The sequence below is a fragment of the Lathamus discolor genome, chromosome 8 (genome assembly GCF_037157495.1).
Source record: "Lathamus discolor isolate bLatDis1 chromosome 8, bLatDis1.hap1, whole genome shotgun sequence".
NCBI lineage: Eukaryota > Metazoa > Chordata > Aves > Psittaciformes > Psittacidae > Lathamus > Lathamus discolor.
In genome coordinates this window covers 9,146,160-9,264,190 of record NC_088891.1, presented here as the reverse complement: position 1 = coordinate 9,264,190, position 118,031 = coordinate 9,146,160, and the positions used below count along the sequence as shown (strand labels likewise).

General features: G+C 42.4%; 3 protein-coding genes across 9 annotated transcripts; 1 reads left to right on the top strand and 2 right to left on the bottom strand.

Annotated features, from left to right (window-relative positions):
• Nucleotides 1-43,988: 43,988 nt before the first annotated feature.
• Nucleotides 43,989-49,368, top strand: CTXND1 (cortexin domain containing 1). 2 transcript variants are annotated; one of them, XM_065688627.1, is made up of 2 exons: nt 43,989-44,052; nt 48,767-49,368. In XM_065688627.1, the coding sequence occupies exon 2, from the start codon at nt 48,821-48,823 to the stop codon at nt 48,998-49,000; it is 180 nt and encodes a 59-aa protein (XP_065544699.1). In that variant the 5' UTR covers nt 43,989-44,052; nt 48,767-48,820; the 3' UTR covers nt 49,001-49,368. The 2 variants fall into 2 exon arrangements, with proteins under 2 accessions (XP_065544699.1, XP_065544698.1); XM_065688626.1 differs by lacking the exon at nt 43,989-44,052 and adding an exon at nt 48,203-48,268.
• Nucleotides 49,369-59,426: 10,058 nt separating this feature from the next.
• Nucleotides 59,427-76,390, bottom strand: FAH (fumarylacetoacetate hydrolase). 2 transcript variants are annotated; one of them, XM_065688692.1, is made up of 14 exons: nt 76,232-76,390; nt 73,828-73,938; nt 73,119-73,240; nt 72,056-72,105; nt 70,179-70,269; nt 69,545-69,642; nt 69,235-69,287; nt 67,585-67,684; nt 66,778-66,908; nt 65,960-66,035; nt 64,531-64,577; nt 63,624-63,725; nt 62,533-62,650; nt 59,427-59,642 (listed from the first exon to the last, which is right to left on the bottom strand). In XM_065688692.1, exons 1-14 carry the CDS (start codon nt 76,310-76,312, stop codon nt 59,563-59,565), a joined length of 1,260 nt encoding a protein of 419 aa, XP_065544764.1. In that variant the 5' UTR covers nt 76,313-76,390; the 3' UTR covers nt 59,427-59,562. The 2 variants fall into 2 exon arrangements, with proteins under 2 accessions (XP_065544764.1, XP_065544765.1); XM_065688693.1 differs by lacking the exon at nt 62,533-62,650.
• Nucleotides 76,391-79,404: 3,014 nt separating this feature from the next.
• ZFAND6 (zinc finger AN1-type containing 6) lies at nt 79,405-116,197 on the bottom strand. 5 transcript variants are annotated; one of them, XM_065688831.1, is made up of 7 exons: nt 116,126-116,197; nt 113,107-113,200; nt 90,830-90,999; nt 89,445-89,562; nt 87,245-87,345; nt 81,001-81,114; nt 79,405-80,432 (listed from the first exon to the last, which is right to left on the bottom strand). In XM_065688831.1, exons 3-7 carry the CDS (start codon nt 90,978-90,980, stop codon nt 80,284-80,286), a joined length of 633 nt encoding a protein of 210 aa, XP_065544903.1. In that variant the 5' UTR covers nt 90,981-90,999; nt 113,107-113,200; nt 116,126-116,197; the 3' UTR covers nt 79,405-80,283. The 5 variants fall into 5 exon arrangements, 4 of the variants coding, with proteins under 4 accessions (XP_065544903.1, XP_065544902.1, XP_065544904.1 ...); XM_065688830.1 differs by having other exon boundaries at nt 116,060-116,140; XM_065688832.1 differs by lacking the exon at nt 116,126-116,197 and adding an exon at nt 115,582-115,688.
• Nucleotides 116,198-118,031: the final 1,834 nt, after the last annotated feature.

Here is a 118,031-nt window from a genome sequence, read left to right as displayed (position 1 = left end):
CCAGAAATTCCTTTTAAAAATCCCCTAATAAGCTCAGTGGGTTATGAAGTAATGTTGGATAGCAAACACAGAACAGCAAGAGGTAATAATACATGGTTTTGGGTTTATTTACTTATGACACAAGATTACTTTGGAATATGTGCTGGAAGAAGAAAATGCATGGATAGATAGAGAGACACTGTGTTTCTATCCCATGGATCACAATAGAACAATTTGAGAAAGAAACAGGGATCCAGATTGTCAAAATTGTATAAGTGGATGAAAATAATTTCTTTCTGTGGAGTACCTTCTTTGAGAATGGAGTCAAAAGACAGAGCAAATACGTTTTTACCTTGATATTCAGTGAGTGTTATTAGTATTAGATAGCTGTGTAAAAAGATATTTCACAGTTTTACTGACGTTAGGGCAGACTTCTATCAGCAGTAAAATCAAAATGAAGAAATTTTTGCTTCCTATATATCAAGCTGCTATATTTAGTGAGGTACTGTCAATAAAACATAAATGTAGACCCTCCTGTTCCTACTCATGTACCGTCTCCTGGTAATAGATGATATATTGTTCCTGTTGTCAAACATAAAAAGAAATTCATAAGTGGAATGAGAGTCTTAAATACCTCCAACAAGCCATTACGAAGTTCTTGATCACTCATCCTATCTATTTAAACATATCACCATTAATTTATCTATTCAGGTAATTATTTAGTCCTTATCTCTGTCTCCCATTTTCTATATGACTTTTCAACAAGTCACAGATATAAAAAATATATGTATATTTAACTCCTATGCATGTCTTCCTGCCCTTAGTCCAGCTATAAATGAAATCAGTGTCTGTGGGAAGGCTCCAGATTACATCAGTCAGAGATGCTGAGTGCTTTTGATCATTAAAGCTGTTTCCTTATTTATTTTTAATCTTTTTTTTTTTTTCCCCAAGGAATAAGGCTTTGTTGTTGGCGAGTTTGAGCAATTCATTACATTCAAAAACCAAACACAATGCTTATTTCTGTTATGCTGAAGAAGAGTAGAAAAACGCAAGAGAATTCATGGGAAAGGGTCAAGAGCTGTAGATGAAGCCGAAGCAAAAATGCATCAGAAATCCTGAAAATCACTACTGATGGAACACAATGAATGTCCCTGAAAGCAGATGTGCTGCTGCCAGTTCCCACACTCCTGAGCTGACATCCACTGGTCCTGCAGAAGACATTGTTCCCATGGTTTTAGCCCCTACACAAACATCTCTGAATGCAGCGCATTTCTTCTTTTTTCCTAATTGCCAGGCCCAGAAGTCCTCATGGGGAAAGGTCATTGAGGGCTATGGCTGGTACAGGGCATTTGAGTATTAAAATACCATTCTCATCACTGACTCTCCAGTCCTACCCTCTCACTGAGCATACCTGGCAGGGTATCAGAGTAGGCTTCCTGACTACTGTGCAGAGCCAGGACCACTAGTGTCATCTTTTATTCTTTTCAATCACGCTCAAGACTCTCTTTTTCCAAGTCCACATCTTTCTTCCAGTGAGGATGCTGTTGAGTAACGAATCAGAGCTGTAAATCTGTGACAGTTGAAGACCTCGCCTTTCCATGGGTTTCACGAGGCTGTCAATGTCTCCCATGTGATGGCAGTTTCTTGGAAGCGGTCCTGAGCCTTTCTTTTACCCACCTTAGGCTGAGAACATGGTCAGCCCTTAGCCAAGATGCAGGGTTGCTTAGATGGACATTAGTTTTGAAGAGGAAGATGCACAAAGGTAACACATCACTTTGAAAACTCTGAGGTGCAGTATTTCTGATAGACTTTATAATCCTCTGCTGTATGAGCTAGCATAGTTTTATCTTCAATGGAAACTTGAAGCTAGTTCCTTACAGAGACGAAACAAAAATGAGCTGTTGCATCACTGAATACTCCATGCTGACATTAATCCATGGGTTGACCTGGACATCCAAGCCCACATTGACACAAACTGGGGCAGATGTGTGCCTGTAACATAACTGGCATACATTTGTGTTATTGAGGAGAGAGAGAATGGACTTAGCTACACCATAAGGGTCTGTCAGCAACTGCTCAGCAAGCCGAATTATTGTTAAGGTCCACAGGGAGAATTTTAAGCACTCATAAAAATGCAATATCTATTCCAATACCCACCAAATATTCTATCCAAAGTGGTGATCATTCACAACAGCTCGGAAGCTTATTTAGGGCTTTGTGTTCCAACTGCACGTACTCCAACATGAGAATCACAATCAAATGATCTCTGTTCTGCTGTGGGCTATGGTGTTTATACTGCTGAGAGCTTTCCTCTCAGAACACGTAGTATTTTCCTACTTTGAACAAGCAGGAAGATTTTGAAGATTTGAACAAGATATTCTGAATTCAAAAGCAATAATTCAGTACTTAAGTGAATGCCACTTGGATGAGCTGTTGTTATTATTTTGTAACAAATATTTTTGCAGCATGTAGCAGCCAACTCATTGAGACATGAAGATAATGACAATCCTTGCTCCGTGGAGCCTGCAGCTCAACTGCTGAGCCATAGCAGATGGACAGATCTATAGGACGGGGTGGGAGGCAGACATGATGGGATTCAAAAAAGATCCCAAACAAATCCCAGCCAGAGAATCAGCTTCCAAAATAGCTGTTAAGGTTTTCAAGGCTTCAAAGATGAAGGAGTCATTCCAAACATAAACTCTCATCCCACATAGACAATGCTTGTCCTTACATGCTGCTGTCTCAAGGAGCTTTTGTTTGCAGTAGAAAACCTTGAATATAATTGCTGGGAGTTGAATTAGCAGATGGGATGTTGAGAGTGCTGAATGTGGAAGATCACAATTAATTTACTGAAGGGCTGTGTATGGCTTGTCTTAGCCTGTATAGCTTAAGATCAGCATTAAAGGCAAAAGGGAAGAGAAAAGAGGGAAAAAGAGAAGGAAAAGAAAATATGTCTACAATCGTGTTCAAGCACAACATTTTGCCAGAGGAGTTCAACAGGAAGGGACTTACTTACTTTTGAGACAATTTCAATGCAATATATTTTTTTACTTAGAGTTTAAACGAACCTTTAAGACTTTTCTTCTTCCATCAGCCAATAATGGACAGAAACACCAGCAATTACTGAAGCTCAGCCAACATGGAGTAGCTTGATGAATATTACTTGATGAACAAAGGTATTGGATAGACAAGACAAATCTGTAGGATGGGGTGGAAGGCAGCCATGGTGGGATTCCAAAAAATACCAAACAAACTCCAGCCATGGAATCAGCTTCCAAAATAGTTATTATAGTATATTATACATACAGATCCTTGTGAGTAAAGCTGACGAGAAATTTCTCCACTGCGTAGAAAGAACAGTCTGGCTAATATAGGGAGATATTAGCACAAAAAGGGCTGAATTCCAAACTACAAGCAAATTTCAGCTCCAAAATCCAGTTTTAGAGTCTGCTCTAAGCAAAAAACAAACTCCATCAAAGGCCTGGATATCAGTGCAAATCCTCATGGTAATCAGATATTTCTAGTTACCGTATGCCCAGGTGCACAAGGATTTACTTCCACCTGCTGCTGAAATAAGAACTGTGCAGCATGAGTTTCAGCCCATGTTTTCACAGTCTGTTCAGTTATCTTCACCTTCGGGCTCAGCTGCGCTCCCTTTTATTTTTCAGGCTCTTCCTCTCATCCTCAGGCAGCTGCTCACAACCCACTTCTTCCTTTCTTGTTCCAACAAAGCCCTTTTAAGATTCATATTCTTTTTGATCTCTGGGCTCTCAGACTTGGCAGGCTAGCTGTGTAACTGCCTGAGGCCTGGAAAATGGCATTTTCCAAACTGATTATTGAGTTATTGTTATTTTGACTCCCTTGAAGTTGTTTACCCCAGGTATCATGTCTCGATCACTGTTTTGTTGCCCATTGGTTTCCATCTTCTCCCAGACAGAACAGTTTTCTTGGGCTTAACTCTATAAATAATCTTCACATGCACAGGCTGAAGTGTATAAGCTCTTCAAGAAAGCAGTATACTAAATTCCCCTGGTTCTCCAAACCACAGTTCTTAAGATCAGCTACCTAGAATGTTATACTAGCAATTCCCAGATTTGCAGGTTAGATCTTTGGTACAAAAAGGCTTCTGTGCTGCAGGGGCTCTGACTCTTGAATTTGCTTTCCTCTGTAGGTTTTCCTAGCTCTCTGCTATTCACATGAGTGGAGGGGAAAAGGGGTAGGCAAGTCATCACCCGAGGTATTGTATAAGTAGGTATGTTCCATCAAAAAATCCTAGCAACCAGAGCTTTTACACTTTGTAAATTCAATTGCTAACATTTTGCTTTGTTTAGCATTTTCTAGTTTTACAACACGTCTGTTTCCTTATCTTTTTTTTACCTCCCTCCAACTTACAGTATTTTCATAATGCTTCTTCTTATAAACCATTTTATACCAAGAGGTTTTTTCCAATATAACCTGAGATTTCTTACTTTTGAAGATTTCTTTTCAAAAGTGGGGGAAGTAGAATACAAGAGGATACTTCTAGCAGAAAATGTAAAATATTTTTCAAGACTTCTTAAAATAGACGATTTGGGAGTAGAGCAATGCACTGAAAACAGGAAACACTGCATCTTACTTCTTTGCCTAATTCCCTATTTATGCTACTTATAATTAAAATGAGATACACTTAAAATCTAAGGAGACAAGCATAAATACCCAGAAGAGAAAAAAAATAATTGCAAACCCTTTTCCAGTTTTCTGAGAAAACTTAGCTTATATCAGTAAGTATGTCAGATTTAGCAGGTGACATGTGCAAACAGCTTAATTATATGACGAACACCTCTGACATGGTGCTACAAAAAGTTGCATGGGAACAAAAGAGAAGATAAGGCTGCAACTACTGCTGTCATTAACTCTGCCCTGTTCAGGGCCATATAACACTCTTACAACCTTGAATATGCCTGTGTCGCCAGTCATAGCTAACAAGGTGACACACTGCAACAGATACAGTGAGAGAAAGCTTTCCTAAAGTAGCCTGGATCCATCCAGAGTTAACTTCTCCTACTAACACCCAGTGGTCTCCTCAAATGTAGGGCAGGGCTGAATTTCTCCTAATGCAACACTGAGGTGGAATTCCATGAGTTGGAATTTTGTGGCACTTCGTAAGAAGCTGCTGGAGCCACTGCAATATCCACGCAGACAAAACATCCAACCACTATATAAAATGGAGTATCTCATTGGAGAATTAGGAAATGTTCCTTTGCAATGCAGGAAAACTATTCAACATGCTGGTATTTATAAACAGCCACACATTGCAGTCATGAGCTTCTGAAGAGCGCATTCTTTCCAGGAAGAATGTCAGTGTTAATCCACTGAAGAGTGAGTGGGTGAGAGTGAGAGACGGTGTGAACGTGTGAGCACAGTGGTGTAGTGGGGCTGGCAGGAGCTGGGGTAGAAGCAATGAAGTGTGGCTCTCCACTCAGCCAGCTGCCAAAGCTTGCTCCCCTCCTGCCTCTGCTGAAGTCCAGCAGCTGAGCCCTCAAACCCCTGGCACTGGTGCAGTGGAAAGCCTTGTGCATTTGATGAAATGCAGCATTACAAGAGAGCTAGATGAGAACTGTAGCACAGAAGGAACAGCTTCAGGACCGTACTTGTGCACTGACACTACGGCAGGGAAACGTTCTTTACCAGCCTTTGAAGGCTTTCTGTTGAGCTCCTTTTGGGTATGATGTGGAAAAAGATTTTGGGATGCCCTGGGAAAGAAGTCAGTACTGTAACTTCAGATTCTCCTGGACAACAGGGCTCATTAGGAGGGATTCATTCTCTTTCTCTGGCATGTGATTTAAACAAACCTCCATCAACGTGGTGAGAGTAGCAGAAAGAAGAGAAGGATGTTGTTATTACAAATGTATAAGGTTTCTCAGAAAAGGTTAGAACAAGCTCTAATTTGCTTATTAGCTGAATAGCAATTGAGAAAGTCTGCAAAGGGATTCCCATGAAGGTTTCCATCGGTCACGTAGGGATGGTTACTCTGGTGCAAATAGGCTCACACGCAACTGAGCTAGGACTCAGATTTATTTCGTTTTCATTATAGTAGAATGTCTAGCAGCACTAAATAAATAACGAACCTCGCTTATATTTTCAAATGTGGAAAAAATTTGAGGTCACTAAAAGCTTAGAAGCTCAACCCCCTAAAAACCATTATAATAACAAGGCTGAGGTCTAGAGGGATGCTTTTTTTCTGGCCTTTCTATTTATGGCAGAGATTTAAAAACTATTTTAGTAACAGACAGATAATCCTAACATGAGCAAAAATTGAAAGGAATCAGTTCAGTGCTGGACCATTCACAAAGACTTGATCATAGAACAACAAACAACTCATCATTTTTATGTTTTTCTTCTCTGAAGAACTAAGCTTTTTGTTTGCTGTAATGAACTGTTATAACTGAGCTCAACTTTACTGCAGTAGAGCTCTTTTCTTAAACAGCTGAGAAACTGAGATTTATTTTAATCGAAAAAGATGCTTGCAGTGGAATAAATGCTCATGTGATGTAACCAGGTCCTTCTAGGTATGTAAAAAAAAAAAAAGAAAATATTCTGCTACTTCTATATTTTATTTTTCAAGGAAAGGCATTGATTTTTCGTTGCTAATATGTGCTCAAGATCAGATGGCAGATATTATAATGAAGTGTTCTTCATTTACAGGAAAAAATTGTGTTCATGATTTTTTAATACTGTTTGACAGCTTCATCATAAAGAAATGGAGGTCTCAACTGGAATTGTTGTTCGTCATACGCCTCAGGCCTGAGGTTGATTTATTTTGTCACCAAGCTGAGCTGATTGTATTGAAACTAGTAACTGAAGCTTTTCCTGCATGTTTTGCTATGAGAGTGCAATGAATGAAATCCTGACACACTGGCTATATGTTTCAGAAAAGTCATTACCTGAATGCAGGCTTTCCCTCCATTCCTAATTTTTAAGGCTGTAATGCTTTATAAGAAGAAAAAAATAGTAGGCAAATCAAGATATAAAGATATCCTTGCTATCCTGCATCTACAGCTCTGATTAGATCTGATCATTGATGCCAAATCAAGCACTGACTTACAGAACAGACTAACACATAATAGGTACAAAAGCCAAATAAAAAATCCTGTTCATGCAGCTTCATCTCAGGCCCTTACTGAGGTTTGTGTTGTGGCTAGATAACAAGCCCACAGATGCAATTTAAATACCATCTTTCCAAGCACATCAGCTAGAAAACCTCAGGGATAGTAGTTCTTGTCTAATTTTGGCTTGGCGTGCTGCTTTAGAGCACCCCTTGGAAATCATAGAGCATGAGCCTGGGAAATTATTCTGTCTAATGAAAAAAATTGGGAGCATGTAGGTGCTGCCGTTCATACGGCCGAGAAATGCTCATCAGAGGAAAAGGACTGTGACAGCAAAACAGAGAAGTCATACCCCAAGCCCATCTCCTATCAGCTCACTAAAGGCAGTTCTTAGCTTCTTGCGCTTCCAGGGGCACATAGGCTCCACTGGAGTGGACTGCAAAACAACCAGGGAGTCTGGGGTTTGTGATTTCTCCACTTGGATCCTACATATGCTTTTTACATCAAAAATGCTTTTTTTACAGCAAAAGGTATCTGTGGACTGGAGAGCTGGTTATCATTTACACAGTGGTTTGATTCTAAGCACAAATCAAAACCTCAGGGGGGAGCTGAGTGCAGGTGTGACTTTCTTCTCCCTTGTACTAAAGACCAGGTGTACAAAGCCATGACATTTTCCCACTGAACGCAATACTTTTTTGAAGCTAAGTTTGAAAGGAGACAGAAGAACATTTTCCCATAGACATCAGTTTATAGGACTAGCTTAATATTTTCACCACTGCTTAAGCAATAGAAGGCTGCCTTTGTGCAAAGGAGAATCATAACTTCTCAGACATTTCCAACCTTTTCTTAACTCATGTTTTTCTCCCTTGCTTCATGCTAAAGAGAGCAGCATCCTGACTCAGGGTTTTTTTGGAACTGTCTTTGGACCATTTTTCAACCTGATGTACCTATATATGTTCCCTTTGGCAATGGGGCATATTGAAAGGTTTATGTCCTTTTAAGATGTTTTTACTGCAGTTCTCTGAACCACAGCAAAATGCTTGCTTCTTGCACAGAAACCTCAAAGCATCCATGGCAGGAAGGCATGATTTGCTGTCTAGAAAAAAAACAACCTTCCATTTGGCATGATGAACCATTTTTTGTTCCAAGTCCATATTTTCATTTTGGTTCTCCCAGTCATAAATGTCTTGTGATACTGAGTAACAACAACATCATCTGAAAATTATGCACAGATGAATGAGATCGTTCATAGTTGTTATTCCTCATCTATCACTTACACATTCCACATATGATGCATTTTTTACCTGCATACTGTTCCAAGGGATACATGCCATGCATAGCGGTAAATATTTAAAGGAAGCTTGGTGTAATGTATGACCCTATTACCCACAGGTGTTCTGATCATCCTGTAATAACCTGGTTTTGGTTAGAGATTGCTTCCATCCCTTAAGAAGGTTTAGCTTAATATAATTATTTCTTGATTTAGTTTTGTTTCCTGGACATCTTAATTTACAAGTTTTTAGTTGTCACTTAATACAAAGCATGAAAAACAAATTCACACCCAACTATTAACAACTCAAATCATCCAGACATTAGCTAATAAGCTAAAATCCATGAGTTGAAACAAATTCTAATAGTCTAGATCTGCCCATCTGAAATGAGCAGAAGAATCTTTCCCAACACTGTTACTTCAAGGTCACCAACCTCCCAGAGTAGGAACCCCAGTCATTTGACTCAGTTCCTCAGTTCCCTTGTCTCACTGAGCATATCAGTTTCTGCAACACAACAAGATCCATCTGTTTTCATGAAGACTCGTTAGCTCCCTGATCAGTGCTCCCAGCCCATTCATACAAGAACTGTGAAGGCAGGAAGCAACCCAGTTTTCTTCTGTAGAAACACTGGGCTACGAAGATCACTTGTAGGTGTTATTGTTCAGCAATTGATAGTAGATTCTTTAAAGCATTGCTTGCACAAGACTCCCATTACCCATGTCAGACAGCCTCAGAGAGAATTATGGACCCTCAGAACTTAATTCGTCTCTCATCCCAGCTCCTCTAGATTAAGTCAGATGAGTATTAATGGGACAGCATGGGCACTGCACTTGCCTTTCTCTTTGTAGAAGCTGGCTGCATAAAAGATCCATTTTACTAAATCCTTCATTTGCAGCCAGATTGCTTTCTCTGCTATTGCACTTCTTTTGACCCAGCCTTTTGAATGTTTGACTTGAGCTCTGAAGAGAATAACAATAAAGATGCACAGATAATGAGCTCGTCAGATAATACATTTTCCCAAAGACATGGGAGAAAGAGAAGAAAATATTCCTCAGAGGAGCTCATTCAATTTTTGTTCTCTTTGAGGCTTTGGGGAGCTGTCTACATAAAAATAATTTGTTTTATTCCTCTGAATTCTCAATACCAAAAGAAGTTTCATAGGTGGAATTAACTCTGTTCAAATACAAGAGGAACTTCATTACCTCTTACTGTTGTGCAATAAATAACTACCACAGAACAGCAGTAACAGACCAGTCATTCACAGCTCTGATACATGCCATGACTTGTATCAGAGCTGTGAATTCCCAGCCTCTGTCCTTGCACAGTATAGAATAGCTGGAGCTGGAGCTTGTTCACAGCCTCCAGGTCTCACTTTTCCTCTTTTCTTCAGTGTACCCAAGAGGCAGGTAAACTGCTTTCTTCTGAAATGTCACAGCACTCTCCCCAGTTGCTGTTCAGGGCTCTCGGTAGCTCCTGTTTCTTGCCACAACCACGTCAAGTTCTCATCCTCATGGTAAAATCAAAACTGCACCACTGCAATTATCCTTCATCCTATGTTTATCTTGTCAAGTCAAAACCACCTCCAAAACGAACACGTAAGCCTTCAGAGCTTAATATCAGTCAGTTCCCTTCCCCAAAAAAATCCAGTGGCAAGATCCAAATGCAAAATGTGTTTGGAGAAAAGACATTCTCTGATCTCATGGACAATCAGGGCTGGCTGCATACTTTTCAGTTCACATCATCTCCTTTCCTCAGTAACACTCTGCTCTTCTTCCCCTCATGCTGAAATATAAAACCATAGCTTCCCACAGCTCCACAGCATATCCTCTCAGAGCACGTCTTTGCCAAACTGAAGGACTTCTAGGGCTGTGCCTGCCTTTTCATCACCTCGAAGGGCCTAGTGCAGTTTTGGGGCACAGGGACTACAAGTTTTGTAAGATAATCTTGAATATTCTATTAGACCCAGTTCAAGTTCCACGATTCCACTTTCATGTTTTACTGGGGACATACCTAGATTTCACTATGTGACATCCTTGACCTGAGAGAGAACAATCATGTAGGAAAGGTTACGAAAGTTGAAGTCATGGCTTTAACTGGAAAACATTAGAGATGAAAAGTTGTGGATTAAACAACTCATTTTTAGCAAGTCAGTCAGAATAACAGCACTGACAATATCAAAAGAAGAAAAGCTGAAACAGAGTACAGAAGAGTGTGCAACCTGCTAATTTAAGGGGAAAATATAAGGTAAGTAAGATATTGATCCCCACAGCTAATTGCCCCATGAAATTAGAAAACATGTCTCTAATTCAAATGAGATGATTTTCTGACTAAATACTCTGTTCCTTTTGCTTGTCATCCCCACAACCTGTAGTATCTCAAATGGAATAGGATTAAATCAGTTTAAAAAAGATTTGGGAATGTCCTCCCAGAGGGCACAGGCATGATTCTTGTGCATTCACTTTTACAGGGTCTGCCTGTGGAGGCATATTCAGGAAAAAACATCTGAAAACCGTAAAGATGTGTATTTAAAGCAGTTTTATGTGTGTGTTGAAAATTAAAGTGTTCATCATTCAATTCAGGTTAAATTATTCTGGAATAAGATTAAACGCAGTTTAACTGTGATAAGTTTCACTCAGCATGTACACAAATCTGATCTCACACATCAAAGTATTACTGTCCTAACCCTTAATGTACAAATATCTGGTTTCCATAATCACTTTCTTCTAGGACACAATATCAGTCAGATTTTCCACTAATTGTTACCATGAGATGATGTGTAGTGAGGAAGCCCTTTTTCCAGTGCTCAATTCCTGTGGGTTGCAATGAGCAGCTGACCACAAAGCCAGCTGAAAGATGATGAAGCAGGAGAGTATTTTAAATTTGCACTACATAATTTATTTAAATAACTAAGGAAAAATGATGCTTTTTTGACCAACTCTATGGAAGGAGGCACAGAAAGAACATCCCTAGCTTTTTGTAAGCTTAAACTGTACTCTCTGAATTCTCTGAAGGCTCCAAGTGACTTGGGCATTCCTTGCTCAATCTTTTCCTCCCAATTTTTCTATTCCTCACTTGAAATAGGAGCAGCAGGGTGATCTTCCACTTGTGCAAACACTGGCCTCCAGCTCAGCTGCCCCTTGGGCAGGCTATGCTCTTCGCCTTGCTGTACAAGTTATCCCAGGCTATTGCTGGGGCTCTTAAATGCAGCCAATAAACCTGTCCTTACTATAACACAAAGGAATTCAATAAAGGCATATCCAGGCTGCTCCCAAATTCTTTGAAGCTTATGGAGTCTGTTGACACAACTATATTGTTACTATATAAATCCGTATATATTTATGACAAACAAATGAGTTTATGATAAACAAATTCAGACATGAACTATTTTACTTTTTACACAAACACTCTGCACTATATGGCTGTCTTCAAAATTACACATCCAGAGTCGATTATGAGCCCTTTAATGTGTCCCTAGCAGGAAGGTTAAAATTCAGTTCTCTTTAATTGCAGTTTGCAAATATAACACACTTTCCAGCTGGCTTGGAAAAGCTCTTCAGTTAAATCATCTTGTACAACACTGCTGCTTAGTTGCTGGTACCTCCCTACACAACAACAAACGGACAACCCCACACTTCCAGGGTATTTATTGGTCTGTTCCTTAGATGTGGTAGTTATTTTACAATGTATTTATTTTCCATTGAAATGACTGCAGAGAGAGTTTGGGGTTCAACGCTTTTTTGAGTTGGGAGTGTGACTGTGCTTTTTAAATTTAGAATGCCTCCTGAAGGCTTGGAATCAATGCTGCCATCGTTTGTGTCTATCCCCAGTAAATCAGTTGCTTGGTTCTTTTTGTTTTCAGGGTTTAAAATACTGTTACTTGCAGAAAGTAAAGTGATGTGTTAGCATAGCAGAGCTTGCTGTGTTATTGAACTGAGGCAAGGAGCCCAGAAAACTAGAGGAAAATGATCCATTGAAATCTATAATTCTTCCCTCTGCCCTCACCACAGCTCCAGAACACAAGATTATTATGCTTGTTAGAATAACTACTTATCTACTCATAGCCAGGGCTGGGGTCTACTGGAATGTTAAAAAGGTCCACACCTAATTACTGTGCTGACTCAATTATTTTTGTCCAGCTCACACTTCAAAGAAATCCATTATAGCTTATCCCCCAACCAAGGAGAGTAAATGGACTTACTGGAGGATCAATATACTCCAAAAGGATGAGAGAGGAATAAAGAGGAGAACGTGAGTGCCTTTCTATAGGGTCCTATAAAAGTTGGGGTCCTTCAGCATGAGTTAATTGTTTCTGCCATCAGTGCTGCAGCTCCCAAATCCAGCCAGGTTTTCCTGCTTTCCTTCCAATAGGATTATCACATGGCAATCCTGCTTGTTACACATCTGCACCATTTTGTCTGATCTTCACTGGATACTCCTTGGGCCAGGGACTGTGTCTGCTCTGCATTTTGAAAGTTGACGCATGCCTCATACATAATTTCTATATACAACAAACTTAAAATTCAAGGCACCTTTGTTAGTTCTTACTTTCTATGACTCGACAAATTTGTTACCTTGAGGTGCTAAACACAGCTATGAGCAAAAGAGAGGAAAAAAAGGCCAGCTTTTCCCTTACAGGAGTGTTTTCTCATTTCATAGAAACCCCCTGACACTGACACCAATACATCATGAGCTGGTTTCCCCTCTCCTCTGAGACATATTTCTGTGCAAGTGCAATCCAGCACCCTTCCAGCAACATCTGTCAGCCAGTCTGAGTATCTTTGGCATTTTCACAGGCGAAAATCCCAGCACTGAAAACGATAGGTACAGTACCGCTGATGCTGAGGGGCATTGCAGAAAGCTGCATTGATATGGAAATTCCAGAAAAAGCCAAAGCCCAGCTAATAAAACATTTTCCAAAGGAAGAATGTGACAAGCTCTTTCTAGGTGCCTGTCCTTGACTGCCCTTTTTCTAAAGGATTCAATTAATATTCCTGCAATATTTATTAGGCACGCTCTTTCAGTGGCTGGGATTTCCCCGTGCTATCTGGAAGGATAATCAGCCTCTGGGAATTTCAAAGCCATTACTAAGAGGGTTAAAGCCTCCTCTTGCTGCTACCACTGTTTTCATGAGGTCTTAACACTCTCATCAGTAGCAGAGAAAATCTCCCCTCCCCGAGAGCTTTAAGGCGGATGAGTGAATCAACACCTTACGCAATGCCTAGTTTTAGGAAATCTGAATGATTGCTGTGCTATCTGTTTGGGGCACCTGTGTGGAAAAAGCATCACATTTTTACCTGCAGGACTGCAATGTATTGGTTTTCACAAATTTACGGCACACGGCTAGGCATTATTAGCACTGGCAGGTCTCGGGAGGCCTGGGTGATAGGTAAGCACAGAACCAGGATGGGTCTTTCTTCCTGGGAATCCCTTGAAGGGCAGGTCTGGCTTCACAAATCTGCTCACCTGTATGCCTCACTCAGGCTGGTTATAAGGAAAGCAAGTGAATTCCCCCACATCTTCCCAAAAGGACAGACAAAAATGTCACCACAGTCAAAAGATTAGGATCCCTAATGAGGAATTATTTACTGTGGCTCTTGCTCTTTCTTTATTACTAGTGCTTTGCTATTTCTAACCCTGTAAACATACTGTAGGACCAGACCCCGCACCGTACACTGACAGACACTCTACAGACAACAGAGAAGGGCAACAGTCCATCCTTCAGGACTAGAACAGTGCTTGGAGCATTTTAAATCTGGGATGTTAATCCATGAAGTTTTAGGCTGCTGCTTATTGACTGTACGCTTTGTGTAAGTGGGGCTGGTGCAGTGTGTTTTAGGGCTGGGAAACCCCTCCCCGTCATTTGCACTTGTGAAAATTAGAAGATTAAGTTCAATTGCAAGTGTTTGTTCCTCAACATTTAAAAATGCATTGGTTTGAATTTGTAAACTCAAGTTCTCCCTGAAACATAAAGAATAGGTTTTGGCTGCAAATTTGACTGCAAGTTACAGAACAACTTGCACCATGAAAAACTGTGAGGCAGGATAAAGGCATTGACTTTAAAATGCCATGGAAGCGCAGAGGCTTTCGGCAGAACACCTTATCTGCTCTCGAAAGCTGCGACTCTTCATCCTTTCATTATGAAGACCCAAGGGATTGCTTACTTAGCATACACCAGAGGCAATGGATAGGGTGAGCAGTCACTGCAGCCAGAAAACCTCAGTACAGAGCACAGGCAATTACCCTCCACATGCAGAGACTTTGGAGCTGAACTGTGCTGAACAGAGAACCCTCCAGCTGAGAGAGCCATGTGTGCCTGGGAAAAGCAGCCACTTTCACTCCGCTGAAAAGCAATGCAGTAAGTGACTTGGATATTGCAGCAGGCGCCGGCTCCCTGGGTTAATCAGGAGCTGAAGCCTTGCAGCTTTTGCTGGGAGAGACACAACCTCTAGTCTGGGAGGAGCATCCGAGCATGGGTTATTTCTGTTGTTGTTTCTAAATCAAGTGAAGGAATGGAGCTGATATGCAGTGCCACTAACTGTCTCGTTTTCCATCGTGTGGCTGTGTGTATTGCAGGGGAGTGCTTGCTGTACGGTCCTGTGCTGAACTAGTGCTGTTAGGTTTGTAGCTTTTTTCTATGGTCATATTTGACAGTGCTTAAACAGAGGTGGTGCTTAATAACTTAATGTCAGTGTTCATTTGTGCGCTTGTTCTTAATTATACAACATGCTTCCTATGCTTGGGTGCAAACTATTTTCTGTACTATTACTCTAATGCTGGATTTACAGGATCTGTGCCTTTGGATAGTGATAAACTGTACATTGCAACTATGTGAACGAGTGTCTTTATAATGAATAATACATTCATGTGACTCCAGCAGATATGGCTAATTTCTACTTTGAGGTGAATTCCTCCATGTGGTCTGAAATTGCAGATGCTTTTTTGTGGATAAATGTTTATAAGCTGTACTTTACCATAGCATAGCAGTGGTTTTCATCAGACTCAAATGCTCTCTTTCTGTACTCTGCAGTAGCAGCTTTCTATTTGTACTGGGCAGGAGAGGGGAAGCATGATTTAAAGTTTGGTTCATAAGAGGGATTTTTACATAGTCTGCAAGTGTTCGCAAAATTACAGCTTGCACAATAATTGCAGGCCTTTGGAAGAAACTGCACAGCATTTAAAGCAAATTTGACTGTGCAGTTTTTGCTTTGTTAATTTAGGGACTAATATTAAGCTGCATTTCTCTGGTTTCTTGATACAGCTTTCTCAGTGACTTATGAGGCTCTGGCTTTAAAAAACCACCCGTCTTGAGAATAACTGCCATTTTGGGCTTCAGGCATGTTTAACTCTGTGAGGCAATGCATGATAAATGTGTAAGAGAGCAGTGCATGCAAGTGACAAAAGTTAGGGATTCTTTTCTTGCTGTTCAGTCAAATGTCAATATTAAATAGCCATTGATCTCTTGTAAAGGAGCACTAATGGTAGCAGTCTTCAGTTTTCCAACTCAACGTTTTTTCGAAAGTTGGGGTTTATTTAGTTACTGTAAACTACTGGGAAACATACAGGAAGTCTTTACATAGTGAACAGAAGATTTACTCTTTGCTCTGTCTGTCATTTTAGTTCTGAGCAAAATTTGTGGTGTCACTTTATCAGGAGGGATAATTCTCAGAAATCAGACAAATGAAGTTTAGTTTCTGCTGAAAGAGTTTTTGCAGAGGTGCTACTAAAGATGCAATATGCTAAAGATGTAACGTTTAGTCCTAGCACAGCTAATGACACCGAGAAACACCCTGGAAATTATCGCTTTTCCACTCATGCGTAACATGGGTGTCTTAGAGACTTTTCTCCTTCAGGTTGGTAGGTGCTGATAAGAGCTATTTCCTCTCACACTGCAGTCAAGAGAATTTCCTCTTTTTTTGCCTTGTGACATATGGTGCTACTGAGTTGCAGTCATTAAGATAATGAGAAATTAATAAGTTATAATTATTCTTCATTAGCCCTACAACTTTGAAAATAGACAAATCTATGAGGAGCATGAATTGCGCCTGACTCAGATCTGCTCCCCTCTTTTCTTCTATCCCATTTTCTCACTTTCTGCTAATGAACACTTGGTAGGTGTTCTAGCTGCTCTCATTTAAGGACCTCAGCCTAAGATCAGTGCAATTTTTCCAGTAACAGGTCACAATCAGTGTGCATGTCATCTGTCCCATTAACTCCATCTAGACATCCAGCAAAGCCAATAATGAGTTTGAAATATAGGAGGATTTATTATAAGATATCTCCGAAAGAGCATTATAAACCTCGTATTGATTTATCTATCATGAGAAAATAGCAGGGGTTTCACACAATGTACTCAGAACATGCAGTTTTGATAACATTATCAACAGACTTTTTCAGGTAAAGTAATTGGTGTAATTTAACAAGCTACTGTTTAGAAATCATTTTCTCTGAGGAACAAAACAGTGGGAGGAAAAGAAGTGCAAATAAGAGCTGATATTGGAAAGATACTGCATTCATAACAAGAATCACAAGATGAAAAGAAAGATTAGAGCTGCATTTATGCCTTCTTGCAATTCCAAGTCTCTAATCAAAATGTGTTTCCTGAACTGGAGCCTTGGAATTATTTGCCATATATTATTGTTCATGTCAAGTTTAAAATTGAGAACATTAAGTATAAAATCCAATTTCTCAACAGTCTAAAATAAGCATATTTGTAAACAAATGTTTTCAATTCTTCATCCTGCCTTTTAAGTAATCCTGGCAGGAGCCTTGCATCATAAGTCAAGTTCATTTTATTGCACTGACATCTTAGATACGCCAAAAAGGAAGTTTACCAGTTTTATCCTACATCACCAGTAACGAGTTGCAAGTCAATTTAATTAATAGTAGTTGCTCAACATCGCTAAACTACTTTAATTCACATCATTACATCTCTACCACTTTTTCACTTGTGGAAGGACTGACATTTCCTTACAATGTGCAGTATGACTGCACCATCTTGTCATTTAAGTCCCAGAGACAAAACTTCCAGCACGAAACTGTATGAAAGAATATAAAGTGTGTGGATAAACATGGTCCATGGTTTCAAAGCACAGTGAAGATGTGTGTCATAGTTGCATCAAGAATCAGTAGTGCAGAAAATGTTGTGTTAAAAGATGCAGCATTCAACATGTTCTCAAAGAGATAAGCTTAGATGCATTCATATAAAAATATTTTTGTGTCATATTTTGTAAAGCTGTTGTGTTTATAAAGAAAAATACCTTACAGCCAGTGATGTCCAAAACATGCAACATACATAGCAAGTACTTCCTTTCTGAGTAGGAAACAAAGGTCATTTTCTTCCTTTCCTGTTATTCAAGGGTAGACTTTCTGATGTTGTCATCTACTTAAATATGCTGCATAATAATTATTGTATTCATATGTATGAAAGCAGGTCTCTTAGAATCTTCATTATGCTTATCTGCTGTGAGCATCAAGATTGAAATTAATTGGGATTTTCAGTTATATTAGACAATCAATTTTCAACAACAAAATGAATATGCTATTATTTGCTATTATCACTTCTTACCAAGGGCAATTGCTTAATACTCTGCAATAGCTACAGTTCAGTGTACACACTTTGTCACAATGACTCACTCCGCTTTCCACGCTAACAAAAGCCCCAGAACCTACTGTCTGTAGAGCAGCAGTGCAGTAGTATTCAAGGAGGATTAAAGGACTAAGATTGAGTACTTCAAGGAGGATTAAAGGACTATGACTGAGTACTACTGCCTCAGCTGTTGTTTTAAACAGAAGCAAAAATAATGCACTTGCCCTTTCCACATGCTGTCCAAAATGTAGAGCTGCACACCAAAAACCATCCAGAATCAGAAAGATCATGCTCTACATTTTGCAAAGCACCTTCAAAGTGCACCTGTAAGGCAGGCTGACCTTCAGAAGATGCAGAAGAACTGATGCATGATTCCTCCACCTTCTGTATCTGTTCCCTAAAGCTTTAGGCAAGAATTCTGGCGTCTGGGTTTTTGCAGATTAATTGAATACATTGAACTTAAAAACAAGGATGTGAAAGTATCTATCCTAATAAACTTGATGATCAGTGACAGACTGCAAATCAAATATCTGTTTTTCGCTGAAACATCTGGAGGAGACTCCAAATGCTATGTGCTCAGTTCTGAATCTTCATGAGTTAGTTCATGGAATCTTTAATGATCTTTTCATCTCTTTCAAACATAAATACAAAGGAAACAGCCTGTGAACATAACAAGAGTTTGCTTGAGCAGTGGCTGCAGAGACATGTCTTTTCTCAGCATCATTTTAGTATTTAAGTTTCAAATCTATTTCGTCTAGCCTTCGTGACACTAAGCCTCTGTGGGTCCTATCTACAGATACGCTGAATGCATAGCAGCCAGACAGAGAGATTCCTAGACAGGAAGAACATCACATCCCCAGTGTCAGTCAGTACTTTGTTCAGAGGGAAAGATGAGGAAACGAGACAGAAGGTTGCTGAAAACACAGATGCTCACATTTCTTCTACTAGAAATAAAAAAAAGGATTTATTTCTTTTTATCACAAATCACAGGTTTTCTCTTATGGCTTTGCTTATACTTTAAATCAGTGCTGCTGGCTGTAAAGAACCACATGCCTTAAGCAAACCTGTATTACCTGGTAGTAAGCTCCCCTTTCTCTCCGTGCCCCATCCAACTGATTTCATGATTATTCAAGAATTTGCTGCATTACACATCAAATTTGTTACAAATGGTTCCAAAGCATCTGATGTCACCCATCCAATTTTTGTTTCCATGTTCAGAGTCAAGCTCCCACTCACTCTGACAGCATCACCAATATATCTATAACTTCTTACCAAATAATACCAGATAAATATATCACACAATAAGTTATAGAATTGTTCTGGATTTTCAGTAGCTGAGTCTAAAATGCAGCCCTCAGTCTGAGCATAATTCAGCTATCATAATAGATAATTTTTTTCTACCTCACTTGGTGGCACTCTACTGTTGTCACAAGTCATTTTGGGATCCTCATGCATTTTTTAGGGGGGAAATCAGGGGAAAGAATACTTCATTATCAATACATCAGAGTGGCTGAGCAGCACTGCTTTCAGCAGTGATTTTCAAAAAGCCTGGTGGGAGCCATAAGCCTGAAGCTTCATCACAGACAATGAAAAGCAGTGGGACTGAAGAGGAAGTCTTAGCCTGCAAAACAGAAGGAGCCAATTTTTGTCAGCAAGACCTTGTCAGGAAAGCATCTCCCATTATTAGAGGTTCAAATAATGACAAGTCATAACTACTCAAAGTCATGGAACTTGGATAAACCAAAGCAAAAAGAACGAACTCCAAATATTGTATTCTTTTTCTCTTTCATTTTTGGGGATTCTTTAGGATTCATGCTTCAAGAATCTCATCTACAAGCATGTGACGGTATTTTATAAAAAGGAATTTGAAACCTTGCATGGTAATCTCACCAGAGTTTCAAAAGCCTCACTGCATATACTGCATATGCAAACTTAATAGCTAGATAACCTCTCTGTTTAAAAGCACAAGTTTACGAAACACTGCTTTTCTTTTTGTTACAATTTGCCATGCCCGGAGTTTTTCCTAGAGAGAGAAACAGAAGGATTTTCAACAGTCCGCATCAGCAAACCACCAGAAAACACTGTTTTCTGGATTGTATTCTCCTCCTGAGTTTACCAAATCATCACTGTGGTTTTGCAAGTTACAAAAGGCAGGCAGGAAAGAAATACTTGAGTAAAGCTGATCCAAACCTTGTTCAATTGCAAAAGTATTCAGACAGATCTCTTCTGTCTCTTTTCATGCACTGTACTTGGTCAGCACTCTGAGAATGTGTAGCATCGTCCTCTTTCCCACCATTACAGCATTTACAGTTCTCATCTTCTTGTTCAGTACAGATATTTTCTAGAAAGAAGCAGATTTTCCTGTGCAGAAAACACCTGCTGTCACTTCAGATAATTTTCCTTCTGCCAGATCTTGGTAATGAGTTCTTTTAAGAGTTGCCTGAAGAATGGGAACAGGTTGGTAACAGCAAGTAAAAAGAAAAAACTTAATCCGTAATTGCATCTGTAAAGGAGTTTTTCCCCAGCTGCCTTCTGCTTTGAGTCTTGCTCCCAAATCTGTGGAAGGCAATGAATAGACTCCCACTGACTTTGGATCAGAACCTAAAAGGCTTTTGTGAAAGGTATATTGAGAATATTTTTGGAATCTACAGTTACTTGCATTTGTGAAAGTTACTCTGTTGTGACCAAAATAAAGATGCACAAGAGATCCTGACCTTGCAAACAACTTTGTGAGCAGCCCTCTCCTGAGCAAATAGCCAGCCTTTCATCTGAGGCTTTATTTGCCTAAGTCCTTGCACATACATTAAAGATTTATAATGGGACTGTTATAGACAACAAAGTTATGTGCCATCCTGTTGTTTTCTAATAGTGGCTTGATTTAAACTATGTGTGGAACAGAGGAAATAATATTTTAAAAGAGGAATGAAAGCATAATGCAAGCAGAAATGAAATTTGGTTACAGATGGAATTTAAGTAGGTGGAATAAATTTTCTTATGGAGAAATATTGTGCCTAGGGAGTATGTTTTGTATAGCACTCCATAGCCTGGGATTTGATTTAAAGTGCCCTTTATATATCCTTAAATCTCCAAGTATCGCCCACTAGAGAAAAACAGCAAGGGGATGGGGTTTTGATTTTGTTTTGGGGTTCTCTTAAGCATTTACTTCATATAATCCTCACTGCACCAAGATTTAGGTAAGGAATAAAAAGTGCATACAAGCAAGGCAGTGTCTCTGAAAAAAACAAAACCGAACAATCCCAATAAAATCAATATTTGGGAAGGAAATTGAAGCAGCTTCTATTCCAAGGGAAAGTTTCCTTAAACAGTATTTAGTACTAAAGCATATATTGTCTCTAATGGAAGAGAAAAAGCAATGTGTCACCTGAATGGGTCCCAGCTGGGTACACCTGTTTCTCTTTATGAAAGCAGCTGAACATTTCAGCAAGCACCTAAGGGAAAGGGCATGTTTATACACCGCTTCATTTCAAGCTTACTGGACAAGATTCATACAGCAAGTAGTCACAGGAATAGCTGATATTAGTATTTGTTTCCAAAACCATCCTGTGATACCATGACAAAAGATACTCTTTAGCTGTTAGGAAGTGTGATCCATGCAGAATCCATTACTATTCATAAGAGCAATAGACTGAGTAACGGTAAAATACAAAGAGAGCGTTTTATATGTAGCTGTATACATGTACACACACAAAGGCAAACCTTAGAGTTCATCTTTGGAGTTTCCACCAGCTGTACTTTAAAAGGGCTGCTAAGAAGGACTTGAGAACCACCAGAGCCCACAGGCACCACTAAATTTTTGTAGCCTTTATCCACAGTATGAAATAAATACACTATATACTCAAAGCCTTTCTATTATTTTTTTGTAATACTCCTTTACAGATGTGCCATCTTCCTTCCTTAAGCTTGTAGGCCTGAAGAAATAGCACCTTATGAGTGATGCTCCCTGCCCCTGCCTATGGATGAGGGAAGCACAGATTAAATACAGCACAAATTGAGCTAAAACATGCAATCTAAGTCAGCAGAACAGCTTTCCTTTGGTTCCCTGCAGCTAGGATCTTGTTCTAAAAGTGATGTTTTCAGGTGGTATTTAGACAGTCACTTGTTCATAAGAAAACACCTGAACTGACTGCTAGGCTTCTTTTTCTTTTGGCTACTGCTAAAATATAAATGTACTGAGCACAGAACAAACTCTCCTCTATGGTGTTTCCCTAGGTTTCAAATGTCTGGACTTGCTGGATGTGTAGTACTTGAAACTTATCAGCCTACCCATCACTTCCACATATAATGAATCAGTCTCACCATTTATTTACAATAGAGATACCACTGCTATCATAGCAATCCAGTGCCATAGATTCAAAACTGAAGTGCGCATGTAACACACTGCTCTCAAAACCATTTACACATGCTCCAGTGACTTCGCTGGGCAGTTTGGTAACAGACCTCGTTGAATTCTTCCTAGTTAAAATTCACAGAAGTTACAGTTTAAATGCAAAAGACTGGCTCTATAAGGGAACCACAGGAGCAATCAACCTATGCTGAGCTTTTTTACGAAGTCTGTGATTTAGTCATTTATTCTTATTCGATTTTCCAAGGTAGACTGAGAGCTCATAGGCAGTCTATTACTCTGTCTCAGCTGATAAGAGGTAACTTCTAAAGATACATTGCCTCAGTTGTTTGCTGTCTGGAAAACCCTACCATATTGGAAGTAATATTCTAGTAAGGAGTTTTCTACCCTATCTGCAGTTATTGCCATGTTATGTGTTATGTGATGGTGATAACTGAAAACTGTCAACATGAACTTTGCGAGAAATAGCTCTAACACACTTTTGAAAGCCACAGTTTCAGGTGACTGAAGTGAAGAGAAACTTTTAATCTCCAGGAAACATGAGCCTTTCTATAGCACTTCAGAGCCTTGGCCAACTGGAAGCAAATGCTATAGGAAACTGCTGTAGAGTCCATTTGGAAGCTGACTCTAGCACAGGGGTTGAAAGAAATTAACTTGGCATCTAAGAGGAGGTTTTGTAGAGTCAACGCTTTCTAAGCAGAGGACAGAGAGATTTGGCAGGGTTGGTGCATACATTATTGACATTATGTCACAGAAGGGTAGTCCCAGATCTAACTCTGACCATGCTGAACTTGCAGCACTCTTGAAACCCACCCTTCTCAGGTGTATGACTTAAGTGATGCTATGTGGCTTAGACAACAGGCTCTGTGTGGGTAGGTGGGTGTTAGAGGGACAACAAACACACACATACAAAAAGCGCCCCACCATTTGTGCACTAACCTGTGATTTCTGCATTCCCTACTACCCGCACACCAAAGATAAAGCTTTTATGTGGATAGCTGTCAGAAAACCAGCATAGGAGTGTTGAGAAGGAAACAGCTATGCCTGCTTTAGGTTGTTCAAACTGAAACACTTCTTTAAAGGAATTATTTGAGATAGAAATCAATGACTGGTTGGCATCATACTCAGAACATTGCCTCGAAACACTGAAGTACGCAAATGCTTTGCTGATATTTTGCACACAGTGCATGAGAATTTTCCAGGTGATTTTCCATCTCACAGTAAAACCAATTTCATTTTCTTTCTTATATGCAGACATCTATTTGCGTCTTAAGCAAGTATCTGCAAAACAGTGATGTCTACAGCAGTTTTTAAAATTAAAAGCAGAGAAGGCAGTAACATTGGCACTTTTAGCAGAATTTCATCTGTTGAATTTGGTAAGAGTGGGATACTCTGTATAAACAAAGCCTTGTTTCCTTATTTGCGTACGGATCAGAACCGTTGTCTTTAGCTTTCTTTTCTCCTGACAATTTGTTCCTGTAATCTCCTTATACTCCTACATTAAAACCTTTGGATAAATTGAGAGCTGGCTTAACTGACAATTTAAGCTAGACATTAATAAACATAACAGGAGGCAATGGAGCAAGTCACCCCACAAAGAAATTAAAACAATCACCAATGGGAATCTGTACTACCTCACCTACTACCTTCTATTCCATTTTAAAAAGAAATGTCTTACGTTGCCTTCTATCTTCCTCTATTCACATCTGCTTATACTGAGTTTGTGATATGTAAAATAGCTTACACCATGGTTAGGTCTGTTCTAAGGAGATCTGTGATATTTAACAGTGGCAAGTATGTGAACTGCATGACTGGAGGACACAGAGTTAGTGCATATTGAGGGTAGTCAAATAGCAAGGCAGAGATCTGAGATAAGCCAAAAGACCTTGTTTTGAAACACATAGGATTCCTCAAAATGGCTCAGCTGAAAGCATCTTTTCAAGTGCGAGATGAATGGTATCGAAACACCTCATATGAAAATCCACACTACAGGTAATTCCAGGTAACTCCTCAGAAATGGGGAGACCATTGGCAACACTAGCGGATTGCTGGTTAGCGCTGGACAGAGATAAATGTGGGTAACAGCAGTGGCTGATTTGAAGCACTGACCAGGTTGTTCTGGGCACTCTCAGATGCTCAGGAAGGAGCAATTCCTGCCACAAGCTCACCTTTGGGCACAGGCAGGCAGACAGCTGGTAGAGAAAGGTGTAAGTACATTAAACCAGTTTCAGCTACAGTGAAAACAATGTCAGTCACTGATTTTTCATAACAACTGGGGTAATGCAGTCTGTAGAGTCCTGCGGACTGTATGGTTGGGGTATTTCCGTTCCAGGGAAGCCAACTATAGAATCATTTCCCAAAGACTAACAGGCAACATGAGTGCCTGATCATCTCAATGAAGTATTGCAGAATTGTTCTCTCTTTCTAATAAGTGATGTTCAGTAAAAATCATTCTCCTATTGCATTATCCACAATAGAACCTCAAGGAAATATTCACAACCCTGATTTGCTATCTCAGTCAGAGTTGTGATCCTGGAAAAAGAGAAGCCCTGGGAACCTCTCAAAGGACTTTGCTTCGCTGTTTCTCTAGGTAAAGATCATGGGCAATAATCAATACAGTCACTATGGCATTTCAGGTATGTTTTCCACAAGAACCAGGCTTTGCCTTTAAACAAATAATCTTTGGGGAAAAAAGTCTGTGTTTTTCAAAGAAAGGTTAAAGACATTTATTATTTTGCCTTTTTCTGTAAAAAAATTTCTTTTTTTGTAGCTGTCAATCACTAGAGGGGTTTGTGTGAGTCTCTCAGTGTAGGCCTTGCGTAAGCTGAAAAATGAGAATTTTTTCAATTGAAAGTTTCAGCACAGTTGAAAAATTTTTGTCCTATTGATAGAGTCTCATTACAGCACAGCAAAACCCTGGAGCTAAAGCAGTACCACCAAGGTGCCCTGTTCTTCAGAGAGGAAGGGGCTGTGTTGGAGGGGATTCTTCTAAAGCAGCAAACTAGAGCTGCATTTTCATTTCTACCTCATATTCCTCACTATCCTTCTCCCCTCTTCATTATAGAATCCAGCGAAGTGTCTCACTCATCAAATGTCTGGAAAATTCAATAAGTTTGACCAGAAAAAAAGAAAGCTTCTCCGTCAGCTCTATTAAATTCACTGGGCTCCCTGAGAGGATCTCGGCACAGCAGCAGGGGGTATGATTTCCACCAGGCACTAATTTTATTACACAACTGCCCAATAGCACTTTTCCAAAATATCTCAAAACTTTCAGATTTCAATAGAACTCTACTGCACAGAGGAAGTCAGCAATTTCTGGAGCAGTTTAAACCATAAGACAGAGTGGTAACCATGAGGGGAAAATAAGAATAGCTCTTCCTTCAACAATTTTTTGAGTGATTAGACTAATTTTCAACCTTTCATGCACATGATCTATTATTTAATCTCCCATCTCACTTCACAGCAGCACAATCTTTCCATTCTAAACTTTTGTTTTTCCTCCATTATTGATGCGTTTCTCTCTAAAATAATAGATTTTGCAAAATGCTTCTATAATAGAGAAAGCAGGAGCAGCTGCAAACAAGGCTTCAGATGACTGTGCCAGTTCTCCCACATGCAGTGCCATATCGCTGCTGTTAGTAAGCGCATTCCTCACCTTGAAAGCTAAATCAAAGAGAATTTTAAAACAAGGAATAAAATTAGAAGACCAAACATGTAGGGGAGCGAGGAAAGCTAGATCTAATGCAGTACTTACTAGGATAAGTAAAATCAGAATTAGGCTTTCTAAATCATGATCTTGATGTTCTTTCCCATACTTGTATTTTAATGAAGTAATAATCAGTAAATACTCTGACCACAACCTTATGTCAGAGGGAAAAAGAGAGGGGGACAGCCAAGTTTCTACAATTTGGGGGCTTTTCCATATAGCATGTGGGCTAGCTGTTGCTTCTTTTTTCCATTTGATCTCTTTGTAAGATTATCTTAAGGAGCTTCCTCCCTCCGTGATCTGAAGAACTGAGTACAAAGAACAAATTCTATTTATAAACAGATTTTCTGGGCATTAAAAAAACCCAACAACCAAAACCAGATCTATTCTTAGTTTCTTCCTGCTTTATTAGCACTTTCTGTTTCGTTTCCCCACACGGCTCTGGCTAATATAAACTTGTATTTGATTACCATGTCATTCAATGAGCCCATAAATAAATTAGCATGCATGATACTAAATAAGTTGTAAAGTTCTTGCAAAAACATGTTTAGCAAGTGAGAATATGTTTGAACGAATAATAGCCACATCTTTAAAATAGCAGAGATTATTCTTCAGATCTCTTTTTTAGATTTTCAGATCTCTAACTTTCTGAGAAGCTACTGTTCAAAAAATCTGGGGTCATTTACTTTCAATCCTTGGCAAAAAAAATGCTGCATTTGGAACTACAGGGACTCTGAAAGAGTGATGCAAAAACCACTGCTCCGTAAAGTCCTTGCGGGTTACTGTTTGGAAAGGAATGTGTGAAGGAATAAAAGTACTTTTTCACTAGATTATAAAAAAAGGAGGAGGAAGGAAACAATTCCCAGTTGCTGGAACTAAAGAAGGGGAGTTATTACAAGTTCATGTAGTGGGAAAAATAACCCAAAATTCTCTGCAAAGAGAAAGGGAAGATGAGCAGAAGGTATTCGATAAAATAGTGCTACCCCAGCCGCAGGAAAGATTTGTATGTAATCAACTTCTGTTTGTTGAATAACAGTTGCCAATGTACTTCCATCCAAGTTGATGTGGTTTTCCCTGCTTGAGTGGCATGGCAATAATAAATACATTTATTATTCATTAAATGACATCAAAACAGTTCAATATGCGTCAGCATTTCCTAACAGAGTTCGAATCACAGCAATACAACACCCTTCTCATCACATTTGCCATATCAACAGCTAAATACTGTAGTTTGCAGCTTGAACTTCCTGCATGTTGGAAGCAGGCGGTAATTTTCTTCATTCTGTGTTATAGAGAAGTTATGATGGGAGAAGTGGCATTGGTAGGGTGATGGGAGCTCATCTTGCTAGGGACCAAGCATCAAAATACCCATGTTGTAACACTGAACACTGACCTTGTGAGCGTAACGCAAAGAATTTAGGCCACTGCTTAAAATTTTAGCCGATGGATTTATATACAGAGCTTGAGCCCGCTTAAACCCCTGTTTTCCAGATGATTCTCCAGCTAGTCACCTACATTTGTGCAAAGTAACCACGAATCCTTGCAAGGCCATAGAATGTCAGAATACTACCTTTTTTAATTTTAGACACTTTATCTACCAGTGAACATTTCCAGACAAAATGGAGCTTCACTGAGGTATCCAGAGCCAAAATCTTCAACAGATATTCTCTTAATAAATAAATAAATAAAACCTTATATACACCTCAGTTCTCCTGTATCTGAAAGTAGGATTCATAAAACTCACCAAGCTTAGAGGGCATGAAATGAGGAGAAGGATGTTTCTAAGGTAAAGGCAGATCCATAGACAGATGCTCTAGTATGTGCATGCACTGTTTTGTGTGGTTTGTTGGTTTTGGAATTTCTTTTGTTGGAGGTTTTGTGGGGGTTTTTGCCTTTTATCAATATACACAGGGAAAAAAAATTAAGAAAGGAAGGATCAAGAAGATTTACTTGTGGTTTGCTTGCTGTTTGGAAGCAAGTCTTCACATTGCTGACTGGACACCAGGTCCCAGCCTACGTTTGCATGATGGGGAACCCTGCATAACATTTTTCTGCATGCCAAAGTAGATGCAAGATGATTTATGGACTTCACTGGTTATGCAGATAAGTGATGACAGACTTATGTCTAGTTCACCATGCCCTAATAATTCCTGGTCGTTATAAAGTTTGCACAGCACTGTCTTACCATAGGTTCATGCCAGCATGAAATCATTATAACAGGAAGTGAACTACTGAGGTAGAATGCATAGGGAGTGGACTAAAGCACAAAGCGCTATGGGGGATGACTTTAATCTACAACTGAACTGTGTCAGCCATCAAGAAGAACCAAGTTTTATTCCCAGTTAATGCTCAGTGCTTCCAGTGAAAGACTCAGTGATTAAATTATTGTCACCAAGTGCAGCATTTGGCAAATCATATCTACAGAGACCTGCAAAGCTTAAGGTATAAGCAAGTCAATCTGAAAGTTGAATAGTTTTTTAAAAGATTAGCACTTTGAAACATCTAACAGCAGTTACCAATGTTGTGTCCTGTTAAATAGAAAGAGAGAAATCATTAATTGATCTGAAAGCAGGCTCTGATACAACAAAAGTGGGATATTCTATCTAAGGGCTTATTGCAAGGATTTCTCTTTTTGGTACATTAAGTCTTGTTTTCATTTCAAGAAGGGCAGGCATTGAAAAACTAGCTGTTGTTTGAGGCAAATGCTGCTGAAGTAGTTATATAAGGCTGTTGTTTCAGTAAGCTTAGGATCGGATTTACTATTTAGTTATAAAATGGAAAAAGTCCAGTATTTGTAAATTAAATGGTCTTGAAAAGGTCCTGTGTTAGAAATCTGTTTTGGAAAGCTTTTCTTCCTATCTACTTGGTCCAAGTCCACAGTTCTTCAATGTTTCTGTAAGCAGTAATGTTTTTGTCCTGCAAGAAAAATACCCATTGATTTGAGTTTGTAATGACTGCTGGCTCAGGCTGGCTATATATTCGCTTAATTAATTTCTCTGACCTTCCTTTCATTTAATAGTCTGGATAACAATGTCCCATTTTACCAGCTGTGTGGATGGTAGTCTGAAGCAGTTATGATGTCCAAGGCTTTGATTTTTACTAAACAAGTAATGTACTGAGCAAGTTATTTTAAGCCTTTTTTTTTTTTTTCTTTTTTGAAATATGTCTGGTCAGCACAAATATATGATTTGTTTTTTCAGCTCAGTCTGATAACGTCTGTCACCTGGATTTCAATTACCGCATACATATTGACCTACACGAAGGAGATGGTCTCTGTTTCTTGAGATATGAGGAAATAATCTGAATGCCAGGGAGGATTTCAGATAAATCAATTAATTTTTAAAGTTGGGGAGTTTCTTCTTACTTCTAATCAGCAGCACTTCAATTTTCTGCCTTAACATGCAGTAGTAGAGGTGGAGATTAGAAAACAAAGTACCACATCCAGTACAAAGACTGCAGTGTACAGGGTACTCCAGGTACCATCCAGCAAACAAAGCAAATACTTAAAGCATGCATTCAAGTCTGACAGTATTAGTTGGACTTAAGTTAAAAGTCAAAAGCATAGGAAGATATTGGCTCTTAAAGCCTGCCTAGGAATCCCATATAAAAGCTATGAGATTTAGGATCCTGAACGCGATTAGGTATCTTGCCCTTACTGCTTTACTTCTCAGGGCTGCCTTAAGTACACATTTAAAATTAGGCATTTGCTTAAACCCTCATGTCAAAATTACATTCAGATAAGTGATCTAAAATGAAAATATCAGCCTGACTCTTGTATCCTTGCAAATCAAATTTGTTTTGACAACACATTAACATAACACACAGCTGAGACAGGGAGCCTAGAGCTAGATGGATCTTGTGATTTAATGCTCAGTAATTAAAAGACAAAGCCCAAAGATGCTGCCTCTCAAATGTGTGTGTTAAAGTTCTGCCAGGATTCTGTTGCCTGCATGCATGCCAGTAAACTGGAGCAGTTGCCATGTTAGTTCACGGAAAATGATTTATTAAGTCAATGATTTATTTAGTCTGTTTAAAGAAGGTGGGATAAAACACTGGGCTGGTATTGCCATCATGATTATGCTGTAATTATTTTCTTTTTTAATTAATATTGAGGAACCTGTACTGCAGCCAACTTAAAGACACTTCAGAAGTGCACTTCTCATTCGCTGGCTGGAGAACAAAACCTTTCCTTCTACACAAGAGTAGGATAAATGACATTTTCATTCTAGGACCCTACAGAAAACTACTTTTCCTAGGACTTTCCACACTCAGGTACAGAGGAAAGACTCTTGGTTTTACTGTCTCATCTTACAGGGGAGATACTAACTTCTGTTTTCTTTATTTCCTAAGAATTTAAATATGAGAGTAGAAGAGATGGAGTCCCAGGTCTGAAGGTTCCACAGGGTAGACACTCAATTCCTCCCTCCATGCTTCTATAAATCAGTGCTCTATTTACCAGGATAGAGCCAGATCTGGCCACCCTCACCCTACTGACCTGTTATAAAAGATTTTTCACCCCTCCACACAACGCTATCCATCATTCTCCCCTTCCTGGCAGACCCCCTGTATTTTGCCAGCAGCAGAACTGCCCCTGTGGTCACTACAGACCTGCTCTGGGTTATTAAATAGAAAGCTTCTTAACACTTTTGACAGAGGTGAAACAACACAGATTTTTATACCAGAGATTTGGCACTGGGGTAGAGGGAAAGAAAGAACGCAGCTGGGCACTATACCCTCCACTCAGCATGTCTGACCATTAATCTCTACCTCTTTTTAGCACCTGAACTTTATATAATCACTGGAAAAGACTCCTTCAGCCCACATGGGAGATACGGCAGAGGTTTTGGAGCTAAAGCCCCTGGGTATATTGCTATTGCCTCGCTATCGAGGTCAGTGGGACAGAGGAAGGTGATTGCCAGTACCAAGTGTCTGAATTGTGGAAAACCACATTAATTTAAAGCTGACCTAGAGAAGAGAGACATAAGTTAACGGCAAACCCATCCTGGTGCAATGGTATAACACTATGTTGTGTTAAATTCTTAACAGAAACAGTCTTCAGAAGCTATTTTAATCAATTAAGAACAGTTGGACCCTTGAGCACATGATTACCATCGTCTACTTATTATGTGCTTAAACAGCAATTATGGACAGGAAAATAATGTCCGTTTTCTATTGACCTCTGTACTCCAGTGAATTAAGTCTACTTCTCATCTGCATTCAAAGTCTCAGCTGCTTCCTGACTGAAACAGATCCTGTAGGCTTTTTTTATCCAGTAGCAATGCAGCAATGCCATATGTAAGGCCAGGTTCTGTGAGGAGCTGGGGTGTCTCCTGGCTCCTGAATTATCAGGCTGTTCCAAGTTCCAATGCAGAATCATTTCCAGGATGGTGATTCATGAGGTAGCAAACAACCTAGATCCAGTTCTGAGGCTGTTTCAGGGTTAGAAAAGCAATATTGCCTCTTAAGGGAAAGGTGTGTTTTTAGAGCTACTTTCTGTAACAGTAGAAGGGGGCCTATAGGGAAGCTGGGGAGGGCCTCTTCGTCAGGGACTGTAGTGACAGGACAAGGGGTAATGGGTTCAAACTTAAACAGGGGAAGTTTAGATTGGATATAAGGAGGAAATTCTTTCCTGTTAGGGTGGTGAGGCACTGGAATGGGTTGTCCAGGGAGGTTGTGAGTGCTCCATCCCTGGCAGTGCTCAAGGCCAGGTTGGATGAAGCCTTGGGTGGGATGGTTTAGTGTGAGGTATCCCTGTCCATGGCAGGGGGGTTGGAACTAGATGATCTTGAGGTCCTTTCCAACCCTAACTATTCTATGATTCTATGATTCTATCTCTGAGACTACTGGTTATCCAACAAACTGGGGAGTAGAGTAAAAAGGGTGGATGCATAGGGAAGAATTTTTCCTAAACATCTATAAATAGCAAACCATCACACTTTCACTGGAAGAAGCAAAATATGCAGGAAGAACGAGTTACTACTGAAATGTATCTGACTTCAGTGACAGAAATGTCTTCATATACACTGTCAACAGCCAACAAACTGCATCCAGTGGCAATGCATGAGAATTCCCAAAATCACAAATGCTCATATTCCCTAAACCACAAATGCTCATATTCCCTAAACAACATTGATGCAAGTTGCTTGCTACCATAATTAGCTTTGTCAGAAGACCTTAAATAGAAAGGAGTAGAGGGGAGTCCCTGCAGCATAAACCAGATACATGTACCAGAGTGGTATGGAGTAAGGATGTCCCCAAATTCTTAAAAGCAGATCTGCATTCTTTCCTAGCCACTGTACTTACGTTGTCATTTGACGGACAGATATGCATAGGCTAGCTACTTTTCACCTTTACACTGCTAATACAGTTTCAAGGTTATGAATATAAGAAACCTAGCAAATGTTTTAATTGGCATCCAATGCAGCAGGTCACCAAGAAAAAAAGAACAGACCCCAGTGTGGCATTCAGGAAAGTACATCATAAGCTTAGAGAAGTTTTAAGCTGGGACAAAACAGCCTATCAGGACTTACGACTTCCATGAAAACTTCTTAATTTAAACTGTACCTTCAGTAGATGCCAAAGGAATAATTTGAACACCATTCTTGATGCTCAAGCTTAGGTTTTTATGCTGCAACTATTACATGTAAGCACTTCCTACTAAAACTGCAAATCAATAGGACTGGCCATATCAAGTATCAGATAATTGCTGGCACTTATTTTTCAAAGTCAAAACTCTGCTTGGACTTCCCTTTGAGAAAATGAAAGGTTTATTAGTTGGCAGAGAAGGGGAGGTGATACAAAAGGGAATTTGGCTTGGGAATGCAGTGTTCCAGCTACAGCATCCTTTCTGGCAGAAAGGCTTTCCTCACAAAGTTCAGCTGAGTTTCCTGAGACTGCTTAGCTCTCCGACCTGGTTTTATGGAGGCCTCAGAAGATGTCAAGATGGTGCCTTCAGATATATGGACCCACACAACACTGAACAAAATGCACTGTCACCCTCATTACATAGTCAGGGGTGAGTCAGTGTGTGGCACTTGCAAATAAAACCCAAAAAGTTGAGGGGGAGGAGGGCTAAAGCTTGTGCTCATCTTATCACTGCATAATATGGGAAATGTTAAGTGTAGGCTGTCAGCCTCTATGGCCCGCTGATTCCACAGAGGTGTCTCAGAAGCACAAACTTTACTCAGTCTGAATATCGCATTGGGTCTCCCTCTCCTCAAACCAACCAGATGTCCATATGAATAACATTGCCTTTTATTTCCCTGCTCATGGGGAACATTTGCCAGGAAGACAATGACATTTGTCAGGCGTTTGTATTTCGGTTAGCCTCAAGATACTGGGTTAAAGTAAAGCAATCAGAAGGTTCTAGCTGCCTGCAGTCTGCCTAGCTGAAGTCAATGCAGTTTTATGAGGCATTTTATTATTAAAAGAATTTCTCTGGAAATCAACCCACTACCAGTCCATTGTTTACAAAACTAATTTAGTTCAAGGGTGCTTGCAGTCAGGTAAATGCAAGCCAAACATTATTCTCTGCTATGGAAAAGTCAAATAAAGGTACCTGGCAATGTGCAGACTGTATTTTAACGCGCACATAAAGTGCTGTTTTCTACCTCGGTGCTGGATACCTCTCTGCCTTTGAATGGTTTGCAGTTGCAGTGTTCATCCAACCCAGGAAAGATGCTCTAGGCACCTCTACCGTATGAGCCCCGTTATTTACTCAAGATATCTCTCCAGGTTTGTTGACCTTGGTAACTTCACATGCATCAAGCTGTTTGTGAGCAGGCTCTCCAGCTTCCTTCTTGCACTTTGTATTCTCTAGTAACCAGCCAATACATGGCTTTCCTTCTTTGAGGCTTGGTGCATTTATAAGAACTAAATTTTGCACCAATCTGAGACTACTTTCTTCCACTGCCCTCCAGAAAACCTGTAGGTTCATCTGGGGTAGTCATATAAATGGGTAGAGATGCTTGATCAAATCTCAGTTTGCAAAGTTTAATTTCAAAACCAGGCTTAAACAGAAAGCACAGCACTGTCAGGCACTGACCCAACTCACAGACTGTGGGGCAGCATTTGAGGTTTCTGTTATTAAAGGAGCTTCCTCATAGCTTTGCTTAATATATTACTCTTAGTTAACAATGAAGAGTTAACTAAAAAACTTTAAGTTATTCAGAAGTATGGGAGAGGTCATATGATTTCCCTTCCTTTAGAAGTGTTAACCCAGATTTGCTAAAATTGAGATCTGTGCTTCCCCATTACAAGTACTCAAACAATTCTGCTCTAATTGGCCAGCTTCAGGCAAAACAAGGCTCCTTGCCTTGTCCTTCCTTAGAGAATCCCTATGGCCAGTGTTAGCTGCCACCACACCAAACCTGAGCATCTCTCACACTTTTGCATCCCAGGCTGTACACACACAGAGGTCTCATTTTCATGTCAACACAGAACAAAAAAACCCTCAAAAGAAATAACGGGGTATTTTTTTGTAGTGAAGAGGAACCCAACCACAGCAACCAGATAATTCTTTGCGTTAACCTCCAATGACAGGGGAGATGAACAAGGGCTTTGTTATTTCTGTGAATCAGCTAACAGAAACTGTCAGAAACACTGCAGAACTGACAAAATCCAGTTGCCCTTGTTCACCTTCTAAGAGAAGACCTATGCTGAACCACAGTGGAGCCTATCAAAGCTCTTTGTGCCACTTCACTCTTCCCCTCCTCAATCAAAACCCTGCTTTAAGAGACCTGGCTGTTGCTGGCACAGAAGTGATAGCTTCTGGATGCAGCACTGTTGGAGTAGCACAGGGCACAGCAGCAGCTGAGCAACAGAAAAGCAAGCACTGTTTTTGAGCTGAATGTCCTGACCTTCCAGATGCTCCCAGGCTCAGATGTAGCGCATTGAACCTATGGGAGATCTGGAGTCATTCCTTACCATAGCACACAGCACTAGGACATCTAGAAGACCCTGCAGGGAAAACAATCCAAGGGGAAGGAAAGAACACTTAGTGCAAAAAACACCACAAACAACAAAGCAGTTTTAGATCTGCATTTGCACATATATAAAAATTCACCTCAGGAAAGTTTAGTTCTGTAATGAGGTATGACTGCAGTCCAGTTAGTTTCTAACCTAACATAAATCTTCATACAGAAGTACACCCCACAATGAAGGAAAAATTAGTTAATCCTAATGGCATCATCATACCTTCCTCCCTGCACAGCTTTAAAGATCATTGCCTGTATGCTCTTGTATTGAGTTATGTATCTGGAGAGATGCTGCTCAAAGGCAATTCTATCTTTTCCAGGACATGAGGATTTGGGGCTGTAATTTCTATCTGTTAGATCTATGCTTGTCTCTGGCCCAAAGTCAAGTGTTCTGCAAGAAAACCAACCTCCCCTGCCTGCATTTGCAATTAATTAAACCTCCAAGAGCACAGACATAAAACAAACCTCTGACAGTAAACAAATACCAGGCAGGGGGCAGGCAGAGACCCACTGGGACACATCTCACCTTAGTATTCATAGGGCTGAGCTGTTCAAGCTTAGTTTCCTTTCAAGCATGAAATGCTTTTGAGTAATCTCATTATTGTACTGAATTTGTAAATACAAAGAGACAGAGTTAAACTAGAAGCAAAGATCAGTGCCTGGGTTGAAAAATGTTAGAGTTATATTATTTACAGATACAAAGAGAGATTGAAGCTGGAATTAGACCAGACCTTTAATGTTTTCTGATTTTTAATGGGGAGTTTCTAGGAGTCAGCCTGAAAGCATTAGCAGTCAAAGAAATAGGGCCAAAAGAAAGCAGATGCTTGGTCAGACCAGTGGTCTATCCAGCTCAGTGCTCTGTCTCTGGTACTGTCAAGATGAGATGCTTGTTAGGGTTATTGTGTAAGCCTGGAGACATTTTCCAGGCCATCCTCAACATCCACAACTATTGTGTTAGGGAAGTTATAGGGAAGACCTCTGCTTAGTGCTTTCAGTGAATTTATACAGACCTGCTGTCCAGAACTCATCCCACCCCTTTGGAGCCTGCTTGTCAGTGCCTCCAGTCTCTTGAGGCAGCAAGTTTCAGAAAGTCCTTACCTGCTGAATGAATTACTTTTATCTGTTTCAAGCTGACTTCCTACCAGTTCCATTGAAAGCCCCCAAGTTTCCCTATTTTGAAAATTGGTGAATTTTTTAATTATGAGGAAAGCATTTTCCCACCCACCTGATCTGTGATTCTGTATAGCTCAAACGCACTCTTTCTCAGTGTTGTGGTTTAAACAAAGTCAGCCATAAATCACACAGTCGCTCTCTCACTCCCCCCCTTCTTGCCCTCCCCCTACACCCAGAGGGACGGAGAGGAGAATCGAAAAGAATGCAACTCCCATGGGTTGAGATAAGAATGGTTTAGTAACTAAGGTATAACACAGATCACTACCACTACCGCCAATAATAATACTGATAAAGGAAATAACAAGGGAAGAGAATACAACACCAGCCAACCGATAACTTGCCCCCCCCCCACCTGACCGAGCACCGACAAATACCTAGTCCAATCCTGCCGTGCCCTAGCCCTTCCAGGTAACTCTCCGTTACATCCTGGGCATGATGTGCTGTGCTATGGAATACCTCTTTGGCTAGTTTGGGTCAGGTGTCCTGTCTCTGCTTCCTCCCGGCTTTCCCTCCTCTCTGGCAGAGAATGAGGCCAGAGCATGAGGCCCAGAAAGTCCTTGGTCAGACTGAAATATTTGTGTTATCAGCTCTGTTCCCAGGCCAAAAATCAAAACACAGCGCTGCACCAGCTACTGAGAAGGAGAAAAACGACTGCTACTGCTGAACCCAGGACACCCAGCCACCCTTTTCCCAAACTGAAGAGTCCCACCTTCTTCAGACACTTATAAAGCAACGAATCATCCCTTTTATCATCTTAGTTGTTCTGAAGACAGCTCCCTAATGGAAGTTACCTACCCTCAGTGCATTGACCTGCTTTCAAAATACAGTGAACCGAGTCCACCAGAAACCAAAATAATAAAGCTGACTTGAAGGGGAAAACCAGCATTTAGGCTCGGGACAGTCAAGCATATTCAGAAGTTAGTGAGATCCCTGCAAGGGGAGAAAAGACCTTCCAAACTGCTGAGTCAGTTCAGGCAAGCCCTCGTCACTCCCTGTACATTAGATTCACTTACAAAAGTTCCCTGTGGCTAATGGCGCATTAATAAGGTATTGGCTGCATAGGACTGTTGGATGCTGTGCCAGAAACAGTCTTTTATAAATTGAACATGTACAAAGGTTCTGGCAGTCTGATTCCCAATGACCCACTGACAAGCTGCTGATCTAGCTGAAGATGTTGAGATGGAATGTAATTGCACACAATCTTTTTAATCAAGGACTACATTTCCAATAATCTGCTGCAGCGACAGAGAAAACAGCATCAGGCTGTAATACATGGCTGGAATCAAAGCTCCTTTCAGTACAGCCTTAATTAAAGACTGGCTCTGACTACGAGTTTTATAGAATAGTCGATGAGCTTTCCAGCTGAGGAAAGGACCTTTCTTGATACGATGAAATGGCTGCACGTGTACTTGGAGCGCGATTGGGAAAAAACAATGTAGAAACACAGGTAGAGCTCAGGACATAGGCTGTACTTGGTAACACCAGCAGTACACACTGGGATAAGAGGGAAAGAGGAAACGAAAAAGCATTAATCACTCCCTAAATCCCACTCATAAACAAGGCTATGGCCAAAGCCATCACTATCATAGATCAGAGCTCCCTCCGGGATGCTGCATTATAGCCCAGTTCGCAGCAGTTCTCCAGGGCTTGGGTGCTTAAGGACTGCAGACTTGGAGGTGACCCAGCGAGTATGCCACAGAAATGGGAATGACAACCACAGTGAGAGTCATTGGGTGGCTTTTCACCACTTAGTCTGCCGTGTCAGGCTGTGCTGGTGGTGGCTATATCAGTATTCTGCCCACCTCATGCCACCAAAACCCATTCAGAAAGTGGTCCATGGCTTTACCATCCTGAGAGAAAATTTTTGACTGCTCTTTGTCTTTGATTAAACATAGCTGTATTTTACACCCATACTACTGGCACTTCTCTGCAACTAAAATATACTCAAAGTTTACAAGTTTATTTTGTCATCCCTCTATATAATCGCATTATAGGCTAATGACCGGTCACAAAGGTCAAGCAAGTTTAGCAGTATTTGCATTGGCTGCTCTTTGCCAACCAGCCTCAATGCCAAAAAATAGTCTTGGACACATTTGATTTACTAGTACAGATACAGCGTACATGCCTGTGAAGGGCAAGAGACAGAGACCATGAACAGCTGGGACTCAGGATCCTGATCTTCGCTCTTCTGAGCAATAGGCCATTTATCCTTTCACCCAACCTTGCTTAGTGACATAGAGAATTTGGAGGCTGCTATATTTGTTACCTACCTGCAGAGCTGGAGACTAGAGCTCAATTATCCTTAAATTCTTATCAGGATCCTTCACTCCTGCCAGTGCTGTCATGGAAATGTAATGCATGTCCTGCCTCAAGGTTTTGGTTCATTTGTAATAAAAATCATCTGGCCTCTCTCTGAAGGATAACACAATCCATCCCCATTGGGAGACAGTTGGAAATATAGTTTAACTGGATGCCAACTGGATCCTCATCAGAAAGAGGCTTTTGTGCAGAATTCATGTGCAGAGCTGTTCAGAAAGGGGGGGGGGTTGGAAATGGGAAGATTTTCTGTGGTGTTGAATTGTTTGGCTGGTTGCACAGATTCCAGATGGTGCTCCAGGCACTCAGCGTCTCTGAAAACGGGCCAGTTTTCATTCTCCCAGTTCTTATAGTAGCAAGAGAAAAACTGTGCTCTTGAGAAAACAGGGGAAAACTAGTAATGATATTTCTATTTCTCCTGTTGGCGAATTACAATCAAAATTAGCTAACATGCTGCAACATCTCTGCCTTTCCAGCTGGAGAGACTGAGCAGCAGTGAGCTACTTCGGATGTCTCACGTAACACAAAGCACTGCTCCCTGAAACAACCCTAACCCAAGCTCACCTGGGATCACCTGGAGCCCCTAACTTTTCATTTCAGATCTTCTATTAATTTTTCCCTCCAATTTTTCATACCAGTGAACAGGGAAAAATCTGTTTAAGTTGGGTTGGTTTTGCCAGTGTTTTCTAAGGGTCTTTCATCCTTACCCAAAAACACTTCTGGGCTTTGAGGCTGCTCCTTCTGCAGATCCATTTTTGCCCAGTGACCTGGCAATGGATACTGAACAGTATATAACAGTACATAGCAACATGTCCTGCTTTGCAGTCAAATCCATATTCCCACACAGTAACATCTCTACATCCCATGGCTTATTCATTCAGTCATCACACCTCTGATTAGGTCACCACAAAGAAACAGAGAAGTAGCACAGTACATGCATGAGCACATTACATGCATGAGCACAAGCTACAAGTTTCCTTCCTCACGGTCTGCATAGACTAAAGCAGTTCTGAAAAAGAACAGGCACGAGCAGTACCTTTGATGGGAGCCCTACATAAAACTTGTGTTGCTTTGTTTTGAACCGAAACACACTCTGGACTTCGGACTTTATTTTTGCTAACATTTATTTGATCAAATCCTTTTCCCCACTAAGTTCTGAAGTGTCCATGGAAAGCCTGTATTTAAAAAGCTTATGAATTAGTTATCAGTATGGATTGGTGAGTACTTGCATACACAGCACCTGCATCTTTCACTATAGCAAAGCTACCTATAACCTTTTTTGATTCTTTATGCTGCTTTGTCTTAGAATTATGAAATTAATACTTTCTTGACTAGGATTTTCCTTCAATAGTGAAAATCTAACTTTTCATTTTAAATAAGCTGTTCAGAAATGAAGCAAGGCTGTGTGATTTCTTCATGCCAACGTTTGTGGTGTGGCTGGTGTAACCCAGCTACTTTGGTAAGCACTCATCCACAATACTTTTCCCCAAATATCAAAATATTGATACAGCTTCAATCTGATGCAGGCAAGTGTAGTTTTTCTAGATGGAAAGGCAAAAGATGTATCTCTGAGAAGTATCCTGCAAGTTAGAGAACACTGGACACCACCACTACCAAGCAGATATTGTAAAAGTAGATATGTAAAAAGGAGCTACTGTTCTACCTCAAAGTGCGCCCTATGTTTCTGTGAAAAACACCACCACCAAAAAGTTAACATCTTCAGAGCAGAAGTGGAAAAAACAAGTATGTTTTTGAGTTTTCCTCCCTGTCAGCTTTGCTGCAGTGAAAAACTTTTACATAGCTTGGCTTATAGTTCTCCTGGCTAAAAGCCACAGCTTAATTTATAAAATAACCGACAGGACCACCAGGCATCTTTGTCTCCTTCCATAGGATTTAAACAGCAGAGAGTTTAAACAGCAAATACTCCATTAGAATGAGTTCATATCATATCTATTCAGTCCTTACAAGCCTTGATTTAAAAGCCAAATCCATTTGTTTCTCTAAAACTCCTTTATGTTGCCTCTCACTATGATGAAACACACTGCAGCATTAGCACTGAGTGATAAGAAAAGCAGTTTCAGACCCCTTATCAAAATACTTATTGGATGAAGGGTGTTCCTGCTGAAGACAGAGGTTCCTTTTCAAGCCCATCTAACTTTACGTATCGTAGGTGTTGCTTTGCATTTCCCTTCTATAAATCACCTATAAAGAATTTAAATACCTGATGAATCAATGTTTCCAACAGGCCAGCAGATGGAAGCTGGGTACCACACGTGTTGGGTGGATTGACCCATGTTATGAAGTCACTGCAGCTCTCACACCCACAGCAGAAATACAAATAAGGATCCAACAACACATCCCTGCAGCCTGCACGGGAGACATGGATCTCCTTTTCCCAGACTGAGCTGGGCTGTTGGCTCACACATTGATCAGGGCCAGGCCAGCTGAGAACAGTACTAGGGAGATGCAGCAAGAAAAACGTGAACATGTGTCTGAAGGAGCACTGGCTGTCCTTTCTTTTGCTCCCCTCTAGGCTGTAAAGCAGTTGATACAAAGATAACATTCCAGCCTCAGTCTGGGCTTAACTGTCCTTGTTTAGCTGGTATATGTTGCTAGTATAAGTCATAGAAACATAGAATGGTTTGGGTTGAAAAGGACCTCTAAGATCATTAAGTTCCAACCACTTGCCATAGGCAGGGATGCCTTACAGTAGACCCTGTCACCCAAGGCTCTGTCCAGCCTGGCCTTGAACACTGCGAGGGATGGAGCATTTACCACTTCCTTGGGCAACGCATTCCAGTGCCTCACCACCCTCACATAAGGGGAGAACTTCCTTATAGTTAACCTGAACTTCCCCTGTTTAATTCCTAGCACTTTTCACCCTTGTGCCCAGTAGTCAGCAGCTCATGATGCCCATCACTGATTTACGCCACTTTTTTACAACTGAACTATCATTTCTAGTCTCTGATAAAGGGTCCTAGATGTTCTTAGGCTCCCATTTCAGCAATGTTTGATCCAGGATTATCCACACAATTTAAACTTTGGGAGACTGAAGTGTTTTTCAGAACAGAACAGTCCATCAGTTTGCTCAACAGCTCTAAAACAGTGACTTGCACAGCCATGTAGTTTTTAATCTTTTGTTAACAAGTAATACCACACGCTCCTCAAATGACCGAGAAGTAGTTATTTGATTTAGGACTCTCTCAAATTATAAGCAGCCCACAGTTAATTTAAACAGTGTATGTTGCATCTTTTCCTCAATGAAGATTAATGTTACTCTAGCCACGGGGCTATGTAAGAAGGAAATATTTGTGCAACAGCAATTCTTAACACTTTCCCCAGATTGATTTATGAGCTTGTTTTCAACTTTCTGGGCACCCATAAATGATGTCTTTAGACTTCTGAGGGAATACTGACATCCAGTAATTTATGACTGGATAAAAGCAAGTGTGTTGAGGGAAGATTATTTGTCTCTTGACCCTAACTGAGTGGGCAAGATTGAATAAATGAGTTTGCGGAAACAAAGCTCAGCTTAAAGATTTGAAGTCAATACAGAAAACAAAATAAAACCCCACAAAACAACAACAAAACCCCCCATACAACCAAACAAATAAAATCCCAAAAGCCGCAAAATCAAAATCCTCCTCCTCCCCTCAAAACCCAAGACAAAACCAAAAAGCCAGACAGCAGGTAAAGCAATAAAGATTAAATGTGCCTGTGTGCTCCAGGCCCATAGGAGAAATCATGCCCATAGGAAGCTGGAGCTACTGAAATAAAGTATTGATTTTCTGCTGAAAGAACTGTAAGTATAAAAGGACAATTAATTTTTAAATGAAGGTAACGGTCATATTATTGCTCTCTGGATATAGAAAGAAGCTCATCTGTCTATATCTATCTGCAACATTTGACTCTGTGTTCAGAGGCAGTGAAATTTTAATCAAAACTAGATGGTTAAGAACATTAGAGTATGATAAGGTGTCCTCTTTTATAGATTTGAACTTCAAAGTGAAGGTGAGTACATTTGACACACACAGCACATACCTGAAGCAGCACTTCACATTCCTTCTCTGTCATTGACCTCTACTCCCTTGCCTGAGCAACACCATGTCCTGCTGGGATTTGGGGTCATTTTTGGCTTGTTCTTCTCTCCAGCCTTCACACCCTACATCTTCAAACTCCTTTCATACCAGCATCAGAGAGCAACCAGTTCTTCAGGCATCCTGAAAGCAACTAGGCAGTTTCTTACCATCCCACAGCATGAATTACTACAGGCTCCTCTCCTCTGGCTTTGATAAATGTCTTTTCCCAGTGCCTGTCACTTGGTCAGCACCCAAATCCCCTTCAAAGATGGGAAAGGAGTCCTGCAGAGGCCGTCTACAAAGTAAACCTCACTGTCCTGCTGGTAACTCAAGGTGCTGGGTGCCTGGCATTGGGTCCCCAGACATTACCTCCCTCACCATGTGCTCTCCAGGCCAGATACTCTCTTGTCTTCACACTTAGACTGTAAGTTAAGTTCCCTAGAACAGTTGTGGTCATTTTGGTCTATTGCTCATAAAGACCTCAGCATGGTGGATATGGTCCATGGCAATGTCCTAATGACTGTATAGCAGTGCATAAAAGGAAGGTTCTGAGCAACTGTTCTGTGAATTGATGAGTGGTGCTGCTCAGCAGGAGTTCTGGACTCTGGGCCACAAGAAATTTGAGTGTTAACAAAAGCAAGTGGGGAAATGGGTTTGTCATCCAGCAAGTTTTAAGAGTTTTCCTGGTTGAGATTGTTTTGTGTGCATGTAAAAAAGAATCTTAAATCAGACCGAAAATATCCAAATAATTAAATGTTTAATAATTAAATGTTAAGGGTGGTGAGGCACTGGAATGGTTTGTCCAAGGAAGTTGTGAATGCTCCATCCCTGGCAGTGTTTAAGGCCAGGTTGGACAGAGCCTTGGGTGGCATGGTTTAGTGTGAGGTGTCCCTGCCCATGGCAGGGGGGTTGGAACTGGATGATCTTAAGGTCCTTTCCAACCCTACCTATTCTATGCTTCTATGTTTCTAAGTTCCAGTATATCAGTTCAGATCAATAGCTTTCAATTCTGGCCACTTTCCTCTGACAGGTTAAAAAAATCCAAAAGGTAACTACTTATGCAGACTCCTAAGCAGTATCAATTCAGACCTGGTTGCTACTTCACTATAAATTAAAAATGGGGGGTTTGCTTGTTTAAGAAGAAATAAAGGTATGATAGCTTTGGCCTCAAGCATCACTCATTGTATCATAAATGTTCTTGTGGGTAATGTCTGACAAATCCATCTTGTGTATGACTGCATCCGATTGCCTCAGGCTGCCACTGGAGCAATTCCAACTGCTTAATGAATCCGTAACGCCCACATCCTGCATGATGAGCAATTGTGACTTTTCTGTTTCCAGAACACACCGGTGAGGAGAACTGCTTCCAGGTCTGGGTGGACGTGAACCTGAGTGGAGCCTGGACGCCGTTAAAGCCACACTAACTAACCAAACTTCTAAATTATGACTACAGTAAGGATTTTAACTCCACAATGCTGCTATGCTGGGATGTGACAGGCTTCCTACCCAGGTCTGGAAGGTAGGGATCTGCTTGCATATATGAAATCTCATAGTTTCCCTTCCCTCCCTCCCTGCATATATGTCATTTGGGAAAAGCAGTATGGAAGAAAATGCTTTGAAATATGTCCTATGGGTTGGGATGAGTGGAAACATAACTAACCAGCATAGAAACTGGTATGGTTTAGACCAGCTCTCTGCAATATATGTGGTACATTATTACCTTATATTTAAAGTGACAGTGCCAAGATTGCCAGGTCTGGAAATAAACCCCATGTCTTTTACAGTATTTTGAATAGGTAAGAATGATTGCAAAATACAGCTACACCAATGAGCACAAACGTTACACAGAGTCTGTGACAGAGCTGGTATACTAAAGAGGATGCCAACATCTCTCTGTCTGCTTGTGCACATAGGGTCACAAAAAAAAGAAAATATATCCTCTCTTCTTTGGCAATCCCTCATGAAAAGAGGTCTGGGAAACATGAAACAAAACAGCAGAGCTAAGACCAAATGCTCAGGAGAGATTATTCATTGAGGTACCAGAGTTCCTTATCCCAAGGCCATTGTCCCCGACTGTTCTTGCACATGACTGCCAGGCTGCAGGGTTTCCTGACTGCTAGAATGACCAGAGAAGAACAAGTCAGGAGGACCAGGGCATCAGAACTAGGTGATGCTGACCCCCCTGAAGAGATACAGCTGCTGCCTGATCCTGACCCTCTGTGATCCACAAAGGAGCAAGGGCGCAGAGTCACTTTTGGTACTGAATTACACTGCCTACCATTAGCCAGCACAGCTTCATCCCTTGGATGGTGAGTGTGCCTGCAGCACCCATCTGTTGTCACAGGAGTTAAAGGGGGAGAGACTGTATTGAAACACCCAGGATTTACAGATTTACTCAGGACCGCTAAACTCACTAATAGTTTGAACCAGGGATTACCCTTCTGCATCTGTTGGCCTTGTTTAAACCACATTATGTTTTCAACAAATCTGAAGAAATTGAAAGAAAAATGCAATTATACAGTTTGGTAGTGGCAAGCTGGGGGAAAAAAAAAAGTAATTTTCTGCAATTCAGCTATTCAGAGAAAAGTTGATCATTCAAGTGTGAAACTTCATAATTGTTCCTGCTAACCTTTTTCCCCCCTATGTACATATGCTGTCAACATCAGCTGTGCTAGTAAATAAGAGCAAAGCATCCAGCCAACCAGTCTGTAGCCAGGGTGAGAGTTATTTGCAATAGCACTGATGGATTTCACAGGCTAGACTATTATCTGCAAATCCATTCTGCTAACGTACACAGCACATCCCCCCAGTGGCTTAGACAGATGATAGGATGTGCAGGCAGAGCCTCCTCCAGTACAGACCAACTCTGCTTCAACCTGTAAGACACTTGGACACCCCGTTTCAAGCCTGACTGTACCACTGGGCACCAAGAAAGTGAAACGGGAGGTTGAGACTGGCCAAGGAAATGGCAAATAAACAGAGCAAGATATCCAGCTGTTACAGAGATGGAAGACCACAAGTACCCTATAGACGGTGGGGAGCAGCATGTAGCTGCTCTACTCTCCCTCACTCACATATGGGGGCACATCATTGCCATGTAGAAGCCCCAGCTGTCTGTGCTGGGAGACGTAAGACATATTGGATATTCACATGGGAACAAGCTTGTTTCCTTCCCTATGCACTGGGGTATCTGCAGGCAGATCCCTATCTGCAGTGGTGCTAATGGGTTTTTAGGAAATAATACTCAAACAGCATGTTCACGATAAAACCAGAGAGCTAGGCTTTCTCAAGAGGAACCAGTCCTGGTGAATACATGCAAATAACTCCTTTCGCATTTGGGGACCACCTCTTGCTGTTCCCCAGATGCCTGATCTAGAACAGTGGTGCATTCCAGCAATAACTAATTTGGAGACAACTGCCTCAGACACAACCCCATTCCAACACCTAGAGCTGTTCAGTGCCAGTAACTGTCTATACACTGCCAAGCCCAATGAAACTGGATAACTGCAGTAACTAACTGTGCAGAACACCACCAAATGCATTCCGACACCTAATCCACCGTGCTGCCCAGGTGAGCACGAGCATTATGTTGGTGCGGCTCTGACAAGCTGGACCTAAAGAGGAGGTTTCCCCTCTGACAGTGCTGGTGCACAAACAGATTCAAATGAGCAGTCAAGCCATGAGCAAGGAGAGAATATGGAAAGCCAGACCCAAGTGACAGGTTCTCTATCAATAATGACTTAATGCAGAATAGCAGGCAGCATAGAAATGTTAGAGTTTACTGGGAGAGTAGGAAAAGGGAAGATGTGATTTGTACCACCTCATACATGCAGCTTTTTGGAAAAACTTATTTATATTCCCACTGAAAGTGCTAACTTTTTAGTAAAACAGATCAACTTAAACATGAAATCATTAGATTCAAGCTGTGACTGCAATTTCCTGTGCAAGCTACAGCTCAGATGACAAGCTTTCGCTCTGCTCTTTGGGTAAAGCTTTCTGCCTGGCATATCCTTGCCATAACATGCTTTCTTCTTCCTGTAGGAGAGGGGGCTGCATGACACCTCGGGTGTTTTACAGGAAACATCCTGGGGGCAGAGGCAAACAGAAGGATGCGGCACTTGAACCACAGCTCCTGTGAGATTGTGATGACATTTAGAAGAGAAATATCTCCAAGGGATGGATCTTTACTTGAAACCTCTGAGCAATTTCTCAGCAAATGATTCATGTTCTACAGGGAAGAACCTTGGATTGAAAATGCAAGTTTTCATCAAAAAGCAGTGCTGGTAGAAATTACCAGGGGGTTCTGATATTCTTCAGGAGGTAGTTTAATGTGAAATAAGAAGGTACAACAGGCAGAACATCAGGGGGAAAAAAATCAGATCCACCCTCATTGGACCTTCGCAAGAGTTACTTCAGGAAGGACTGGGCTGCAGTAGGAGTTCAATAACTTTTTTCCCTTTGCTCCACAAAAAGAAAAAGCATCCACACTTAATACTCAGCCTTGCTGGCAGCCCTGACTTCAGTCTTCAAATTAGAAACTGTAAGATCTGTTGGCTGGTGAAATAGAGTAGTAATAATGTCTTCTGGAGATAACAGACCTCTGATCAGGTCTGGTGAGCACTACAAGCATTACGCCTCACTGATTTCTATAGAAGCCCATGCTTGCTGGTCCAGCCTATGGATGTGACTGGTAAACACATGCAATGTCTGCTTGGGTTTATTCGCTTTGTGTCACCAGCTTCTCTTGCATCTCCCCGCTGCAGGACCGGCTGTCACGGTAATCTCTGTCCTTCCAGGGAATTAAAAAACCTGCCGTCCTTGTGCTTAAAATAGACCCAAACCCAGCTGATTTGATACCTGCCCTGCAGCATCTAGGAGGTACTGAGATTGGAGAACAACCTGGAAAACAGTAAATTATGAGACAGAGGGGGAATTGTGAGCTTTGAAAAATACAATTGACAGGGCACAAGAGTTCAGGAGTCACTGGGATACCCACTCACAGCTGGCACAGCACGATGCTGCGAGAGCATGATGATCCAGCTAGATGTGAACCACTACTGCAATAGTCCTGCCAGCAGCATCAGCTCACTGGAAATGTAACAAAGAAAACTTGGCTGTCTAGATAAAACCAGTACCTGGGATTTCGTCGCTGCATTAATGGAGTTACAGACATCAACTGGACCATTTGACACCCAAGTTTCACCCAGTTCTCCCTATGGTTCAATATTTTTTCTTTCCCATCTCTCTTCTCCAAATGAAGGAGGGATCAGTCCTGACATTGATTAGTGCGTTTGATGTAACATTCTTGTTGTTTGTTTTAAAGAGGCATTCCATATCCCTGCTCTTTTACAGTAACAACCCTCAACACTTGCTCCTCCCACCTTGACCAAAGGTGGATGTCAGGAAAAGTTTCTCCCATCCTTGCGCAGTGACACAATTCCATGAGTCAGGTTAGTTCTGCTCCTTCAACGTCATCATACAAAGCAGTTTGTGTTAGCAGCTAATGAACTTGCCAGAGGCAAACTTGTAAGAGGCAGAAGGGAGTCAATCTCTGCTGGAGCCATTTTGGTTACGGATTCAGATAATGAGGTCAGAAGAGACCTTCAGCTATGCAGACATCTGCATCAAATAAGATAATCCTTGTACTAATCACATAATCACCTGTATCTCAATGGCTGTTAATACATACACTTAAAGATACTGCTCCTAAAAACATTCTATTGCCAGAAGAACCTGTGAGTACCAAAGATTAAATGTTATGGAAAATAAGTTTGCATAATTTTCACTTTGCTTTGTGCCAGTGAGAGACGGGGAATGTTTGGACAGAGAGGAAAATTGGGATAGAAACAGTCTGCTCTGCCATTTGTCTGCTCTTTCACACTAGAAAATAATTTTATGATTAGGAAATGCTGAGACAAGAAGAGCATCTATACCTCTTTCAAGAGATGATATTTCAAGTGGATAGTGTTCATTCACCGCTCTTTCTCTTTTCTTTGTTAACATCTCTTTTTATTGTCTAATATTTTAGCAAGTAGCATTCACAGGCTAAATTAAAGTGGAGATGAGATTTCTCCTATTCACAGCTCTCAGTTTCCTGAGCCAGGACATTTCCGGCACATCTATTTCCCTGCAAGGATAGATCACACAGATTTTCTGTTTCTAGTTCTACCCCCAAGTTTCCCCATATTCAGGAGCAGCCATCACTTCTGTCTGACACTGTGTTTGTTTTGCAGGTGGTCGATGATGTTAGGAGTAAATATAAACCCAGATGAAGAGTGGCATAAGAAATGGATGGACCAACCCCAGAGCCTGTGTATGTTGATGTGGACAAGGGACTGACATTGGCATGTTTCGTCTTCCTCTGCCTCTTCTTGATTGTGATGATTATTCGCTGTGCAAAAGTCATCATGGACCCTTACAGTGCCATCCCTACATCTACATGGGAGGAGCAGCATCTAGATGACTGAAAGGACTTCACTACACAGAGCCATGAAATGCTGCAGTCCAGGAGGCCTTTTCCCACTGGGAAGGCTAACACACAAACAGCCGTTTTCAGATATGCAAGGCAACAGCAATATCTCTAAGAGCACATAATGTAAATGATTCTTGCTCAACAGATCAGGATATCAGCAAGCCATTCTGGCAGCACAGTTTAATACTATGCAGTAATCCTCATTTTACTGAAAACAGTTATCATTGTAACTCAAGTAGCACAAGACTCTTCAGACTTTTCCTAATACATCTCTTAGTCTAGCACAGTTTGTCCTACTCTCAGTATCCCCCACAAATCCAGGATAACCATCAGAATTTGGAAAAGCAACAAGAACATTGTGTCTTCCCTGGAAATAGATTGCTTCAAGAATCTTCCTCAATCATTATATTTGTGTTTTGAAAAAGGTCCAGATTTTATAATTTTGTACCCCAGAGCATCACTAAGTTAGAAGTACTAAAGCATGTCTGGTTAAGGAGGGTTATACAGGCAGATTTATTCTCAATTCACTTGGTTCTGCACATACACTCCTTACCCCACTGCTGAGTTATTTCCAGTGATCAGGATATAGAAGCACTTGGACTACAGATCCCAAGGGGGTCATGGTCTACTGCTGTCCCTGTAGCATCACCTCACTCTCCTACTCATGCAAAAACTAAGCATATCATCTGCCATGGGTCCATGGTGATCTGACACCCAGATGTGTCAGATCACTTACTATGAGCTTGGTAGCCACCAGAAGTCCATGGAGTAGAGCTTGGACAGTGCTGGTTTCAACTATACAGAAATTGCTATGATTTTCAAAGAGAGATTCCACATACAACTCCATCCATCTTTTGTTTGAGGTGCACTTCAGTGGATGAGACACGAATAGAAAGACAAAGACAATAAGCTAAGGGACATTGCTCCTAGCTTTGTCACTCAGACTCCTCAGCATAACAGTTATAGTAATATACAATAATATACATTCTACCTCGGAGAAATTCAGCACCTTCAAAAGAAGAATTTTCCCACAAACATGTAAGGTGAATAGCTGTACATTTCCTCCTCTGTATTCATTAAGACATCCATTATGCAAGAAGGCATAAGTGAGCATGAGAGCTTTGGAAAATTAGTATCTACCTTATAAAGAGTGCTAATTGAGGAATTCTCGTGTCCTCTATTCCCTAAATTCTAAGGTTTGCACACAGCTGCCTTTATCAGTGTCTACACGTTTGGCTTACAGTATTGTAAAGAGTTGCTGAAGCAATACAGAGTAGGTACTGCAACCACAACAGCATCATGAGCAGACAAGACTTGAAAGCACAAATCTGCAAGAAGGGCATTTCACTGTTTCTCCTCGTCCTTACCATCCTACTTGACCTCTAGGTTCTTGCCATAAGACAACGCACAGTGGATGAGAAAGGTGGAAAAAAACAGGTTGTGGCAAGGAATCAGGATGTAGACTTCATAGGTTTCTATTCTCAGCTCTGACATGTTTCTTTGACAATTATGAAAGTCACTTCTTCATGTATCTCAGTCTACTGATGGGCAAAATGGGTACAACAATACTAGCTTGTCTCACCTTGTTTTGTCTGTCTCATGATGCCAGAAAGCACTTGGAGATCCTTAGGTAGGTATTGATTTACAACTCCTCCTGGTGAAACTAATGGGGAAGTTCTGATTTTTGTATACAGCAAGGGAAATTCACCCCGAGGAGAGGACCTGTCCACGCCTCCATTTACTCTCTCATTAAGATCGCAGTATTTGAGTCAAGCTACACAGCAGCTGATTTAGTTACCTATTCCACTGATTTCAGAGGACAGTCTTGATTTAAGGTGCTCAGCACTGTGATTACAGAGATTCCAAAATAACAGGCTATAAGGCATGTGAAGGTTTTTGTATGGATCCTTTGCACTGCACAATTTCTGCTAATCTCTGTTGTAGGAGATCCCATTCAGGAGGCAGGAGCTTTGATCCTGGCTTTAATCCTGCTACTCTCTAGCAAGAGACCTCTACCGCCTCCATTACCCACTGCAGATTGCTCAACAGGCAGTTAGTGTCTGCTAGCCAGTTAATCACCAGTAACTGAAGATTTTTTCAGGCATCAATGTTAATGTTCACCATACTTTGAGCAAACACATTGGTCTCTCTTAGTCATGAGTGTGTCTATCTGTACTGTAGGAATGGATGCCCTAGCTTAGAGAAGACTGCTTCTGTTCCCTGGGCTAAAGTTTAGAACCCAGTTGCTGTCATTAAGCCTTGTATCCCACCAGGGTACTGTGGGGCTACTTACAGAATAAACAAAACAAATGTATTTCCAGGCTAGAGACACTTTCAGTTTGCAGGTCATCTGGCCGCATTCACAGCCTATGCAGAACAAGAACAGAGCTTGTTATCACACCTCCCAAAGGCTGTCCTCCACCCAGTGCTTATCTGCATGCAGAACTCCTTGGCTTTGTCTGACACCACTGATAAGCCCCTGTTCAGCCAAGGACTTACACACGTGCTTAAGTTTAAGGCCCTGAGCAGGCTGCCTAACTACCCAGGAGCCAGGGTCAATCACATGCAGTGCCCTTGGCAGGGCAGGGGCAGCAATGCACAGTCCTTGTGGAGCAAAGCCTGTGTGAGAACAAAGGGTTACAGATGCTGGAGAAGCAAATTAACAGGCTTGCCACTTCCTTATTCTCTGCCCAGCCGTACAAACCGTTTTATGGATTCTCCTGAAAATCCTAACTGGAAGACCCCTATGGGTAACTGTCTTCTAATCAAAAGGCACTTGTCTTTCTGGCACAGCCCATGAAGTCCACCCTTCTGTGGACAAAAAAGTCTTCATAAACATCTACTGATTCATGTCCAGTCTTTTCACATGAGTGTGTAAATATCAATGCAATTGTTTTTATACAGGTAATGTAAATGCATTCTAATATCTGCCTTCCTCCAAGGGTTACAATCACACAACCTCACCACTCTTCAGCCAAAAGCAATACCAATCATCATGCTGAAAGCAGAAATTCTCCTTGAGTTTGGAGCTAAGACTTGCCCACCTGAGGTGCATCATAGCAGCTCCCACCTGATGCCAACCCCACAAGCCCATCCAGCAAAGCTGCACCCACAGCCAGTGGAAGGACTGTTTTAGCAGGGGCTGCATCACCAGGCTTGGTAGTAATTTCAGCTGCATGCAACAAGTGCCTCTGCTAGTTTTGGTTCTTTTTTAATCATTGCCATACTACCAGCAATTGCACTCAGAGGAAATAATTCAAACTTGTTGCAAATGTATTTATCTAAGACAATAAACAGCTTTGAATGGAAAACCATCTTCTTGTTTCTGTCGTAAAATACACCCACACCACAACAATATGATTTTCAATGAAGATATTCAATGAAGATATACATTACTGACAGCCTTCCTTGGAGGGTGAGAGCAGAGAACTGCTCCCTGCGTAGCAACACCACCACAGGCTGTCAGGAGCTCAGAACAGAGCTCCAGGTACATCAGCCCCTCCGCAGTGGCTATTTAAGGCTACTCCCTTGGTCAGGAAGAGCACTGAGCTGAGGTTCAGTTCAGTGGGGAACTGTAGCATGCTGTGTTTCAGCAATTCATTATCAGTAACAAATTGCATACCAAAAGAAACAGGGCCACTGAGACTGAAATCCCTCCTGCTAGCAACTGAAAATGAAGATCGTGGAGCATCTGTGGGGTCCCTTTGTAGAAGCCACAGAATATGGGATATGCTGAGTAAAAAGCACCCAGGGTATTCCTCCTCTTGAAAAAGATGAAGAGATAAATAGCTAATTCTTTCATCTTGTAAAAGGACTCTGTTGCCTGAAAACTGGGGGCTTCATATATATCTGCTTGTCTGTGCAGCGAACCCTCTGGCAGAAGGACCTTTGTGCCTGAAACCCAGTTTGCCACAAAGACAAAACCCCACTGATAAACTGTTAACTCTGTCCTAGTCAGAAGCAGAGGCTGGATTCCTTATGCTGTTTTCAGAGCAGCTGTCATGGCTAATGTAAGAGCACAGCTGAACTGAAGCCAGCAGTGGCTGAATTTGGGCAGACACCCTGGAGAACTGCAAACAGAAAGGTTACTTCTGAAAGAGACAGGGACTGATGCTACCGAGAGAACCACACAAGTGATGCTGCTGCACCCTGTGCTGTCCAAAGGTGCGTCCAGCTTGCTGGGTCATTACAAGTCCCAGTGCGTAACTGCAAATCACATTACTAGAGCTCAGAAGTAGAGTCAACACAGGACTGGATGAGGAAAATGCTGTTCTCAGACTCCAGCAGTTTCCACGTAGGAAGGCACACACAGGGAGGGTGGTGAGGACAGCAGACCTCAGATATCTAACTGATTCACTTTAGAAGCCAGTGCTTCAGGAAACTGAGTGACTGTATGAGAAATGAAGGCAGGAAATTACAAGACAGACCCAATTTAAACTTTTATAGAGCAAGACCGATGCTAATCCCCTGTGCTACCTAAAGCTTGCATGCAGTCCCCTCCTAACAGTGATAACAAAGCCTACAGAGCCTTGAGCTTCTCCACTCAAAGAGACCCAAGGACAGCAGCTACACCATGACCTGCATGTGGACTGTACACTACTGCTGAGGCAAGGAGTCATCCCAAAGGAGCAGCCATCCCTGTAGTTTTACATCTCTGAGGTCAACACGTCAATGCATGGAGTGACACCCATGCACCAGCTCCCCTGCTTTCCACCCAACCCAGCTCAGTGCTGGCCCATGGCAGTGCTGTGTCTGCACCAGCCGTCATCAGCACAGCAACACCATTGCAATGGCTTCAGCTGAGCAGCCATGGTGTGATAAACCTGCTAAATGCAGGATGGGAAATACAAATTCATCGTCTCCCCTTTCTTACCCTCTGTCTCTGACCTTGTCAGCCCATATCTGCCAGGCTTCAAACCACTCCTCTTAGCTGTCTTATGTCTCAGGTGATTTGAATTAAACCAAGGATATTAAAATCCCCAACTTTAACCATGTCTTAATACTGCAATGGGAGTTCTTGATTTCAGTCAAGAATTTTGCATTTGCACTTTCTTATTTTTGTAAAATATTTGTTTTCATTAAAAATGATTGATACCCTTTGGCTACCACCCCTTCCTGCAGACCAGGAGGAAAACACTGCTCACGCATACATTTCTAAAGCAATGCAGTCTTAGGTTTCTGGTTGCATTTATTCTCAGGGTTCAATTCAATCCACAGCGGGGTTAGGAAATGTTGAATGGTACACTCCTTAGTTACAGAGCTCCATGTTTCGTACTGGGACTTGTCCAGGCAGGTCCCAGAGGGGAAATCAGAAGTCAGTCAAAAATGTTCTAAGATTGCATGAAGTGTCCTGAAGCCATAAGGAAAGTGAAGTTTTGAGAAACACTTTATATTTAAGACTAATTGGATTTCTCAAAAAGCAGATGTATTGCCTCTGCAGAACAAATGGAGTGCCTAATAGGAGCAAGCGGGCAGTGAAGCTGGGCACCCCACTGGCCCCAGAAGCACCCCTAGAACAGGGTCCTGGGACACAGCAGCCACAAGGCACCCACTGTTCTGCAAGGCAGTGGATCTGCTTCCAATGGCCCTGAAACACATCTGCCCTGGATCCAGCACACAGCAAGGAGGGAGACAAGGAACCTTCCCTGTGCCTGCAGCTCCCAAGCGGTCACTTAATATTCACTGACAAAGGTGTGGATCCTACAAGCTGACCCAAAGGGTACTTGGATGTTACCAGGGACTCCTTTCCTACAGCATTGCCCTGATGCATTAACTGTGTCTACTCCCGGCTCTGGAAAAGCTGCCAATTAGATAACATGGAGCAAATAGAGTAAAAAAAATTAGGAAGCAGAGGTCTGTGATTTAAAATTTCATGGAAAACCAAACACACATGCAACAGAGAAAGCATCGAGGTGAAGATGTGCTTGGGAATGAGGGGCTGTATGGGAAGCAGGTCTGTATGGGGCAGCATGGTGTCAGTACCTCAGCACGTCCCTCACATACTTGCAAAGCCTTCAATCAATTTTAAAATACCTAAAATGGTCTCTTTTCTCACTAAAGAAGCAACCCTGTGGGCATCCTGAACAGAACCAGCAATCAAGCCTGAAGGACGGCCTCCTGCCTTACTGCTTAAAGGCAAAACCAATGTGAATATCCCGTAAGAGCTCTGTCCCTCTTAAAGTCACTATCTCAACCCCCAATAACTACTGGAAGAGCATTTTACTTTGAGTTATTACTGCCTGGTTAATGAAGGAATTATGAATATTGCTGACCCAAATGTTTTCATCAAAACTGATGCTTTTTCCTTGATACTGCATCCTTTTTCTAATTAGAATCTCTACAGAAAACTATTTCTGGTGAGGAATACCAGCATTTCAGACAGAAAATCCATTGTTTCCTTTAAACTCTGAAATGTGTTTTAGGGTGTTTTTTCCATTTTTTCTTTTTTGGTCTTTTTTTCCATTCCATTCTTTTGACACTTAATTATACACTATTACAAATTATACCCAGCTTTTTCATTACACACCAACCAGATAATGCTTCGATCTAGAAGAAAACACATCTCAAACAGTACCAGAGGCTGCCCTTAGTTTTCTTACCAGCAAAATAACAAAACCAGATGAAGCATCAGGCAGCATGATCCAGTGCATCTGCAGCCGCCCTGTGACAAGGCAGTACAACACAGGAGCACCTCCTCCATCCCTCCCAGACCTTGCATCCAGTGTTACTCACAGACAGGATCGCTGCACTCCAACACAGGTCACTGCTGACTTCTGTTGAGCATGAAACAAGAAGGGTTCTCCAGGCAAGCACAAGAGCTGTGGTTTCCATCTTGATGCACATTTACAATTCCCCTGGGCAGGAAAGCAGGATCTTTCCCCACCCAATGTTTCATGATTGTGAATGAGGCCTCCCAGGGAGCTGACACAGCAGAAAGGTGTTATTTTTCCTGCAGGCAGGAAGAATTCCAAGGAGGAATTTCTTCTCCTACACCCATGTCACAAGCCCAGGTGTAGAGGAAAAGGAACTCCAGGTTTGATTTTACTATTTTCTTTCTCATTTCTGCTGGAAGCCAGGCTATGAGCAAACTGAGGAAAACAGATCTAAATCAAATTGAACTTAATAACCTCTAGAAGCAGAGAGGGCCATGCTCAAATTCTAACTGCAGCAAAAGCTTTTGGAAGCAGAGGGGCATCTCTTGCAGAGAGGGCCAACCCAACTGAAATGACACTTCACAAGTAAACTTCCCTAAACACCAGCTCTACATGCAGAGCTGAGAGACCCCAAACTGCAGCACCCTCCTGACCCAAGAGCCTCACTTTTACATCCCTATTCAGCTCTACCCTTCCCCTGTAGACACCTTCCCCAAAACCAGTAGAGAGAGCTCCATAACCTTCAACTCAAAGGCCAAAGGTGCAAAGTGGAGGCAGCTGCCCCAGATGGGGTGGAATGAGCAGGAGGGGCCTAGAGCACCTGAGTGCTTCCCCGGTCCTGTGCTGGAAGCTGCAGTGCTGCTCACCCTAGGCAAGAGCAATGCTATTTGAAGGGCAGCGCTGCACGTTGCAGCATAGATAGAGCCTTCGTGTGCTCCTTGACACAGGGATAAGAATTAGTAGTGCTGGTGGCTCCAGCCTTGCTGTGTTGGGCAAGGGCAGCCTAGCTATGAGCTCTTCTCCCCATTGCCCACATGAAGCCTACAACCTTCTTCTGGGGGTGAAAAGAAAGTGGCCTTGGGCATAAAAAAAAAAACATTTATCTCTTTTTTTAGCATCTCCTGACTTTTTGGCCCTCATCCATGCAGCAGATGCCTCTGAGCTCTGTCCTGAACAAGGTTTTGGCCTTTCTCCAGCTCACCTCAGAAACCTGCTCTCAGGGATGTATCTGAGCTCCTTTCCAGAAAACCTCCACCTTCTGGGAACCCGAGACTTCTCCAGATGTTCCCAGGCTAAAGGAGCTCAGCTCTGCCACCTCACCCCCTCCCACCATCCCCATCATGGTACCAGGATGCTTGGCCATGCACTGGGGGTTGTGGTCCCAGAACAAGAAGCGTGGCCACCACAGATGCAGAGCCACCCTCCTCCCTCAGGGCTGAGGCTGCTCTGGGTTAGGAGCCAGCCTGAGGGTATTTGTGTCTGGGTGCCCCCATCCTGCCAGGTTTGGTTTGCAGCAGGGCTCAGCACCACTGACCTTCCTGCCTGTCTGAGCAAGGAGCCTGATTTCTTCTTGTTGGCAGCAATACAGCATCAGTTGGCTCTTTGGGAGAGGAACTCATTGCCTGTGTACAGGACTCACCTTTACCTTGCACAAAGCTAGGGAAGAGCCCTATGGATTTAACAGTTTCTGTAAGTATTCCTACACCCAGAAAGCACTGACACCGCAGTCCTTCCTGGCTGCAAAATATCTTGCATCAAGGTCAAAACCCAGGACTAATGACACCCTGCTCTGACACCAGCCCCTGGCTCTCTATGGGTGCACCCTCCTCCTCAGACACTGCATTTCCAACACATCAGATACAGCGAGGTGCAACATGGATGGTGCTTCTGCAAAGAAATTTCTCTACTGCATAAATGCTTTCTGCATCCTCCTGCTGCTGCCAGCAGTAAAGCCAGGCTCTGCTCAGAGCAACCGCGTGAGTTATTTCTAAATCCGAGAGGGAAGTTATCAACCTGTGGTCATCCTTTGAGATAAAAGATAGCACAAAGCATCCTATAAATTGACAGCAGAGTCAGAGTACATTAAGTAAATATCTGCCTATTTGCTCAGCTCCAAGTTTCCACAAGAGCCTGAAGGGGAAATAGCTTTTCCTTGATAAACAACCATGAGCCCCTCTTTTCCTGGCCAGGTCATCTCTCCTGGTGATAGTGGAACATCTTCGCTTTAAAATTTAAATTGATTTAGGGCTGATCCTCCAAGTATCATTCTTTAAAGGGACTATTGTTATTGCGCACTGGAAGAGAGCCCGTTTCAGCAAACATGCCCCATTAGCAGTGATTTATCTGCACTGCCACATTTTTCCATTAATCTTCATTTCAAATTCATTTTTTCTCCTGCACGGCCAAGAAGTTCACATTCCCGACTGCCACCAGGTGCTCCCCAGGATTACATCAAACACCCCCACGGCCCACAGCAGCAAAACTACCCGGCAAACCTTGGGAAGAGCAATAGGAAAGCAGCAGCTGCGCTCATACCGTTGTCGCTGCACGAAGCCGGCAGCCTCATCAGGCTCTTCACTTTGAGGACCAAGCAAATATTTAACAAGTTCCCCTTGCACTGTACCAGAGTTCATTATCCAGTCTCCTGAGCTCCTCCAGTCAGTAATATCCTCTAATTGATGTGATTTGGCACTTGGCCATAGTCAAATTGATTTGTAGACCAGCGGGAGGTGGCAGATGCCCTTTACACTTGAGAAAAGTGGCATGTGGCTTTGTTTACCACCTGCTGCAAGGGGATGCCACTGCAAGAGGTGCCTTTTAGGAGTGCAGGAAGCAGGTCTGCCTCCTTGGTGTCCTCTGACCACAGCCACTGTTAGGTGACAAGTTGTGACTGCTTGGGTATCACTCCAGCCATGAGGTTCACCCTCCCTCCTTGATCCCAGGGAAGCTGGTGCACAGGGTGAGAGAAATGGGGAATTCCCTTCTCCTAAAACTAGGGTTTTAGAGGTATCTCCATGGGGTATCTCCATGCCCTCCTCCGGGGGTGTGCTCCAACACAGGCTCCCCTCTCAGAGCTGGCATTGATCTTGGTTCTGGGGTACGGGGAGTTGTCTCTGCTTGAGTAAGGGCAGGAGGAGTAAGGACAACCCGCCTGCTCCCAGAGCAAGGGGAGGCTGCAGCCTGCTGGGGTTTGGTTCCAGGAACCGATCAGTGCTGCAGTGCAAGGGCTGAACTCCAAAGCCTGTGTAGGTTTTCTTTCCAAGATGCAGGAGTTTAGTGCTGAGCCTTCTTGGTCATCGTTAGTCGTTCGTAGGTGGGTTGCTTGGGTTTTTGGTACCATACAATTTCTGCTTTCACTGTTTTCAAAGGCTGTTGGTTTGTCCACTACTTTTTTGTTTTGCTTTCATGCTTTCAGTTACATTATCATGTGTGCAAATTGCTTTGTTACAAATTAATGTAGGGCATAGTCACGTTACTCTCTTTTACTCAAGATGCTCTATAATTTTTTAGCATTCGTATGCAACTTGGCTTCAAGATTTTACCTCCAGCATATTAATACTGCAACAAAAGGAAGTCAGCATGCAATCCCAGCTGTTATCATCAACCCAGTACTCTGAATATTTAAGTTTACTTGAAAGCCTCCTTTTACAATTACACAAAAAAACATTAATATAGTAGAAGAATTAAGAATCTCACTTTTCAATCATTTTATTCCAACGATTTAAAGCTACCATTGAAATCCTTTTCTTATCACACCAGAGAACCACATTTATCTTAAGGTATTTATTGATAATTGAAAAGAACAAGATTCTAATCACTTGTATAAAAATAATAAATCTGAATAAAGCTTCATGACTGTTTGAGGGAAAGATCCTCCTCCTCAGATGTCACATTACTCCAGTCATCAGGGATCTGACAGGGCTGGAAGGATTTTTCCCGAGCACTGGCCAAATCCCACACGGAAGCCATTGCCCTGGCAGTAACCTAGGGCCAGAAAACAACAGACAGCTTGTTCTGTAAGGAGAGTAGGATTCTACCAGGAATAAAAGTGAATAAAGGCATAGAGAGACCAAAACCAAGTGGAAACATTTCAGAAATGCAATGAGGGGTAAAAATAAGAGTTCAGGTAGCCCAGGAATATATAAAAAAGGGAAAAGAAGCACAAAACGTAAAACATGGCAACAGTGAGTTCAGTGAATTGATCAAAGAGCAAACAAGACGTGCAACATTCCTGTTTTCAAACCTAACTTGCAGCATCATCAATCTAACTGGCAAGCTGATTCGCTGCCTGGCCCAGCCTTGCAATTAATCAAGTAAATCTGGATTCTCTTTCTGCAGCATTAGGACTGCTCCTGGGAGATCAAGATGCTTATGGCCAGAAAGATGATCATTAAACCCCCGCAAAGAGCAGGACCTGCCCTTACAGAGCCTGTTTCGCTTGCTAAAAGCAAGTAGTTTAGTTCCATGAGAAACTCAGCATCTGTCTCAAAATATTCAGTTATCCTCTATTACATAAAGAGGCGCTGAAGATCTGCTGACTGCTGCTGAACTTACCAGACTGTGACAACATCTCTAACTACAGGATGATTCAATCTCTCCCTACTCCTGCATGATGGGAAGGATGACATTTGGATGGAGATGCTGCAGTGCCTCTTGTTGCCATGGGCCAGTCGAGCTGCCCCAGAAACAGCATCCACTAGAAAAGCCGCAGGTGAAGGAGAGGAGGGGACAAAACCAGGGGCTTCTGGCCCATCGAGGAAGACTATTCTGGGAAGAAACAGCTGAGGAGATCTCCTGTAGCTCTCCACCAGAGTATCAGATCAGAGGAAGGACACAAGTGGAATATCCTGCATTTTAAAGACTGATTTTCACAGTTAAGAGATGGACTTTACTGAAATAATGGAATACATCATCATCCCTGTATGTGATAAAAAACAGCTGCCTTTGAGAAGCTAAGAGGGAGCTGAACAGAACAGACCTTAACTCCAATTCCCACCCTTAGCATGGATCAGTGGAAACCTCCTCCAAGGAAGAGGAGGGTGGGTGGCTCAGGCCACAGAGCAGCCAAAGTTATTGCAGCGTGAGGACAGACTCTGCCAGCACTAACCAACCACGCAGCTCTCACAGCCAGGCTGAAATGAAGTGTTTCCAAGGACAGCAGTGTCTCTAAGTGCTTGAGCAACAGCCCACAGACACCGCCTCAGTATCTGCTGGGTAATCCCCATTTGTAAGCAATACTGGAGCAAGACACTTGCTTTAAGGCTCAGCTCAATTTCCATTTGTTTCATTAGGCTTCATTGCCAGCTTTCCTTTGAGCGTCAGCTTTCCTTTGAGTGCCAGCTTATTATTTCAGCCCAGTTTAGTTATCCTTGCTGTCAACTACGATTTAGAGCAGTACCAAGGAGCAGCACATTTAACAAAGCAAGCTCTGTGCTGCCAGCACAGCAGAGTGCCAAGACGCTACAGGGAGATGTCTGCAGCTGGCTGCAGCAGATCATCAGCAACCTATCCCTCCCAGTGCTTCCTTCTGAGATTCACTTCTTGGGAAAAATACATTTCTCTCATTTTATGTGTTAGGGCTCTGAAATAGCTCCCACAAGGCGAACAAGAACACAAAGTTGAAATAGGAGACTAGAAATTTTGGGTTGGGCATTTGGCACGAGATAATCGTGCTGCCTCGGGAGGGGATGCAATAGCCCTGGCCCTGCCTCAAGGGTGCTTTAAGACTCCAGACCTGCCATACATCACTGAATAGGAGCAGATCCCAAACTGTCTCATCAGATAGCCACAGCAGCACCTGGCTCTTGTGAATCGCCCGATGCCCTGGTCACTACAACCATAAACTGCTGCTAGTGTAAAATAGCACAGCAAACTGATGAACATGAAATTGTCCCACTGGGGCAATGGTGCCTTCATCCATGTTAACGCCACCACCATCAAGCTATCTTTAAAGATTAAAGACATTCCGGATTTATAGTATTTATTTAAGTAGCATAGCTTGTTCTGGACACAAAGAACAACATGGGTCATGGTCTAGTCCCATTTGGTGCTGAGCTGGCCACCTTGTGCAAGCAGCTCCCAAACTGCTAGGTGCTCATTGCCAATAAAGATGTCAGCATGTACCTCCAAAGGAACAATCATAATACCTAACTGTACGCTAATCTGGGGCTCCTGGTGTAGTTACTGGAGAGAGATCTGTAGCTCTGGAGGGCATGTGGCACTCTGAGTTGCTGTAGGAGTGTCTCTGCACTGAACGTAAGCAAGCTCTCCATACGAGCCTATGGAGAGCAGTATCAGGTGCCTACTTGTTGCAGCACGAGTAGTTACTCGGTAGGTAGGGAGACTAAAGGATGTTAGAGGTGTAGGGGACTCCTCAGTTTCATCCTCTACAGCATTCTCCAGCACATCTCGACCTCCAGTTGCCTCAGCCTCTTCCTCTGTAAAACTGGCAGCACCATGGCAGAAACATGATTTTCAAAGCTATCGCATAGGCTGCCAGACATGTTCCACATGCAAACTTGGACTGTAATAGCAACAGCACATCAACTACTTCTAGTCCCAGGATATTCTTGCCCATAATGGCAAATGTACCTCCATCATCCCATAGCACTCACACACAGGCATAGCAAGATCCTTACGTACTTAGCAAAGCAAATAATCTAGTTCAGACAGCATTTATAGCAGGGCAATTGCTATCCACCTGATTTTGTCTCCTGACAGGTTGTTCCTGACAGGAATGGAGTTAGAAACAACTGTGCTTGTGTGGCAGGTATGTACAGAATAGCCCATCTCCCCATGAGGCGCTTACCCTACCGGCATTAATCTATGGGAACGTGTCCTTGGTGCAGTGTGAGAGCAGCTGTTCAGCCATTACCTGTCAGAACGATTTCATCTCCGTCCTGCAGGAATTTACGAGACTGCCCGCTGCCAAGAGGGATTTCTTTTGTTCCATTCCAGGACAGCTCCAGCATGGAGCCAAAGCTCTCTGGCTCCTGGAGCAAGAGTTCAGAAACAAACAAACAACTTTTTAGTGCCTGTCCTGCTGCTAAGCTACTTGCTGCTGGAAGGAGACACACATTAGCGCTACAGACCAGAGTTTTGCTGTTGGTTTAATTCATGGATACGTAGGCTTGTTTTCCTGCTTTTGCATTTTAATTGCTTGCTCGCTATAAGCTGCCATGCTTACAGCTGTGTGTTTAACATAGTGCTAAACCCTGTAGAAGTAGTTTGGGTCTGCTGCAGAAACAAATGGAAACAAAATGAGGGCTCTTCTACAAATCCAGTGCTTTTATGTAGTCACGTTTTGGATTTTTAATTACATTTGTTCTTCAGAAGAGCAAAGCTGGTGAGTGTTTGCAAGTCTTTAATGTCAAGCTGTATTGTCAATAGTTTAATTGTAAATAAAGTCAATTGTAATGTCAATAGTTTAAAGGAAGCAACGAGCACTTCAGAAATGCTCAAAATGGAAGTGCAGGTATCCCAGCTTAGAAACAACTTACCTGAGGGTGTCTTTCAGACAGCACAAGCCGGATTTATAGTTGATGTTTCAGAAAATGCAAGTTACCCACATTCTGCAACAACTGTCCCCATGGCAGTTCAAGGGAAATTACAGCTAGTGAAGTTACGTCTAGAGAAACTAGGAGTTACACCCATGCACCTTTTGCCTTCTTAGAAATCAAAAAGCTGCATTTCACAGAGTGCAAATGGGCCATGTGGATGCTTGTGCACAGATATCAATTTGCATCTGCAGTAAAACAGTTCCAAGAGGAAGGAGTGCAGGAAAGGTTAAACCCCAAAAACAACGAGAGACCCACCACTTTTCAGTGCGATTTTGGGGCTGCTCAAGCAGCAGCCTGGGAAAGAACTGCACAGATTTTCATCAAACAGGACTCGGACCCAAACCCCACTCAGTCTGTTTTGTGCTGCTGACCAGTTCGCAGTGACTGTCAGTGTTTAAACACTCACGGGTCCACTGATTGTGCCAGAGGCCAGAAGATCTCCAGGTCTGAGGTTGCACCCACTGATTGAATGATGAACCAGCTGCTGCTTCATAGTCCAGTACATGTGCTGGAGGAAGGAGGAAGAGGAGGCTGAACAGGGAAGGACAAACCTCTCTGCCATGGCAATAGGCTGTGCAGAACACACTGCATTCTCAGGGTGATGCTGGTAAGACTGTCCCTACAGAAGAGTTCTCTTATTTAATCAGGAACTCTCAGTAGTTACTGTACCTTGGCTGATTGCTTTCTAAATGATGAACAGGAGCTGCTATGTGCATACAAACCACATATTTTAACATGCAATTTGTCCCTTGAAAATTCTTTTCTTTCAATTGGATGTCATGTCTCCTCTCTCCTTCCTCTTTAAGGCCAGCACTACTGACCCAGGATCCATTATTAAACCCAGTATTGTAATGGCTGTATAGAAACATCTCCTTATTACCGATTTGCTGACTACTGATTTACTGATTAAGGTAATTGCTATGCAAAGAACCAAATGTGAATATAAAATTGACTGAGAAATCCTGCACATGGTACATATACCTCCTGGCTTCAATCAGACTGTAAAGGCAGAGCCCCCACATTCCCTTTGCCTACCAGTCCTTCAGTTTCAGCTCTCCCTGCTATATTAGCGTGCAATTTGGGACACTCTGAGCACCATAAAACAAGCAGCAGAAAGAGCTGCCCACTCAGGTGTTTCCATCTCAGCAGGGGTGAACTATCGCCACCCTCAACTCTTTTGCCTCCATCCCCTGTGCACACATGCACCAGGTGTGATCTTCAGCTAATGCGAAAATCAGTGTCGGAAATTGCCTAAGGCTGGAGCTGACGGCATCAGCAAGATTTCAAGCAAATAAAAGATGATGGAGTCTTACCTTGAAATTGGATCTGCATATAGTAGCTGGCATGCTCATTCCTTCTGCTGCAGAAAATACAAAATAAGGAACAGAGAAGCAATTTGTTTGTGTTGGGTGAACAATGTTGGAGTCGTCATTTTACAGATGGATGGAGACTTCTTTTATGATTGTGACCCCTAGCAAGAAACAAACAATGACATTTTCTGTTGATAGGAAGGCTAGCATTTCATAGAAAACAAATGTGCAGATGGTACTGGGGTAGCACCACGCTGCCCATTTCCTCCTCTGCTCTACCACAGGAGTAATACCTGGACCCACTGGTCAGCAGGGCCATGAGCTGAGTAAACCTTATGAAGTTCAACCATGCCAAATGCAAGGTCCTACACCTGGGTCGGAGCAATCCCAGGCACAGCTACAGGTTGGGCAGAGAACAGATTCAGAGCAGCCCTGTGGAGAAGGACTTGGGGGTGCTGGTCGATGAGAAAATGAACATGAGCCGGCTGCAGTGTGCGCTCACAGCCCAGAAAGCCAACCGTATCCTGGGCTGCATCAAAAGGAGCATGACCAGCAGGGCGAAGGAGGTGATCCTGCCCCTCTACTCTGCTCTTGTGAGACCTCACCTGGAGCATTGTGTGCAGTTCAGGTGTCCTCAACATAAAAAGGACATGGAACTGCTGGAACAAGTCCAGAGGAGGGTCACGAGGATGATCAGGGGACTGGAGCACCTCCCGTATGAAGACAGGCTGAGGAAGTTGGGGCTGTTCAGCCTGGAGAAGAGAAGGCTGCGGGGAGACCTCATAGCAGCCTTCCAGTGTCTGAAGGGGGCCTATAGGGATGCTGGGGAGGGACTCTTCCTCAGGGACTGTAGTGACAGGACAAGGGGTAACGGGTTCAAACTTAAACAGGGGAAGTTTAGATTGGATGTAAGGAGGAAATTCTTTCCTGTGAGGGTGGTGAGGCACTGGAATGGGTTGCCCAGGGAGGTTGTGAGTGCTCCATCCCTGGCAGTGTTCAAGGCCAGGCTGGACAAAGCCTTGGGTGGCATGGTTTAGTGTGAGGTGTCCCTGCCCATGGCGGGGGGGTTGGAACTGGATGATCTTAAGGTCCTTTCCAACCCTAACTATTCTATGATTCTATGAAACACCTGAACCCCACACACCTCTGCTCTTCCCATGCCCTGCTTACCCCTGCCCATGCAGGCAAAGCCCACAGGGACACTCCTCATCATGAGCTGATCACCTGGGGTGCATTCTATGATTCCCTTCTCAGCACATTGCTGCATGGCCAATAGGGAAGAGAGCTTTGCCTCTTTCTCTGACAGAGGCTATCTGGGCATAGATGGAAGCAGAACACTACAGAGCCAAGAGCAAATTGTCTGAAATATGTGGTGGTTCAGCAACCCTTAAATGGCAATTTCACCTTCATAACCCACTTGGCATTGCCGTACCTTTAATAGCAACAAAGAGCTTGATGTCGAAAGTGTAGGGTTCTTTATCCTGAAGGTAGGGCAGTGGCTTGGGATCCTAAAAGCAAATAAAAAAGCATCACAGTCTAAGCAAACAGAAAGGAAAAATTCCATAAGTCATCCCAATGACTTTTTGTTTAACCAAACTGTGCTGCACACCCCATTTACTTCACCATTGTTACTGCTCAGATCATTGGTTTCATGCACACACTTTTAAAGACCTTTCTGAACAGATAGATGCTATTGAATCCAATTCCTTTTTCTGAACTTTGGCTCCAAAAGCCTTCTCCATCACTATGGCGTGGATGCTAATCCAAAACAAACACAGTGCTAACACACCTTTGCTCTGTGCCTGCACAGAGAAGATAGTGAGCTCTCTGCAAGACTTCATTATCCTTTTCAATCTTAACTAAACATCTACATAATGCAGACATCTGGAAATCCTTGAACAAAGTGTTTTGGCTTGAGTCCACTCTCTCCACTGCTCGCTGGATGCTGAAGTGCTACCGAATGCTAACAAGAAGCTCTCAGATCAGTTTATTTTCAGGTGTTTTAAAGGAGATGAGCAGGATGACAGCTCAGGGCACCCTGTGCCAGCACCAGTGGCATCAATGAGCATTTGAACTGAAGGGCTCAGCATGCCCTTTGTATGTCTGGAAGCAGGGTCACACTTGTAAACTCTACGAAGAAAGTGCTTGGCATTGATACAGCTCAGTGATTTCTCTTGATGGGACCTCTCAGTTGCGCAGAGATTTTTCTAGCACTGTTTTTCCTTTATTTCAGTCCTTTATTTTGCTAACCTGGACAGGGTTTGGCAACACGAATGGCATGAGAGCTTCCATGGTAACAACCCAAGGGGAGATGGTGGTGCCAAAGTTCTTGCCCAGGAATGGACCCAGAGGAACATATTCCCATTTCTGGATGTCACGAGCTGGGAAGAGAAAGTTCAAAGCAATGCTGCTAAATATATCCTAGGAGTTACACAGAAATCACCACCTCTGAAAAAGTAACATGGATCGCAAATGTTATCACCACCCTTTTCTAGCCATTGAGCCCAAATCCTGGTTTGTATCCACCTGTTTCAGACCCTCAAAACTATTTTCGTAGACCAACTAGATTAGCAATAATTAAAATGAGTCGGGCCATCCCCATATAATCAGCATTTTCATCCCCAGTTAGTTAATGCTTTTACACCCAGCTAATGGCCCGTGCCTGTCATAGGGCCAATTTCAACTAGTTAAATCTATGCAGAGACCAAGGGATTTGCAATTGCCAAATCCTTTTCCTACTCCTGACACTGGAATCAATCTTCTGTTGGAATCACCATGCTTAGGGCTGATCCATCCCTGCTCAGAAGAAACTAGACTGGTGTTAGCTCCTTCATAAGTAAATAAATCTTCATTAGGCAGCATTTTCTAGTTCTACTGATTGATCAAAGATGGATTGAGACAGAGCTTGAGACAGCATTTCATGTTCATCCCTTTCAGCTGCACCCAGTGTTTCCAATGATCACTATCCTACTGCTAAAATACATCATTCGTCCCTATCTAAGTTTTCCCGTGATGCTGTAACCCCCTCTCCAGGCAGACTCCCGCAGCACTGTTTACCGCTCCAGTCATTCATAAGGACCATCCCAAAGATGTGCTCTTGGGCTCTGCTGATCGGAATCGGTTCCCCAAACTTGTTTCCAGGACCTACGAAGAACGCCTGAAATTAAAAAGCAAAATACCTGTTACGGAAGGTTTTGAAGCTCAAACTCTTTACTGCACAGAGGGTTACAGGCACAAGCAACAGAAGCAAGACAGGTAAAGGCATCGTTTACCATACACCATTAGTTGTGACAGCCCCATCCCTGGCAGTGTTCAAGGCCAGGCTGAACGGGGCTTGGAGCAGCCTGGTCTACTGGAAGGTGTCCCCGTCCATGGCAGGGGGTTGGAACTGGATGAGCTTTGAGGTCCCTTCCAACCCAAACCATTCTATGACTCTATGAAAACTCTTTTTCTTCCCCTCCATGCAGCTGGCAGGCTTGAAAAGCGCAAGAGCACTGCGCTGCTAAGGGATAGTCCTTATACAAGGTCACAACATTGTCAAAACGCAGGAGCAAAAATGGTCCCTCCTAATTACAATCCGGATGCAGAACAGGTTTGCCCACTGAAATTACTCCGTTTGCTGCAGACATTGAACAGAAAAGACTAAAGTCATCTGCGAGCATGCTGAATGTGCTGCGGCTTGTCATAACAGTGGGGAAGAGGAGGCAGGTAGAGAAATGCACCCACTGAGTACAACAGGTCATGAACTCGCTGTCTGTACTTGCTCCCTTAGAAAAGGTACAGCCTGAGCATGTGGCAGAGAATTCTGCAGGGAATCTCAGTTGTCTCTTTCTGCCAACAATATGGAAGCTTTTGATTCCAAAAATTCCATCAATCTAAATCACCTCTCACAGCAGCCAGTGGTAAAACTCAAGCTGCAAAGCAGAGGTATGGAAGCGTCTCATGTACCCCACTTGATGGGACTGTCTCCCCGTCTATAGCATTGATCTGCAAAGCATACAGCATTACAGACTTTCACTTCATTTTTAGTATTATTTCCCTTAATATTAGACTTCTTCCCTTTTTTTGTTAAGGGAGACATGAGGAATAAATCCTATGAAAATTATATAAATCATATAAATCACAACGAACAATCCTATAAAACTCCTTCTGGACCACACTAAGCCACAAGAAGACACACCTTCCAAGGATGTTTTGTTACAACACAGGCTTCATCTTTCTAAGCAGATGGCTGAGGAATTTGAATCACACTCCCAAGAACTCTCAGCTTCTTCTGCTCTGGACTCAAGGCGCAGACAGCCTGCATTCCCAAACCCCCAGAGTCCATTCAAAGATCCTGGCTTCAGTGTCAAGGTAGCAGATAACCATGTAACAGGCTGTGGTGTCTGATAAAAAGAATTACTCCTGCGTGCTTCCAGACTGCTGCAATAGTGCCCAGATTTGCCCAGAGAAGCCATTTCCAGCCCAAAAGCAGTGTTAGCCAACCACTCAGTGAGCTAATGCACCCTCCAACTCATCAGAAGGGAAAGTTTCCCCCTTAGAAATCTTTTATTACTTGCTGCACAGGATGCTCAAAGGGAAACACAGGAAAGGACCTTATGCAACATCAGTTTTAGAAGAAACTAAACTTTCCTTTTCTTCCCTGTTTCTACCTTAATGTTTTTCAATGCTACAGAAAACCAGAGGTATGGAAATAGGCCGTCTTACCATTTCTAACTCGATATCCAGACGCTTACACGCACCAAACACTGGAGGTTTATCTGTGGGTAGGAGAAAAAGTGCTTTAAGACAGGGAGGTAGGTAAGGAAGTAAAAGTATCAGCCAGAAGAAACAGAGCAGCTGGTGCTGCCTGGTGTGCAATGACAAGATGGACTTAACTCAGGGCTCTCACTTGCCCTGACCCCAGGATGGGCTTTACAAGGCACCCCAGGCCCTTCCTCTCCACCACTCTGTGATGTGGAAGAAAAACAAAAGATAAAATAATAATAAGCCCATTAAGAGCCTCTCATGGACTCACCATTGTCAGGTCTCATTTGCCCCACAGGTCTCCGGATGGGCGTTCCAGATACCACAACAGATGATGCCCGGCCGTGATAACCAACAGGTAAGTGCAGCCTTGTGAAAGAGCATCACAGAACATAGGTCAGCTGCGTAACCACTGCCACCACCAGCAGCAATTTGGGGTGGAAGCACCATCAGGGTGCAAGGAGAGAGCTCTGCACAGATGGGCACAGACATTTGCACCTTACTTGCTCTGATATAAAGACGCGAGAGAACTATAATCCAAAGCCATGTAGCAGTCTTAATGCCCTTCTGTGTCACTGCTCCACTTAATTCCTTGGAGCTTAAACCCAGCTTTCTTGTCACTCAGTAAAACCAATTTCTTAGGTAAATCTGCCTTTGAACCAGAGAGCTGCATTGTAATTGGTGTGGCTGCTGCAACGAAATGCAGTGCAGACTCAGCTAAGCCTGGGGAAATGTGGTTTTCAGGACTAGTATCAAACTCTGGGCAGCACAGATTCTCATCTGCTATGAACCGACACCAGCATTTTGAAAGACTGAAAGACTACTCAGATCTTTGAAAAATCCTATGTATGTACAGAGAAGCATGCAAAATAATACTGCACTAGGGGAAAACTTGAAGGACCCACCAGTTAGGCATTAAAGCGTTCTCCTTCCCCCTGAACATGATTCCAACGTTTGTGGCATGTTGGCGTGAAGAATAGAAGTCAGTGTAATCTCCTGCATGAAAAGAAACCCATAAAATAGGGATCAATGGAAGGAAAGACCGTCACTTGATGGGGCTAAAGCACATTGCACACTGCTGGCAACGAGAGGAGAAAAGGAGAGAGCGAGAGCACAAGGCGTGGAGCAATATTTAATATTACTAGCAGAGGGATGTAATGAATAGCATAAAGGAGGCCATTAACAGTTCACCTAGGGATTCTGAACACAAAGCTGGCCTTCTTGTTGACGTTTACAGCAGAGACAAGGGGGGAAAGCGCAAGGGCATCAGGCACCAGCCCCTTTCCAGAGGGGACCGGTCCCAGTGCTCTCTGCCAGCGGTACCCGGAGGGAACCGGCTCGTTCTCAGGACATCTGCTGCCCTCTGCCGCCATCCCAGCAAACAGCGTCCCTCCGCAGCCCAACGGGATACAGCGGCTTTAGGGAAAACTCCTCTTGGGAGGGGGCATTTACTCGACGTTAGGCTGTTCTGCAAGATTATTGAGTTTTCCTGCAGCCCCTGCAGAGGCTGCAGCCAGTGCCTGCAGGACAAGCATGGATCACGCACAGCACAGAGCTGAATGTAAATGTAGTGGAAATCTAAATCACAGAATGGTTTGGGTTGGAAAGGACCTTAGAGCTCATTCAGTTCCAACCCCCTCCCAGGGGCAGGGACACCTTCCAGTAGACCAGGTTGCTCCAAGCCCAGTCCAACCTGGCCTTGAACACTGCCAGGGATGGGGCAGCCACGGCTTCTCTGGGCACCCTGTACCAGTGTCTCACCACCCTCATAGTACAGAGCTTCTTCCTACTACCTCATCTCAGTCTCCCCTCTGTTGGTTTAAAGCCATTCCCCCTTGTCTTGTCACTACATGCCCTTATAAAAAGTCCCTCCCCAGATTTCTCATAGGCCCCTTTAGGTATTGGAAGGCTGCTATAAATAACTTGTGGCTGCATGACCCAGTCAATGCCATGCTGCCGGAGCAGAGCTCTCATTCACAGTGCTCATGAGTGCAAGAAGCCAGCCATGTTTTGACAAGATATATTCGACCTGGAACCGTTTTGGGAAGGCATCATGTCTATGGAAACCCATCACAGTTCCTTTGGGCCTGGGTGAACTTTGTCCCAGAGCAGAGCTGCGCTCCAGAAAGCCCAGTGGGAACAGAACTGGGCTGGGAAATGGGCGAGTTCACATCCCTGCTCCTGCGAAGGTCACAGCCCTCGAGTGATTTTGATCAAGTTGGTTTGGGTCCAAACATAAACTTCTGTTAAAAACAGGGAAATGTTTATGTAGCTGTATGGATACACTAACTCCACAGGAGCCTGGGCGCATGGGAATGGAGGTATGACATGAGATGCAGAGTAATAGTCTGGGAGTGGAGGCTCATGTTTGTCTATGAGGCGATGCCAGAGCCTTGCAAAGCTTTGGAAATCTGCATTATTTTCTGATGGCAAATGGGGAAAATATTGGAAACTGAACAAGTGTTCCCTCCCTCGCCCTTGTCACAGAGACCTTTGGTGATGCCGCTCTGATGACAAGAGTTATGGAGCACCAGGCAACTCTGATTTAGTGAGAACTGCATCCAAGAACTTCCTGGTTGCTATTGAGTTTCCCCAGGCTTTTATTCTTCTGCCACAGACAGCACCTACCTTTCATTACACACAATAATATACTTCTGGCTCCTGCAAAGCCCATTCTGTGTCACAGCAATGATGTGTCTGTCTGAGCAAACTGGAAATAAAGCAGCTTCTCTAGGTGGGAGCAAAGGGCAGCACCGAGCGGCCCTGAGCTGCAGAGACTCACCGATGTGGGCTGGCAGATGCATCGTCGCAGAAGCTTGAGGTACAAATGCTCTGAAATGGAAAGCAATGATTTCAGCTCTCAGAAAACCTGCAGCTCTCACCCGTAAGAGGTTTATGAGTGTGTAAGAGGCTGCTCTTTCTCCTCGCTCTTTCCTTAATTGAGTTTGCAAAGTCTTGCAGCAAAAAAGAACCTGCAGAAAAGCTGCTGTTACTGGGATGGTTGTGACCCAAGGAGCATCCATCAGGGTACAAATGGGGAGTGGGGCATGCCTGGGGCAATCTGGCTGGCATCCCAGGGGGTGCAGGGACACACACAGTGCACACAGCTGAGCAGGTCACTGCGGCATGGAAAGGATGACTTTATGGGACATGGCTCTCAGGTGCCTGATTCAAACTGCTGGGTCTGCTCAGGGAAGATCCCTGCATCAAGCAGAGGATTTACCCCTCTCCTGCATGAATGCCCACATCACCCCAGCAAGATAGGGAGGACCCACTCCTGCTCGCTGCTAGGCGAGTGCTTGCAGCGCTCAGAGCATCACTCCAGAAGAACAACGTGTGTGATCAATGGACACACACGTTTCCTATCAGCACAGCACAGAGCAGAGCACAGCCCTCCTCTCCCACTCCTGCACCAGCGCACTGCCCCTCATCTGAAGCTGATTTGTGACAACGGATTTGGTTTTAGCCAAGTCAGGCGGTTTCTGAGGCGCAACTGGGGTGTCTCCCCATGCCAGCTGATGCTCCGGGCAGGTCAGTGCTGCAGAAGGTGGGAGAGGCAGAAAGGAGACCCTTTGCAGCTATGTCTTCCTCGAAGGCCGTGGTGGAAGGGATGTGGTCAGGGAGCCAGCCTGTCTCCACCCATGCCAGGGTGACCCCCGGATCTGTGGGCACTTGAAGCATTAATCACAGATGTAATTGCAAAGGGGAAGCCCTCAGTGTGCTCGGACCTCAGTTAATCCCCATGTAGGCGGCAGGTGTTGGTGCCTTGGATCACCACATGCTCTGGGCGATGCAGGGCAGAGCTGACAGGTCTCCGTGCCCCGCAGGACCCTCCGCTCCCTCACCTCCTCCGCAGCTCCGCGTTGTCCCTCAGGACCGGCTCTCCGGCCGACAGCAGCCTCTGGAGGAAAGCCCTGGCCTCCGTCCACGCCGCACAGCCAAGCCCCATGAAGGCGTTCAGGGTCGGCTGACAGGCAAGAGAGGTGGTGCGTAAATGACCACATTCTGCTTAACCTTGGCATGCACAGATGATGTCCAGGGGTTGGATGCCTGTGGGCTGGGTTATGTGGTGGTGGCTGCCCAGATTGCCCGTCCTCCCTGTTCATAACCGCCTGCGCTGCCCTCCTCCCACCACCAGTCCCCTGAAGCAGGATCTGCTGCATGTCTGCATCCTAACCCTCCTGACACTGCATCAGACCTCAGCAGCTTTGCTACCTCACCTGGCTGCAACCAGAGGTCATCTGTATTTAATTTTACCCTTAACCAACCTCCCTGTAATTAAAATCCCATCTGACACCTTGCCACCAAAGGTTGAAGGCACAAGCAGGACTGAAGTGATGGCTTTGTGTCAGACCCCTGCACTGCCAAAGACTGATGAGACTTTCAGAAGAAACATTCTTCGGACCCCCAATGCCTCTGTTGTCCTCACTTATCACAGTGTGATGAGTTCCCTGCAGCAGTGCCCTGATGACACAATTCCAGTTCGTGTTGGTCATCTCACCACAAGTTGCTAACGCCACAAGTTGGAAATTAGAACAACAGACTGATAAATACCTGGTCAAAGACATGCTGGTGTTTGGCAAGAGCTGGTCCATTGAACAGATGTTTAATGACGCTGAGATCCAGAATCTGGTCTCCAATCGCTACCCCGAGCCTGCGCCTAGGCTGAAAATGAGTGAGAGGAGCGGGGGAAAAGAAGAAGAGTTCGTGCATGTACCCATAAAACCTCCAAAGAGGGCATGGGGGAAGACAGTGACCACAGGCAGTTTAATCCATCAGGGACAAGGGTCTGATATCACAGCAATTGACCATTAAAAGCTAGCTGATGAGACTGGCTGCTGAAAAGCATTAAGACTTGGAAGCAGAGCATCACTGCAGACTCCCTGCAAATGGGTGGGAAAAAGCTCTCTCCTTATCCCCACTTATTTGGGGGAAGGCCAGGCCAACCCGCAGAGGTTTCTCTCCCTGCTCCCTTTCCCCCAGAAGTATTTGCCCACCCCTCATTAATGAGCAGCATTAATAATAATCCCATACACCTGAAACACCCTGTGAAGTAGGAAAATCCTATTCCTCCTGTAGACAGGACAGGAAGTGAAGCACAGACACACTGTGGGCAGAACTGATCTCATCCCTATAACCAGGTAATTAGAGAAGGAGGCACTTCCGCACTGCAGTTCCTCCCCAAAAGATGAAGAGTGACCCAGACCCCACTGCAATACAAGGAACGCAGCACATCTTGCTCAACCATACTACTTCTGTACGACACCAAATGATGCTGCCCTGCAGAACCCATCCCATGCCATGTGAGGAGCCCATGACTCGCATGCAGACCTAGTCTAGATCTCACTGCAGGAACATGCACGTTGCATTCACCACAGATGCAATGTAAGACACAAAGACCCCCTTCATCCACTGCAGCTCTGGCAGGGCTGGTGCCAAGCGCATGTGGAGCCAGTGGTGACAGCGCGGGAGCAGCACGGATGGTCCCATTGCAGCTCTGCCCCAGCTGTACGTGGTTATAAAAATGCCACTGCATTCAGAGACCAGTTGCAATTATTTGTGGCTTTAGGCAAATAAAGGGAATAACCATCTATGAAAATCCATGCTATTAAACCCATTTTTTCAACCTTTCATTTCAAAGCAAGATGCCAAATGTGATAGTATTTATTCAGCAAACATTCCTGCAGAAAAACTTAGAGGTCATGTCAGGTTAATTTGTAACTGGGATAGTCAAGAATGACATGAACTTTGGCTTGAAATCATTAAGATACTGGGCTACTTTTAGAACACTATTTTCCCAAATCATTTCCATAAGTCCTTGCCTGCCTTTGCATGAAGTTTGAGTGAAGATGCTTGCTTCAGAGGACAGTTACTGCAGAAGGCAGAATAATAATCCAAACTCACTAGATAACAACACATACCCCCCTAGGAGGAGATTAAAAGAACCATCTCGGGCTTATCTTTGGAAAATGCCACATCAAAAACCACAATCTTCCGGTTTAAATTCTTGTTTTTAAACCTGCACGGATAAGCCGAGACAGCAGAAACCAGGAGATAATCACGAAGTTTCCTTGAGCAATAATAAATAAATCCTCCACTTTTTCCTTCTGATACATGGCTCTGGGCTCTCCTTCTCCAGCACACATTGCCAGGGCTCCATCCCAGTGGGCACTCAGAGGTGTGAGGTTCAGCTGGGCTCAGTTCGCATGAAAATGGGAATTGAAAGAAAGGTTGAATGGTGTTTTCTTACGTGATCATAAAATACAAAGCCTGAAGCTGGCTCAATCCATAGCCTTTGGGCACAGCTTTCAACACAACACACTTTTACATGTTTACTGCATCATTGCATAAACGTCTGCCAATAAAATACAATGGGTCAGTGGCAAAGACAGAATTGAAACACTGATTTTGTTCCTTGGATTAATGCTTTTGCAGGCACCAAACTCACCCAGAGCTGGTGACCAGACCAGAAGACATTCACTTGCAAATATGGTGTTTTCAATTCAGACTCACATCACTCCATGTTGTGTAAGAGGGACTGGGCGCTACAGAACTAACAGTAAATTAAGCACTTAATGTGTGTTTTTTAGGGTGATGGTGTGATTACACTCAGTCACGAAGAAAATGAGGGGCTCAGTTACAAAAAAGTCCATGCAAACTGTGCTGCACATCTAAAGTGAATGGCTCCAGCAGAAATTTAAAGGTTTAACAAGCTGAAACCACCCAGACCTACTGTGCATACTAGTCAAAATGTTCCTCCTAAGTATTAACACCTTCTTTTATGCAATGTCAAAGATGCTTGAACAAAACAGCCACACTAAAACAATAGTTTTTCTGTCAAGTAAGGAAGCCCATGAAAGCATCTCAGGCTGGGAAGCTTTTCTTCCTCATTGTTCCGAGGCTGTGACTAGGAGCAACCAATCACAACACCCCAAGGACAAAGTCTGCTGCTACTTACCTGCTCCTTGGTGGAGAAAACGCCGTAAGGGAGATTTTGGAGAGGAAAATCTGAGTCCTTGTCTACCTGGATGAAAGACATGCTGACCACCGAGCGGCCGCCGACCACAGAGGAGAGCCCTACCTCACGCTTTCCTAGGAGGAAGATCCTCTCCAGATGTTGCAACATGAAGCACCAAACCCCACCCTCCATCCTCAGCCCCAAACCAATCCCTGATCTGCCTCCATCACACCCCTCTGCCTGCTCCCTCTGGCAGTAGTTAATCAGTGCCAGAGGCTTTCCTGAGTCAACAGCCATTAACTGCCCCCAGCAAGGTAGAGCCCAGGGCAGAAACAGCCTCTTTCTCCTTGAGAAACCCACACACGGAGCTGAGTCCTTTTACCAGGTACATCACCACGGACAGCTCTAAAGCCACAGGTATCTCTACTCATTCACCCTCTAAGTGGTTGCTAACACGCTGGAACAATGGTGATTTTACCCACGTGGAGCAGCTCTTCCACCAGGAGCTCGGCAACCCTTGGGAAGTTGCACAACTTGCACCTGAAACTGCATTTTAGGTGCTTTTTAGTTTTGTAATACTGCACCCAAGTCCTTCATTTGCTCCAGGTAGCTCCAAACCTCGCATATCCACAAAACACCAAAGAGGCTGGTCTGCTCCCAGCCCTGGCTTTCTCCCAGCTGCAGGGTAAAATTCACCCATATTCAGGAAAAACAGAAGCCAGTGAGAGGGTATATCTTTGAAATTAGAACTAAATACTGAAAACCATCCATTTTCAATAAAAATAGTTAGATGCCTGTGACTGCCAAGCCAAAGAACTGGTTTCCTGCTCAACTTCTTTTGGCAGAGAAGACTCTGTTAGAAGAAATGTTAAAGACTTGTTAGAAGAAATGCAGCAAGCTGTACAGGCAAATACTCAGTGTAAGATGACACAACAGCATCAATGACAGCCCATCTGTGACAGCTCTTCACTTGTGGAGACACAAGCTCATGCGGTGCTGTTTGAAAGAGGGTCATATGTAAAAAACCACAATGCCTTGCACAAACTTCTGTACCTACAGTACAACTCCATTCCACTGCCTGTTGGAAGTCTTTTTAACAGAGTGAAGATGTGTTTATTCCAAAAACAAAACAAAACCATCTTGAAAGCATGTTTCAGATGCACAGTGTGCATCTCAAGAAGACAGATTTCGTCAAGTGCTTTGTAGTGCTGTAAACGTGCTGGTATTAATTAAAATAGTCATCTGCTAGCTTCAGGCTGATGACACAAAATACAAAGCTTCACTAGTTACCTAGGCTGAGCAGCAGATCAACCACCACGATAACCCAGACCCAATGCCAAAGCAAATAGAGGTGACACGCAATTCTTAAGTCAGGGAAAGGTGCATTTCCCCTTCTAAATGCAAGCTTCTATATGAAGGCCACATACCCTTTCAATATTCTGAACTCAGAAATATGCACAAGCCAGGCCAAAGGAGGTTTATCAAATTGCTTTGAGAGTGACAGGTCTGGAAGGGGAATTGCCCGATGATGATCTGTCTCACTGTTGGTACTGCAAAGGCAGTGCAAGGCAAGTTCTCTTAGCTGTGTGCAGTTATGCTTCCTACTATATAATCAAGGCCCAGAAAGTTATTGCTTCACAAGGTGGAGTATCTGAATTCCAAAGGCAGTGCTGTTCTTGTCCTTTTTCTTCTTTCAATCCCTCAGATACCAAGAAAATACAAACATGATGATGGGTTTCCACCCACTGTAAAATCTACAGTGCCTCCTCTCTGCTTGGCCCAGAAGTACCACTGTCAGCTGAAAGGCAGACTGGAGGGTAGGGCCTGTAGGGGAGAGAAAAGAACACTCAGGAAAAAAAAAGAGACCAGAGATAGGGAAGAGGAAGGAGACAGACTGAGGTGTAAAGAAGAGGGAAGTAGCAGCGAAGAAGGAAGTGAACCAAGAAATACCCATGAAAGACAATGCTGCTGCTCATCCATGCTCTGCACTGTGTTAAGAGGAAGTTCAGCAAATGCCGCGACCCATGAGCAGACCATTACAGAAACTTGATGGAAAGAGTTACTTATTCCCTCCTTTACTATAAACCCCATGTGCTTCATCATTTGTGATTAAGCCAGTTTTGCAAGCACAAGATACTTTATTACTGGGTCTTGCAGATTACTTTCTATAGCTGGCTAATAGAGAAAGCTCCTTCTGCTGCAGTGTGCTTATATGCTAAATGTGGTGCTTTATCTACTAATTGCCAGCCATAGCTTTTAAAAAGCATTCAGAATTTTAAAGGATGGAGCCAGCTTTGATTAAAAATTAAATGTTTTAAATAAAGCCATGCAATCTCATTTATTTCACAAACGCTTTAAAGCGGCAGCAAGTCACCAAGTGAAATTCCAACTGCAGATCAGTACCATCTGGAGAGGTATTAGGTCTACTTTAGTGTACCATTATGTGTGGTGATAAGCAGCACTGGTTGGCACTATAAAACCACTCAACCTTTGAGTTACACAGATGACCAGGGTGCTGAAGGGTTGAGGCACAGACTCATCTGACCAAACAGGCAGTCAGGAAGGAAGAAACCTACTGAGTACACCTTAACAGGAGGGCAGAAGAACAATTCCTCCTACCCCCAAACGGGGATCACTTTGAAGCCTATAGATCCACCAAGAAGCAAGCAGAGGGCAGTTGTGGCAGTATCAAAGCATTTAAGTCGATGGATTGCAAACCTCAAAAGTAGGGACATCTCATGGTACAAACCATTCTCAGAGAACCATTCTCTCACCTAACTTGAAGATTTGTGCAGCACTGTCTAACAGCGGATAACAAACCCCACAGCTGTATTTCCCAGAACCAGAATCATGTGCACAGATTTAAAAGCCCAGTCAGAGGCCACACCTGTTTTACCTGTAGATCTGCCCCCAATTTAAGTACACTGTCACAAATGACCCCTTCACCTGCACATGAGTGACACAATGCATAGAGAACACCCTGGGCAGAGTATCAATGCACAAGGTAGAAAGCTCCTGGAAACTGTGGTCTCTCTGATATGTTATAGGCAAAAAAAGTAATTAGAAGTTAGCTGGCATTGGATATACATTGTCTCTGTGAATAAATATGCTAAGTAAAGGAACCACCAACGGAAGGTCCCCACGAAAATAAAGCAAGAGACATCCAGGCTACATACACCAGTGACAGCCACGAGGGCTCCAATTTTCTTAAATTTTATTTAATCAAAGTTAAGACGTGGATAAACATAAATACAGCACAGGTACTTCAGATCATTCTTCATATTTGTGTACAGACATACTGATGGATGTAATCCCAATGAAACCTGCAGTCGGTGAAGTGCATACAGCCTTCCCCTCCCACACACACACGAACAAAACCCAATTTAAAAAAACAAAAAAAACCCAAAAAAATAAAAACAAAAGAAAACAAAAGAAAAACCAACCCCCCACACACAATCTCAGCACACACTCTCATTACAAATGATTCATACATAAATAGGTAGAGGGTGCAAACAAGCTAATATGCGAACATGTATAACCTCTCGTTAATGGGGGAAAAAAAAAAAACAGAAGCAGCCATAATGATTAAAATACATTCAGTTACTGATAACTAGTTGTGCCATACAAGGCACTATCAAAAAAAGGAAATTGTGCTGCAGAGAAAAGCTATATACAACAAGAAAATAAACTGCAAAGTTAACGCATGCATGTTTTACCCTGGAAAAGCACAGCCCTCCAAATGTTCTCTCTGTGGTTGTTATAAAAGCCCTCTGCACTCAACTAAAATTAAAATGATCTTAAAGGATAATATTTGTAAAGTTTACTTAAGTCTTCAGCCACAGAAAACTGCAATGAAAATAAATGTTCAGAGTCATTTTCAAAACAGGAAGAAAAAAACAAACCCAAAAAATCTATTCATCTGATGACATGCATGATTAAAAGGTCTAGGCAAGATACACTGCTCTACGTTCCTGATGACTAAGGAAAAAAGCTCAAGTCAATTTAATCTGCAGATGGTCAGAGGATTTTTGTATTCCAGCACAAGCAGCAGTTCAGATCTTCTGAATCTTTTCCCCAACAACTACAGGATTCTCTTTTCTGATCTTCTCAGCAGCATCGGCTTTGTAATTGTAAGAGCAACTGTGTACGTCTGAATAACGGTGCATACCACAGTAAACGTTCCCACACCGACACTCGAACCCTGTGGACAGAAACATTAGCTTAGACATTTCAACATTCTTAATTATACCAGTTTGTTTTAAATCCCAAATGTGTTCACTCACTAGCAATAAATCTCAGTCACCAGTGTCAATCAGCCAAAGAGCCTCTGCTGCAGAAAGCATAAGAGTCACAAATAATATATTTTGAAGAGATCACAGTAAGATTTTATTTGCCCATTCCTTCCTATCACATGACACTAGCATAAAACATTCCTAGAGACCTCCTGCTTGCTTTCTTTATGAACCTTCACCCCACAGAATTCAAGTTTTCTTAAGCCCTTTCACTGAACCACTGCAAAGCTGGTTAGTGGATGGCAGCAAGCTATCATCCAATTCCTCATTGGAATTATGAACTTCACCTTCAAGACAGAAGTTGCAAAACAAAATCATACATGACTAAATCTAGTAAAAGCCAGCTGAGAGCACCTTTGGCCAAGTTTTATTTCAAATCAACATCAAGACAACCATGCCCCATTTACCCTTCAGGAAAACCTTTCAAAGGTCCAAAGCCTGAATGAGTGTAAGAAGAGTAGAATTCATAATTCTTACCAGTGAGCCCAACCTTCTTCCTGCACATGAAGCAACGATTCTTTTTCTGTTTTGGTTTGTCAAGTGACTTGTCTTGTTCTTCAGGTGTAGGCTCTGCGTTCCCTGACACTGAAGCTAACATTAAACAAAAGTCAGTGAGAACAACGGAAAAAAAAAAAATGGCTGTCTCTCCCCTTCCTCTGTTTAAATTGCAGGATAACCTAAAGCCCCTCTTATAAGTTTAGGTTCTGGGGTGAACCATTTTGCTGCAGCTTCCATGTCTTAAGTGTAATGGAATCTCAGCACAGGTACATGAACTCCCTCCTTCAACACCTTCAATAAAATATAAGGAAAGAATTCATAAAATGCTCTAAGTTCACAATACAAAAATACCATAATGAAACAGAATAATAAAGAATCAGGTTTAAGATTAAGACTCAAGTGCTGTTAGATTTGGGAAGAGAATCCAACTCCCAAGTGTTTCCCTACCAATGCTACTAGTCCAGTTCCTTAAATCTGCTTGTAAGCAGCACTGTATTTATTAGGACCAGTTGAGTAAAACACTCTGTTTCAAATACTGAATCAACACTATTTTTGCTGGAGGCTGCACTCCTGAGGCCCACACAAAATGCAGGGTTTCAGAACAATCTCTGCCACTCTGTCACTGCTGTTCTTGCACACTTGGAAAAAGCCTACAGAGGGGCTACTCACACTGCCTGGGAAAAGGTATCCTCAGCTCAAGATAAACTTATAGGGAGGAAGCACTATCCTGAAACCCAGAAGGAAGCAGGTAGGAACCTTTTTTAAAGACACTTTGGCTAAAGATGGCTTTTAACCTACTTTAATATTCACTCACATCTGAAGGAGACAGGTTATAGGCTGTGTGGGAGAATATAAACAAGTCACAGTAGTATTTGCATGACCCAGGTATAAATAGAAGTTGGCTAGTTTTCCTCAAGTATTTGCACATTCCTTACATTGCAAAACAGAAATAGAAACCAAAAAACTCAACTTCATTTCAGGAAGGGCAAAGAGCCAGTCTCTGCCTACCAATCATTGCTAGATCATAGCAGGATCAGTCTCCAGCAAGTAAGGGACACAGAAGCCAGGAATATTTGCAGCAAAGAGTCAAAGAATGAAAGCAAGCTCCAGCTAGGAAGAGCATCAATGGAAGCTGAGCTAGAACCAATACTGTAAAGGAGGAAATACAACAAGCCCAGACATTTGTCAGGGAAAAGGCTACAGGCATCTCTGTGCAGCTGAACTTTTGTTAGGCAGAAAACTGTCAGATGCAGGTCTGTGCTAGTTCTACACCAGTTGACTGCTATTCTGCATGACAATTCTGCTGGGGTATCTTTTTTCCTGTGCTGCTGCTCTGAGGATTTTGTTTTTTAAGAGAAAAGGGCACTTTCCATTTTTGCAATGTAAAAAAAGAAAAAAAAAACCCAAAACATTGTAGTCTGTACCCAGCAACATCAAGAGGTAGCAAAATACCTGACCACCGGCAAAGACTTCACTGGACTGGACAGTTTATGCCAAGGGTTAATCTAGCAAAGACTGTTATACGCGGTTCATTAAATCCTCTTAAAAAATAAAACCACCCATCTGCATTACAAGCAGTGCTTTACTACATCCTGAAATTTATGAGAATTGATAGTTTGCAAGAAAAAAAAAAGTTCGTGGCTTCAAATGGTTGTTAAAGGGCACATTTCTGAGTGGACAGATAACATTCAAGGTCTGCAAAGCAAGACTCGAAACCAGTAAAGACTAAAAGATGCGAGATACGTATCAGAAGTAGTAAGATTCACTCAAATGAACCCTTGTAGTGTTATATATGGAACAGACATTGCAGTGTTCATTAATTCATTAAGAAAGCTTCATGCCATAAATTTAGCAGTTAACATTGTCAAGTTTGCATTTCCTGTTGTAGCAAAATCCAGTTACCTCAGTGTACGTTTTACTAAAAGCCTCTGTAACTAGCCCAATTTAGGAAAAATTGGCACCCTTCCCTGCATAACAAGGCTTTAATACATACACACTTACACTTCTTTTGCGCATATGGCTCTCACATTAAAAAGTGTTTAGAAGTATTTAAGAGCTGCTGCTCACTGTAGAACTGAGTGCAGAGATTCTTCTATTGCTGCCACGAGTCACTTTGGATCTTACAGTAATCATAAATTTTAGATCTCAATTTGGTTTTGCATAGGAGATTTTGAATCAAAATCCTCTATGATAAAATCATTAAGTATCCCACCACTAAGGCATCTTTAAATGATGGACCAGTGTTCAGTGCTACAGCTGTGATGAATGCAATAGGAAAAAAAAGCCAGGTAAAATGCAGTACCACCCAGTTTGGATCTTGCAGGAAACATGTTGCAGCCACTCCCAGCTGCTGTACTTTCCCTGGATTCCAGGATACTGCTGCCTGCTTTGCTTGAACTGATTCCCTCCCTTCCCCAGCCCCAGCTCTGCCTTCAGCTGTAGAACAGAAGCACTGGCAGCACCAGTACAAGCTGCCAACTAACCAAAAAGGAATAAAGCATGACACATTCTTCTGGAGCTGACAAGTCAGGCTGGCCACTAGAAGCTCCACTGCTTTACAGACTATGGTCTTAGCTGATCAGAACAAGCAGAGCCTGGACTTCCTCCTAAAGGCAAAAGCTTTTGCTACTGCTTTGCTTATGCCAACCCTACTTGAACTTCAGTATACTCTGGCCATGAAAACAGCGGCCACAAGACAAAGCACACTCCAGTCCTTGCATCCCTCCAGGCATTTGCTGCAAGACTCCTCTCTCCCTGTTCTAGATGTTTTACATTTGTCACTCCTGCATTACTAGGCAGAGCTTCCCAAATAAAAATGTTATTCATTTGCACAGGAAGAGAATGAACAGCTACATTCACCTCTTAAGTGAATCTGACCAGACCTATGAAGAATAATACCCACTCATTAAAAAGAATGAAATGTGATGTTAAAGTTAAGATCGTCACTACTTTCTAACATTACCTCAGCTTAGTGTTAAAATTCAGCCTAAAATACAGTGTCCCAGTGTTGGGAAGAGACAAAATAAGAGCACACCTACCTACAGCATCTAGTTTTAAATCTGTTTCATTAATGTTTCCCTCTCTCCCTGAAGCATTCACCTACTAAATCAGGATAGCCTAGATTATTTTCTGTTTCTGTCATAATCATACTCTACCTCCAAGCCCCTCATACTATCACAAAAATGTGGAGTATCCATCAGTTCCTGTCTCCTAGGCTAGCCTTGGTTAAGATCACTGAAGTTGATGTCCTTAGTTCAACAGCACCCATCTTAGGTCCAGGTTAGCTCCACAAAATTCTGTAGCAATTTATTTGTTTTAATATGAAGGTTTTTTTAAGCTTAGTCAGCAATGACTGAATTGTTTTACCTCACTAAAAACCCAGATGAGCACAGAAACAGATAACTTTGTTCACAGCAGCCATGTACCTTCTAGCTAGTTATTCAAATCTTAGTTGGTATTTTGATTTTTCAAACTAGTAAGCATACCATATTACAAGACTGACTGCATTTTGCAATGCTCATATATTGACCTCTCTGATTCTCAAGGAGTTAAAAAAAAAAAAAGAAATAAAGCAGCTGATTTGGCTCCCAGAAGCATTCAAAAGTGCCAAGTACCCACCTACTAATACAATTTATACTTTTAACCCTAAATTCCTTATTTGTAAGAGCTCCATAAAGTATGTGATGGACTGTTCCTGCCTTCCATAGCCAAGTCTCATGTACCTTTTTTAAACATCCCTGAAATAAAGCATGCATCCCAACCTGGATGGTTTTAAACCCATTAATGCTAGAGAAGTGAAGAGCCCCTCTTCTCCTGCTTGCAGGCCCTGCTAATCTCCTGGCTAACAAATAAGGAAACCTGCCTGGCTAATCCTAAAATGGCCCTGAAGTTAAGTAAAAGGTACAACAGCCCATGAGGCAATGTAAAAATGAGTTGGAGAGATGATCAGAATAGAAGAAAACTGAATTCTGAATGATGCGGGGTGGGAAAAAAGCTGCAAAATTGTGACAACAATTCAGTGAAATCCACTTAGCATCCATCATAAGCAGCTTTCCTTTCCAAACTTACACTTTCAAAGCAGAACACTGATTTTCAGTTAAGGAATAGCACAGAAGCAATACTTCAGGAAACAACGCTGACCCTGCCACAGTGAGTTATAAATAGGGATTGTAATTTAGAACTGCAATTACATGGTGGTGGTGTTCTTAGTTTAGAAATCACTATGGTACAAAGAAAATGACACAGCTGAGTAGTCTAAACACCTGATATAGATTGAGCCTTGAAATACATACTGTAAAATGTGAATACGCCCCTGAAATCAAAGCTTTGAGTTCAGAAAACCATCTTTTCTTCTTACAAGGAGAATTAGTTTCAGAGGTGAGAATTAGAAGGAACACAGATTTATGCAAATGGATAAAAGACACTCCACAGAAAACCTGCTGGGAAAAGTCTTTTCATAGGCCCAAACCACCTCAAAGCATCAAAATATGATTTTAAAATAAAGCACTCCCCCCACCTCCCAGTGCAAAGAAAGTAGATCTTGCAAGCCTAGAGTTTCAACTTTCAGCTAAGCCAAGATACATATGCAAACAGACTAACTCAGGCACTGGAGGGAAGACTAGGAATCATGAGACTAACAAAGACAGGGTAGTAGGAAGATCATCTTACACAAGCTGCCTTTATGTTCTCCAATATATACCCATCCATACCAATGTAAACCTACAGTGCAATAATCACATGCCGGACTGAGGTGTCCTACTTCCCAGAGGTTCTCAGGAAGAGATGTGCCTGCATGGGAGCAGGGCTGCTGCATAAGGCATCCAGCACATCCCAGCTTCCCTCTACTGCAGAACAAGGACGACAGTACAGCCTTATCTGAATTACTCAGAAGTGTATCAACTGATAATCTAGCTTGCAAACCTACCTCTGCTGTGCTAATCTATAGAGCTTCACAAGCATAAGCATTTCCAGCACTTGCTATTCTCTTAAGCTGGGCAAGGCCAGACATCACCGACTGATATTAAGAGCATGTCCTACATGCACTGTCAAAACTGAGGCAACAAGAGCTTTCAGCTTCAGAAAGAAAACTTGACGGTATGAGAATTTACAGCTGGAATATACCTTTTAAGAGTAAACATCTTTCAGTAATTGACATCTCAAAGGCTAGTACAAAATGGCAGTAGCATTAAAGCATTTTCTCCCAGTTTTAAAGCTGTTGTTTGTATGACAGAGGTGGCCTTATTCAGCACAACAGCTGAATAACTACTCTTCCGTTCCACCTAGAAGAAAGGTTAGCTCAGGTTTAGAAAGGTATCCAAAAACCAAACTTTGATACCAGAGGTACAATAAAAGAATGTATATTTAGCATCTTTAAAGTGAAATTATATGTTTTATCTGTGGAAAACCTAAACTCCTATGTTTAGACTAGACTACAGAAACATAACTCTACCCACTAAAGCCTTAGCTGTGTCAGCAGAAGTAAAGGCAGACTACTTGCTGACTTGCTTTTAAATATCTTTTATAATGTCTGTGGATTTCAAGTCTAAACATTTTTGCCTTTTCTTAAGAAACACTTTTTAAAACTTGCATTTTAAGCTCTGCAAGCCTCCACATAAAAAGAAAAAAAAAGAGGGTGGGGGGGAAACAACAGTGTACCAGCAATAAGGATGTTAGGCCAATATAGTTAAAATCACCCACTCAGCCATTTTCCTTCACACAGTTTATGGTTTGGTTATTTCCTAAACTGAATGTCAGTATGTCAAATTATTACCCCACTACAGTTCATAGGTGAAAGGTTCTTCTACAGGTATTTCATACATGTACAAGATACTAACACGGTTCTTATAACAGCAATGTCCTAACACCCTGTATCACAAATAAGGGTTATAAACTTGTGATATTTGCTGCATATGACTAGTCTGAGAAGATACTCAAAACCCTACTTACATGTAATAGCTGTGGCATAAAAAGACAGAACATTAGACTGATTTATGGTGTGCATTTCTAGCCCCAATCAACACACTTCTGGAAGATAATGAAATCACCAGTTAAACATAGAAGTTTCCAGTTTAAGACATGCCTTCTAAGGTTTATCCTTACTTGCCTTCTGATTTCACAGAATATTTGGGTTTGAGACGAAGCTCTCTCTTGAACAGAGATATTAGAATAGTCAGACTTTAAAAACATCATTCATCCATTCTGTCTCTGAAAACTAGGCACTAACCTTGCAAATCTTCTGTCTCAGGTACTGTTTTGTCCGCAGCTGTACTATCTGGTTGGGATGATGCTACAGATTCTGTTAAGAGTGACTGACTTGACACAGGGCTGGAGGGTAAAAGAAAAAAAAAGTCACGATTTTTGAGGTACACCAGGTATTCCAGAAAGAAACGCATTACAGGGTCTTTCTTAATGAAAGCATGCCAAAGCTTTTCATGCTGAAGTTGCTTCTGTCACCGTTTAAAAATGCCACAGCGTCCAAGAGTACTGGAGAACCTGAACTGATGAAAAAGTTTAATGTTTTGTGTTAATATTGAATGCAATAAACCAGTTCAACTATAAAAAGGGAAAAAATATTTTGGGGTAGTCTGAAGCATACACAGAACAACAATGCAACATTCAGTATGCAAGGATTTTTATAACATAAGTCAGCAAGATAATTGTAGAGGAGCTACTTTTAGTGTTCTAGCGATATGAACAAGAAAATTGCAGCATGCCAATGTTTCCAGTAATAAAGGATCTGCAGCTGTACACAGAACTCCTTAGGTTTTCACAATTTAAAGTGGTGCTGGCCAAACTTCCCAACCCTGTCAGCTATACTGCTAAAAATCACAGCATGGCTGGAGACTCACAGATGAATACCTCAGATGGTTCTGGGGGAGAGGTTCAGTATTAGCAATCACTCACAGGCCAACTCTTCACAAAGCACCTCTACTATGGAAGAAGAGAAAACTGAAGTCCCAAGCAAGAGGTAGCACTACCCCATTTACCCGATCTGTCTCTCCCTTTCCACTTGAGATTCACTCCAAATCCAAGAAATTGGAGTATCCAGCAGCCCATGAATCAAAGCCCTACCAGTAATCCACGACACAATCAAGGCAGTAGAGTTGAAATACTAATTGCCAAGAACTGCATGTGGATCTTGAACTGCAAGTCTGGTCACCTACAAAAAGGCATTGTCAATTTACTAGATATTTTCTCAGCATATCATAACTGAGGTATTACCAGAGACTGAAGCTGAATCCCTGCTTTTATGTTGAAAAACAGAAGTGAAACTCGCACTTCAAAAGAATCAGTGCAAGAGCAACCATCCACTCATTTCTCCTGTAACTAGTAATCAAGCCAGTGATCAAAGAGATAATTTTTTCACTTTCATGCTCTTAAAGATTGTGTGAGAAGAACCCAAGGCACTGTAAATGGTTCACTCTGTGCATCAAGCTGCATCATTTTGTTTTGTTTTTTTGCACATACCAGAGGAGTTGTATCAGGGCAAGATATCTATTTTCTACCCCAGTCAGAAATCCCAGAATGGCAAGACCAAAAATAGCATCAAGCATGGCACCTAGCTCTCAGTTCATATGCAGGATCCAAGCATGAGATAACACCTCCTATAAAAAGCTAAGGAGCAGAAAACAGTCTGAAAAGAATTGGCCAGCGATTACTGATGAAGTCACCCTCAGCCCGTGCTTTACTACATTGTGATTTCTAAAGGAAAGTTAGAATGAGTATTACTGCAAGTTAGTGTGCTATAGGATGGAAGCTAACATTTTCCACCCAATTTCCAAAACTGAAATGCAGCCACTAAATATAAACAAATATTTAGCTTTTACAAGTGAAAAGCACTTAGTAAGTCTGAGTGATTTACAAGAGGACGTTATGTCTCCTTGAATAATCCAGTAGGAAATTGCTTGTTTAATCAGAAATCAATTCCATTGCACAACTTATAGTAAGATTCAGATATCTCTTTTACCTTTTTTAGTACACTCCACTTTTTGCAAAGCAACTAGTTTAGCATGTTGTATATCGTACATTTATTTATGAGAGCTCTGGAAAACAGCTTTCTGCCATTTTACAAAATCCTCACATTTCTAGGATGGAAAGAGCTCTCCTTTGGTAAAGGTACAGCCAACTGCATGTTGTGGAGTCAAAAGACCAGCCAGACAAGCCTCTGTAAAACAGCACGAAGCTGGAATGGCTCCTATTTGAGGCTAAACTCTGAAGATGAATTTGCATTTGAATGTAGCAAGATGTAGCTAACAGATCAGCTACTATTTACTGTGAGATCCCACACTTTAAAGTTAGCAGTTAAATCTTTGACATTTTCCTACTCCAAGTCCTAGTATTTAATTATGCAGTATCAGTACACTTCATTTAATCACCCCAATACAGATATTTACTTCAAAGCCCAGAAGAGAGAAACAGCTTACCTTGGCTGCATGGATGTCGATGGAGTCGATGTAGGTTCTAAAGTTGACTGAGTTTCCTGGGTGCTGCCTTCTGTGCACTGAACTGGTAGGGACTCAGTTATACTACTGACAGAGGGTGCTGGAAGGAAGACACTAATGTAAATGTGTTACACTACTTCCTGGGATTACAGAAGTTATACTACACAATTATTCTTTGACCCCCATGATACCAAAGTAATTATGTTTGACTGTATTTGATCATGTTCAAGCCCTATGTCCCCAGAAGTTACACAATTTTAAAGGTGGAGCTTTCAAATAGTTACTATTTTGTGGTAATCAAAGCATCAAGCAACAGCTTTCTCAGCATGAACAGTAGTATTCTGACATAAGCTTGGGTTCTGGCTGGAAAACCAAGATGGATCTGTGAGAAACAATAGTGTAGCACCCTAATGGCAACTTAGAATCCATTCTGAAGTTGTAGAACCTAGATCCCCAGATTTCAATGGAAGCTATTGCAACAAATGCTCCATCCCTGGCAGTGTTCAAGGCCAGGTTGGACAGAGCCTTGGGCAACACGGTTTAGCACAAGGCATCCCTGCCCATGGCATGGGGTTGGAACTTGATGATGCTAAAGTCCTTTCCAACCAAAACCATTCCATGATTCTAAGATATTCCAAGTGCACCCTGAGACTCCTTGCTGTCAGTATGCAGTCAAGCCAGAATAGACATTTTAGCAGCTCCAGTGAAGCACTCCCTAACCCTCTTACCCCCAGAAGAGCATCAAGTTGAAAACATTGGAGTGAACAGAGCAGAGAAAGGTTTCCTCTTTGAGGACACTACCATTAAAGGGGGAAGAACCCCCTAGCTTTTTCCACTGAACGAATGTAGGAAGACAGTACTTATTTCAATGGGAAATCTGCTTTGTAGGAAAGACCTCAAGTACATGGAACACTGGGCAAAAAGGAACAAAAAGGATCTCTCCCTTAAGTTAAGGGCAACTATTCTTAAAAAGCATCTACAGGTTAATCCTCCAGCAGACTGCAGGAATTAAATACCTGTATTTTAAATACTTTTCACAAACATTCCCCAAGCTAAATGTTATCTCCGCTGTCAGTAATTTCAGGAGAAATATGTTGGTATAGTAATTTTTACTGCATTTTTGTATCTTCAAATTGCTAATGCCTTCGGTATTAATCTGAGTATTTCCAAGAGTCTACTTCTGAGCAGGTTAATCACAGCACAATTATATCATGAGCACTTCAACCAAGCTCATTCCATAATGTTAGAATAAAATTGTTTGCGCTAATGCTCCTATATTTTTAGTATTTGGACATGATCAGGAAGCAAGTTGCCATCTACTGTGTCATTTGGAGTTCTTCAAACAGCTGTATGTTAGCATTACTTACCAGGAGGGCTAATTCTACCATTACTGTTCTGCCTTTGAAGGTGTTCTTTGTAGCACACTGAACACATGCCATTTGTACGAGGATTCCCATAAAATCCGCAACCAGTGGAACAAAGCATAGGCACTTGGCTACGGTTAGTTTCTTGAGCCATTTTCCCTTCTTCTACAAACCTGAAATTGAAATATACAACCCAGTATTTAGCAACCTGAGAAATCCCTTCTTTTACAGTTGACATTTGAATATGCAGAGTTTCCTGTAGTTCAGCAAAAAGATTATCTATAAAAGAAGCATTGTGGATAACTCAGTGCCTTTTCCTAATAAAAAATAAATAAATCTACAAGGTCTGCTCAATAATAGACACAGCCATATATATGATTTACATGAACCATACATACAGACCCTTCCAGACCCACCATTTTGAGGTCAACATAGAGCTTGCAAAGAAAAGTAATTTTGAGAAGTAATAATGGAAATAGTATTGCTTTCAGCAGTAAGTTAAGGGAAGGTAGGGGGGTGGGACCCTTGTGCCAAACCCTTCTTGAACCACAAACACCTGATACTGTGAATGAGTACTGTAGAATGAAAAGACAAGCATGGTACCACATGCTTACTGCGTAATAGTTATTATTAACAATAGTCACATGAATTCACAAGTTACTGTTTAGTCACCACATCATTAGTGAAGAACAACAACTAACCACAAAACCTGAATTATGATTTTTCACGTAAAAAAATACATCACCTTTTCAGTCAAAAATACTACACTATGCACATGTACCAGTTTTGTGTGAAAATAATAGATAAATATCAAGGCAACTCCTAACATCCTTAGATTTAGTTTTCTTTGTAAAAGATCTCTAAACCTTAGTACATGAAAATGACAAAAAATGGCCATATGCAACACTATTCTAAGCCTCCAACTGTTTTCAAATGGTCTCACCTGTACACAAGTTATTGACATGTCACTCAGTGAGATAAAAATTACTTTTCCATTATTTACCCCCTCAATCTTGCCCTTTTTTTGTATCAGTTTTAAAAGTAAAAAACAAACAAAAAACCCCCAACCCATCTCATTAAGAAACCCAAGTTTCTCAAGGTATCAATTCTTTCAGTCAAGACCAACTTAGGCCTACCATTTTACACTTCCTGATTAAAAGTTAGGCTGAAGCATGGATTATTTTAGTTCTTGCCAGTCAAACCAAAGATAAACAATATTATAAAAACAAGAATAATAAATAATAAATCTTTCAAGTAACATCATATAAAGAAAATTAAAAAACAAAGCCAGAGATGAAGGCGTTTCAAGATGTTTGAATAATTCACCAGCTACGAAGTTACAGAACTAAACTACAGTAAGTACACCAGAGTAAAAAGATTTCCTTTTACATAAGATGTTTTTGAAGCCAAATACAAACAAGTTTCCCATTATTTTGGTTTTGTACAAATATCCTTCTCTCTTCTCACACCCACATGCATTGCATTTTGTTTTTATTTCCCCAAAGTATATGAAATTGATACCTCAAAAGCAAACCCCTGGGTTGCAAAGCTAACAACAGAAATGACAGTCAAGTCCTCTATTCACAGCAATAAGGTACTCTCAGGATGAAAAAGCATTCAAGATACAAGGAAGATGTACAGGCAGGAAGACAAAATAAAAATCCCTGATAGTATCTCATTCAGCTTCAACCTGCAATTAAGCTTATTTCAGCTGTTTGACTGCAGTCCCCCATCCCAATATAGAAGCATTTGCTTTCCACATACAAAGCCCCCATTGACCTCAAACGACAGCTAAATTTGATTTTGCTGAAGTACTGTACTTGTAGCTGAAAGAGCACTTTCATTCCTGTCTTTCTCCAGACAGCCCTTTAGAATTCAACTGCAAGTAACGCAAGTGGGAATTCAATTCTTATGCTGGGCCCAACATTCAGCAGGAGAAGATTCAGGAGAGTGTAAATTAACATGAGTTTTCTATGCTTTGGTAACTCAAACAACCCATTTAAAGATTAAACCTTATACAAGTCTCTCTTGGCACAGAAATGTTTAAAATTGAAAGACTAATTTGAAAACATTGGACAGAACATTTCATAAGGGCTAACAGATTCAGTGGCACAATACAAGTATTAACCCTTTTAATTTCAAGCAGCAGCACAATAAAAGAGCCTTACCACACAAATTTTCAAAATTAAAACCTGATGGCCTTTCTCATCAATAGTTAGCTTCAAGTAGCACAGGAACTCAGTAACAGCACCAGTTACTGCTAATTTTGTTACTCCCTGACACAACCATTGCTGAAGGACCAGGTGCTAATGCAATCACAGCATAACAATGTCTAACATGGATGTAAAAAAAAAAAGTCTGCTCTGATTCAATAAACAAATTGTGAAAGGTGTACAAAGATGCCCAGAAGAAAAACAAGAAAAGCTGGACCGAGTTCCAGCTAAGCCAGTTCCAGAGTTCATTAACCAGTGGATCCTGCCACCAGCCAAAGCACAAGCCACTGGCATGAGGCTCCAGAATACTTAAATCTCCAAGGGGAAGTGCCAGGGATTCTTCTGAAGAGTTTTAATAAAAGCCACAGGAAGCGGAAGATCCTTCATTGGTTGCTAATATTTGGAGAATAAAATGGACAAGAGATAGGATCAAACTGATGCAATGTTATGAAGTCAAATGAGAAATAATTTGAACACAAACACAACAGTGTGCTGCACTCAGAAGAGGGCAATCACAGTCCCCCACACCAGCTCCAGGGTAATCTGTACCTCTACCCACCCAACCAGTCCCCTGAGCCACCAAAAAACCCCACTAGGAAGAAAAGGGCCATCACCACCACAGAAAGTTTTCCAACAGTTCACTGAGCTCAGTCAGTTCACACACAAAAAAGCAAAAAAGGAAAGAAAACAGCATAATACACAGGGGGAAAACTGTGGAACTGATGCAAGGGATGACAGATGACACATGACAGAGGGGAGGGACAACACACATTTTGGCAGCTGCTGAGATAGTTGAACTGATCTATTTGAACCCTAAAACCACAGAATGCCAAACCAGTATATGCAGCTTTTGCTCCCCAGCTTCTGACTCTGTCTCCCATGCTGCTCCCTTCCTCTCACTACTCACATGCACCAAAATGAATTAAGGAAGTGATCAAACTTGGAAAACCAACCACTCCATCTTCTGCCACTTAGTTTTAACACAGACTGCTTTCCGAGCTTGTGTTTGTGACACGTGCTGTATGGGCATGAGAAAAGGTCTAGCCGAAGACACGTGTGGAACCACTTGTTTCAGCAGCAGAGCAGGCTTAAAGCATTAGCCTAGCTTAAAACAGGCATTGAAAATGTTAAGGGAGGAGATCCAAGTGCCCGCGGTTCCTGCCACTGCACTTCAGACATGCCTCGCCTGTACAGATCCATGCTGCACGTGGGCAAGGGCCAAGATGACACAGCACTACGCCTCAGGGACTTTCCTTCCTCACTGCTCAGGCAGGACCCAAACAGCTACAAGCAGAGCAGCCTGACTCTGTCCCTATCTCAGCAAACATGTACAGCAAGAGGTCACTGAACAGATGTTCTGGGGGGAGGGAAGACCTCCCCTCACCCCAGTTCTTGGCACAGATTCAGATGATTTTTGTTTTAAAACTGTCCATAATTCCTCACACAGGAAGATCTTTAATATTGCAGAGCCAAACCATCACATAAGCCAGTAATGGTGGGCTGTCACTGAAATTGCAGCCTTAGCAGCACTGTGAGTGAGCCTGCTCCCACAGCCCCATCCCCTGCTGCACACCCCCGCCCTTGAGTCGGATCAGTTCATCCATCTGACAGAAAAAAATTGGAGTATTTATTCTGGTGGACTGGAGAGCTTGCTGAGCTGACAGAGATCAACCCTAGACAACCGACATACAGCGCAAAAGGAAGCGACAAGGCTAAAGATAGGACAACCCTTTACAGGGGCAGCTAGCCCTTGCTGAGCATCAATGTAAAATATATCCCAAGCGCATACACCACCTGTAGTTTCAAAACTGGTCTCCTAGCTTGGCTGCAGTACAAAACTTAAAGCAGCTTCACAGCTGAAGTGACAGCAACATCCTGGAATCATCATGGCCATGTGTATCACAAGGTATCACAAGATAAACCTGGAGCTTGTAAATACTGCAAGTACCCCTGGGCTCTGCCCACTCCCCTGAAGCTGTGTATGCACAGCATTCATAGGGTCACCGTGAACACAGAATTGATTCATCTTCAAAAAAAAAAAATATACAGCCCAACTCTTAACAATATTTTAAGCATATTTCCTGTTTTGCTTTACAGTAGTCATATAACCAGTTGTACAAGCACTAATAGGTAGGAAGCAAACCAGAGGGAGTACAAAAGCCTTAAACAACACAAACCCAAAACATTCACTTTGTTGAAGGTAACTCCATGAAGAGACTTTTTGTATTAGCTAAAAATTGCTAAGCTTACACCAAAACTACCTCTGAAATTTTCTTCTCAAACCCATTTATTGCCACTAGAAGCACAGCAGCCTGCAGAGCTGTGTACTAAGTCCTTTTTTCCTACAAATTTGGCGCTTCAAGTGTACCCATTCCTCTTACTCGTGTCATACCAACAACTTCATGCATCTAAAAGGCCTGCTTACTGCTGCTGCTACAGGTCCTACCATTCCCCACTCACCAGTGTACATTCTCAGGGTAAATTATTCTCTGTATCAAGCAAAACTCACAATCAACCACATAAAAGACATCCCCAATTATAAAGTGTATAGAGCTGAAGCTGTAGAAACACTAAAGCAGTCCAAATCTTTTGGACATCAGGTTCTGTAGGGAGAGACACATCTCTCTCCAATACTTTGCAGAGCAAGTAACAAAATATTAGTGTACATCCCTTCCCCATAAAGCAGGCACCACAATACTAGTCTTTTTTCCACCTTCTTCTTTTCCTATTAACTAAAATGTTTTTATGCTACTAGTTTCAAATCACTGATACTCTAGCTTCATAGCCTTCAAATGTTAATCAGTAAGATCAGAGCACAGTATTTAGCAGGATTAAACATGAGGGTTTGGAATAATCTCTTTCCCTTCCCCCTTGCCTCAACCAGAAAATAAGAACTGCATAGAAACCAGCCTTCTCCTCATCTTCCTCAAAGATCTCCCAAATTCCCATTGGCCTCATACTTTAGGTTGTGGTAGAGAAAGCAAGCAGATCCTCATATCCGCTACCTCAGCTCAAGTACAGTCCTGTGTTCTGCAAACACTCCTAAAATCCATGACTGTTATGGGAAGGATCCCTCCCAGCTGCTAACACTGAAGCAGAAGAGACCACCCAAACAGCATTCTCCTTCAGCACTGAAACTGAACCATACTGATGCCAGCTTGGAAAATGCTTCTGGAAGAGAAAGCAGAGCATTTAGCATAAGCTGCTCTCTTCACTAAGATCAACGCACTGACAGATTTCAGCTGACACTCACCTTGAAGGATGAATCGAATTTTAACAAGTGATTAAAATATTCCCACCTCTATCACAATCACCTTTATAATGAAGCAGCTCAGCATAATAAGAAGCACCAGTACTAATGGTCATTTTCTTTGTGCTAACAAAGCAAGGAAGAAGCTGCAAAAGTTGTAATGTGTGCTATTTAAATATATAAAGTTTTATCCCAAGGACATATAATAGCAAGAGATGAAGTTGTGCAGATAAAAATACATTTCATTTTAGAGCATGCACTGGTACAGATATCCAATACCACCTGTATCACCAGATGAAAAGGCATGTTGGTACAAAAAACAGTAAATAGGAAATACATTCCTCTACAGGCTTATCAAAACAAAGGCAAATAAAGGCCAAGGCACAGAGTCCTGCTGAATCTTGCTGAAGTTACCAAAGCACTGGCTGTGTTTGAGGACGCGGCTTTGCGGCAGATTTTGCAGATATGCAGCTCCTCAGGTGTCCCGCTTCCAGAAGGACACTACTCAGGGTATAAAACACTGGACTCACAGAATGACCCTGTTTTCTTTTTACTCTGTTCCTCTCTCCCAAAAGGCCCCAATTTGCATTCACTGAGCAGTCATTTGTAGCTGCTTTAAAGCATTAGCATGTCCCAGGAACTTGCTATGGAGCCAAGAAGAACTGGCAGATTTGAATAGGGGCCTCAGTCATTACAGTTCAGGCCAGCTTGCTCGTTGCAGTCAGACATGTCATTTCATCTGCAGCTCACCCTGGCTAAAACACTCCAGCTGGTTCAGATTTGCCAGCGTAGCTACATGTGTGGTTACACTGACCCAGTTTCATCAGAATGCTTTGAGTTAAAAAAAGTGAATATGGTTAAGGACCAACTATGCAATCAGATCTGTAAGGGCAGTGACCTCTTTGTTCCTGCAGCAGAACACGCAGCTGCTACATTTTTCAAAACACAGGAGTTATCCAACTTCCTCAGCACTAAGAGAACCCCTGCATTTTAAAGCTTCCAATTCATTCCAGTAGGCCTCGAGTTTTCTTCCGGCTTACGACTAAACACAGTTTTAAGTTGCAATTTTAATTACTAAGGTAGAATTTATATAATGACATAATATCAAACCCAAAATATTCACACCAGTGACCAAAGACTTACATAAGATGTTTTCTCAATTCACTTAAGTCATTCAATATCTACTTATGTTCCAGTCTATTCCTGTTGGGCAGCTTTTTATTTTTGTTTCATGCGTGGACTTATTTTAGGCTTCAATCAAGCACTTACATTAGACACTCCCAGCAGAAACTTTACAGAAAGATGGAAAGAGTTACGGAAGCTTTTTCTTCATTTCTAAGTAGTCTGCAAATTTAAACCCTTCAGTACATGAAATTAATATAACTAAAATTTGGACCCTCAAGAAAGGTACATTCTCTGTACAGTGTAAATCCCCGATTTAAGATGGCAGAAAGACTGAAAGAATCACACCGGTGGAAAAGAGCCACACATGTGAGAGGAAGTGCAATCTCAGAAGTGGCAGACGGACAGAAAAGAGTTTAGGCCTTATGAAGGAACATTAGCAACTTTCGTAACTAATTTGAGCCAGAGTATCATACTACCAACGTTACATCATTACACAACCCAGGAACACTTGGTACAGACAAAGCCCCTAGTGTTAACGCATGTATATTGCCAACTACAGCTGTCTGCTCTTGTGCTCAAGGTCACATGAGGAACAAGAGAACGTTTCAATACAACCTCTTTAGTCTTACTAGGCAAGACCAAAGACACAGATACCGTACTGGTATCAAGGAGATCACTGATAACAAGGATTCAGCTTTCTATGCTTGTCTGCATACACTATTAATAGATGTGACTTTGTAATTACTACTTGTGGCCATGCTCAGCCTTTGCAAAGTACAGATTACTAGAACCAAAGATCAAGTGCTGTAAAACAGGGTACCTCAGAAACTCTCATTCACCTCATGTAAACACATTACATTACTTGCAGTGACCACTTTAAAGTGTACAAACAAAACCCGACAGTATAAGCAAATTTCTTATTTCCAAACTTTATAGTGTAGTCACCATACCAAATAAGGGGGCAATTCCATGAAGTTTACTGAAGTTTAACCCTAAAAAAAACCCTAATGATGCAACAGGTATATTTTATTGACTAGTAGGAGGAATCACATTTTGTTTACATGGGATTTCAAAGAGGCAGAGTAGAGACAAACAGCTTTGTCTAAGTGTTGGAATTACTGAAAGCTGCCACACAGAGCTACTGGCTTTTCACTACATGATGGTGTGGTTTCTGCAGAAATACCCACTACTTCATGCTGGAGCACATGGTAACTGCCGCAGCACCCAAAAGAGTAAATGCAGACTCTGTATACAGCCTTCAAGAATTTTCCTATTTTTAATGTTGGAGGATTAACACTGAGCCTAAAGCAGCAAAATACAACTCAAGATGCCAAGGACTATCACTGTTAGTACATTTAAGCACGTATGTTTGAACTTCTTCATTGTTCGAGACCAACTGCAGCACCACTACAATTCAGCCCTTTCATATGCCAGTACCCAAACTTTGTGGTATTCAAAGAAACATTTTTTCCTCTTAAACTTAATAGCCTCTTTATTTACTTCTTATTCCCCAGCAGCACAACACATGTGCAGGCAACCCCAGTTAATCCAAGAAACTCTAGTGCAGAGAAGTACAGAGATGCTTTCACAAAGAGCACCACTCACATGTTCTAAGTTTGTCTCTTCAGTGATGACTATCAGAAAATCTAAGCTGACAAAACTGCCTTTTTGGAGAGGTCAACTGAATGCAAGTGAACAAAAACCAAAACCAAACTCGCATCACAAAAGTCACTTCTTGGTTCAAGTGAAAAAGCAGCAAAGAAGCCTTGGAGGTAGACACGCTTGTTTACAGCAAGACACAACACGGTCCTTCAATAAGGGTAACTAGGTAAACAGTAAAAGCACCGAGAGTGAAACTGCAACTATAGTTGTTCTGTATGAAGAAAATTTTAGTGAATTACAGACCACAAAAAGTGAACTTGACAAAAGAACATGTCATGTTTTGGGAAGCTGTTTTTTTACTGGTATCCAAAATGGTCATGGTGAGAAAAGTTTAAGCAGCATATCCAAGGAATGCAGAGAGGACACTGGCCAGCTGCCTCACTGGTCATGCTGTCCTACCCAAAGCACTGTATGTCCATAAACAAGCTAGAGGAGAGACCAAAGTGTTTTTCTCCCAAAATACAAAGCTGCACTTACTCAGTTTAGTGCACCCAGATCACCCTAGATTTAAAGCTAGAGACGGACAGGCTCAGCAGGTCTGTTTTTGGAAGATGGCTGTCTCTGTGATGAAGCTGCCACAGAAACTTTACATGAAGTTACACTTGCGATGGAACATGCAACTACTACTAAAAGCATACTTTTAGGTAGCACTTGCTCTGGCGCCTCTGCTCAAGAGGAATAAAGACTCAGGAGACAGACCCATTACAATAATCAAGCTATCTCAGTACTAGTTTGTCAGCAGCCTGCTACATCAACTCACACAAACCAGTCTCCATCACATACAGCTGGACCGCTGTCATGCTGCACTAGTTGCAGATACTGCTCAAGAAGCCCTTTCCTCTCTAGAGTTTGCACTATCTTTTCCCTGTACTTTGGCATTAAGGTGCCTAAGCCAAAGACTACAGGAACCATCAATTTGCTCTCCAGATTTCTACACAGCCCTATAAATTTAGAGCTTACTTGAAATCTGTCAGATTACAGAAATGCCTTCTTTTAAAATGCTCTATAAAAGATAAGAAAGCTCCTCTAGAACAGACAAGACAAAGCTACATTCCACTTTCTTTAGCATCACATATTAAAGTCGGACATTGCAGAAATCAGAGGCTGAGTAAAATTAGAATCAGGAGATTCTAAAATCCTCTATATTCCCTTAAAATACCAGACCAAAGTTTACGGGATGCAGAAGGGCAAATCCACAGATTACCTCTGATGCTGTGTTTTAAAACAGGTTTGGCTTTACAAACTGGTAAAAAGTAACCTGTAAGAAGGATTCAAACACAAGACTACCCATATAATTACTGAAAGAATAGGCATAGATTCAGTAATCACTTCTTTTGAGCATCAGTGAATAAGTAATCTTCCCTCAATACAGCATAAGTTTCACTTATTTTAAGCATATCAAATTCAGAAGCAATAAAATCCGCTTTAATACAAGTCCCCAAAATAGACAGTTTCTTGTTAACAAAACACCTGTTGCTGAGAACTGACAGTAAGTACAAGACACATTATAATTTGTTTTTATAAACAGCACTATGTAGAATTTTAATTAGCTTATAATCCTACAGCTCTACATGGGCCTAATGCTAAGGGAGGTTCTACTTTAATATCAGGGTTCCTGGCTGTTAATAAATAAGGTGATCATCATCATCATTTCTGGCTGGGGCATCTTGAATTCAACTTAACTTCCAAGAACATTGTGATTATCATGCATGATGTGTTGCTCTATTTAGAATTATGCACTATGCCTAATTTAAGTGTTCAAAATTATACAATACCCATACTGTGGTTTGATGGAGAACTCAACCTAAAGCTAAAGCCTGACCAAACAAAGAGTGTATTTAAGGACAAGTTTTCAGCTGAAGAGGTATAAGTATGAAGTTCCCTGTGGTGAAGCTGCATTCCTCATCTTTTGCAATGCATTTAAATTTAGTCAAGGGACTCAAAGGTGCTACTTTGCTTTAACCCTAATGCTATTCTAGGGTTTTTCATTGTTGGGTTGGTTGGGCTTTTTTTCCTTAATTATTATTTCAGTCACTGGGGAAGCCAGGTTACATGATGCCAAACAATTTACTGGATGTCTAAATACTAAAACCTATGACACTGCACAGAGCATACGAAAGTATTATGCAGTTGATCAGCAACCACCATGCTGGGCAACTGGTATTTACCCATCACTTTAATATACTGTCAAGTCTCACTAAAGATATGAGTATACCAACTGGTCACACTATGAAGTTTTGCATCTTTGTTTCCTCTCAGCTGTCACATTACACTGCCCAAAACAATGCAATGTGTAAATGTGCAAGTGCAACCAATACAAATGCATCCAATATGCATTTATATGCAACTTATGCAATGATTCCATGATACAGGCAACTCACAGTTTTAGATACTTCTGCCACAGTGCTGCTGGGCCAGAACTCATCTACCTTGAAGGCTTCATTCTTCAAAAGCTTGGACTGGTTCTTGTATTTGGTTTATGGTGCAGCTCTACAGCTCTGCTGCAGGAGGAATGTGAAACTACTCAGGTAGTGTCAGAACTGAGCTCTAAGGCTCATATCACCAAGAGGTCAGAGTGAAAATTAAGAGTTGACTTGTACAGCATTAACTGGCCAAGACGGTGTCTGATTAATATATAAGGGGCTAAGGAACAATCAAATTTACACTGTGAGACACTCTTCTTTCTGGTTTCCTAAACTATACCACTTGCTCAGATGGAGAGGTCATTACACTGATGGAAGGAAAAGCTTAAAAACTATTGGAAGAACTTGATTAAGGGCAACTGGCAGTGGGGGAAAAAAAATGCCATCATAGAACAGAATTTTTTTTATCCTTCTTTCCCAAGCCCATACAGAACAGACTGCGTGTATTTCAATTTCTCAACTGACAAGACAGAGCTGACAGCTTTTGAGTAAGAGCCTGCATTGCAAACACTGTGCTTTAATCACCAGAGCATCCCTTTTACCTACTAATACTCCAGGTACAATTCTGCAAACTGTTTTTCTGACAATCAGGTTTACTATTCATTCTGTTTTCAGACAAGTTTCAGCTATGTGAGCATGCATTTCTAGTAGAACATCTCCCCCACTTACTGTCCAGAACACTTAAATCAGCAAGTTAAGAGCACAATAGCCTAAAAATAGCATGGCTGGATGCCACCATCTCCCCATTTATTACAATTGTACCTTTGTACAGAGTTTTCTACAATTCTACATAGAAAAATATAGCCATAAATGTCTTTAAGGCAGGGACTTGTGTCTAAAAAGGCCAAGCTGTTAAGTAGTCGCATGGGACTTCCCCCTTGTTCCTCAAGCCACATAAACAGAAATTTGCATTTTTAGAAGCCTTTTGAATAATAACTCTTTAAGTAGATCTGACTTCTCTTTTTATCCTCTTGCCATAGTGACTGTATTCTGCCTGAGAACAGATTGACACATGACAGAGTAACAGCACTTTCTAGATAAAGGAAAATTCATGATATAAAAGGAAAAGTAGACGAACACAGAAAATTCAAGCCAGATCTCTCTTCAATTATTGTGCTTGGCATATAAAAGCCTGTATAGAATGGATGAAGAGGGAACACAACCTGCTCATAAGATACTGCACCTCACCTGTCAGCAAGGTGTGGCTTTCTATCACAATGCTCATTCCACTCACACTGGCCAACAGGACTTCTACCAGGAAACAACAGAAAAAGAGCACAATATATTCCCTTTTATTACTGAATAAGGTCAGAAACAAGGGGGAGATCTGCAAGACCAGTGCCCTTCAGCTTGACCTAAAGATGCATTCACAGGCATCTAGCTGCTGCACTATAGTAGGTTAATTCCACACGTACCATGTCCTTGGTATGGCTTGAAAAACAAAAGCCCAATGCCTTAACACTATCTCACAGATATCTCTCCTGTCTCATACTCTTTTTGTTAGGACAAAAAGCTTCACACTACTGTTGAACAGTATCTGTATCCCCTATGCTAAAAATCACTAATTTTAATGCATAACCTCTCCCATTTTAAACAACTAACTCAATGCTGCTTAAGCAAACCCAGCAACACTACAACATGTATTTTACTCTGTATATGCCACCCTGCTTAAGTTCACCAGAAAAAGCTATCAGGACATACAAAGACGAGTCAATAAATTCTTCATGTCAGGCCTAGACAGTCTGAGAAATTCAGGTGTCAAGAGCTGCAGCAAGGACAGAGGTACTCCTCAGAACAGACAGGTATTTCAAGCATTCCGACTGTGCAGTGGGGGATAAAAGGAGGATAAGTGGATAGCAACTAATCAGGATTTATTTATATAAAGAATGACTAGGTATAAACTTAAGACCACAGATCAGTCACATGATGACTTTGCAGAATAACAAACTAGTTCTTGCAATAAAAGAGACCATAGGTAACAGTCAAAAGCTTCATAGACATCAAAAGAAAAAGCAAATGCAAGAAGACAATACAATCAGTTAAGTGACCAGAGTGCAAATTCAAATTTTTTTGTTGTTTTTAACAACAGATGTTTTAAAGCCAGAGAATTACTTCACTGCTACACTTAAGAATTTCAAGTCTCACTCAAAACATTAAGTCCAGTATGACTAGATTTATTTAGGAAGAAAAATACCCCTCATACATGGCTGCCAGGCCAGTCCACAGCAAATCAAACACTCCTTGATCTCAGCACTAGTCTCAGCCCTGCACAGTTTGTCACACTCTGCTGACAATTTGTTATGCAAGTAATAATACACCTACCTTGACCTGTTGTTACTAATGCTGCCTTCCTCCTCCCCCAGGATACTTTAAACAAACCCCATGAAAATACACTTGATATTCAAAACAACCCTATGGAGCAATTCTATAGTCTCATCCCTAAAAAATGTTCCCAGTAAGTCCTTCCATATTGCCACTTTTTTTTTCTTTAGTAAATTAGTAATTTTGATATCAGTAAACACTAAAATAATTACTTTTCACCAGAACAACAGGATTTGTTTGATAACTAATTCTAATTAATACCTACAAAACCACTTCATTCAAGGACTACACACCAACATCCACTAGTGCATCATATTCGCATACCACCTGGATAGCACAATCCCAACACAAGTCTGGTGAAGTTCACTTGGAAAATATTCCTGTAACAGCAACAAAAGCTACCTCAAGCTTCTTACCCAATTCTGAAGGAACTAGGCAGGAAGAACCGTCTCCAAAAGCTTCAGTTTAACACTCAAATACAGCCACTTCTTTTGCCCCTACCTTGATAATGGTGCAGATTCCAATACAAGGTCATTCTGCTGGCACAGAAAACATTCCGCTTTGTGGTAACATAACACTGCATTAAGGCCTTGATTCTAGATATGGTTTTTACAAAAAACATGTTAAATTCATTCAGGGGATAACAGAGAAACAATTTAAACCTCCTCAGCACTCTCCTATCTCTCCTGTTACCCCATCCTCAAAACAGCACTATCAACAACTCTTTAAATGTTTTCTTTTAAAATCTAACTCAAAGACAGCCTTTTGTATATAAAAAGGCATGAATATGTCCAAATTACGTACTGAAATCCTATATTTTTGCCTGCAGAATCAGTAGGTCTCTCTTGCCTCTTATCTGCAAATACAATTCAAAACTTCAAGTGGAACATGTCTGCATTCCCCATGCAATATCCTTCTTTCATCAGACCAATTATATTCAGTGGTGCACACACACAAACCGCCTGCCTTGCTCAAGTTAATGGTGAAATCTTCAGTCCTTGTTTTAAAACAGCACATCCAATGCAAAATGTTTAAACAAGCTGAAAGCACTTCACTTCTATCCTCAAAAATACTGCTATTAAGCTCCCCCTCCAATGTTTGTATTTGTTTTCCTAATCCTTCACATAGCTAAAAATGCATTAGCATCATGAACCACAAGACACACCAGTGTAGTGTTGTCTTAAACCCTGGGCTAGTTACACTGCTCAGGTGGTAGCCAGGACCTGCCAAGTCAGCCACACTGTTTATAGTTTAGTTCTCCAGATACAGCATTATTATATTTCAGACTGACAAATACCATATCCTGAAGGTTAGAGTCCTGTGATATAAATACACCCTGACAGGGCAGAATGGCTGATCAGGGGTGGTCTTTAGCATGGAGACAGTTCTGGCTTCTGCAAGATTACATTATAGGAAGAGCTGCGAGTTTAGTAAAGCTAATGCTTAAAAAGGAGCTTTTTTTAGGCAAATAAGCACTCGTTTTTTGAGTATTTCCTAAGTAATACTCAGAAGATTGAGTTGATATAAATGGAGCAGAAGATGGATTAAGTCAGGATTTAATTCAGTTTGTCTTAATGCATGACTTAATAGCCAAAAAAGTTATTTTCAAATGAAAAACTCAGTTTCTGTCAACAACTGGAGAATGAGCAAGAAAACACAACTTGATTAAGAATATTTTTGCACTGTAGAAGCTTTGTTTTTGCTAATCTATTTAGCTCAAAAGGCCTATAAACACAGTTGGAAGAAAGGATCTGTTAAAAATACATCACCCCACCCCTTCAATTAAGGGCTGAGAAGCTTATGACACATGTGAGACATCTACCAAGAACAGGGAAGGAAGACTTAATGTTCCTGATATTTCTAAAGGTAAAAAAAAAAAATAATAATTAAAAAACAAGCAGGTTTAAAAAATCCCAAGTGTTTCATGCCTCTGTTAAAGGGATTTTAAAGCAAGTAGAGATCCAAGCTATTTTTATTCCTTTGTAGGTCATGTGTAATTAACTGCTTATTTTCACAAAACCTTATTACAGTGTAAACATCACTGGCCAAATCATCTGCCCCACCCAGGCTGCGCTTCACACCACAGGAGGCCAACTATCTCTGCAAGGAGCCCTTGTATCTTCAGGAGAGGGCCATCCCTGCAGTACCAACCTTCCCTGCAACAAGCTGTCATGATCAGCAGCTCCTGAGCTCACTCCTTCACTACAGCTTTCCTAGAAACTGCAAGCAAAGTACTTAATGGGCCTAACCCCACATCTACAACTATGGGCAGATGTCCCTTTTTGGATATAGCTGAAACTCTCCAAGATGACATTACTCCTCTCCCCCACTCCCTTCTGCCTTGGGCACACAGCAATTAGCAGAAATGATCACTAAACCACTTGGGGAATAGGGGGAGGAAGAGAGGAAGAAAAGAGCCAGTTGGGTTGGCTAGAGCCACTAATTAAAATTATTTAAGCCAGCCTATTGGCTTTGCCTCCAGTGCTCACACGACCCACTCTGCAGGAAGAGTGGCAGGAGGCCCCCTGTGTGTAGCAGAGGGCTCTCAGGCAAGCAGGGAGCTGCAGCCTATGTCACAGCTCACAGGATGGATGCCTGCCCTCCCTAAGGCTCCAGGCACGTTTCACAGAGATCATTCCATGGGAGAGGCATGCAGCCTTCTCCAAGTAGTATTAAACAGTACCAAAGCACAGGGTTACGAACACAGCACATGGTGCACCACCCCACGTCATGACTCTAGAAAGTGCCACCAACAGTCAGTGGATCACAGATTCCTATTGCCTCAAACTAGGGAGATCAAATTTGTTTCTGCATTTTGCACATAGGTTTACAACGCCTTCTAAGAGTCTCGTATTCACAGAGATGTATATTCTATCCTGGCACAAAAAGCAGACACATAAATCCCACAGCACACAACATATTCACAGTGTTTAAGATCTGCAGATGGAGCATGTGCAGGAGAAGGTTTTATGAACAAGAAGTGCTGGAACAACCAATCGTCATGCGGGGACAACACAGGTCCTGCCAGCGACAGCTCTGAATGCAGGCAAGAAACATTTGCTATAGCCTGAATACAGAAGTTGTACAGCTGTGCCAGCAAAGTGGTGTGTTTATCCTTTAGGGCAGATTTGCTTTCTACAAACAGCCTGCATTAGAATTGTATACATGTGCTGAGAGAGTTGAACATCACACTTCTGTGTTGAATAAATCAAGAAAATTGGTCCCAGATAATATATCTTTCCTAACCAAGTTGGGGGGCGGAGGGGACCCAAGAAGAATGGCTGCTCAATCATCAAGCAATATGAACCAAGTTGCCTCATGTATTCAGTTGTTTTCCTGTTCCAAGCAGCTTTTGGCTAAATGTAGTATTTAATAGCACACAAATACTGAAATTTGCTTCCTTTTGTTTAAGTTAGTCTAATACACATGTTCATAATATGCTTACAGAAATTACAGCTAACTATATTATTCTTCTTGTCTTCACCTCAGACATCTGCCCATGCCACTAAGTCGAGGCCTAGCAGCACTTGCAAGTTAAGAAATTAATCAAAATTCAGGGATTTAAATACTTACATACCCCAGTCTTAAATATCTCCCCTGATACACAAGATTTGGACTACCTCTCAGCTAAAATACTATATCCAGTCACTGCTCATTCTGAAGTAGTATTTCTGGGGTTTAAAGACAATCTAGAACATTAAAAAATGCTATAAACAGATAAAGCCAGCAAGAGTGAATTAGTAATTCAGACCTATAAGCTGCTGAAGCTTGGCAAAATGCCAGCATGACAAGACACTGACATACAGAAAAGTAATCCATACCCAGCCTGTTGGGAGAAAGCAAAATGGCTCAATGTGAAACAGAAAGAAGTATACAATAATAATCACACTTGTTTACATCCAGTGGAGGTCTAAGCAATTGCTCTCCACTGTCATTTGGAAGATTGTTCCTAAGTTTTCACATCCATTCTTCTATCCTCTTGAAAAATGATAGAAAACCCATCGAACTCCTCAGACTCAACAAGTATCAGGCCAGTGAGTATTTCTTTCCAATTCCCAGGAGCAGATGTATATAGACACAAGTGTTTTCTATGAAAAACAAAGTCTGTATGGAAGAAAATACATTTCCCATTCTGAAAGCACTGTTCTGTACATGGCCTCATCCAACATACTTGTCAAAGATACAGAAAGGATGCAATTAAAAGAAAGTCTCCATTCTCATTAAATCCCCCTGCTTCCTGACTCGCCACTTCCTGCTCTCCTCCCTCTCACTCTATCCCATGCCACCCGTGGCAAATCGTACTTTTCCTGTTCCTGGAGACCCTTCAGATGCAGAAAGGGTCCCTAAAAAATATATATATATATAATTTACAATAAACTTGGTACAGAAACTGAAAATAAATTTTCCCTCAAAGAAAACACCTGCTAGCAACGGGCAATACAGGATTCAAAAGAGATTGACCAATTCCAAAGGAAAATAATCTCCTCCCCCTCTTTTTTTCCCTTGCTGGAAGGGCTGTAGCTGCAACACAGAGCAGTAACTCTTAATTCTCCTGTCTGTAGTTGTAATCAGGGCTCTGAGAGACCCAGATACTCTATAAAACTGATTAAAAAGAGAAAAAACGCAGTGTTCTACATAGTTTTTACAGATCTTTGTTCTAAATGCTAAAGACCTGCGAGGCATTCATCTCATCAAGAGCAAGCATACAGACAACAGCACAGCCGTCCTCAATGATACAACAAAAGACAATTTTAGACAAATGACTTGGAGCAAATGCTATCACTGAATAATCCCGTGGCAGCTGTCATCGTTAGTTAGCCGGAATCTCATCAGAATCAGAGAAGTTAGAGTTAAAACCGAGCTCTCTTCCTGTAACATTGTGTAACTCCACACCAGCAGCATTATCCTCCCTATTTTAGAATTGACATTTATCCATAAGACAAGCTGGAAGGACTCGATCCTTCCACGCGTAAACAGCGGGTGCAAGCCAACAGATGAGAAAACTCGGTCAAGTTTGAACCTCTCAACACCTTATTTCCTGTCTAAAGAGCCCTTTTGTTCTGCTTCCCTGCATAAATGTTAATATCCTGCCATCATTAGAAAGCGAAACAATGGAGAAAAAGCCCCACACACATGAACTTCGCTGCCCCGGAGGGCGAAATAACACCACACGACACGATTAGAACCGGAAAATTCCTACCCACGAAATCGCCTCAATTTGCTGTTTGCTTCACCCCAGATTAACTTCACTTGGAGCTGCACTTCGGCGCAACCTAGCCTGGACGCTCAGCCCCGCCTCCCCCGCCACGATTGGTCGAGGAGAGAAAGCCCCGCCCCACCAGCCATGCTCCGCTCCACGATTGGCGGAGCGGCGTATCCATTATTTAAAGAACTTTTCCTTGCTAGCAGGTTAGGCTGGGCGGGTTAGAACACCCTGGGCGAGCGGGTTCTTAAAGGGACAGGACCCCGCTCCGGGCTGTGACAAACTACAACCTCTGGCGACGCGTCGCCCCGAGCCAGCTCCGGAGAGTGCCCCTGCGAGCGGCAGCACCGGTCCCTGCGGGCACCCACCCCTACCCTGCACGCTGATCTCAGGCCGGATGGGTTGGGGTGAGGAGAGCAGGCGAGCGAAGTGGAAATGCTTCACCCCCTGCAGTTACACAACTGCGGCTTACTCTACTTACGAGGTAAATTAGACGTGGGGTTTGAGCCCATCCACTCTTAGAGAGTGACTGGAGTTACCCCGCGAAGCCGGGCACACTACATCAATTAGTAACCCTGGCTAAAAATACGTGGGGATGCCCGTTCCCAAGGCTTGTTTCAATTGAAAGCGTGAGTCAGCACAAGAGGAGCTCCGCAGGAAGCGACCGTCTCCATCTCACAAGGTACCATAGCTCTGCCAGAAACTTTTTGTGCTTATTCAAGCTTCACTCGACTTAACACATTTGCAAGACCCTGTTCAGATTCTCACAATCCAGAGCGTTTCTCACAGCATAACTTCCTCCCAGCACTACACAAAAACCTGTTGTTTAGGTGAAAAATCTTTTTTTCCAATAACAAACACTGATGTAGTTCTCCACCCATCTATCAAGTGAAAAGTCTGGAACATGCAGGAAGAGTAAAACCAAAACAACGCTTAATAAATATTTCACAGGTGCAGATGTGACACCTTGTCCCATTCCAAACAAGCACACTGGGGAAGAGGCAAAACACCGCCAGTGTTCCCCCTGCACCCACCGCAAGTATCATAATGGTTACACACCACTTACCTGCACAGCAAGGCTGCCTTGTATAAAGCACTGTCGCATGTTTAAAAGAATTAAAGATATAAATCTAGGGGAAGATGCAGCACTCAGTGTAAGCATACTTGGGTTCAGTTTGTACTGTGCAGGGGCAGAAGGGGTAAACTCCTCTTAGTTCTTCCCACTTTCCTCTTCCAGTGCTGGAGCAGCCTGCCTTCCCTTACTTCACCTTCTGCCTGTACCACAAAATGAGTATCTGTTGTAACTTTCCTATTCCTGACTGATCAAGCCCAAGACATTTTAGCAAATCTGCTTTACTGCAAATACCACCCAGCACCAGGGAAAATATTTACAGCAAAGTACTCCCCTGAGCTGTGATGCATGCACCAACAGAGCATAAAACACACCTTCTGGAAGGACATTTAATTCTTCTAAAACAGTCAAAAAGCACATGTAGTGCTACCTTCTATTTTAGAGCAATCTATCACACCACAAATCCAAATAGGACTGAAAAGCAGCAGCTCATGCAGTTTTAAGTTACTAAGTAGTAAACACTACACAAATGGAGTTATCAAAATTTGCATAACTTCCCGTACAGAACCTAAAATACAACCTGAGAGAAACAGACCTTAAAACCTTTACACCTGAATTCAGTGCCCTGCATGAGTCAGTAGACTAGAAGTTAACCGGGTCCCCTGAGGATAACTCTGAGGTCATATTTACATGACACGTTTTTTGACCAAACATCATCTGAGCAATCAAACCCAAGAAAACAGTTCATGCAAATAATACCAGTAAAACACCCTCTAAGCATTTCAGTAATCAATCTTGAAATGCTTCAAGTTTAAAACACATTAAATTTAGGCCCATAAAAACAACAGCAGAAGTCAAAAGTCTTATCAATCAAGCCACCTAATGCTAGAAGAGGCCATGACAAGCCTAAAGTCAGCATTATTGTTTAAGTACTTTCAAAAGGGGAAGAAAAATATAAACCCAAACCAGACACATTACCCCAAAATTCCCCAGCTCTGTATGCTACCACAGACATCTAGCCACCTTGTAACTGCAACAGTGATGAAAAGTAATGTTTATCACCAACCAGGCCACATTTCAGCTCTTGCTTCTGTTACACAGGCAACTAGCAGCTCCTTATCACTACAAGTGAGAAGTTTCATTCCTTTTTCTCACCTAATTTCCCCCCCAGCCACATAGTCTGGCCAACTCCGGTGCTCATCAGACCTTTCCATCTGTCTCGGAGTCACTGCTCTGGCAGAAGTTTGGCCAGCTTCTGATAAGCAAGAGCAGGGTTTACCCAGAGCATAAGGGGAATGGCAAAGCAGATTCTCCCCTATTCAACACTGACCTCCTAGATTTGCTTACCTCATCTGTCATTTAAAGCAAAAAACCCAAACCAAAACAAACCACGCACAACACAAAACTATCATACTAAGAATGCCACAAGAGTAATTTGCTATCCTCACAGAAGACTAACAAAAATCTGTGAAGTGGGACATGCAAATGAGGTTCACAGCTGAACCTGCCTCACTGCACTACAAATCACAGGTAAACATGTCTGTAGATGCTGGAAATCCAGACAAAAAATTGCTATTCAAGGTTATTATCCCATGCTGAACGGGGCCTAGTGAAACTAGATATTTAGAAGCCTAATTTATAAGCTCAATTTCTGTACATAAGCAACCTGTTTTCCCTGTGAATACACATTTTGAAGAAAATGCAGAGGCACCATCTTAAAGTCCAGTTACGGCTTTGCGGCTCTTACAACATCTGTGACAACGCAGAAAAACACTCCAAAACAGCAGATTGCAGCTGCAAGTCCATTAAGCAGGGCAGTTTTGACACCAGCATTGGAAAGCTTTAGTTTGCTGCCACCAAACTTTGCACTGACAGTAACAACAGAAAGCACCCGACTCTCATTTGACTGCTGTAATCATGGAACAGCAAAAAGGCCATTTGTTCTACAATCTTACACATAGAGAAGACAGCAAGTTTGGAGGACTCAACAGCTCAAGAGATCAAGAACAGAGCCTTTTATCTTCCAGTCACCAGTTCAGAGACCAGAATAGTAGCGATCAAAAGGTACATGTGATGGCTGTTCAGGGATTAGATGAAGAAATGGTTACTGGCTGCCTTGTTCCCAACAGATCAGTGTGAAGCACAACAGCTTTCCTCACATTCTGCACCTGTTTTTCACAGTCTTAAAATACACTGCACCTCCTGGATTCTGTACACGTTAATAAGTAGCAAAGCAACTGAACTGCTGCACACACATACTGAACTTGCATTGTAGAAAAGGACTTTACCCTCTGGTTGTCAGTTATGTCAGCAAGACAACATGTAATGAAGCTTTTATTTTTAAACAATTATAGCTCTTTCAGCTTTTTTATTATTAGAGCCAGCCTTAAAAGTAATGTTTAGCTTCCCATTCCTTTCATACCCTCAGATCCTGCAATCCTGTTTATAAACAATAGTCCTCAAACTTGCTGTATTACATATGTAGCAATTTCAGAACTTGGGCATTTCAGAAATGACTGAGACATTAGTAATCATTTTTTAAATCAAAGCTAAACACAACACAGACTTCATGAGCGCCATGTTTACTTAAGGACAGCGGGAGAAAATTCCCTGTGTGATGGAAGAAACATTTTCATGTATCTTCAATACACCAGTGGGCATTCTCTAGGAAGTCAATTAGCAACCGACTTTCCAACTTGACTGTAGTTTTTAAAGTCTGCAAAAGTACCTGGGATTTTCAGGCTGGATCAGTAAGATGAAAACAAGTTCAGAGTGTATGTTCACTGAAGGTTCCAGAGCTGACAGATTCATTGTGCCACTACAAGCATTATTACCAAAATCAATCTCATACACAACCCCAGCAATACATAACACATTCATTCCCAAGAATGAAGTTGCTGATAAAAAGCCAAGATCCTAGACACTTCAGACTTCCTAGAAGTAACTAAGGGGGCCCTTGCATACAAAGAATTCAGCTTGCTATTCCAGGAGTCTAGAGAGAACAACATACCAGAGAGATGAGATTCCAGTAGTCTTGAAGAACTTGGAGATTTCCTCTTGCTGCTTTCAATCCAAGATATGCTGCTGTACTGCAATAATCAAATCTGGAAACAACAAAAGATGTGCATGTGGTAAATACTGGGTCTTCATCAGAGGGGACTGGTTAGTTGTCTGGACAGCAGTACAGATGCATCAGACAAACACATTCCCCTGTAAATCTTAGCAGCTCCTTCAAACCACCCAAAGCTTAGCCACCCCAGGAACTTGAAAGTTCATCCACGTGTTGAATTCCAACTGCCTCCTTTAATACACAGAATGAGTCACTAAGAGAATCATTCCTTCCCCCCTTCCCTGTTAACTCCTGGCTTATAAAGCTGCACATCCATAGCAGGTCTCAATTGCTCTCAACAGTTGCCATGCTGGTTTGGTTTCAAGATTGGTTTTTTGGTAGTGTTTTTTTTTTTTTTTGTTTGGGGTGTGTGTTCAATTATTTCTTTATCTGTTGTTATGTTTGAGGGTTTTTTAAATCAGGACATGGAATTATATCTTGTACAGCTACACCACCAAAGCCTCCAGTAATAGATAGACTTGCCTCAGTCAGAGTTCTTGAGAAGGTATCTAGGCATTTTAAAAGACTTTGCCTTGATATCAGATACCTCGAGTGGAAGGGAAAAGAAAAAGCATACTGAAGTTTTCATTGAATTTAGCATGGTCCAACTACATTTATGTGTAATCTATACTCTTTGTACTTTAAGTATCTTGAATGCAAGTCATAACCCATTCACTATTTAGAAAACTTCAGAAGAATAGCTGCATAGCTATTAGCTGCCAAGAAAATGGAGCCAGAAGTTTGCATACTTACAACTCTCTCAGAAATCAGACTGATTAATATAGCTGCTACAAAAGGACACTTTCACAGGAACAGGGATTACCTTTATCTGTAACCATAGCAACTTTTCAGTAGTTTGCGTTAATGCTACTCTCCCTCTGATAACTTGCCACTATCTCTTTCAAGCTATTTGTATAAGGTTTTGAATGTGCCATCTGAGGCCCTAAAGTAATAAGGAGTTGAAATGAAAACTTGCATTCTCAGATCACACTCTCACAAGTGTATTACACAACATACAATGTTGTTCATTTCTGCCATAAATTCATGATTAGTCAGGGAGTAAATTTATTTTAATCTATTATTATAAAACTATGAATCATGTTAAAAGACAAAAAAGTATTTTAAGAGGTATCCTATAAAATACACAGGAGATGGTTTCTTCAGAAGTGAAGAATTTGTTCTGCTCTAACTGTAAAGTAGTAAACCCACGGAATTGGGCCACTGATAGATCACAGGCTTTGATATTCAGTATCATAAGCAACAGAAATCATCCTAACACACACTTATTTTGGCCTGAATATATGGCAGATCAGAGAAGAGCCAGTGCCCTTGTTCTGGGTGAAGTGATTAATATAAAGAACAGGTGTCAATACCTCAGCACTAGATAAACAAATCAGGCAGAATTCAAAGAGCAAAGCTATAAAAGTTAAAGGAGAGACAGAAAAGAGACTAAGGAAGGAACTGACAGATTTGTTTCCTCAGTTGTTGAGCTTCCATCCACAGTTCAGAACAGGATTAGCACTCTATCAAAGAAATTATTTAAGGTGACATCAGACAAGCAAGAGGAGGAAGAGAACAGTTTCTTCTTGATTTCCACACCCCCGTGAAGTCCATAGGGCAGTTTACCAAGCTGCACCCTTCTCTCTTCAGCATAGCTTGGCACAGTTAAGATGTGCCCATAAGATCCATACAAGAATGAAGGAAACCTTACATATTCTTTACTACCCATAACCCTTACGCAATGGCACCTATTACAGGGCAAGGCTGGACAAACACCCAGGGAATGGACTTCAGAACACAACGGTGCACTTTAAGTCAGTCCACATGGGGGTAGAAGTAGCTACTATCAGTTTGGCCAAATGCCTCCACATTACATTAGCACATTTGGTGGAAGCGTCTGTATTTTGCTGTTGTTACTGGAAGGAAAATACTTAGTTCTTTTTCAAGATCCTCCATCCTACTATCCTGTGGAAACGCGAGTGGATATTCACGCCCCTTATCTATCACGCCAGGCTTTATTGTAGAGTGTAGAAGCTTGACTAAACTTCCACAGGGGTGAATACAGGAACAACAGAAACTTCTCGTGCAATAAAACTCAAAAAGATGACAACCTGCTGTAGGCTTAAACCCTTGGTTTAAGGGGAAGGGTGCCACAACACAAACTGCATGTTGCTGCCTAAATAATCACGTCCCCAACCCAGCCAAAACCGCTGCACTGAACTTATCCGAGGAGCAGAAACACATGCCCCGACTGCAGCCTCCAACAGCCCCAATCCGGGGAGAAGGCCCCGGCAAGAGCCGGGGGGAAGCCCTCGTCACTTGCAGGGCACCGCTACCAGTTCAAGCGCGATCCCCCGCAGCAGCTCAGGGACCCACCGGCCGGGGAGGCCTCGCCGCCGGCTCCCCACCGGCCACGCTCAAATGACCGCGGTGCCGGGCCGGCTGCAGGGCTGGTGGTGCGCCGCGGGCCGCCCGGCCGCCTCTCGCCTTCCACCCAAGGACACGAGTACAAACACCGCTGCCCCGAGATGGCTCCTGCGCACGCAGCGCGGAGCTGCGCGGCGGGGGGGGGTGCGGGGAGGAGGAAGGAACGACCAAAAAAGGCAGAAACGGAGCCCCCGGGCCCTGCGCCCGGCCCGGCCTCTCAGCCGCCCCGCGGCCCGGAGCCCGCCGGGTGAGCGGGTCAGCGGAGCGAGACAGGAGTGCGAGGAGAGCCCTTGCCCCAGCCCTCACCCCCCGCCGCTCCCCATGGGCGAGCAGGCGGCCGCCGCCCCACCTGCCCCGCGGCAGAACGGGGCCGCCGGCCCGCAGCCGCTCCGCCCGCCGGCCCCCAGCGCGGCTCCTCTCCCCTCACCTGCCGCCGGGCCCGCCGCGCCCCGCCGCCGCCCGCCCGCTGCACCGGGCCCCGACCGCTCCTCACCAAACTTTTTTTTCCTTTTCTCCGTGTTTCGCTGCCCTCGGAGTGACGCGGTCGGGCGCTGATTGGCGGAGCACAGGAAGGGAGGCCGCGCAGAGGCGGAGCTACGGCCCGCGACTAATTATTACAAGGAGACGGCGGCGACGTGAACCACTAAATGCTATTTAAAGGGGCAGCGGCCTGTCATCCGTTCTACCACACACACACCGAGAATGACCTGAGGCGAACGCAGGGCCGGGAGCGGGCGGGCGGGCGGCTGCCGCCGGCACCGGGCGGGTTGAACGGGCGAGCTCTAAGGCGGGCAGGGAGCCCGGCTGGTGCCCTGGTAGAGGGGGAGATCGCCCACGGGCCTGGGGTAACCCGTGAGGAGATCACCCCCTCACACGACGCCCCGTCATACCCCACATCCCTATCAACCCTCTCCCCCCCACAGATAAACTCATCTTGCTATATAAATCCTGTGTAGCTGCCTGCTGCCACCCCCTCTGCCGTGGGGGAGGTCCAAACCCGTGGAGGAAAAGGTTTCCTGTCAGCGCGTTTCTCTTGTGTGGGGTCTGTACATCATCCTTGCTGGTCACCACTTCTGCCCTGCACAGTCAGCTATGGAGTCTGTTATCTACAGTACTTTGCGTGATTTGGTTCTGGTTTCATCTCCTTTTTTTTCCCCCACTGTGGGGCTCTGAGGCAATTACACCACAGCTTATTTTTATACAGAACGTTTTCACGTCACACGCACTATACCCAGTCTAATGTCACAGGCGGCTGTAAGTTAAACCATAAAGGAAGGTTTTGAAGGTGAGATTTAAGGATGTTGAGAGACTTGGAGGCTCAAAGCAGATAGGAAGGGAGGACAGGATTCCAGAGAGATGAAACAAGCGAAATAAAAGAGGAATTTTATCTTTGGAGAGCACATTGGAGCAGGCCAAGGCTGCGGGAGCTGCCAGGAGGTGAGCTAAGTTTGCACTGAGTTTTGGAGGAGGAGAAAAAAGTGAGCTATTGTGAAGCTTAAAGGATGCCAGAAAAGCCGAGGATGGGTAAAATGTTTCCATTCTCATGGGGAACAGCAAACAGGTTTGAAAAGTTTGGGTCTTTTTTGAGCAAAGGAACTCGAGACTATCCTAAGGCAGGCATTGCAACAGGACACACAAGGATTTCAGCAAAGATAAAGTCTAAGCAGAGATCTTCCATGGGCAAGATCACTATCACCAATGGTGTGAGCCTAGTAGGTAGAACCATAAACCTGGCAAGAGAACTTAAAGGAAGAAGGCCCTTAATTCCTTTTTTTGAATAGCTGAGCTTGGATCAACACCAGAAAATGCCGGTGCAACCAGCATGGAAGCGCTAACATAGCTTTACACCTATTTTGGTAGAGATTATTCACTCTTGGCTGTCTTTGCTGATGCAATAAGTCTTCCAAATGCCAGGCTGTATGAAGAGAAGATGACCTGCATTGCATGTGGGTATCACAGCATTCCCCACAACATTATTTGGAGCGCTTTCATGGTGTTGGCAGTAAGCATAAGGAGCTGTGGGGGGGATGATCACATTCCTCCAAGCCTCTCCATGATCATCTCTTTTTTTATATGATTTTTTAAAAACCTCAAATTCCCTTCGGTTCATCTCAGGCTGCTTTCTTTGTGGCAGGTTTCCTCTCACCATTAGAGATGCAGAAGGGTAGGGTGGAACATTGACAGTTCCTGTTTAGACAGGCCAACAGATTCTTTTGCAGTTGTGAGCAACCAGCACAACAGCTGGCAGTGGCAGCAGTGGGAATAAAAAGGGAAATGCAAACAGTGAACAAGACGGACACCTCCTGCCAGGAGTTACTGACCGGCAACACATGGTGGAACAAATGTTAAGTTATGGCAGCAAATGTCAAGGGGGAGCAGCCGAATGTTCAGATGTGATC

Excerpts from the sequence above, each read along its gene's own strand:
- FAH (XM_065688692.1), bottom strand. The coding sequence starts at position 76,312 with ATGTCTTTCATCCAGGTAGACAAGGACTCAGATTTTCCTCTCCAAAAT. Across the intron at positions 73,939-76,231 it reads TTTTCTCCACCAAGGAGCAG|CCTAGGCGCAGGCTCGGGGT; the intron begins GTAAGTAGCAGC and ends ACTCATTTTCAG. Across the intron at positions 66,909-67,584 it reads CCTTATGAATGACTGGAGCG|CTCGTGACATCCAGAAATGG; the intron begins GTAAACAGTGCT and ends TTCTCTTCCCAG.
- ZFAND6 (XM_065688831.1), bottom strand. The coding sequence starts at position 90,980 with ATGGCTCAAGAAACTAACCGTAGCCAAGTGCCTATGCTTTGTTCCACT. Across the intron at positions 89,563-90,829 it reads TGGTAGAATTAGCCCTCCTG|CACCCTCTGTCAGTAGTATA; the intron begins GTAAGTAATGCT and ends TCTTCCTTCCAG. Across the intron at positions 80,433-81,000 it reads GAAGAAGGTTGGGCTCACTG|GGTTCGAGTGTCGGTGTGGG; the intron begins GTAAGAATTATG and ends TTCTGTCCACAG.
- CTXND1 (XM_065688627.1), top strand. The coding sequence starts at position 48,821 with ATGGATGGACCAACCCCAGAGCCTGTGTATGTTGATGTGGACAAGGGA.